This window comes from Taudactylus pleione, unplaced genomic scaffold (genome assembly GCF_031769625.1).
Source record: "Taudactylus pleione unplaced genomic scaffold, aTauple2 ptg000381l, whole genome shotgun sequence".
Taxonomy (NCBI): domain Eukaryota; kingdom Metazoa; phylum Chordata; class Amphibia; order Anura; family Myobatrachidae; genus Taudactylus; species Taudactylus pleione.
In genome coordinates, this window is record NW_028284782.1 from 7,434,096 (window position 1) to 7,578,274 (window position 144,179).

General features: G+C 42.9%; 1 protein-coding gene across 1 annotated transcript; it reads left to right on the forward strand.

Annotated features, from left to right (window-relative positions):
* The first annotated feature begins 8,086 nt into the window (after positions 1-8,086).
* NEXMIF (neurite extension and migration factor) lies at positions 8,087-107,838 on the forward strand. Its single transcript, XM_088445520.1, has 4 exons — positions 8,087-8,128; positions 9,580-9,677; positions 102,371-102,495; positions 103,517-107,838. The coding sequence occupies exons 1-4, from the start codon at positions 8,087-8,089 to the stop codon at positions 107,746-107,748; spliced, it is 4,497 nt and encodes a 1,498-aa protein (XP_088301646.1). The 3' UTR covers positions 107,749-107,838.
* Positions 107,839-144,179: the final 36,341 nt, after the last annotated feature.

Consider the following 144,179-nt stretch of genomic DNA (forward strand, 5'->3'; position numbering starts at 1 on the left):
AGAACATTCAGAAAACACTCCATGTAATTCTCTCATTCAACCCATTGGGTCTGATGGTGTTCAAATTGTACATCCATCGGGCTTCCTTTTGGAGGAGTTTGTTGGCTCGATCACCGCCTCTCAGAGACGGTGGCACATGGTCAATTATCATGTGTCTAAGTTGGAATAAATCGTGCTTCTTCTCCGCAAAGTGACGGGCTACTGGCTGATCAGAACTTTTCCCGCTCAAGGCCGATTTAATGGCCGAGCGGTGTAATGCCATCCTCTCATGAAGGGACCTGATGGTTTTCCCTACATAATATTGACCGCAGGGACAGATGATAATGTATACAATAAACGAAGAAGTGCAAGTTAGCACATACTTGATAGAATACTGCTGTTCAGAATGAGGGTGCTTGAAGGTAGAGCCAGTGATCATACTACGGCATGTAGTACATCGCAGACATTTGTAACAGCCGTTCTCTTTAGATAGAAAATTAATGGTTCCTGGTACCTTCGCAAAATTAGTAATGTCCGTGTGGACAATCATATCTTTGATGTTCCTTCCACGAGAAAAACATGCCATGGGTCGTTTATTTTTAAAACATTTTAAATCACTATCAGTGGAAACTATAGGCCACAAGGCCCTTGTCGCCCTTGGTAGGACAGGACTAGAGGTGTTGTATTTACTGACCCACGGGATAATGTCCTCTTTAAATCTCACCTGGGGAGATAACAGATGGGACCTGGGCATCGTCATAACTGATTCCTTTTGTTCAAGCAGGGTACTTAGTTTGTAACCCCTACATAGAAATTTGTTAATCACCATGTCCAATTCATTCCCAAGGGTTTCGTGGTCGCTTGTGATACGTGCCACTCGGATCATTTGTGACTTGGGGAGTCCCTTAATTAAGGCACGTGGATGGTGACTATCGGCCCTCAGAAGTGTATTCTTGTCTGTCGCTTTAGCAAATACTCTAGTACCAATGGACCCATTGTTGATGCTCACTTGAACGTCAAGATAGTTAATACTAAACTCGTCAATTTGATAAGTGAGTCTGATGGGAGAGTCTCTGTGGTTGATGTAATCCATTATTTCAATGAAACGATCCCTGCCTCCGGTCCACAACATGAAGAGGTCATCGATGTAACGTGCAAAGGTGAGTATGCACTCTGAGATCCCAGGTTGCTCAAAAAACATCGATTTCTCCTCTTTTAACATATAAATGTTCGCATAGGAAGGGGCCACATTACTCCCCATCGCGCATCCATTGAGCTGAAGAAAGAAATCCCCATCAAAGAGAAAATAATTTCTTTTGAGGGTGAGATCTAGTAAACACAAAAACAGTTCCAGATCAACTGATTCCATATTTTCTTTTGTTAGGAACTCCCTCATAGCTGTAAGCCCCCCAGCGTGGGGTATGCTGGTGTATAAACTACTGACATCCATCACGCATAACAGAGTTCCACTGGGTACCCTACCCACTTTATTGAGAAGATTCAGGAAATCCGTGGTGTCTTTAATGAAGGTCTTCTGTTTCATCACTAGGGGTTGTAAAACGCTATCCAGAAATTCAGATATTGGTTGGAAAAGGGAATTCCTTGCCGAAATGATCGGCCGTCCGGGGGGATTCCTTATATCTTTATGAATTTTGGGGACCGTGAATAAAATAGGGACTACAGGATGATCCTGCTGAAGTGCTGTACCTAACTCCTTAGATAATTTACCTTGAGAAACTGCTTCTGTTAAAATAGAATCCAGTTCTCTCTTAAATTGTGTCGTCGGGTCCGCGGGTAACCGTTTGTAGGTGTCTGATACCGCTAGTTGACCGCAGATCTCAGATTTGTACGCGCTCAAGTCCATGATCACGATCCCACCCCCCTTGTCTGCGGGGCGGATAATAATGTCCCTGTATGCGCCCAAATCCCTTAAAGCTTCTCTCTCTGTTTTAGACAGATTGTTATGTATAGTGGTTGCAGCAGCGTTATATCTAGTTACAGAGTTGTCAAGAAGACGTGTAAATGACTTGATCGATGCATTAGTCGATTGAGGATCAAATTTTGACTTGGATTTAGAATTGATGAAACCCTGGTGTGCAGAACCAGGCTCTGGAGGTATAGTTTGGAAATGCTCCTGTAGACGCAGCCTGCGTGCAAATTTGTGTAAGTCAATTTTCCAAGAGAATTCGTTGTAGTGATTAGTTGGAATAAAAGACAGTCCTTTATCCAGGACGCTAAGTTCCGTAGGACTTAATTCTCTCGAAGACAGGTTGTAAATCAAATTCTCTTTGGCTCTAGGTCTTTGGAGCCTCGAGTTCTGGCCCCCCCTGCGGGTGGTCTGCCTCTGCCTTTTGAACCTTTTGTTATAACGATTGGTGTCCCTAAAGGGACTGATGGAGTTTCCTGTGACCCGTCTGAATCCCGGGTGGCAAACTCGCTGTCGCTATTGGACGACATAGGTTCCCTCGAGTGGGCCTCTCGACGTTGTCTCCAGCTGTGTTTGGATCTATAGTTGTAAGGTCTATGGGCTCCAGGTACACCTCCCATGAGCCACTTATAGACTCTATTGGTGTCATAATCCTCTTTAACAATACTGTACTTGTTTTTTTTGAACTTAATGAGATCCCGGCGATATTGATCACATTGTGATTGTAATTTGCGGACCCAGTCCTGAGATTGGTTCTAATTCTTTGTCTAATTCTTTGTATCAGTTTTTTCCTCTCTGCCGGGTACATGCTCTTTTAATTCTTGGTGTAATCACTGTTTTTGTTTTGTTTTATGGTGTTACAGGACATGTAACGGATCCCGCAGCTGTCACTGATCTTTTCTTTTGTTTACCTACCATTCAGGCTGGTCCGTGTCTTTGGTTACCCGGGTTACCGGGCGTCATCGACGTGACGACGTCATCATTCTGAGACACGGCAGCCGCGCACCTGCACTCTTTCTCTGCACTCTTTCTTGGCATGCTTCTTCCGATCTGACCGGGTTTCCTTGGTTATATAAGGTATGTCTTTTAGTTCACTTGTTACTACTCACCTTGACAAAGGGGCGGTGTGGCCCCGAAACGTTGGTCGCTTTTCCAGCTTATGGAATAAACAACATTCGTTACCTGCTTTTAAGTCTCAGAGTGCCACTTCATTATACAGTATATTTTCCTTCATTAGGAGGCACCTGAGCACCGTTTTGATGGTGGATTTACTAGAGTGCCGGACTATTTGTACAGATATTCATTTGGGATTTGTTTTCCCTCCTGAGTCAAGGCACCTGTCCCTTCTTCATTTCAAGTCTCCCTTGGGGAACAAGCTGTGAGTGCTTCATTTATCTTTTAACGCTGCGCATTACCTGGATTTACTGCACAGGGAGGTTTTGTCTATCACAATATTATTATGGATACACAGTCGACACTGGAGGAAGCACAAGGATGCCGAAGTTACAATATCACCATTGTGGACACTCATAGTTACACAGATGACGATGCAGAAAGGTTGTTATTTAAAGAGCAACTTTCCATTCAGGATACCCAGCAGGGTCCATTGGATATCTACCATCAGTTATTTAAACTTAAGCGCAGAGAAATCGATTTTCTTTTACACGGGATTTCCCTTTCTGACTACCATAAGGAAAAAATGATTCCGAGAGGATTCAGAGTGAGAAATGTTCCAACCATCGGCCGGTTTAACCCGGAGTTTTGTAGGAAATGGGTAGGAATATTAAATAAGTGCAGTATGGATTTAATGCTTCTGGTAGTGGAAGAGGCAGGTCGAGAGCTGAGATCAGCCAAAGATAAAATTGCAGCATTTGAATCAGAGCAACTTCTATTCCTGCAACAAGATCAATCTCAGGACTGGGTCCGCAAATTACAATCACAATGTGATCAATATCGCCGGGATCTCATTAAGTTCAAAAAAAACAAGTACAGTATTGTTAAAGAGGATTATGACACCAATAGAGTCTATAAGTGGCTCATGGGAGGTGTACCTGGAGCCCATAGACCTTACAACTATAGATCCAAACACAGCTGGAGACAACGTCGAGAGGCCCACTCGAGGGAACCTATGTCGTCCAATAGCGACAGCGAGTTTGCCACCCGGGATTCAGACGGGTCACAGGAAACTCCATCAGTCCCTTTAGGGACACCAATCGTTATAACAAAAGGTTCAAAAGGCAGAGGCAGACCACCCGCAGGGGGGGCCAGAACTCGAGGCTCCAAAGACCTAGAGCCAAAGAGAATTTGATTTACAACCTGTCTTCGAGAGAATTAAGTCCTACGGAACTTAGCGTCCTGGATAAAGGACTGTCTTTTATTCCAACTAATCACTACAACGAATTCTCTTGGAAAATTGACTTACACAAATTTGCACGCAGGCTGCGTCTACAGGAGCATTTCCAAACTATACCTCCAGAGCCAGGTTCTGCACACCAGGGTTTCATCAATTCTAAATCCAAGTCAAAATTTGATCCTCAATCGACTAATGCATCGATCAAGTCATTTACACGTCTTCTTGACAACTCTGTAACTAGATATAACGCTGCTGCAACCACTATACATAACAATCTGTCTAAAACAGAGAGAGAAGCTTTAAGGGATTTGGGCGCATACAGGGACATTATTATCCGCCCCGCAGACAAGGGGGGTGGGATCGTGATCATGGACTTGAGCGCGTACAAATCTGAGATCTGCGGTCAACTAGCGGTATCAGACACCTACAAACGGTTACCCGCGGACCCGACGACACAATTTAAGAGAGAACTGGATTCTATTTTAACAGAAGCAGTTTCTCAAGGTAAATTATCTAAGGAGTTAGGTACAGCACTTCAGCAGGATCATCCTGTAGTCCCTATTTTATTCACGGTCCCCAAAATTCATAAAGATATAAGGAATCCCCCCGGACGGCCGATCATTTCGGCAAGGAATTCCCTTTTCCAACCAATATCTGAATTTCTGGATAGCGTTTTACAACCCCTAGTGATGAAACAGAAGACCTTCATTAAAGACACCACGGATTTCCTGAATCTTCTCAATAAAGTGGGTAGGGTACCCAGTGGAACTCTGTTATGCGTGATGGATGTCAGTAGTTTATACACCAGCATACCCCACGCTGGGGGGCTTACAGCTATGAGGGAGTTCCTAACAAAAGAAAATATGGAATCAGTTGATCTGGAACTGTTTTTGTGTTTACTAGATCTCACCCTCAAAAGAAATTATTTTCTCTTTGATGGGGATTTCTTTCTTCAGCTCAATGGATGCGCGATGGGGAGTAATGTGGCCCCTTCCTATGCGAACATTTATATGTTCAAAGAGGAGAAATCGATGTTTTTTGAGCAACCTGGGATCTCAGAGTGCATACTCACCTTTGCACGTTACATCGATGACCTCTTCATGTTGTGGACCGGAGGCAGGGATCGTTTCATTGAAATAATGGATTACATCAACCACAGAGACTCTCCCATCAGACTCACTTATCAAATTGACGAGTTTAGTATTAACTATCTTGACGTTCAAGTGAGCATCAACAATGGGTCCATTGGTACTAGAGTATTTGCTAAAGCAACAGACAAGAATACACTTCTGAGGGCCGATAGTCACCATCCACGTGCCTTAATTAAGGGACTCCCCAAGTCACAAATGATCCGAGTGGCACGTATCACAAGCGACCACGAAACCCTTGGGAATGAATTGGACATGGTGATTAACAAATTTCTATGTAGGGGTTACAAACTAAGTACCCTGCTTGAACAAAAGGAATCAGTTATGACGATGCCCAGGTCCCATCTGTTATCTCCCCAGGTGAGATTTAAAGAGGACATTATCCCGTGGGTCAGTAAATACAACACCTCTAGTCCTGTCCTACCAAGGGCGACAAGGGCCTTGTGGCCTATAGTTTCCACTGATAGTGATTTAAAATGTTTTAAAAATAAACGACCCATGGCATGTTTTTCTCGTGGAAGGAACATCAAAGATATGATTGTCCACACGGACATTACTAATTTTGCGAAGGTACCAGGAACCATTAATTTTCTATCTAAAGAGAACGGCTGTTACAAATGTCTGCGATGTACTACATGCCGTAGTATGATCACTGGCTCTACCTTCAAGCACCCTCATTCTGAACAGCAGTATTCTATCAAGTATGTGCTAACTTGCACTTCTTCGTTTATTGTATACATTATCATCTGTCCCTGCGGTCAATATTATGTAGGGAAAACCATCAGGTCCCTTCGTGAGAGGATGGCATTACACCGCTCGGCCATTAAATCGGCCTTGAGCGGGAAAAGTTCTGATCAGCCAGTAGCCCGTCACTTTGCGGAGAAGAAGCACGATTTATTCCAACTTAGACACATGATAATTGACCATGTGCCACCGTCTCTGAGAGGCGGTGATCGAGCCAACAAACTCCTCCAAAAGGAAGCCCGATGGATGTACAATTTGAACACCATCAGACCCAATGGGTTGAATGAGAGAATTACATGGAGTGTTTTCTGAATGTTCTGACCCCGCATGCTGGACCAGCGCTATAAATCGATTTGTCAGTGGCCTTAGAGTTCCCATTATGCACTTCTCCCATTCATGTATCTAGTATCCACGCGTATTGTGTTTAGTTTGTTGACATTGTTATAGTTCAAGTGTAATTTTTCTTATAGATTTTGTCCTTTTCTGATTACGATTATTTTCTTATGGGGCATTTAACTATTGGTTCTAATTCTTTGTCTAATTCTTTGTATCAGTCTTTTCCTCTCTGCCGGGTACATGCTCTTTTAATTCTTGGTGCAATCACTGTTTTTGTTTTGTTTTATGGTGTTACAGGACATGTAACGGATCCCGCAGCTGTCACTGATCTTTTCTTTTGTTTACCTACCATTCAGGCTGGTCCGTGTCTTTGGTTACCCGGGTTACCGGGCGTCATCGACGTGACGACGTCATCATTCTGAGACACGGCAGCCGCGCACCTGCACTCTTTCTCTGCACTCTTTCTTGGCATGCTTCTTCCGATCTGACCGGGTTTCCTTGGTTATATAAGGTATGTCTTTTAGTTCACTTGTTACTACTCACCTTGACAAAGGGGCGGTGTGGCCCCGAAACGTTGGTCGCTTTTCCAGCTTATGGAATAAACAACATTCGTTACCTGCTTTTAAGTCTCAGAGTGCCACTTCATTATACAGTATATTTTCCTTCATTAGGAGGCACCTGAGCACCGTTTTGATGGTGGATTTACTAGAGTGCCGGACTATTTGTACAGATATATATAATATATATATATATTATATATATATATATATATATAATATATATATATATATATATATTTTCTTATACAGAATTTTTTTATTACTTAAAAAATGAGTCTATAATATCCTTGCTTGGCCAGCCTGTGCTTTCCAGCTGTTGTCGAATTCTGGCAAGGCATTTTTGGACTTGGAATTACATAAGAACTTGACACAGGTTGCCAACCCTTAGTCACCAATCACTGTAGGCTGTATAGCAGAGAAAGCAAAATAGCAAGCCTAAAAACTACTGACATATGTTGAGTGATTTCATGCAAAGGATTCTGGGTGTGTGTGGAATCCCTTGGAAGTTTGGCTTCCATGACTATTATAAAATTAAGTATACAGTATTATATGCAGTACTTCTCTTGCACAGTTATGGGGTTTTTGTCCAAGGTGATGATACTCTGTATCCAGAACACTTCTGCTGCCGAATAAACAGAAAAAATAAACAGATAAACAGTCACTCAGAAGAGCTTATTGCAGCTCGAACCACATGTTCAGTGCTTGGCTTATCTTTCTCCAGTGCTGGTCACAGTTGTTGCCAGGGGACCCTTGTTATGCATACTAATAGAGCCTTCAGATCTCTTTTGAACTGTCTGTCTGCATACTGTGTACAAAATGAATTTCATACACAGTAACTGAATCAGTGCCATCTGTGAAATGGGTATTTACGCTTCAAGCAGAGGATATTTCTTGCATTTTTAAGGAAAAAGGGAATACAAAAAAAATTGCATTTCTTCAGATGAGCCAGTTTGCCTGCAATATGATTAGGAGATAGACAGTTCTGGAATCAGGCTTCTCTGGCTCCAGCCTCTACATGCTATTGGTTAATTCTGTGACGATGGACAACATTGAGATTGATGGAGCTCTGCATGGTAACTGTGTATAGCACCTATGTGGTTTTGCTATTAGTAGATAACAGTTCTTCAAGGGTTAATGAGGGAAGTGTTCCTCAAAACAATTATGGTAATCCCTTCAGCATTGATTTTTTTGAATAAGGCTTTTAAATTTTTGTTTAAATAAATAAGGCTTTTTTTTTAAAGTGCAGTAATAGCAATGTCACAACCTGTGCAAGACTAAGCTAAATATTAAAATAAAGACAATTCTGTCTTTCCCCAAACACCGTCCCTGGCATTTAGGAGCGCTCCTCAGTGACAGTACTAATCTGTACAGTACAAGATAGGTTAGCAAGGTATGGACAATAGATATGTCACAAGCTTATTAGAGATTTGGGTTTTATAGAACAGTTTTACAGTAGATCGGATGTAGCTATGAGTACTTTCTGAGCTAACATTAAACGACTTATTTTATTGCATTTCTAATATATTAGACTCCACTGGAAATTGCTGTGTAGGAAAAGGAACTAACGTACTGTATAACCTTGCTGCCTTATTTACAGTCTATTCATCGAGCAGTCAGGAGCAATACATTTACATTAGGATATGTCACTCTTACTTGTACAGTAAACAATGTGTGGCTAACCTGCATTGCATCACATCTCCCATTATTCTCAACCCCAAGAAAGGAGTAAACAATTATTTGGGGAACAAGTTAGGATTTCATTAACTTTCTTTTAAAAAAAGATACTATGCAAAAGCTGAATAATTGTGAGATAAATAAAAACAAAATCACTTTTATCTGACAGGCACTATTCGCCAGATCCATTAGGTTCACTGATGGCTGTATTTTTTCCATGCTATATTCTGCTCTACCTACACCACTCTCCCCTGCAAAGGGGAAGGTAATAGGGGATGAACACCTATTTGATACAATCTAACTGCCTATAAGTTGCTCAATTCAAAATGGCTGTCTAGAAAATACAAAGTTTGGGGCACTGGATCTCTGGAACTGCGGTGATCCCAAGCTTGAGACACCTGAAATTCATCTAAAGGAAGAAATTCCCCAGATTATAGATCAGTGCCTGTAACTTTGAAATACTTTGTTTTGTTGATCGTGTCCTGTACTCTAGATATAATGTATATACTATGGAAAATGAGCAAATCTCTAAACTTTAATTAGTCTGGTGCTAGAATGAATATCCTTAAGTAACACTTCTACTACAAATCTGTTTTGATTAATTATTGTCTCTAATGCGATTATTGCAGATATCTGAAATTGTTTTTAATAAACAAAGTTTTATTAACAGGGTCTTTGTCAATTTGACCCTAATGTGCTTACCAATAATTGTGAATGACCAGCAATGTGTGTACTTTACATTGTTGACTATTGTATATGACACAACATTATTCTTGCAGCTTCCTTATAACCATTTACAGAGACTAATTCAGTTACAAAAATCTTGATTTCTTTTTCACTTATCTTGGTTTTCCAAAGGTGCTGAAGGATGCAAGATGCCAATACTCCGCGACCGTCAAGCAGCCTGCAGATCACTTCCGAAGGCCCAGAGATAAGGCAGGGATGCATTGTTCAAGGTGAACAATTACATACAATTTCCTATTACATAGCGTAGTAATAACACAGCACACAAGACACTTGGAGCTTGGACATTATTTAGAACAATATTCATAAGAATGCAGCCAATTTAATAATTAGAAACCCATGAGATCACTGAATCAAAGTGTCAATGATATCTCCAGCTCATAGCAAAATTATACCCTTCCACAAACATTGGTTCAGCTGACATAATGGTCACATTCAGAAGTTGAATCGGACTTGGTCAACTTGACTATAATAGGCCTGTTCTTTATTCTCTACATAATATTTCTCATTAAGCATGATCCTGTAGCAGATACATAGGGGTAGAGGTGTCAAACCTTCTAAAGAGGAACAGTTGTAAAGTTGCCTATAGCAGCACTCTATAGAATGATAGATAGAAGCTGATTGGTTGCTGTGGTGAACTTCTCCAGCTATCCGCTTTTGAAGGTCTAATACATCTTCCCCATAGTTTGTTACAAGCACAAGTACTGATAGATTTATATTTATGAAAGTCCCTTTAACCTCGGAATATCTGGCTATTAAAACCTACTTCCACAATGGGTTAGTTGATCACATCTTATTTGGGGATACCTTCAATATCCCGACAGTGGAGAATCCCGAATGTAAGTAGCAGGGTTGAGGGGAGGTTTTGGGTTAGGCACTAGGGGGAGGGTTAGGCACTGAGGGGCGAGCGTTATGTTTGGGCACTGGAGAGGGAGGGTTAGGTTTAGGAGCTAGGGGGGAGGTTAGGTTTAGGCACCAGGGAGGGAGGGTTAGGTTAGGGGTTAGGTATACTTACCTTGAGTCTTTGGGATGGTAACCTAGTCGGGATGCCGGCGTCGGGATTCTGCCTGCCAGGATCCTAAATGCCGGCATCCCGTACCCAACCCCTTAATTGATTTTGATTGCTTTTTGAAATTAAATGTTTTAATTATATTGAACTGAAGTAGGGATAGTTCAAATGGAGCCTACCTTTTGAAGCTGTATTTCAAAAGTATGACATTATAAGTGTTCTAGTTTCTTCACAATACTGTATGTTACCTTTGACATTTTACGATGCTTGGATCACTTAATCTTATCTAGTTAATGATCACACTATAAAGTACCTACTTTTCAAATGGTCTTTGTTTTTTTCAAATAAAAAATGCATCAATTAAGAATACACAGTGGTCACTGTTTATGGCAGCAGTCAAGCACTTTAAATGATTTGAGTGTGGAGGGGCAGGATGGTGGGTTGGAGCAAATATATCATTAGAGTAGCTAATGCAAAAATAGATGGCTTGTCACTGCACACAAATAGGGTAGATTTTCCCTTTAATACACTTCTGCCATTTAGCTACTTAGAAAAGAACGTTTAGACAATTCCACATCATTTCACTGTCATTAGGTTACTGAGCTATTACATGTAACAGATAATTTAACTTTACACATTAAACCATTTATTTGATAACAGTTGGTATTTATTCCATTGGAGTTAAGCATTCAACCGAAATTGCTGCTTTGCCTTTTAAAGTGTGTTAGGGGCAATAGATTTTTTTGATCATGTAACTTGTTCTTTAATATATGATTTGTGTGATGAACCATAATGCATTTGTGCTCCAGCACATATAAGTGACATATAACTGTTTTCATGTTTGCTGATAAGGAACATAGGTTTCTGAAGTCACAGTTTAGTAGCTTGTCTTGTACTAATGTACTTCTATTGCCTACTGCAACTATACACATATAATGTTGAGACTTCATCATTGATTTTCATCACTGGATAATTGGTGAGCGGCTGAGCTTGTCACATGCTAAAAGGTTTCAAGGGCAAACCTGGTTTGTTCTCTGGCCTTTCAGATCACGCTTGCTGGCTGCTGAGAACATCCTTACTCTCCCAGGCACCTCCACAAACAGATGAAGGCTGCATTAAGCCATGCCGTGTGATGTGTTAGAGGATGAAAGGCTGTGTTGTCAGTTTTTCCTAATATTCCATCATATAGAATTGGAAGGTTCGGAGAACAAGTACTATAAATTAAATAAAAACTATATTCTCAAGCTAAAAACATAGGGTTTTGGAGAGGATTGCAAGTAGACATTAGCTCTATAGGAGCACATACGGGAGCAAGTTAATTTTCTGCGATGAGCGTCCGCTATGTGCTGCTACTAACATTCCTGATTATTATGGTACAGTAGCCCAACATACTCTATGGGGTATGAGGGAACATTTGGTGATGTTGGTGTCCATGAGGTGCCAGCATTCTAACTGTCCCCACAGCCTTATAATTGCACTTTGAGAAACTCAAATTATATGCCAATAGCATACTACCGCCGGCTATAGCAGTGTTATTGCCAGCAGTAACCATTTGATGTATAGGGCGAAGCAAGTAAAAACCTGATTGTATTGTTACTGAGTGTGCCTATCCTAATACCTACCAGTTAGGAGAACTAGGATTAGAAACAAGAAGTCAATGGGGTCATCTTTATCAATATTTTAACAAATATAATTGTATTTCCTTTACCAGCATTACTTTATTGTGAATTCATATGACTACAGTCATATGTAGATATCTATCTATACTGCTCTACTGAAGTAATGTCCCTAGGACCTTTGCATGTCACTATCTGCTCCTCACCTTGTAGGTATATCTCCCTCTCCTTGTTCTCCGATTATATGTATTGTCTTTTCATTCTCTCTGTTTGCTCCACATTCCCAACAACCTCCACTAACTAAATGTAAACTAATATTGACTAAAATATTGAAGGTTTCTGGTGCATTATGTGTCTTGTCTCTATGTCCAGCTCTGCTTTGTATAATTGCATCTGAACTTGCTCCGTCCCTGTGTTAGCAGTCTATTTACTAATTAGGACTGTTTTTCTATCATCCTTTTCACAGTAATAGAAATTTACCTACTGCCCTAACTTACCACTTTGTCTGCCCAGTTTAAGGAAAATGCCATGTGTGACCCAGCTGTCCCATTCACATATGCACAGTTGAACGTAAGCCTGGACTTGGGCCTTCAGTTCCATTTATTTAAAAAAATCTAAATTTTCAAATACAAAACTAAAAAATATTTTTAAAATGAAATCTGATTTTAAAACATTCTTTGTTGCAATAATAAGGGATTTTTTTAATAGATTTTCTTGGAAATGGAGAGATGTTGACACAAAGGATTGCAGTGGTGTTTTTACCTTACAGCTATCATTGGCAGCAGAGCCGGATTTAGACCTCATGGGGCCCTAGGCAAGATACCCGTTTGGGACCCCCTTCCCTCAAACAATCCATAGCACTATATGTGAGTTCCTGATTCATGCCCCTTACATATTTTCTTCTGTTTTTCTCCTTCTATTCAACTTTTTAAAGATTTTTAATGAAAATATTCCCACTATGTACAAAGGGGAACATGCAGGGACAGTAGTTGCGGTAACTGCTGTCCCTGCGAGTTATAACCCCTGGCAAATTGCAGAAGTCTTTCACAGAAGTGAAAGACTTCTCCCAAGGGAGCTGGCACTGCGCATGCACACAGTGTCAGCTTCCAAAGCCAGCTGGGGGCTGTTGGGGAGAGATCTAAAGATCTCTTGCCCCTAGAGCCTACATAGGCTTACAGTAGTTTACACCATCTGAAGATGGTGTAAACTACTAGGACTAAACTCCGAAAGTTTAGCTTTTTGGAGTTTAGTATATAGGGACCATATCATAGTCCCCATTGATAATAATGGGGACTGCGATCTGCAGCACTAATTAGCACTTTGCCAGAGATTTCTGTGAAATGTCCTGCATTGTGATTTATTACATATACTATACTGGAAGGAGTGGCGGTAGGAGCGGTGTGAAGTGGAAAAAAAAAAGGGCGGGAGGGCTGTTGGGGTGTGAAGAGGTGACAGGGGCTGGACATAGGGGAGGATGAAGGGGGCAGAAGAAGATAAAGGAGGCTGGGCCAGAGGAAGGTGATGGGAGATAGGGCAGAAGGTGACAGGGGCGGGAAGTAGAGGAAGGTGATGGTTCCTGGTGACGGAGAAAGGTGAAGAAGGCTGGGGCAGATGAAGTTAATGGGGGCTGGGCAGAAGGTGACGGGCTGGAAGTAGAGGAAGGTGATGGTTCCTGGTGACGGAGAAAGGTGAAGGAGGCTGGGGGCAGATGAAGGTGATGGGGGCTGGGCAGAAGGTGACGGGCTGGAAGCAGAGGAAGGTGATGGTTCCAAGGTGAAGGAGGCCGGGGACAAAGGAAGGTGAAGGGGGCTGGGAATAAGGTGACAGGGGCTGGAAGCAGAGGAAGGTGATGGTGCCAGGTTACAGAGAAAGGTGAAGAGGGAAGAGGAAGAAGGGGGGTGGGGGCAGAGGAAGGTGATGGGGGCAGAAGGTGACGGGCTGGATGCAGAGGAAGGTGATGGTGTCTGGGGACGGAGGAAGGTGATGGGGGCTGGGAATGGAGGAAGGTGATGGGATGTAACCCCAAAACGTTTCGGGGCTACATCCCCTTCATCAGGAAACACACACGGGGGGGCAAAACATATTTTTTCACTTGCGCCCACCACTCTCTAGTTCCAACACTGGTTGCGTGTATATATATATATACAGTAAATATATATATATATATACACACTATAAATATATATATATTTATAGTGTGTATATGATATGAATATGTGTATCTTGCCATAGTGACACCTACTGTGATATATGCACAATTTCTTGCCGCTCATTTCAGACGCGGGAATACCCAACCTGCCTGGCTGCTGTGCTTAGTAGTTCCTGGCCTGAGACCCTCCTTGCCTGTCCCTCTGCTCTGCCGCCTTCCTGGGTGCTGCCGCTTATTGATGCTGCTGGTGGGCGGCGGGCCTGGCAGTGTGGCCCCAGGCCCTGCTGGGGTGGGCCGCGACCAGAGATAGCCGTAGCAGCTGGGACTGGCTGGCGGGCCTTGGAAGCGGACCCAGTGACATCAGAGATACTTCTGTTATGCGCAGGCACACACACAGTCACTCTCCGAGAGACCACTGTGCACTGCAGACAGCAACGCGGAACTCTCTGGGAGTGTAGGCAGGACCGCGTGACGTAATGACACGCGCAATACTCCTCTGGGAGTGCTTTGATCAGGCGGATTTCTTGGGGCAAAGAAATCCCGCTGGGTCCTAGGTTGCCTAGTGGGAAATCCGGCCCTAATTGGCAGTAATCCGTTGATAAATAGGACAAAGCCCATTACTGAAAGGAGCCCTTAGTTTTAGTGGCCATTTTATTGATGGGTAAAAGCACTGTTGCCTACCAAAATTGTTGTTTCTGTGCATTGTTAAAGCATTGTTTCTAGTGTTACCATACCGGCTGTGCTTCCTTGGCAACTTATTAAGAACGCAACATTTTTAGTTTACCACTTTTAAGTGTACAGGGAGCTCTAAAATGCTAATAAAAACTCATGTTAATGAGTTAAATGTGCGTATTTAATAGCATGAAAAACACTAGTGAAACACCAGTGGGTACATAACTGATAGTAGAACTGTTTCATCTTCATGTAGGCCCAGTCTTTCTACAGTAATCAACTTCCTAGGCATCTATTTCAGGTGCTTCACTGGGACAGGAGAAAATAGTATGGGAAATAGGCATGTGTATTTGTCTTGTAAAGCAATATATAATTGTCATTTATCTCTTGCTTGTACTTTGGCATGTAAATATAAAACATGTGAATAGATGTGCAACTAGTGACAGAATGCTGACGTGTCTATGACTTACTGCAGTTAGTTCAGGTATAGTTCCTTTGTGCTTTGTGGAAGGCATAGTGCCCAAAGATTGTCATCTATACGGCAGGGGTTTACCTGCCTGATCCCATCACCCAGAGAAGGAAATGGCTGTACTAACTTAAGCCAGAGCCGTAACTAGACTTTTTGGTGCCCTGTGCCAGAAAGAGCATTGGCGACCCCCTCATTTTTCAAAGGGACATCATGCACCCAAAAAGGGGAGTGGCCTCATGGAGAAGGACCAGGGAAGAGATAGGAGAGGCCAGGAGATGCTGGGGATGAAATAAGAGGAAGCTACAAGTGAGAATGATAATAAACAAAAATTTGACAGGCCCAAACAGCGCCCCCTGACCTGTGGTGCCCTGTGCGATGGCACCGGCCGCACTACCCTAGCAATGAATACTACTGTCCCACTGACACCTGTGAACCCCACGCTGAATTCATTCCAAACATGGATGAGCCTGTAACACATAAAATATGCCCACCACATTTGGTGGCACATAACCTGCTTTGTAACCTAAATACTTTGATTCCAATATTGGGGTATATGTACTAAGCCTTGGAGAGAGATAAAGTGGATAGAGATAAAGTACTAACAACTCAGCTCCTAACTGTCACTTTACAGGCTGTGTTAGAAATATGACAGGAGCTGATTGGTTGGAACTTTATCTCTCTCCAAGGTTTAGTACCTCAACCCTAGTGTCTCTTTCCAGTACCATACATTGTTTTACTATCAGTCTCAGTGACTGTATTGCTTAAAAGTGAATTTAAAGCAGGTATTCCTTTGTAAGTAGGAATAAAGTTTGAAAAGGAGGCAATAAGTACGCGTGTCCACTTGTAGTAAAGAATCTCTTCAGGGAGTCCTAATAGAGTATGCGTTGAATATATATGTCTAGAGCACACTGGTGAAGTGCTGAAGTTTTATCACAACTGTTCTTTAAGGCTTGTGACCTGGAATCATATTCAATTTGTCCTGGATGTGCAGTGATTACCCATTGAGAACTGAGTGCATGGAACAATAGAGGAGTGACAGGCTGACGGCTAGGAGGGGGCTGCTGCGGAATATATGTGTACTTTTCTCCCCTGGAATTATTTCAGAGCCACTCTCGGTAAATGCAATCAAATGCTCTTTGGGTGTGGGGATGTCATGTTTGTGCTGACATTGTCTTTATTACATCCTGGCGGTATGATAGAGATGAAGAGAGCTCTTTTGAAATACAAAGCAATAGTATGCCTGTATATATAAAAGATGGTATCTCTAGATTGATTGATGCAGACCTTGCTGATATCAAATAACTACATGGCTTGAAAGCACTTATTTATTTTTCAGAAACCATTTTCTTTTGTTTTCGGTTTGTTTTTGTATGCTTTACCAAAGGCCATACAATGATCTGTCTGTTTTCAATAAGCAAACTAGCACTTATCTAAATAATACTGAATTATATCACTATGAATACACCAATATGATAATCAGCTTTTGGCACCAATGTGTTTTTTTGATGAGGTGGGTGTAGGGGTTCCAGGAAATTGGACAACTCCTACTGGCGACTTTGCTGATCACGGTGGATCTAAGCTGTTATAGCTGGACGAGCTTTTGAAGCAGTCACTCCCTGGCTAGCCCTTTCCCTGTACTGGAGCTTACCAGTGAATTAATTAGTATGAGTATGAACAGATCTTGGCCATTCCATCTGTGCTCCACAGTTCAACTGGACACAAATAAATACAATTCCAAGTAAATGACCACAGATGAGTGGTTCTAGATTTCCCAATGTGTCTTTCTGTAGTGCAAGGCAGAGGGATAGAAAGCAGACACAACATACTACATCCTAAGGCACCGGTGCAAAGATCCAATATTCCCTATGAAGATATGGCAGTGTTATTAGTAATGGATAGCAGTGTTAAACGTTGGACAGATAAAACTAATGCATTTTCTCACTTTTTGTTTGAATGCCGCATATAACATTGACAAACAAAACATTTTATCGACATAGGGATCAATTATTCCGAAGTCTGCAGTCTTTTTTGTGTGCTCTCCTTCTGTATGCACCAATGTGATAAAATATTTAAGAATGCTCAAAAGCAGTCTTCTTAATTAGCCCTAGAATGAAAGGTTTCAAATAACAATATAAAATATACATATTCTCTTTTCTCTTATTTAGTCGGAACTCAAAAGTTCTACTATAGCACAAAAAACATTGACATCACATTGTATTTTACAGCAGGACACCTAATCTTCCACATATAAATTGGGCCAGCCACAAGAACATATAAATTGGGCCAGCCACAAGAACATATAAATTGGGCCAGCCACAAGAACATATAAATTGGGCCAGCCACAAGAACATATAAATTGGGCCAGCCACAAGAACATATAAATTGGGCAAGCCACAAGGACAGACAACTTTCACCCAAATTTCAGCCAAAAACTATGGGTATTGTTGTGGTTTCACAAATGGGCTCTATCACTCTACCTTTAGGCCCAGGGTACCATGAGGCTAACTCAAACCCTTCATGTTTCTCCACTCTGTGGCTGGAAACATACAAAAGGGGTTATTGCAAAGTGCTTTATTTCCAATGCATATGGAAAGAGACTAGATAGCACAGTGGTATTACTAGCAAGTATCGCTGGGGAGCGAGTTATTACTCAGCTACCTTGGCGAACTTGTTTTTAATAAATTGACTTATATTTTTATCTCTATAATAAGCGGTGATAGAAAATCAGCCCTATCAATGCAGATTCAAAAATTTACCCCGACTTCTAACATCCTGGGAGAAGACAGTTCTTACTGCTAAAATAGGATACATTGCTGTCTTTGAGCTCTATTTATCAGACTGAGGTATGCCCTATCTATTGCAAAATGGGTGTTTTCACTGGAGATCAGGGTACTCCCTGTATATTGTAGTTCCCCCCAGAGAAAAGATTTGCCTGGCCTCGCTGGTGGCAGCTTCCTCAAGCAAATCATGGAAAGCCTATTTTACAAGGCTCATGACGCAACAAGTAACACAAGTAACACAATGTTAATGAATAAAATGTGCCTTGTTATTTAAATAAAGGATTGTTTCATGTGGGAGTACTTGAAAACAAATTTTTTATTACATATACGGTATATTTATTGTTAAGCATTTTTTTCAATAAGTGGTATAAAAAGTCTATGTCCAGGCTTTTAGTTCCACTGTGCATGCACAGATCCCAGCACACTGGCCCGGAGAAGTAGTAGTAAGTTAATGACCAATTCTTCTCAGCATACCCAAGGCATCTGAGTATTACTCAGATGCTTTGACAAGGTTTTAATGCTAAGAAATGGTGATAGGTAATTTTCTATCTATTTGATGAGGCTTTATAGCTGTATTATACTGTAATAAGGCTGATATTTATTTTTGCCATAATCAGCCTTGGGTTTTTGTTACAGAATTAATAAATCTTTAATAAATTCACCCCTACATTTAAATATCTAAAGGAACAAGAACCAACGTGTTATGCTTTGTCTTTATGTTATGTATCTGCTGCGTAATACTTTAGGGTCATGGTGGCTAGCCTTCCTTCAGCCCTGCGTGTATGTGAGCATGCTGTCTAGCCCTCTGGTGCCTCCAACTAATTAATTGTTAATATTATTACAATGTGTCTGTGCACAACTGTATAATGACATGTATAATGAAGAGTGATTTGTCAAAATAACTGATTTTCTGTGATTTTTGCTGCAGGATTTTAAGTTTTTTTTGTTAAAGACAACACCTGGCATTTTTGGTTGGAAAATATATAGTTCCCAATCTTGGTTTAGCTTTTTAAAAATTCTCTGCTTTAAATCACATGGCAAAAATGTAAGAAAATTATCAATTTTGTATGAAATCACTGTTCCTGATATTCACCCTTCAGAGGCCAATATTGTACAATGAAGACACCACAGCAGTGTGTACTCATACGTAAAGGACAATCGCATACATCTGCAAAAACATTTGGGGGACATTCAAGAAGGAGGCAGCTCAGATAAAGAAATCCAAAAGGATTTAGACCTGGCTGAGAATTTGGGAGATGTAGTTCAGCAGCAGCTGGAAGGCCAAAGGTTGAGAATCTCTTGTCTTCTCTGCATGGCTTATATGCCTTGAATAGACCTCATTAGGAAATGACTGAGGTATGGAACGCTCACAGGCTCAGCACTACATGTCTTACCATAGACTGAACATTTCATTGAGACAAAGAATAATAGGAAATCTTAACAGCAGTCAGGACAATTTAATGGTGAACAAGCTGCAATCGTGCTCTGTGACAAGTCTCTCAGTTTCTGGAGGACCCCCAGTTGTCTGGCACCAGCTGTGGCCACTGAGCACCACTTCACAAATGTTCAGTGCTGCTTACTGCATCTATGGCATCACTAATGCCAGGAGCTATAACCAGAGGGCTTGGCTAGGTGCACAGGAAGTTGTAATTCCATTAACCCTTCAGTGCATCACACGTATTATGGCATGGTGCAATAAGCACAAATATTTTATAATCCATAGTAACTAATCAGATTCTAGAATTCCTAGTGCTTTTTAGATAATCAAATCAAATGGATGGTTGCTATAGGTTGCAACACATGTTTCTACATTGAACCATACACAAGGGCACATCCGTTAAGTAACTCTGTGTGCAAAGAGCGGATGAGGTGGCGTACTAGGCTTGGTCTTACATCCATATTTTGGATTTTCTTTGTGCTGTGTTAAATCCCTTAGCCCCAGGGAAATCAAAAGAGAAACCCTGAAAGTGTCTGTGATGTTTTAAAGTGCTTGTTTATGATGAGTTTTGCATTTTATTCCCCGTCCACACTACCTAGCCATTTATCTCTGCTCTATCCCAGTACAGCACAGTTAGTTGAGCTGAGTGATGAGGAACAATTTAGAGGGATTAGACGAGACGTAAAGTGAGACATGAATTATGACATGAAAAAAGGAAGTGATGCCAAAATGTTGTGTTTCAGCACTGTATAATAAGATATGGTACTAGACCATGTATAAAATGTTTATTTGCCGACTAAGGTTATTGTAATTCTACAAGAAAAAAAGGGAGAGACAGGGACGAGCGCCTGATAGAGTAGTAATTTAATTAGGGGAATGTGCTCTATATGTGTGCGTACCGTGTATATGCTTGTAGGTTAAGCGTATTAGTAGGTCTTTAGCATCAACCAAGGAACTCCACTTTGTGGTGTATTTCCGTCAGTATATCGCCTTTTTATCCCCAAATTTCTAGAATGCGGTATGATGAACAGCTACCTTTCATAGGGCCCATTAGATGTGTTTACATTTTGCCCATTTTGTTGTCTAAACTAATATTTATGACAGTGTAACCTATCAATTGCATGAAACAAGTGACAATATGAAGTGGTTACCCTCACTGTTATTGCAGTCAAAAGACACACTGTAAAGCCGCATAGAAAGTTAACTATATGAGCGATATCGTTAAGTGTTTCCCCTGCACTGCCGGGCTCAATGTCGTCAACGACATTGAACACACTGAACGATATTGTTCAGTAATGGCACCCTCCCTCATCCCCGTACTGGCAGACAATATCGCCAGGTTGCCCTGCAAGTACAGGCGATGAAAGACATCGTTAATGATCCACGGGAGCGTGCATCGTTAACGATGTCTTGCATACCCACTGGACAATATTGAACGCGATGATCGATAGCGATATCGTTATTGTTCATATCATCCAACTTATCATCTACTGTGTATGCGGCATAAGTAGCAAAGGGGGAATTCAATTCAGCGAAGTGGGCGCGATGTGCCATTACGGAATGGCTACATTTTCCCGCAAACCCTATAGAGATGTGAAAAAAAACTTGCGAAGTGGGCCCTAGACTACATCATTTTGAATTGAATTCCCTCCATAACTATATATGGACAAAGTTGGATCAACAAATGTGAGATCACAATCTCGTTACTACAAGGACCTGTTTTTCTACATAACCAGGACATTCATCACTAGACTCCCAGTTAGGTCACTACAAAAACTTTGTGCCTCACTTGCTTCTACTTGTGCTGGCTCTCTGGTTTTCATAAACATCTCACTGCATACTGTATCTGTGCCAATATTAGTTTACCTCTCTAATAATGTCTTTTTACTTCAGTTCTTCTGCCTAGTCTCACATCATCTTGCTACTACCACTGTCTACTTCATATTCAATTTCTGCACCCATTTAATCTCCATTTTTATTCCACTAATAATAAACTTTTGTTGTTGTGCAGACACCTTTTCCTACACTCTAATATTACTAGCATTCCTGGAAATCTCCTGCACTTTCTCTCATATTCCTACTTCCAGGTTTCCTCCCCCTATTTACCTTAGCTACACCATGACCATTCTATGTTCATCTCCCCCTTCACTCAGTGTCTACCTAATCCTTTGTTCTGCCCCCTGCTTCCACCTTTATTCTTCCCCCTGGTCTCCTCAACCTCCTCCCGTTATCTCCCCCTCATCTGTCTGCATTCCTCCTCCTCTTCTGTCATTGCTCCACTGTCATTCTCTTCTACCCCACCATGGTCCTAGTACCCCACTGCTAATCTCTCCTTCCACCCTCCTCTCCCTGTTACTTCACCCCACCTCCATCCACATCTCATTAAAACCCCTCCCTGCCCACCTCCTCCAGGTTCCCCTCCTAGCACTGGAGCCCGCACAATCGCTACACTCTATTCATCTCATCTCCATGCTACAGCAACCCTGATAATCTCATTCACATCTCTCCCACAAACTCTGGACCTCATTCAGAGTCGGTCGTTGCGGCTGCACGGTCGTACGCCACCGATGTTCGCTAAACTAGGCATGCGTAAAGTTCGCAATGCGCATGCACAAACTAGCTGCTACGATCAGAAATTTCTCTCTCCTTGAACACAGCCAGGTCGGTAGTTTGAGTGACAGAATGAGGCGTTTGTGGGTGGTAACAGGGGAAGGTGCTTGAAAACGGGGGAGTGGAGATCCGAACGCAGGCGTGCCTAATTATGCGAATGGCGTTTTATGGGAGTGCATAATTAACAAAGTAGTGTCATAGCACACGTGACATGGGTGGTTTGTACACTGACCTGATCGTAGTGCTTAAGAGAGGGTATGGTCAACCTTAAGCTCTACGACCAGTTCCGATGGTTACCGATGGTCTCGATTAATCCTTATATGGCCGGAGATGACGTGTAATGCGTACGAGAAGGGGGCATATTTTTTGTCTTACGGCCGCATCCTCCCCTTGGTCGGCCATCTAATGATCCGATCTTAAGGACGCAACTTGCGAGTGCATCATTTGCATATCTGGACGCTTTTCCCTTACGACCGTGCGGCCGAAACGACCGACTCTGAATGAGGTCCTCTGTCCCTCTATCCTGTGCCCTCTGGAATGCCAGATTGGTCTGTAATAAACTGGTCTACACCCATGACCTTTCATCTCCAACTCCCTGCATCTCCTAGCCATTACTGAAACCTTGATTTCATCCCCTGACACCACTTCTCCTGCAGCTCTCTCCACTGGGGGCCTTACATTCTCCCACACTCCGCGGCCCGGGAGTTGCCATGGTGGTGGTTTTGGGGTCCTATCCACCGGTGACTCCTACCAACTCATACCCTCAGAACCATCCGTTACATTCTCTACATTTGAGGTTCATGCTATACACCTCTTCCCACCAGTACACCTTTGAGTAGCTACCATTTACCATCCCCCTGGCTCTCCCTCCAAATTCCTTGACAACTTCGCTTCCTGGCTCCCTCACTTTCTTTCCTCCTCCTAGATGATTTTGATATTCCAATTGATATTCCAACAGAATCATCTGCCTCTAAACTCATTACCCTTACATCTTCATTTGGTCTCTCCCAATGGACCTCCTCACCCTCCACTTGATCTGGTCTTCACTCACCATTGTGATATTTCTGATTACTCCAATTCCCCATTCCCCCTCTCTGACCATCACATTCTCTCATTTAACTTATCCCTCTCTCTTTCCCCTCCTTTACCTCCTAAGGCCACTATCACTAAGCGTAACTTTGAGGTTATTGAAACCGTTTCCTTTTCCTCCCTGCTTGACTCACTTTTCTTCCCTATCCTCTCTCTCTCCTGCCCTGAGCAAGCCACTTTCCTAACAATGCCTCCCTTACTGCTGCTCTTGACTCTGTTGCTCCAGCGATCACTACTCACCCCAATAGATCCACACCTCAAGCCTGGCATTCCAAATGCACCATATACCTGCAAAAGTGTTGACAAACTGCTGAGCGACAGTGGAGAAAATCACACTCTATGGCAGATTTCCTCCATTACAAATGTATGCTCTCATCCTACAGTGCTGCCCTCTGCCTCTCTAAACAGTCATATTTCAAAAACCTCATCTCTTCCCAGTCCTCAAACCCTCTTCATCTCTCTTCACCACTTTCAACTCCCTCCTCTGCCCACTCCCTCCTCGCCTCTCCTCCTCACTCTCTGCCCTTGACTTTGCTACCTACTTTATATCTAAAATTGAATCCATATGTCAGAACATCATATCCCACCAGACAATCAGCAGTCTTCGCCCTCCTTTTCCTGACCACCACTCCCCATCCTTCTTACCGACTCTGACATCCATCTCCCCTGTATCTGGAGAGAATATCATGGCCCTTATCCGATCCTCCCACCCTTCCACCTCCCCCCTTGACCCTATCTCTTCCCGACTCCTCCGCTAACTTTCTCCCTCTACCTGTTCTCATCTTGCCCGCCTCCTCAATATCTCCCTGTCATATGGCACTGTTCCTTCTGCATTCAAACATGCCCTTGTCTGTCTCCTCTCATAACTCCTCTTCCCCACCACTTCCACTTACAGTAGGTGTTCCCCAAAGTTCTGTTCTTGGACCTCTACTATTCTCCCTCTATATGTCCTCTCTAGGTGAACTCATCAGCTCCTTTGATCCACAAATCATCTCTATGCTGATAGTACTCAGATCTAGCTTTCCTTCTCTGACCTTTCCCCTCCTCTTCTCATTCGTATCTCCAACTGTCTCTCTGCTATGGATGTCTCAGCATTTTCTTAAACTTAATTTGTCTAAGACTGAGCTGATCATCTTCCCACCCTCCCGCACAGAGCCGGCCCTAGCCAATTTGGTGCCCTGGGCAAGATTTCAACTGGTGCCCCCTAGCATATATATATGTGGCTTGATAAAGGTGCTATTGCGCTGAAACGTTGCTGTAAGCTTTTGACTTTGGAGTGAAGTTATTTCTACGGAGTGCCGCCATTGGATGATATATATATATATATATATATATATATATATTATGTCACTAGCACCCAAAAAGGGTGCGGGGCCGGCTGGTGAAAGGGGTGCGGCCCTGACGATGTCACAGTTGGGGGCATGCCCAACCGGTGGTGTCACTAATTGGGGAGTGCCCAGCACCTACAGAGGTGCTGGGCTTCCCCAAAGCTCTTCCTTAATGTGAATAGATGCCACAGCAAGCGACGGCAGAACGACAGTGGCCAAGCTGTTTAAACAGGGCGCTGGTAAAATGGGCAGGGCGCATTTTACATTTAAAAAATTGGGCTGGACAAGGCGCCTGTCTAAAACAGCCTAGTGTGAAGTTGTGAACACATATATATATATATTTCTATATATATATAATAAATATATATATGAGGAAACAGTGGCACTCACAGGACCTGATAAATGAGACTCACAACACCAACGGGTCTACGTTTGAACGCAGACCCGTTGGTGTCGTGAGTCTCATTTATCAGGTCCTGTGAGAGCCGCTGTTCCCTCATATATATATCTTGGTTTTTCAACTATCAGAGGGCACCCAGGCAAGTATTATTTATGCTGTGGAGTGCCGGCGTTACATCACTATATATATATATATATATATATATATATATATATATATATATACTCTTCCTAAGGATGGAGCTCCAATCTGTAATTAAGGTATATTGCCAGGGTGCTCAGCATCTGTAACAAACAGTCATATATCCCCCAATAGCGGCACTCATCTGGACTGGAAAAGAAAACGATCAGGCTTGGCTAGTATCCAACGTTTCGGATTTTACTTCTTTATCAAGGACCCAAAAATGCAAGTTTTGGGTCCTTGATAAAGGAGTAAAATCCAAAACGTTGGATACCAGCCAAGCCTGATCGTTTTCTTTTCCAGTCCAGATGAGTGCCGCTATTAGGGGATATATATATATATATATATATATATATATATATATATATATATATATGAGGAGAGGTGGAGAGGGGTTTTATATATACAGGTAACAAAACTGCTTGGTCAAGGCAGTGACATTCAACATTTTTAATTTATTCATCTTTTTCGTTCACGAGTGCCGGATTCTTGCAGCTATATAGATATATAAATATATATTTATAGATATATAGCTATATATGTATATATATATATGTATGTATATAGGGATTTAGTTACGAGACCCGATTTGGATGTAATTACCCTCAAATTAAATCTGAAAGTCTGCAGTTAAAGCACATCTTGTTTGTTTCATTTCAAAACCATTGTGGTGGTGAATAGAGGCCAAAATCTGAAAATTCTGTCAATGTCCCAATATTTATGGACCTGACTGTATATACACAGTCACACACACTTAAACACACTCACTTCCATAAATACAGTTACAACAGACACAACTACATACTGTACTGTACATACATACACACACTTACAGACAGACATAAAGACAGGCAGTATAGTGCCACCCCCCTCCCCCCTCTCTCACCTTACAGGATACAGGTACCCTACACTCACTGTTTAAGTGTAGCTCCTCCATCCCCTCCTCTCTCCCATGCTGTGCTGGCTTGAGCCTTGAGTGACACTGAGTGCTGTGTAGCTCCGCCCCCTGCCCGACTCCACCTCCCTTTCAGTCTCCCTAGCTCGAATTGTCCTGCTGCACTGGTGAAGGGGGTGGGTGGGGGGGCCCTAAGAGAGGGGTGCCCGAGGTGACATGCCCCCTATGCCATGCTAAATCCGGCTCTGCAGTCATGCATTAATACTGAACAGCAGCTGCAAAATCCCTGCTATGCTAGAGCCTGCTAGAAGCTCATTGGTTGGAGTGAGTCAGATGTGTGGGTGGGGCACCAAATGTAAACAAGCAACCCTGAGCCTCTGTGCTGGCCGGGCTGTCAGTGTGTGTTCACTGCAGTGCGCTATATCAGAGCGGCTGCTGTAACGGAGGTAACACACACTAAACCACCAATGTGATGAAACAAGTGTATTAAAGCAGCTGCTCTTACATGCGCTGATTGTGGCAGATGTGGGGGGGCTGTAGAGCCATGGAATGCCCCTAAGGCATTCCAGATGCCCTAGGTATTTGCTTAGAATGCCCATGCCTAGGGCCAGCTCTGATCCTGCATAACCTCACTTCCCACAATTTCATTATCATTTGATGGCACAACTATCTCCTCTAGCCGCAAAGTACACTGTCTTGAAGTTGTCCTGGTCTCTTCCCTCTCCTTTAAACCTCTCGCAGTCCTGCCGTTTTAATCTCAAAAATATTTCCAAGACTCTTTCTCAACCAGGATGCTACTAAAAAAAACCCTTATCCACTCACTGGTCCTCTCCAGATTGTACTACTGTAACCTCCTTCTACTGTATCTGGCCTACCTGCTTCCCACCTCTCTCCAATCCAATCTGTCCTCAATGCTGCTGCTTGGTTCATCTTCCTCTCCAAATATTCTACATCTACCACCCCTCTCTTACAAGCCCTCCGCTGGCTTCCTTTGCCCTCACCCATTCCCCTTCCATTTACATCTCTGACCTCATCTCCCTTCACTCTCCCGTCTGCCTTCTTTGCTCAACAAATGCATGTCGCCTCTCCTGCCAACTGATTACTTCCTCCTACTCCCACCTCCAGAATTTTGCCCGTGCTGCTCCCTACCTTTGGAACTCTCTCCCTGTTCCTATCAGACTCTCCACCTCTCTACAAATCTTCAAACGGGCTCTCAAGACTCACTACTTAATAGAAGCCTTCCAGCTTTCATCCTAACTCGCTGCTACTTGCTCCTTCCTCCCTGTGTACCCCATCTGTGTCACACCTGTTTGTCTGCCTCACCCCTTTAAAATGTAAGTTCTCACGAGTAGGGCCATCTACCCTCTTGTGCTACTTCTTATACTGTCATCTACTTCTCACTCAGGCACCTAACACCTGGTTGCTTACGTCCTGTTGTTTATTTGAGTGTTATTTGTCTATGTACTTTGTAAGGCGCTGCGGAACACTTATTGCGCCATAGAAATAAAGGATAATAATAATAATCTGTTGTGGCCCCCTGTAGATATAATTAGTGGATACTTAATATTTGTGGATACCCCCTGAAAACAGGTGTTATTGGGGGTTATCCCCCAAATATTAATTGATAAATAGGCCCAATAGCAGAGATGCATGCACAGGAAGCTCCTCATCCCTTCTGCTTTTGCTCTATTAAAAAAAATACGGGGAATGGTCGAGTACATCCTATGCCTGCCTCTCCACCACGGGGAACCAGGAACTGTGCGGCTTCAAAGTTAGCATGCGGTTGGTGGATGAAGCTGGCCATTCACCAATCAGACTGGGAAATGGCTTGAACAAGCCAGCATTCAGAATGTCAGGAATTGTCTACTGTGTATGATGGCATCACCAGCGCACGCAGGGGACCACCTGATGTGCCAATTCCCCCCTACGCCAGCTACAGTGGTGGCAAAGCCAATACGTCAAACCCCGCCCCCATATCTCTGTGAGTTGGGCATTATGCTGCGGGGGTGGGGCCTAATGATGCGAGGTACCCGCCCACATTAGCAACCTGCAGCAGCTGCTGCATCAAAAGTGAGTATGTATGTGTACTGTTTTGGTGTGTATATATGTTTATGTATGTGTTAGTGTGTATGGATGTGTTCGTGTGTATAAATGTGTGTGTTTGAGTGTGTGTGTATGTGTGTATATATATATATATACAGTATGTGTTAATGTGTATATATGTGTTAGTATGTGTATACTCTATATGTGTTAGTATGTTTATATGTGGTAATGTGTGTACTGTATATGTTTATGTTAGTGTGTGTATGCTGTACATGTATACTATGGGCCTGATTCAGACACGGACGCTAAGCCGCGGTCGCACGATATGGCCAATAATCGCCTGTTTGCGCATGCGTTAGCGTCAATATGCGCATGTAGTACACAGACTGGATGCTAATATGAGTGACAGATAGTGCCGTTTGTGGGTGGTAACGGGAAGGTGCTCGTGAATGGGGGAGTGGATGTGCGAACGCAGGCGTGTCTGGGTGTCTAAAATAAATGGCGTTTAATGGGTGTGCATAATTAACAAAGAGGCGTCATTGTACACGTCACTTGGTTGTATTTTAGACAGTACTTATCGTAGTGCTTGCGATGGGGTAGGGTCTACCTCAAGTGCTGCGTGCAGCTCCGATGGCTCTCAATGTATCCGATTAATCACACAATTCCTGGAGATGACGTGTGCTAAGAGAGAAAGGTGGGCGTCTTTATACTGGCGTGCGTTCGTTATGCCGTAGCTCTATAAGGCATAGAGGGTGTCCTTCCAACAGACAGTGTGATCGCGGCATTTGCATACCCGGCCCCTTTTAGCTGCGTGAGAGCGCAGCTTAGCATCCGGGTCTGAATCAACCCCTATATGTAGGTGTGTGTATGCTCTATATGTTAGTGTGTATGTTATGTATACTATATACAGAAAATCCTGCGTTTGCCCTGGGCATCCTGTTAACCGCCAAATTTAATCTGCAGTGTACTGGGATGGGTAAGTAATTAATATGGGTTGAAACCAGAAATCTAGGATTTGCATTTTGCTACTAAAATTAACATGGGGGGGTGTGGGATTTTCATTATAAAACACATACATCTCTATATGTCTAAGTAGGTCTGTGTTATAAAGTCACCAGAGATTTAGGAGGCCTGTAATGTAAAGTCACCACTGTTTTGTGGGTCTTACATTATAAAACGTCCAAATATTTAGAAATCTGCATTTACACTGGCCTCCAGAACAGGGTTGACATTGAATTGTGGTCACTAGCATACATTCTGTTCTGTGTAGTGGACAGAAGATTGTATTAAAGTCCATATAATGTTATCTGCATTGTTTATTGGTTACTGACATGCTCTCGGTTTTGTATGGAAGTCACTAGAAATCATTGTTTATTGGTTACTCTAAAGCTCTTTGTATTGTATGAGTTACTAGAATGTTCTTTGCATTGTATTTTAGTCACTACAATTCTTAGTATTGTATATTAGTCACTAGAATTATCTCTGAGTTGTCTCTATATTGTATAGCGGTCACGAGAATGTTCTCTGTATGGAAATATCACTAGAATAGTTTGCATTAAATACTGATCATTAGGGATGCCCATCGGAGGGCTGTCCATTGATGGGTCCATCGGAGGTTACCATAGATGGCACAAAAACCATCTATGGAAACCCATCGATGGTTTGCACCTCTTGATGGCCATCACTGCGGTGGGGAACGGCAGTCCGCGGTCCAATCAAAAACAGGGGCAGGGCTTAGCCGGTGTCAGGGGGCGGGGCTAAGCTTTGTCCTGTCCAGGAACAAAAAATATTCAGCTCCCACTTGTCTATCGATGGCAGGGAACCTTTGGCTCTCTGCCATCAATATTCGACATCGGCCATAAACCAGCAATGATTAGGAATCATCGATGGTCATCCCTACTAATCATATGGAGCGGTGTTGTTTTTGACTATAGCTTTTTGAAGTAATTATTTATATTTCCTTTGCTATCTAAAACCAAGCCTACACTAGACAAACTATAGCCAGAAGGTGTTGTCACATCCTTTTTTCGTGGTGGCCACTTGCGTGTTTTAAAGCCAAAAGTTTCCAGTCATCACCTACTTGCACACATACATAAGTCATATGTCATTTATTGCAGCTCCATTCAAAACAATTTTTTTTAGAAAATAGATTTTTTATTTTATTTTATAAATGCTGGAGTTTAAATATTTCAATGCATACAAAGCCATTTCATTATTTGGACAAGTCTTTTAAAGCACACCACACCAATGACACCACATCACAACATCCCTGCTCAGTCCCGCTCTCCAGGGTAGCAGTTGTGAACTCGCTTTACTCTTGGAGAATAAGTGATGCTTTATTTGCATGTTATATTACCCATGACCACCTGCACCAGTTCAGTTTTCATAAGATCTGTGTGAGTAATTGATAACACTAGAACGAAGGGAAGGAGGCACGCACTGGCATAATAACATTACACAAAATAAAAACAATTAGAGGCATGATGGTAATCTAAATATAATTGAAATCACAAGCTGGGCTGAGGCTGTCACATGCTGCTCTGATTGCAAAAGATCCTTTTTCCTTTCGTTTGAATGACAGTAGAGGGTTATTGTATGCTGGATTATTGCCTCATCCCTAGTGCTATTTGCTTGCTTTGGAATTCCTTACACACAGTATAAGAAAGGAGTATTAGTTGCAGGGAGATTATATACAAGTACATGATCTACAATATTATCCAGAATGCCTGGGTTTTCCAGACTATTGATATTACCGGGATGAAGTTACTGCCGCCGGTCTCAGGACCTCATTCAGAGTTGGTCGAAGCGGCCGCACGGTCGTACGCCACCGATGTTCGCTATACTGCGCATGCGTAAAGTTCGCAATGCGCGTGCGCAAACTAGCCGCTACAATCAGAAATTTCTCTCTCCTTGAACACAGCCAGGTCGGTAGTTTGAGTGACAGATGGAGGCGTTTGTGGGTGGTAACAGGGGAAGGTGCTTGAAAACGGGGGAGTGGAGATGCGAACGCAGGCGTGCCTCATTATGCGGACGGCGTTTTGTGGGAGTGCATACGGTTTATGGGAGTGCATAATTAACAAAGTAGCGTCATGGCACATGTGATATGGGAGGTTTTTACACTGACATGATCGTAGAGCTTAAGAGAGGGTTTGGTCAACCTTAAGCTCTACGACCAGTTTCGATGGTTCCCGATGGTCTTGATTAATCCTTATATGCCCGGAGATGACGTGCAATGTGTACGAGAAGGGGGCGTATTTTTTGTCTTCCGACTGCTTCCTCCCCTTGGTCGACCAACTACCGATCCGAACTTAGGGATGCAACTTGCGAGGGAATCATTTGCATATACGGCCCCTTTTCACGTACGACCGTGCGGCCGCTTTGACCGACTCTGAATGAGGTCCTCAATCCCGACACTACAATCCCGGTAGGGTATTTAACATAGGCGTCGAAATACCGATGCCTATGTTAATCCCGACGCCGGGACCCCGACAGGATGCCGGACCGATTGTCCAGTGCCGGTGGTAAGTAGCAATGTAGGCGGGGATTGGGGGGTAGGTTTAGGGATCCCCCAGGGGGACTTAGGGTTAGGCATCCCCCTGGGGAGGGTTAGGGTTAGGCTAGGGGAAGGGGGGTTAGGTTTAGGCACTAGGGGGGAGGTTAGGGTTAGGCACCCCCCTGGGAGGGTTAGGTTTAGGGTGCGGGGAGGGGGAGTTAGGTTTAGGCACTAACGGGGAAAGGTTAGGGTTAGGCACTTGGGGTCGGAGGTTAGGGTTAGGCACCCCTAAAAGAGGGTTGGGGGGGGAGAGGAGAGGGTTAGATTACTTACCTCCGCTGTCGGGATTTCCTCCGCGTCGGGCTAGCGCTGTCGGGATTTGAACCCGGCGGCTACACAGCCATTGGCATTTCAATCCCATTCCGATATTACCATAGTCTTAAGAACAATTGCTAAAATATACAAATTCGAATTTTGATTGATAATGTGTTTGAGATCTTAGCAGCAGGTCAGTCAGCACTTTTACACACAATAGTCTCTGGAGTTTACAGAGAATGGTGTGTAACAAAAACAGTAGTTATGTGGGTGAAGATACATTGGGCTCTATATACTACAATCCGCATATTGAATGCAGATTGTAGTGTGATATTATCAGCAAAAAAATATGGTAGTTGCTGAAATCAGCTTAATTGCATAACACAGATGCTTGTAAAGGGCGGGGTTTACACTGAACACAGAAAAAAGAGCTTTGCCCCCCAGCACACTGCAGCAAAAACAATACTTAAATCCTACATGATAATAGGGATTCAGAGGTATTAGTTACATACATTTGCAAATATATGAATAAGCGCCAGGCCAATCGTCAAGGCTCCTCTATACTGGCGTCCCTAACATTAATGGGTTCACGTCCGAGAAGCAAGGCACCCGAAAAAAATTCCAGCCAAGGGCGATCCCCAGGGCATCACACGAAAAAGGGAAAAAGGTGATAGTGAAGTGTAAAGAAAAGATGTGTAAAGATAAATCAATAAGTGTTAATGAAATGAGAAAGAATTAAAATTACATAAATAATATACAAACAATTATCATGTAGGATTTAAGTATTGTTTTTGCTGCAGTGTGCTGGGGGGCAAATCTCTTTTTTCTGTTTTCAGTGTGATATTATTGACTGAATTCGCATTGCGAATTCAGGCAATATCACAGGGATTTACTACAAATTCCTTGCAGGCACAGAGCTTGCTATAAAGCTCTGTCCCTGCGAATCCCCTCCGCACACTAGTCACGGTATTTTTGCAAAAAATACCGTGACAAAGTGCCCGCGCATGCGCCAACCGACCGTCGCTGCTCCATACCTGGCGCTAAACCCCGCCCCTGCGATCGCGGACTCCCCGCGACCCCCCCTCTCCCTTAATTACACTTACCTGCATGCTCTGGGCCTCCGGTGATGTTCTCCATGCCTCCGATCAGGTGATCTCCCATACTGCACTGGGACCCGATCACCTGATGACCGTGCCGCAGTGCACTATGGGAAACCAGCTGACCGAAGGGGAGTCATCACCGGAGGCCTGATCACCGGTCCCTGGAGTCAGGTAAGTAAAAAAAATGTTGACAATTTTTTTTTCTTTTTTTTTACAGTAATCAGCTTGTGGTCTGTTTAGACCACATAGCTGATTACTGGGACCGACTCTCGCCTCTGCTCTCCCCGTTAGAGCAGAGTAGGAGGCCGGTAACCGGGGGATAACGCCACCTCCAGGTGGCGTTATTATCACAGGGCTTACCCCGATATTTTTTTACAATTTATTTTTAGTAACTCTGGTCGGTTCACATTTCCCATTACAATTATGGGAAATGCGATCTGCTTTACTAAAAATAAGTGATACTTAGGGGTTGGAGTAGAATTTTACGAATTCTACTCCAATTGCCCTGTAATAAGGTGATACTAAAATAATGTGAAAAGGGTGTGAAAACACCCTTTTTCACTTTATTTTAGTACAAATAATGTTAATAAATAGAGCCCATTGTAAATAAGACAGGTCAAAGTAGAAAGCCAGGCTGATACAACTGACAGAAAGGTGACAGTAACTGAAATAGCCATGTGCTACTACAGTGGTATGCTGAGGAGCATTGATAGTCGCACAGATGGACTAGAGTAGTTCTAGACCACACTGGGTTCCATTTATTTCAGTTAAGAACAGGAAGCTGAGGCCACAGTTAGCACAGGCTCACCAAAACTAGACAACTGAAGATTGGAAAATGTTACCTGGTCTGGCAAATGTTGATTTCTGCTGTGACATGGAAATAGTAGGGTCAGAAATTGGAGTTAACAACATGAATGGATCCACTCTGCTTCGTGTCAACGGCTCAGGCTGGTGTAATAATTTTATTATTATTAGCAAATGTTGGGGCTGAGGACCTGATTCAGTAAGGATCGCTATTGCGAATGCAATATCGATTATGCACGCAGTTCAATTGCTAATCCATTGCGAACGCTATGCCACCGCAGCACTACATAAGGACAACCACTCTACCTTACACACATCCGTAATATTTAGCAAGACTGTGAAACCATCAGACAATCGAGTACCATCGCAGCCTCATGCACACTTGCACAAGGTCAGACCTTACTAACTTAAGTGAACACTATGAGTCCTCAGGCTGCATACAGCATCGCAGTGGATAATTTATGCACTCCCCTGCAATGGCGTTCAAACGCACTGGCACGCCTGCGTTTCGCCGCCCCCCCGTCAGGGGCGGGCTGGGCTGAGGGGCAGGGTGCCCTCTGCCCCCCGAGCTGGTACAAGTTTAATGATCCAGAGCTGCCTGGCTGCTGGAGGCAGGCAGAGGATTCTTCTGCTCTCCGGCCACTTGGTAATGCACCAGGGGCTAATACAAAATGGCAGCCCCCACAGCAGGCTACAAAACATGGCCGTCGTCGACCAATGGGGAGCCAGGTTTCATTTCCCCCAGTGTTCACCCAGTGTTCACTGCAGACGCAGAATTTATGCTGCGCACAGTTGAAAGCAGCACTCATCCTAATTTTCCTACAGGTACCTTTATATTTCTATACATGCTTTTCTATCTAAACTACTGTATGTTTAAATAATTCAGGGTACTCTCATTAGACATAACCACTATGATCCTTTACTATCAATTGTGTCACTAAAGCAGTGGCGTAACTAGGGCAGGGCCGTCGGGGCTCATGCCGTGGGACCAGGGGGCGCCACCGACCACTGTACGGGCCCATCCTAGTTAGTCAGTGTAGTGCCGACCACAGTGAGTGCGGTCAGCACTACACATTTAATGCACCCAGCGCCGGTCCTGTGCCGCACAGCCGAGCCCCTTCCCTCCCCCTGAGCTCTTACCCAATAGCGCCAGGCGGAGGGTGGGAGGCGGGCTCAGGCTGGTGTATTGTGTGTATCGCGGCGGAGATGAGTGTGTTAATCAGCAGCCAATGAGAGTCAAACAGACTCTCATTGGCTGCTGCAGTTGCGCCCACTACAAGAGCCAGGATGGAGCTCACTCATGTGCTCCATCTTCCGGCTCCTGCAGTGGGTAATGGGAGAGACGTCATGATGTCTCTCCCATAATGCAGAGCGCGCCAGCCCAGGAGGACTGCGGTGGTGCGGACGGCGGCGGGAGCCGGAGCGGGGATTCAGGTAAGTGGTATTTTTTTTTTCTCTTACTCGTGTGTTTGTCTATTGGGGGCACTGCATGGGGGGGACCCTCTACTGGGGACTACTACTGGGGGGGGACTACTCCTGGATCAAGGGGGGACCACTACTGGGGAGGGGACTACTACTGGGGCACTGCATCGGTGGGGGGACACCTCTGCTGGGGACTATTTTTGGGGGCACTGCATCGGGAGGAACAATACTAGGGACACTACTGGGGAGGGGGCTGATACTGGGGCACTGCATGGGGGGAGGACTACTGGGGGCACTGAATAGGGAGGACCACTACAGGGGGCACTGTATTGGTCCTCTCCCACTGGATAGAGGGGATCACTACTGGGGCCTGCATAAGGGGGACCACTACTGGGGGCACTGCATAAGGGGCACTGGATAGGGGGGGTCACTACTGGGGGCCTCCATAAGGGGGACCACTACTGGGGGCACTGTATAAGGGGCACTACTGGGGGCACTGCATAGGGGGACCACTACAGGGGGCACTGCATAAGGGGGACCACTACTGGGGGCACTGCATAGGGGTACCACTACATGGGGCACCGCATAAGGGGGATCACTTCTGGGGGCCTGCATAAGGTAGACCACTACTGGGGGCACTGTATAAGGGGCACTACTGGGGGTTTACATATGGGGGACCACTACTGGGGGCACTGTATAAAGGGAACTAATGGGGGGCTGCATAAGGAGGACCATTACTGGGAGTACTGTATAAGTGGTACTATTGAGGGCTTGCATAAGAGAGATCACTAATGGGGACATTGCATACTGGGCGTACTGTATAAGGGGCACTACTGGGGGCCTGCTTAAAGGGGACTGTATAAGGGGTATGTAGTCGGGATGCCGACGATCTAAATGCTGACCGTCAGCATCCCGACTGTCTAGTCCCGGCAAGGATCTAATGACAGGCATCGAAATCCCGACGCCTGTCATTTTACCTACGCCGGGAGCCAGATGCCCGGCCTCCCGATTGAAGGCAAGCCTGGCGCGTACAGCCACGGGGGGGTTAGGGTTAAGCTAGGGGAAGGGGGGGTTAGGGGTAGGCACCCATGGGGAGAAGTTAGGGTTAGGCACCCCCCCCGAGAGACTTAGGTTTAGGCTGCGGGGAAGGGGGGGTTAGGTTTAGGCACTTGGGGGGGGGGAGGTTGGGGTTAGGTACCGCTAAGGGAGCGTTATGGTTAGGTGGGGGTTAGGTTAGTTAGTACTTACCTTAGCTGCTGTCGGGATCTTCATTGGTGCTGGCCTTCCGGCATCGGGATTTGAACCCGGCAGTATTTCTTACCAATCCCATATAAGGAGCACTGCATTAAGGTGCATATGGAGCGGGAAGGAATGTTCAGAGTGACCTGATAGGGGTGTGTGTCATGTTGACACGCCCTATTTTTAAGTGGCCATGCCCCTTGTGACCACGCCCATTTTTCAGCACTCGCCCACATAGGGGGAGGGGAGTGGCCCATTTTTAAATTTGCCCTGAACTCCATATACCCGCGTTACGCCACTGCACTAAAGTGTACCTGAAAAATGACTTTTATTACATTTGCATATTTTTCACCTTTTGTGTTACTTTCTCATGTGTATATTGCTCCTGTGTGGAGACTAAGGACCTCATACAGAGTCGGTCGAAGCGGCCGCACGGTCGTACAGGAAAAGGGGCCGGATATTCAAATGATTCCCTCACAAGTTGCGTCCCTAAGTTCGGATCGGTAGCTGGCCAACCAAGGGGAGGAAGCGGTCGGAATTCCAAAAAATACGCCCCCTTCCCGTACGCATTGCTCGTCATCTCCGTGCATATAAGGATTAATCAAGACCATCGGGAACCATCGAAACTGGTCGTAGACCTTAAGGTTGACCATACCCTCTCTTAAGCTCTACGATCATGTCAGTGTAAAAACCTCCCATGTCACATGTGCCATGACGCTACTTTGTTAATTATGCAGTCCCATAAACCGTATGCACTCCCACAAAACGCCGTTCGCATAATTAGGCACGCCTGCGTTCGGATCTCCACTCCCCCCGTTTTCAAGCACCTTCCCCTGTTACCACCCACAAACGCCTCCATCTGTCACTCAAACTACCGACCTGGCTGTGTTCAAGGAGAGAGAAATTTCTGATCGTAGCGGCTAGTTTGCGCACGCGCATTGCGAGCTTTACGCATGCGCAGTATAGCGAACATCGGTGGCGTACGACCGTGCGGCCGCAACGACCGACTCTGAATGAGGTCCTAAGTGTAACCTAAGATTTTTCTACCTTGGTCAGTGTATACTGTATACTGCTTGCACACTAGGGCTAGACAACACTTTCTAATTATTACCATACAAGGTTGTCTAGGTAGATTTTTGTGCACTACTGTTAATTATTTCTATAGCATAGTTGTTGAGTGTATATTCTCATCATATATACATATATCCATGTTGCTTTGATATGAATAGTGTTTTAAAATCACCATCCCTTCAAGGTTGACCGTTGTGCTGACATTTATGTTAACAGCTATTATATATGTAATTTCATCTATTTCTTATTATTCCCTGGTTGCCAGTTATTTTAATTTCATATGTTTATATGTATTCATTATATTTTACCTTTATGTGAACTATTATTTTTCCCCTTTCCCCTCCCTCTCACTATTTGTGTATTTACACTTTTGTATTGTACTGTTTAATAGATTTACGTCCACTTCTCTTATGCATTTATACTTTTGAAGATAATCAGGGGCATATCTACCCCTTTGCCGGGATGGCACTCTCCGGGGGCGCCGGCCGAGGGAGGGGCGCCACCTGGCAGTGCCAGCCAAGGAGTAGAATCACATAGTAGTACTAGTTCAAACAGAACTACTCTCAGATTATAGATCTCCTATCAATGTACAGAGGACTCATGTAAACTGTAGTCTGACCCGGGCGCTCAGCTCGGCGCTGGAGGCCACAGTACGTGTATAAAGGGTCCTACTGTGTAGAGTAACATGTATAAGGGGTACTACTGTGTAGTGTAACGTGTATAAGGAGTACTACTGTGTAGAGTAATGTGTATAAGGGGTACTACTGTGCAGAGTAACGTGTATAAGGGGTACTACTGTGTAGAGTAATGTGTATAAGGGGTACTACTGTGTAGAGTAATGTTTATAAGGGGTACTACTGTGTAGAGTAATGTGTATAAAGGGTACTACTGTGTAGAGTAATGTGTATAAGGGGTACTACTGTGTAATGGATATAAGGGTTATTTATGTGTGTTGTAATGTGAATTAGAGACATTACTATGTGGTATAAAGTATAGAGACACTACTATCTGGTGTAATATGAATAAAGAACACTAGTATGCGGCATAATGTAAGTAAGGGAAACTTACTCTAGTGTAATTTGAATTAGGGGTACTATTGCAGACCCACGTCCCTTCCCCACAAGACCATGCCCCATTTTTAGAGCACGCTGTCCATAGTAACAATATGGGGGGGGGTCTGTCCCTTACTTTGCCAGGGGCGGTGGGACCCCTAGATACACCCCTGTAGATAATTACCTTGATTTTAATTAGGGATGAGCGGTCCGGATTCTGTGCAATCCGGACTGCTCCAAACATCATGGATCCGAGTCCACCCGAGCCATGGCTCTGGTGTTCCCGCCGACACGGATCCCACTGCGATGCCATACGTCAGCCTCCTGACATCAGATCCTCGCGAGAGTGCCGATCTCTCGTGAGAGGCGAGAGTTCGCCTCTGCATAAGGCTCCGAGACCGCACTGCGCACTGCTCTGCTGAGATCACTGAAGGGACTAGAGTGGGACAAGTGACTGTGCTGGCTGGGACTAGAGTGGGACAAGTGGCTGTGCTGGCTGGGACTAGAGTGGGACAAGTGGCTGTGCTGTCTGGGACTTGAGTGGGACAAGGGGCTGTGCTATACTCTGCTGATTAAGTGCTGTGTCCAGAGACTCACAAGTGGCTGTGCTAGCAAAGTGACTGTGTAAGGGGGCACACTGACTGCACGCTGTCGAGACTCACAAGTGGCTGTGTGTATTTTTGGTGCTGTATCCCACTGTGTATACAGGCACAGGCCTATACAGGCACCTTGACTACGTGCCTTAGCCCTCTGTGTATACAAGCACTGTGACTCCGTGGGCCTTATACCTCTGTGTATACAAGCACCGTGACTCCATGGGCCTTAGCCCTCTGTGTATACAAGCACCGTGACTCCATGGGCCTTAGCCCTCTGTTTTTACAAGCACCGTGACTTTGTGGGCCTTACCCCTCTGTGTATAAAATAAAAGCACCGTGACTCTGTGGGCCTAAAGCTGGGTACACACTGACAGATATATCTGTCCAATCTGTCGGGTGGAAATGAAAATCTGGTCTGTCTTCCAGGGTTCTGGAGCAAATTTCTACTGGTGTTTGCTGCCATACATTACCAGATTTTCCTTTCCACCAGACAGATTGGACAGATATATCTCTCAGTGTGTACCCAGCTTTAGCCCTCTGTGTATAAAAGTACTGTGACTCCTTGGGCCTTAGCCATCTGTTTATACAAGTACTGTGACTCTGCTGGCCGTACCCCACTGGGTGGGTGGGAGGGCCCAAGGAAGGACAATTCCACCTTGCACTACCTTTCATTTCTGCCATTGCTGTGTGGCAATGTTTCATAGATGTGCTTTAAACTGTGGTGTCTGTGCCGCTGCGCCACTGCTGTCGCTTAGTAACCAGTCAGCTCACTGCAACCTTTGGCCAATAATGGTGAAAACAATATTATAAGCTGTGAGGTGGTCTAAATTGACTGTAAATGACTGGACATTAATGCTATTGAGGTTAATAATACTCTAGGAACAAAAAAAAGCCCAAATTATGTGATTTTAGCTTTTTTTTTGTCAATTATTGTAAAAAATATAAATCCAAAGCCAGTCACGGCACGTTTGGCAAATCCAAATCCAAAGCCGGAGGACGAATCAGAGCCAAATCCAAAAAAAATGGTCCGGTGCACATCCCTAATTTTAATGCATATTTTTTAAAAGTTACATTTTAATCTAGGAAGAGTACCCCTGACCCGAGAGTGTCTTAGTGAGCGACGGCAGTTAGCATATGCTGGACTATAAAACCTCCCACCTGTCACTCACAGCACACGTCATCTCCGGGAAGTGTCTGATTAATCGTGAACATCGAGGGCCATCAGAGCTGCTCGCAGCGCTTGGGGTTGACCTAACCTACCCCAAGCACTGCGAGCAGTTCAGGCTAAAAAACAACCAAGTGACATGTGCAATGACGCTACTTTGCTAATTATGCACACCCATTAAACGCCGTTCTGACAATCAGACACGCCTGTGTTCGCACAACCACTCCCCCGTTCACAAGCACCTTCCCCTGTTATCACCCACAAACGGCACTATCTGTCATTAAAAGCAGCGACCTGAAAGTGGCTTGCGAGCTATCAAAATCAGATCGCAACGAATGACTTGCGCACGTGTACTGCGAATTATACGCATGCGCAGATGTGCGATTATCGCTCCCAGCGAGCAAGCGTGCCCTAACGAGATACTCTGAATGAGGTCCTATGTGTATTAGGGGCACTACTAATTATGGCATTGTGTATAAGGGGCATTAATGTGGACATTGTGTAAAAGGGGCACTACTGTGTGTCATATCATAAATAAGGGACACTACTATGTGGTGTAATGTGAATCAGTCTATGTGCTGTGTAATGTGATTAAGATTGTGCTACCATGTGGCGTAATTTAAATTTGGCATACTATTTTGTGACCATGACCCTTTCTTTTGAGACCACGCCACTCTCTACGGCAACGCACGTGCTCTCCCTTTTTTTAAAAAACCCCCTGAGGACAGTGGGGATGGAGAGTTCCACCATGTCTCTAGGACCACTTTAAGCACTGATAAAGGGTGTGATTCAATTGTTTTTACAGTGGCTATTTCTTTTGAGTGACCAATGGAGCAATTCAGTTGTTGCTCCGTTCGGGTGCTAATAGCTGCAGGTGCACACATTTCTGCTCGCAGCCCCCTGAGGTGGCCACCAGAAATGTTTGATAAGAAAAATCTTTGGGCTCCCAAACAGTTTGGGTGCCCAAAGCAGTGCTTTAGGTGGGTTTTGCCACATTGCGCGTCTCAACCTGGTGCTTCTGGGCACACAAACATGTGGCACTCTCGTGCTGGTGAAAAAGTCAGGGCCACTTGATTGCTGTTGCCCCTCAGGCTTAAAGTTGCCGGCCCCTGATCCCCCGTCACCACCCCCAAGTGGTACTTCCTGTCAACCACTCTGCGATAGGTTTGCGTAGTCACTGCATGCGTATTAGCAGTTGCGATCCAAGCTGAATCAGGCCCCATGTCTGATAGAAGAAGGGAGAGCATTTCATAGGTTAGAGGCAGCACTGGAGAAGTCTTGGAGGTGGGATTGAAAGATGGTAATCAGTGGGAGGGAGAGGCAGCAGCCACCAGCGGTGTATGGAAATAAGTTTGGAGATGTAGGAGTGAGAGGAAAGAGAAAGAGCTTTGTACATGAAAGTGAGGAGTTTCAACTAAATCCTGTAAGGAATAAGGGGCCAGTAAAGGGAATGGCAGAGAGGGGAGGCAGTAGACAGTAGCAGTGTTAAGGATAGATTGAGAGAACAGAGGTGGTTCAGGGGAAGACCAGAGAGAGAAAGGTTGGAATAGTCAAGATGAGAAATGATGAGGTGTTTTTGTAGTGTCGAGGGAGAGAAAGGGGCAAAAATCTGGCGATGTTCCAGAGATCGACCTAACAGGAGTTGGTGAGTGACTGAACGTGGGAAGTAAATGATAGCATGGAATCAAGGGTGATGCCCATGCAGTGGAGTTGGTGATCTGAAGAGAGCATGCAGTTGTCGATGGTGAGGGAGAGATGGTAAAGACACAGGAAGGATGAAAGACAGTGAAAGATGAATGCTTGAGAAACATCCAAGAGAAAATAGCAGATACACAGTTAGAAATACAAGAGGGGGAAGGAGTGCGGTCAAGGAAGGACATAAATATGGTACTACAGGATGAAAATGCTGATAAGTTCACCAAATAAAAACATGTAGAGTGAGAAGAGTAGGGGGCCTAGGACTGGGCCTTGAGGGTTCCCAATGGGGAGCAGGAGAAGGGGGAGGTGGATGTTGTGACAGAGAAGGACTAGTTCGAGATATAAGAGAAAAACAAAGGGAAGACCAAGTCACTGAGACTGAGTGAATAAACAGAGCAGAGCAGAAGTGGATGATAGGCTGTGAAAGGTCAAGAAGAATAAATACCAAGTGACCATTGGATTTAGCGAGGAGGGGGTTATTGGTGACTATGGCCTGGGTATTTTCAGTGGAGTAGAGGGGGTGAAAGCCGGATAGGAGGGGGTCAGGAGGGAGTTAGCTGAATGTAGACAAGTCTCTAAATAATTTTAGAGGCAAAGTGAAGGAGAGAGTTGGATGAAAGATTTAGATGTTTGTTTTTTTTAAATGGGGGACACAAGGGCATGTTTGAAGAAGGAGGGGAATATGCCAGAAGAGATGGAAAGGATGAAATGGTAGACATACTGTAGGTTGACATTGGGAGAGAGAAAAAGACAAGGAGGTGGGAGAGAATGGGATCAAGGGGTAAAGGAGGAGGGGAGAAGCAGAGAGAAGAGACTGAGGGCCTGATTCAGACCTGCTCGCGAGCGCTATGTGCTCGCAAGCGGGTCGATGGTGGCCCAGTGCGCATGCGCTTGACGGAGCCGGCTCCGTCATGCGCATGCGCGAGACCCGGATAGCAAAGGGCAAACCGTCGCTCCGGGTCTCGTACCAAAGGGGACGTGCTGTCGATGTTGAGTGACAGAACACCCCCATTGGTGGGCGGGCCGGGGGCGTGGCTGCCCAGACGGAGGCGTTCCCATGGGAACGCCTACCGTCTGGGGCCGGCCCCACTGACATCACAAGTGAAGTCAGTGGGAGTGCTTTCGCACTGTTAGAGCCTAAAGCACTCTAGGGCTTGCGGCAACGAGACCCTACCACAAGGGTCTCGTCGCAAGCCCGATGGTCGCGATGGTCTTGACCATCGCGACCATCTTCCTGGCCGCTCGCTATAGCTGTGGGTGGTCACCCACAGCTATGCGAGCGGCCAGGAGGCCGCTCTAAAAACACAGAAGGCCAGCCCTGATTCAGAGCGAGCGCTCTGTCAGAGCGTCCGGCTCTGAATCAGGCCCTGAATTTCCTGTTAGAGGGGCTAAAGAGCACAGGGAGGGAGTGTTGGAGGGACGGATGTTTTCATGTTAATGAAAAATCGATTGAGATAGCCGCGTTCCCCGCAAAAAGCTTGCAGGTAATTGAATATGCCCGCAAGAACATGAGGGAGGAGGATAAAAGAGGGTGGTCAGAAAGTGGGAAAAGAGAGTTAGAGAAATAAAAATAAAATCTTACAGGAGTGGGAGAATATGCTGTCGAGTGATTGACTGAGGCTGTGAGTGGGGGAGGATAACTATAGGGATAGGATAAACGTGGAAGTGAGGAAGAGCCGTTTGGAGGAAGCAGTATCAGAGGGGTTATGAATGGGGATGTTAAAGTCATGGTGTAATGGTGAGTATGTTTTCTTGGCCAACATTAGCCTCCTTAATACCAATTGAGGATCATTTGAATGCCAGGGCCTACCTGAGTATTGTTGCTGATGATGTGCATCCCTTTATGAACACAGTCTGCACACCTAGGGGTATATTTTCTAAGTGAGAGTTCTACAACATTTAACTAGCACCTTCTTTAAGATAATATCTATAAACTGATTGGATGCTATGGGCAACATCTCCACTTCTAAAATCTCTCACTTTAGTAAATATACCCCCTAATGTCTACTTCAAGAAGGATTAGTCATCTAAAGCTGGGTATATGAACATGTCACTGAGTTCAGCGTACTCCAATGGCCTTCTTCCTCACCATACAATAAAGCAGCATTGGGATGTGGTAAAACTGGAGATTTGGAGCATGAATGAGCAGCTGAAACATATGCAGCAACTGCGTCAGATGCCAGGCCACAACGGGATTGATCCTGAGGCACACATAATATGAACGCATCTCTGACTGCCTGCTGCAAACCCAATTAGAATGAATTGCAGATGGAATACTGATGTGACTATATGCACGTCCTAATGCATATGCATGTGTGCAAATGAATGCCTCACTTTTTTGTACATGATCACAGCTGTCATCATCATCATTGACACACCTACTGTACCTCATGCTAGCTGCAGGAAATCTGCCTGAATTTGGCTTTCAGAATGCATACGCACAGCTCAGAATAGTGAGCAACTCTGGCTACACGGCCACGATACGCCCCAACACACCCATAAGATGGTTCTCCTGTATTCATTTGCATTGCTGCCGCACAGGACTGACCATTTAGCAGCTGCAGAGAAACAGCATGTGCAGTATGAGCAGAATCGCTTGGTGCGGCTGCATATGAAGGGGATGTAGTTGGGATACCTACAGCCGGGATGCCAGCTCTCGAAATCCCATAATCCCAATAGTATAGGAGATGCCGACGCCGGAATCCCGACAACCGGCATCCTGATCGTAAGTATATAAGGGCCGGTTAGGTGTTAGCCACGGGGGTTTTTAGGTTTAGGTGCCACGGGGGTTGGGTGCTAGGGTTAGGCTACCACGAGGGGGGGGGGTGTTAGGGTTAGGCTATTGGGGGGGGTTTAGTTTTAAGCACCACTGGGGGGGAGTTAGGGTTAGGCACTATGGGGGGAGGGTCAGGTTTAGGCACTAACAGGGAGGGTTAGGGTGAGAGGTAGGGACGGTTAGTGTTGCAGTGCAGAAAAGGAGGGTTAAAGGGAGGGGATGGGATGCTTACCTAACCCCTGTCGGGATACTAAGCATCTGGATGCCGCTGTCGGTATTTTGAAAGCTGGCATCCCAACTGTCGGTATTTAATACCCAACCCCATTGTGTGTGACCCAGAATCAGGGACAACAGTTCAGGCTGTTCTGGGGACGAGGGGTACAGGGTTCCCCTACCCAGTACTAGAACGGTACCTAATAAAGTGGCCACGTATGTGTGTACTGTATATATAGTACAATGTGTTTTTCACATGAGCACTGCCCAAGGAATGCTAATTAAAATTAATGTAATCTGCATTGAATCTGTCTGTGATTCTCCAGCTTGTATGTGCCAACTCATATACACTGACTACATGTTTACAGCTACACTAAAATATGGTATAAATTGATACAGCTTCATGAATACAAAACTGCAGGTAACACCTCCAGTCCTTTACCCTGTATAATCACTGTACACATTGTCTTGTAATGATAAACAGCTATCATTAGTACAAAAAGAATTGATTGTCAAGTTCTTCCTGGCTTATTAGTGTAGCTCACTCTATTTTTAAAGAAATGTGATTATTTTTTTTAGGTGTTTTATTTTGTTGTGCTTTCAATTTAAAGCAACATTACTACAGAAAAAAAACATTGCTGTAATGCTGGGTAATGGATGTGGTTGCAAGTATATCAAAACATATACATGCAGCTTTATACATATTGTTTCTTTTGTTTTCCCCATGTGCATCCTTTTACTAACACATGCTTGTGACAATTGTTTTTAGCCTCCCTTGTGTAACACTGCAGAAAAAATATGAATGTTATAAAAATTAAATGCATACATTGTTTCAAGCTTCTCCCTCCTACTGCCTACATGGCAGTATACTTTGTAACCATTTATTATTATTATTATTATTATTATGATTATTATTATTATGAATAATAATAATAATAATAATTCAGACATAAGGGGAATAACCTACTATGATCTTTAATATTATCAAATGTTAGGATAAGTGACTTATAATGGAGTACAGGTTGAGTCTCCCATATCCAAATATTCCGAAATACGGAATATTCCGAATTACGGAATAATTTTAGCATGACTGAGATAATAAAACCTTTGATTTTTGATGGTTCAATGCACACAAACTTTGTCTAAGGCACAAATTATTAAAAATATGGTATAAAATTACCTTCAGGCTGTGTGTATAGGGTGTAAATGAAACATAAATTTATTTCATGTATGTACACACACTTTGCTTGAGCCACAAAATTGTTGAAAATATTGTATAAAATGAGCTGCAGGCTATGTGTATAAGGTGCATATAACACATATATGCATTCTGTGTGTATATTGGGGTCCCATTCCCAAGATATTTCATTATGATATGCAATTATTCCAAAATACGGAATATTCCGTTATCCAAAATACCCCTGGTCCCAAGCATTTTGGATATGGGAGACTCAACCTGTATATATCACCACAATAGATTTTATATATTATTATTTATCTATTACCAGTAATTTAAATAGCGAACACATATTTCGCAGCGCTTTTCAGAGAATATTTTGTCCATTACGTAAATGTTTCATGATCCACTTGTGGCTGAAATTCCTGCATCCTGTGACCAGTACAACCAGAGCAATAAACCTACATCAGCACTATCCAGGAGAACGAAAGCCCCTCTGCACTGTATCTGCATCTGATTAACATCCCTCTCACATGCCACATTTACCAGGTTTCCGCTTTGCATCCTGCTCTTCAGTCCCTACACTGGATATTCTGGTAACCTGCATCATTGCCCATACAATGAATATTCTGTTAACGTGAATCGGTGTCCCTATGCTGGATATTCTTCTATCCTGCTTCAGTATTCCTAAACTGGATATTCTGCTAACCTGCTTCAGTGTACCTATACTGGATATTCTACTAACCCGCACCAGTGTTCTACACCGGATATTCTGCTAACTTGCATCAGTGTCCTTACAATGAATATTCTGTTAACCTGCATCAGTGTTCCTACAATGAATATTCTACTAACCTGCATCAGTGTTCCTACACTGGATATTCTGCTAACCTGCTTCAGTGTACCTATACTGGATATTCTACTAACCTGCACCAGTGTTCTACACCGGATATTCTGCTAACCTGCATCAGTGTCCCTACAATGAATATTCTGTTAACCTGCATCAGTGTTCCTACACTGGATATTTTCAGAGCTGGCCCTAGGCATAGGCATTCTAAGCAAATACGTAGGGCATCTGGAATGCCTTAGGGGCATTCCATGGCTCTACAGCTCTCCCACATCTGCCACAATCAGCGCGTGTAAGAGCAGCTGCTTTAATACACTTGTTTCATCACATTGGTGGTTTAGTGTGTGTTAACTCCGTTACAGCAGCCGCTCTGACATAGTGCACTGCAGTGAACACACACTGACAGCCCGGCCAGCACAGAGGCTCGGGGTTGCTCGTTTACATTTGGTGCCCCACCCACACATCTGGCACACTCCAACCAATGAGCTTCTAGCAGGCTCTAGCATAGCAGGACTTTGGGATTTTGCAGCTGCTGTTCGGTATTAATGCATGACTGCAGAGCCGGATTTAGCATGGCATAGGGGGCATGTCACCTCGGGCACCCCTCTCTCAGGGCCCCCCCACCATTTATTACAGCTCCAATGCAGCAGGACAATTCGAACTAGGGAGATTGAAAGGGAGGTGGAGTCAGGCAGGGGGCAGAGCTACACGGCACTCAGTGTCACTCAAGGCTCAAGCCAGCACAGCATGGGAGAGAGGAGGGTATGGAGGAGCTACACTTAAACAGTGAGTGTAGTGCACCTGCATCCTGTAAGGTGAGAGAGGGGGGTGGCACTATACTGCCTGTCTGTTTGTCTGTCTATAAGTGTGTGTATGTATGTATGTACAGTACAGTATGTAGTTGTGTCTGTTGTAACTGCATTTATGGAAGTGAGTGTGTATAAGTGTGTGTGACTGTGTATATATGTGTCTGTATGTATAAGTGTGTTTATGTATGTGTGTGCAAGGGTATTTCTATAATGGGTGCAGGGTGTGCAGGGCATACAGGCCCCTGAGTCCAGGGGGGGCCCACACCACACTCCCTGCACCAGTATGTTTAATACTTACCACTTCTTTCCGCTTAACTTCTCAAAAGGGATCCAATAGGATCCCTCTCATTGTCCCCCTCGGCAGCACATGTGAAGTAGGACTCCGGTCATAAATCCGGAAGTGCTCACATCACAAAGTACAACTTTTATCAGAGAAGCTGTCGTTTGCGTAAATAATTGCACCAAAGGCTTGCGCTCGAGAACACCATCCCCATGTCCCAAATGATGCTCTTTAGGGCCCCCCTAAAGCCTTATTCCAGCCTTAAAGCATTAATCCAGCTCTGCATGACTGAACACTGATGTCTATGTGAACAAACACTCCATCGTCTATATAAAATGGGTTTGTAATGCCAGCTGTCGGGATGTCTCCAGCCAAAATATTGACAGCGGCATCCCGATGGTTGGTATCCTGACAGGGGTTGGGTAAGTGTAGTTACCCTTCCCCCCCTAACCCTAATCCTCCCTTCCTGCAGCCTAACTCTAACCCTCCCCGTTGGTGCCTAAACCTAACCCCTCCCATCGTGCCCAAACCTAAGCCTCCCCCCTTAGTGCCTAACCCTAACCCCCCTAGTGGTGCATAACCTCCCCCCACAAAAGCTATCCCTAACCCTCTACCCCCGCGGCTAATGCTAAGGGCACCCTGGATTTACCTTAATTGGCTTGACATCGGGATTAAGATAGGCGTTTGTATTTCGACGCTTATCTTAAGTCCCTTGCCCGGATTTGGATGTCGGTATAGAGATCCGCGGAATCGCAGCGGTCTCGTAACTAAATCCCTATATACATATATATACATATATAGCTATTTATCTATAAATATATTTTTATATAGCTATATAGCTGCTAGAATCCGGCACTCGTGAATGAAAAAGATGAATAAATAAAAAATTTTGAATGTCACTGCCTTGACCAAGCAGTTTTGTTACCTGTATATATAAAACCCCTCTCCACCTCTCCTCCTTTATATATATATATATATATATATATAGTGATGTAACGCCGGCACTCCACAGCATATATAATACTTGCCTGGGTGCCTTCTGATAGTTGAAAAACCAAGATATATATGAGGGACAGCGGCTCTCACGGGACCTGATAAATGAGACTCATGACCCCAACGGGTCTGCGTTCAAGGTCCTGTGAGTGCCACTGTTTCCTCATATATATATTTATTATATATATATATATATATATATATATATATGTGTGTTCACACTAGGCTGTTTTAGACAGGCGCCTTGCCCAGCCCAATTTTTTAAATGTAAAATGTGCCCTGCCCCTTTTACCAGCGCCCTGTTTAAACAGCTTGGCCACTGTCGTTCTGCCGTCGCTTGCCGTGGCATCTATTCACATTAAGGAAGAGCTTTGGGGAAGCCCAGCACCTCTGTAGGTGCTGGGCTTCCCCAAAGCTACACTACACTGGATATTCCGCTAACCTGCATCAGTGTTCCTACACTGGATATTCCGCTAACCTGCATCATTGTCCATACAATTAATATTCTACTAACCTGCATCAGTGTTCCTACACTGGATATTCTGCTAATCGGCATCAGTTTTCCTACACTGGATATTCTGCTAACCTGCATCATTGTCCCTACAATGAATATTCTACTAACCTGCATCAGTGTTCCTTCACTGGATATTCTGCTAACCTGCATCATTGTCCCTGCAATGAATATTCTGCTAACCTGCATCATTGTCACTGCAATGAATATTCCGCTAACCTGCATCAATGTTCCTACACTGGATATTCCGCTAACCTGCAGCAGTGTTCCTACACTGGATATTCCGCTAACCTGCATCAGTGTTCCTACACTGGACATTCTACTAACCTGCATCAGTATCTTTATCTTTAATGCTCTCATACAAGCATAGGCTGTTTTAGCTGGGCGCCTTGCCCAGGCCAATTTTTTAAATGTAAAATGCTCCTTGCCCCTTTTCCCAGCGCCCTGTTTAAACAGCTTGGCCGCTGTCGTTCTGCCGTCGCTTGCAGCGGCATCTATTCAAATTAAGAAAGCTTTGGGGAAGCCCAGCACCTACAGAGCACTCCCCAATTAGTGACACCACCGGTTGGGCATGCCCCCAACTGTGACGTCGTCAGGGCGGCACCCCCTTCACCAGCCAGCCGCGCCCCCCTTTTGGGTGCTAGTGACATATTATATGTATATATATATATATATATATATATATATGCTAGGGGGCACCAAATTGGCTAGGGCCGGCTCTGGATATTCTGCTAACCTGCATCAGTGTTCCTACACTGGTCATTCTGCTAACCTGTGTCAGTGTTCCTACACTGGATATTCTGCTAATCTGCATCATTGTCTCTACAATGAATATTCTACTAACCTGCATCAGTGTTCCTACACTGGATATTCTGCTAACCTGCATCATTGTCCCTGCAATGAATATTCTGCTAACCTGCATCAGTGTTCCTACACTGGATATTCTGCTAATCGGCATCAGTTTTCCTACACTGGATATTCTGCTAACCTGCATCAGTATCTCTGGGCCTGATTCTGACCCGCTCGCGAGCGCTGAGCGCTCGCAAGTGGGTCGATGGTGCCCAAGTGCGCATGCACACGACGGCGGCGGCTCCATCGTGCGCATGCGCAAAACCCGAATAACGATGACCAAGCCGTCGTTAAGGGTCTCGCACCAAAGGGGGCGTGCTGTTGATGGTGATTGACAGCACGCCCCCTTTGGTGGGCGTGCCGGGGGCGTGGCTGCCCAGACGGAGGCGTTCCCATGGGAACGCCTTCCGTCTGGGTCCGGCCCCACTGACATCACTAGTGATGTCAGTGGGAGTGCTTTTGGCTCTGATACCGCAGGGTCTCGTAGCAAGCCCGATGGTCGCGATGGTCTTGACCATCGCGACCATCATTTTGGCCGCTCGCTGTACAAAAAGGAGCAGGGACGGCCCTGATTCAGAGCGATTGCTCTGTCAGAGCGTCCGGCTCTGAATCAGGGCCTCTATCTTTAATGCTCTCATACGAGCATCCTGTTACTCCACTCCAGTGCTTACACACCTTTGCTAATTCCCTCTGCACAGCAGTTACCATTCAATCCAGCTGCATAGTTTTTAGTACTGCAGCTGAGCAACTCCATTTGCTCTTAGTAGTCCGCATGAGGTTTAAGTTTCATTAACCTCCTACCACTACTCCCAGCTAGCCCAAGGCGTCTTGATCCAAGCCTGTGCTGTGGTGTGAGTTCTTGATGCCTCGCTCTAGACTGTGTACTATTCTATTTTATATAGATTATTTGTATCAACACACAAAGGTGGTATAATATAATAATACATAAGCAAAAACAGGAAAGCTCTCAGTCCATGTGAAGTGGGAGAGAGATACCTCTAAAGCGGCACATCCACTAGGCGACAATGAAAAGACTGAACAATATCGTTATCGTTCAGTCATTCATTGTACTGTGCAGTGCCTACACTGAACGATATATCGTTCAGTGTAGGCACCCTCCATCATCCCCAAACATGGCCAATCTGTCGTTATCGGAAGATCGATCGGCATGTTCGGGCGATTGATGTCGGAAACGACCAGCGGGAGCGCGCATCGCTGATCGTTTCCGACATTTGCATGCCCAATTTGTGCCCGATTAATGGACGATTGAACGATAACGATGTAGTTATCATTCAATCGCTCTGTTTAATCGGGTAGTGAATGTGCACCTTTAGAATCTTTCCGGTGAAGATTGGAGAAAGATTGTTGGAACTTGTTATACAATACTGTATCTAAATGTATACATACCAAGATGCATAGGTTATATTTTACCCTGAATAGACAACATAAAATCTTTCCATCCAAGGCATTACGAGATGGAAACAACAGGTTGGGATTTATGAAGACGAGCATCCCCATGTTCGATGAAGTGGTCTGGGTGGCATATTGTACCTACTATTCTGAAAAATCAAGTATATTGAGCAGTGTTTTACTACATTAGCTCCATTATTTATATATTTCATACAGGTAGTACCTCTGTAATCGATGTAAGGAATGGGTTCAGAAAGTTGACTTTCTTGATACCTCCATCCTCCTCTGTTTAGATACTTATGTATCTTTTTATTTGTGTCTGTAAATGAAGACTGTTTTTTTTTCTTTTTCATTAAATATGTCATCTGTGTTATTGAATCTGCACCTTCTCCCAACTTCGTCTTTCTTTTTTCTGTATCCTTATACAGTATATATTTGAAAATTAATGAAAAAATAAAAAAAGTCCAGATTTGCTGCACATTCATCCGTTGGACATATGTGGATAAGTGGGTTATTCAGAGTCACACAGAACTAAGCCACATCTCCACATGTAGCAAATTGGGTATACACAGGCGTCAGTGAGGCACTCACATGCAGGGTATGGTGCTGTGGGCGTAGAGACAGAATTGCGGGCAATTCAGAGGTGGGCGTATGCAGAGATCAGTGCTGTGGGTGTGGAGACAGGATTGCAGGCAATTCAGAGGTGGGCATATGCAGAGATCGGTGCTGTGGGCACGGAGACAGGATTACGGGCCATTCAGAGGTAGGCGTATGTAGAGATCCATGCTGTGTGCATGGACACAGAATTGCTGGCCATTCAGAGGTGGTCGTATGCAGAGATCGGTGCTGTGGGCGTGGAGACAGAATTGGGGGCAATACACAGGTGGGCATATGCAGAGATCGGTGCCGTGGGCGTGGAGACAGAATTGCGGGAAATTCAGAGATGGGCATATGCAGAGATCGGTGCCGTGGAGACAGAATTGCAGGCACTTCAGAGGAGGGCGTATACAGAGATCGGTGCCATGTGCGTGGAGACAGAATTGCGCGCAATTCAGAGATGGGCATATGCAGAGATCGGTGCCGTGGAGACAGAATTGTGGGCAATTCAGAGGTGGATTTATGCAGAGATCGGTGCTGTAGAAAAAGGAGGGGAGGAACAGAAGAGGGAGAATAAGGGGAGAGAGAAAGTTGAGAAGAATAAGTGGATATTGAGAGAGGGAAGAGAGATGGGGGGTAATGAGGAGAGAAAGAATAGGGAGGAATGGGAGAGAGAAAGAATGAGAATAGAGAGGGAGATGGGAAGAATTGGAGTAGATGGGAGAGAGATGGGTGGGGCAGATGGCGGAGAGAGAGTTGGGAAGCAGGGCCGTAAATAAGGGTGTGCATCTGTTCAGGGCTCTGTGGGTGGCACCGTCGCTGCCTCACGGACCTTGCTTCTGGCTAGCAGGGTGCCTGGAAAGGAACCCTGCAGGCAGTATTGCTGTGACAGAGTGCTTCAGACAGGCACCCTGCTATGTGTACAGCTGCCTGAGTGTCTTGAAGAGGCTCCTGTCACTGCTGTACTTCCGGGTGCTGGTGACCCCTTTCCCTATGCGCAACGTCATGATGTCATGTGCAAAGGGGGCTGCACCACGTGCTGTTACCCCTATTATTTCTTTGTTAGGGGGAATAGGGGGAGAAATTGGGAAGATAAGGAAGAGAGTTGAGAAGGGGGGGGGGGACAAAATAAAACCCTGCAATGCCGGGCACAATAACAAGCAAATCAGCAAATTGCATGTCCAAAATACAAGTAAAATATACTTGCATAGACTAATGCTGGGTACACACTAGACAATATGTAGTCCGATCCAGCGGATCAGACCGACATATCGGGCACATCGTCTAGTGTGTACCCGCTATGTCGCTGATGATGTGCGCTCCCGTGGGTCATCAGCAACATCCTAGCGAGGTCCGTGCGCCCGAATGTAGCATGGACCCTGGCCTCGCTCTGTCGCTGCCCGCATCGGCAAGTGTGTATGTACTTCACAATGCCGGGTCCCGTCACTGCTGAGGTCGGGCTGGGTACATATCGTCTAGTGTGTACCCAGTCTAAGAACCTAAATAGTTATTACTAGTGAAAGCCCTTTGTATAATGACTATGAAGGAGTTAATGATTTTGTCAGTTTATTTGACTTTTTTTCTCATTTGCTTATTTCTTATTTCCTGATAAAATGAAAAACTGTCCTTGACATTTACGCATTGGAGGAAAATTGCGGTGTCTCAGCCTTTGCTGAGGTTCGGTGTGTCTGTAAGTTTTATCAACCTCAAATGAAATCCAACCCTGACCAAGGACTGTTTGTAGTTATGTTGATTTTGAACAGTCATTGATTTGTAATGGAAATGATGGAAGAGTCTTTCTGTTCATTCAGAAATTATTTTAGAGCTAGTATCAGTTTTGGGTTGAAGTAGCACTTTTTAGAGTTTACTTTTTACTGTTGTTTTGGGATACAATAATACAACTTTGAAAATAACTCTGACTCAAAAAAATATACTTAAATTAGGACATTTTGGGCCTAATTTAGATATGTCTGTAAATCTGATATTTACGTAAATATCCATTGCTTAATTATCTGCGCATGAGCCATACTGCGCATGTTCAGATTTGGTACTGTGGTCGCAGTGCCCCAAAGGCAGCAGCATAAATGACATGCTGTTGGCGGGGCGGCAGCAAAGAGCGTTCCAGAAAACTGGGGTGTGTTGGCCCCGTTTTCTGGACATGCCGAAGCCAGTGATTGCAGCTTCACTTGCCCCAACAGCATGATTTGGCTAGACATCATGGGTAACCGGATGGTTACTTAAATGTCCGATGTTCATGCATTTGATCCGATGCTGCATCTTTAGATGCAGCCATCGGATCGCAGAACCCGGCAGTGAGCATCTTTTTATTTAAGACGTTCCTGTAACTTTTGCATCATTTCGCACAGTAGCTGTGTACAGACGTGACGGTGCAGCAGTGGAGAAATTAATGTCCATCTCCGCATTAAGCTCTGTGTCTCAGGCTCCTATGATAGGTGTATATCATAGCACACATCTTATGTGTTATTGTAATTCTGTAGCTACTAAGTTGCTACCTATGATGTGTAAACTATTCAGAGAGAAGCATTTATCAAATGTGAATGTACACTACCGTTCAAAAGTTTGGGGTAACCCAGACAATTTAGAGTTTTACATGAAAACTGACTTTTACTTGTCAAATGAGTTGCAAAATGAATGGAACATATAGTCAAGACATTGGCAAGGTTAGAAATAATGATTTTTATTTGAAATAATAATTTTGTCCTTCAAACTTTGCTTTCATCAAAGAATGCTCCTTTTGCAGCAATTACAGCATTGCAGACCTTTGGCATTCTAGCTGTTAATCTGTTGAGGTAATCTGAAGAAATTTCACCCACACTTCATGAAGCACCTCCCACAAGTTGGATCGGCTTGATGGACACTTCTTGCGTACCATACAGTCAAGCTGCTCCCACAACAGCTCAATGGGGTTGAGATCTGGTGACTGTGCTGGCCACTCCATTACAGACAGAATACCAGCTGCCTGCTTCTTCCCTAAATAGTTCTTGCATAATTTGGAGGTGTGCTTTGGGTCATTGTCGTGTTGGAGGAGGAAATTGGCTCCAATCAAGCGCTGTCCACAGGATATGACATGGAGTGATAGCCTTCCTTATTCAAATCCCTTTTACCTTGTACAAATCTCCCACTTTACCAGCACCAAAGCAGCCCCAGACCATCACATTACCATTGACAGATGGCGTCAGGCACTCTTCCAATATCTTTTCACTTGTTCTGCGTCTCACAAATGTTCTGTGTGATCCAAACACCTCAAACTTCATTTCGTCTGTCCATAACGCTTTTTTCCAATCTTCCTTTGTCCAATGTCTGTGTTCTTTTGCCCATACAGTATTAATCTTTTCCTTTTATTGGCCAGTCTCAGATATGGCTTTTTCTTTGCCAATCTGCCTAGAAGGCCAGCATCCCGGAGTCACCTCTTCACTGTAGACGTTGGCGTTTTGCGTGTACCATTGTGAGGCGTCTATTTCTTAAACTAGAGACTCTAATGTACTTGTCTTCTTTCACAGTTGTGCACCAAGGCCTCCTACTTCTCTTTCTACTCTGGTTAGAGCCCGTTTGTGCTGTTCTCTGAAGGGAGTAGTACACACTGTTGTAGGAAATATTCAGTTTCTTGGCAATTTCTCGCATGGAATAGCCTTTATTTCTAAGAACAAGAATAGACTGTCGAGTTTCACATGAAAGTTCTCATTTTCTGGCTATTTGGAGAGTATAATCGAACCCACAAATGTGATGCTCCAGATACTCAACTAGCTCAAAGGAAGGCAAGTTTTATAGCTTCTCTAACAAGCAAACCCGTTTTCAACTGTGCTAACATAATTGCACAAGGGTTTTCTAATCATCCATTAGTCTTCTAACGTGCTTAGCAAACACAATGTACCATTAGAACACTGGAGTGATGGTTGCTGGAAATGGGCCTCTATATACCTATGTAGATATTCCTTTAAAAAACAGATGTTTGCAGCTAGTATAGTCATTTACCACATTAACAATGTATAGAGTGTATTTCTGATTAATTTAATGTTATCTTCATTGAAAAAAACAGTGCTTTTCTTTCAAAAATAAGGACATTTCTAAGTGACTCCAAACTTTTGAACGGTAGTATAGGTGTTTCTGCTATGGTAAAGTGTTGCAGAAAACAGCAAGAATAGGGGTCATGATAAAATATGTACTACAATTATTTTTAAGTTGATTATTACAGGATACCACTAGTTTCCTTTTGTGTTGGGAATAAGCTAATTAGGGGGCCCATTCATTATGTTAAATAGTTTAGTTACGCCCTGCATCCTGAGATGGTGACAGCAATGACGTATGCGGTGGCACATGTGATCCTTCTAAATTAGGCTTCCCCTTGTTTTGCATGAGAAAGCTGTTGATGGAGGTACCTGACAAAAGACTGTCGCCATCAGTAGCCATCGCTGACTGATAACTTAAATAGGAAGAGTACTCTTCCGAATTTTCTTTCCTATCATAAATAGGAGATGTAGTCAAAAGCAGGGGCAGAACTATTGGAGACAATGGAGGCTCCCGCCACCTTGCGCCACCTCTGAAGGGGCACCTCCTCCATTGCCCACAATATATTCACCCCACTTAGGGCTGTAGCAATGTGCCCGGAGTGTACCGTCACGTCTGCCAGAGAGGGATGGGTCGGATCCCTCTCCTGGTATTTTTTGCAATCTTTAGCCTACAGGCAACAGCAGCTAACGCCATCTTGAGATAGCGTTAGCTACCGGGGCCAATCTTTGGAATGTAGATACATTCAGGGGATTCTATAAATTTGTAGCTGAAATTTGAAAACTGGTGTTTTTTCGGGGGATATCCTGCAAATTTACTTTAGTAAATAGGCCTAATAGAAACTAATTCTATTCTATTCTATTTTACTGTGTTTGTGAGTGTAGATAGATAGATATGAGATAGATGGATAGATAGATAGATAGATAGATAGATAGATAGATAGATAGATAGATAGATAGATACTGTATGCACCATATTTATTTGCCTATTTTTTTAGGGGGGAAGGGGGGGGCACCAAATTCTAACTTGCCTCCAGGCATCTGGGATGAACTTACGCCACTGGTCAAAAGGTTGACAATCATAATATGGACACCACAATGTTATATAATTAATATAATATTGATATTGTTAAAACGTCAGTCTATGTGCTTAGAATGTCTATATGTGAAATGTAAACATTGTCAGAATTTTGACATGAGGGTTAGGCTGTGGGAGGAGGTTAGGCTGCTGTTTTAGACACTAGAGGGAGGCTTAGGGGTAGGAATAGCAGAAAAATACATACCTGAATGCTGGGGGTTCGGAGGTCTGACCCGAAAATGGCGGTCACATGACTGCCCGGACTTGGTAGCCGCTGCAGCCATCCGAAGCTGGTAAGCCACCATTGGGCCACCAGGGATAATATGTCGACATTCCAACAGAGTATGGCAAACTTTCTTGCTCTAAGGATTTAGGTTGACCGTACCAATTCATATCGGAAGTTGGACCCTTTGTTTGTCCTCTATGGTTTCTATAAGAAGGGTTGGCCTGCCACTAAGCAGACTTTGGCATGGTGGATTCGCATGGTGATTTCTGAGGCTTACATTCATGAGGGCCTTCCTGGACCATCCTCTGTTGAAGCTCATTCTACTCAGTCTGTGGGTCCTTCATGGGCAGCTCATAGTGGTGCCTCTGCTGTTCAGTTCTGTAAGGCAGCCACGTGGTCTTCTGTCCATACCTTTGTAAGGTATTATGCATTTGATACCTTCGCCTCTCAGGATGATTCCTTCAGGGGGCTGTTTCTCCTTTCAGCACCGGAGCGTCCCCACCCTTAAAGGATGCTGGTTTTGGACATCCCCAAGGTATCCTGTGGATACCCTATTGACCCTGAAGTAGAAAATATGAGATATGGTAAGAACTTACCCTTGTTCTCTCTATTTCTACAAAGTCCATAGGGTGCCACAGGACTTCCGCCCAGTCGCACCTGTACTGCATATGGGTTTTGTTCTGGTCACCGGTTTTTCCATCTCCTTCTGGTGGACTGTGATTCTTGGGTGTTACAGACTTTCCTCTCTCTCTTTCTTCTCCTCCGGGCCTATGGCTTGTTACGTAACTGATTTGCCTTGGCTTGGGGGCGGGGTATAGGAGAGGGACCCCAGTGCATCATGGGAGGCTGAAAAATTAACTCTGAGATGCCCGATGTCTGCCGCCATTGCCTATACCCCAAGGTATCCTGTGGACTTCATAGAAATAGAGATAACAAGGGTAAGTTCTTACCATATCTCATATTTTTTGTCAATTTGAAACAAGCACCCTATTACATTGGGCAAGTTGATTGTTTTAAATGGGAAAACATCTGGATGCGATTTTGATAATGGCGATTTTTAGTAACTATTTCTATTGAACTGACACCCTATTACATTGGAGAGTTGTGAAAAAGTGCGAGTTTACCACAATACTTGCAATTTACCAAAACAGACAACCTATTACATTTGGCCCTTGGAGAGAGATAAAGTACCAACCAATTAACTTCTAATGCTGGGTACACACTCGATGATATATCGTTTGTACAGCAGATGAACTATATACCTAAAAGAGAATCGGCTTGTGTGTACACACGATATATCTGTGAGCTGTCTTTCACAGATATATTGCATCAGCCATGCATGACAGATGCAATATTCCTGAAAGATATATCTTTCACATCTGCGTGTGTTTACAGACGATCGACTGACCCATATGCTGGCTACAGGAACCAGTGACAATGACATCACAACTGGGTTCTCACCCAGTTGTGATGTTTGGCCAGACCTATCGTATGGCTGCTTGGTAAGTGTGTATGCTTACCGAAATCGTCCATCGGTCAGTGACGCCGTTGGCCAAGTGTGTACCCCACATAACTCTAGGAGCTCAGTGGTGCATTTTGTGGTAAATTGTGTCATTGTAGCCCCACTGTCTAATGACCTAAACTATGGCATTTCTATTGGGGGTGGGGGCTAATTTTTATAAATAGTACCTATAGTTTATGAAGAATTATTTAAGCAGCTGATGATTATACCAATGTTTATACTGCTACAGTCCAGGAGTTTATAGCTATAAGAGGTCTAGAGCTGCCCGACACATCAGTAGTAGTGAAGGAATATTCTGCATGAACAAAATCAGACAAGTGGAGTTTATATTGAAATGTGCACCCATATGATTGAGTGACCTAATCCCTCCTGGCACTGACAGCTCTCTATTGTACTGCCCAGGACCCAGGATAGTCTTCACCTGCCACTGTGTTGAAGCACAAGCTGAGATTTTTGGACAGCCTGGGGAGTTCACTTTATATTTATCTGTACTATTGCTAGGACTATTTGTCATTGAATATACTGTATACTTTCCAGCATAAATATTCATTGAATATTTGCAGTATAATAATAAGGTAAAATGTATAGACGTGTACGCAACCTTATCAGCATAGATATACCTTTACACAATCATTTCTCTAAACATAATATTTATATATAGAAAATGAAGTGCCACTTATGGGAATGTATGCACCAATTTTAATGTCATCACTCAGCTATAAAAAGAATGTCATCCCCTACAATGCATTTATCTACTTTCCCCAGAGGCAGATTTATATCCCGTCTCCAGCAGACATATTTTCCCCATGAGCTAAAGGATTTAGGGATCACACATATAATACATCTAACACACATCTTTGTATTTATCTGCTGTGAAGTGAATTAGCCTCTCCAAGATTTATTGCTTGCGATGGCAGAGAAGGGGACAAGACTTTATCTCCTCTCTGTATGTACAGTAAGCCAGAAGTAGTTCATCTTGATGAAGTGACCACTAACATTCTGCATTTCCCAACTCTGCTGCTGAAACAATAAAATAAGTGGAAACTCAGTTTTTATTAACCCTTACATGATAGTTTCCCATTTTAAATGTGATTTGTATTTTTAGAGATTTTCATATCTTTGTTTGCACAATTTGTTTTTATATTAAAATCATAAGCCCGCTGCCCAATGCAAACAAATATATACAACGTTGTGGAGGTTTTGGAGACAGGAACCTTTGGGGCCTATTTATTATTATTAGTGTTACAGCCCCGAATAGCAATATTCCTTGTCGTTGCTTAGTGTAGTGATTTGGAATGATGGTTTTGGACCCGCGATTCCCTGTATTATCTCCCCATCCTGCCAACTTCCCTTTGAAGTGAGCAGAATGATGGAGATCAAGCCACTCTTCCGGGGGTCCATGGAACTACCGTAAAAATCGTGAGTCTCCCGCACCTTCTGGGTGACTAGATAAATATGCTACACTAGCTAATGGGGCCAAGCTCAGAGAAGCTAAATGATGTATTTTCACAATCCCCATAGACAGCTATGTACCCTCTCATAGCTCTAATATTGTAAAATGAGCAATCCTCTGAAAATGACTGTTTTCAGAGGTTTGATCACAATAAGAAAAAGGGGTAGATTTACTAAGCCTTGGAGAGAGATAAAGTACCAACCAATCAGCTCCTGTCACTTTACATCTGTGTGTGAAAAATGGCAGTTAGGAGCTGATTGGTTGGTACTTTGGGCCATACTTGCCTACCCTCCCGATTCGGCCGGGAGCCTCCCGAAAATCGGCAAGCCTCCCAGACCCTGGCGACCCGTCTTGCCCCCCCTTCTATCACCATATAAACCCTGGCAGCGCAGGGGCCGGTGACGTGATTCGCGCTGAATCGCGTCATCGTGGCCCTGCCCCTGCTTCACAATGCCATTATTCTCGGTATTGTGAAGAGGGGGTGGGGCCGCAATGACGTGATCACGCTGTCAGGCCCATGCCCCGCCACCGTTCTCGCGTCACTTACCAGGCCACGCCCCCCCATCCCCGCTGATGAAGCAACCCTGCTTTGGGCCTCATTCAGAGATTTATGCAAAGCCAATATTTTTACAGATGGAGTTATTGCTATTGCACATGTGCGAAAGTCGCACTACACACGTGCAGCGATTGCATTGCAATTACTCTCATACATAGAAACCACTTGCAAAGTGAGTGACAGGTAGTCAACATTTTGGGAAGGAAACGGGGGGGGGGGGTGTTAGAAATACGCAGGCCTGTCAGACTTTTTAAACGCTGTTTCATGGGCGTTCACAAATTAGCCATTGCAATCCCCTTCACAGCATGAGAGCTCTCTGTGTGAACCAAATCAGTTTAATAAGTTCACATGTCATGAATTATCTGCACAGATGCTATGCACAATTTGTTACTCAGTTTTTTTTTATTAGTATGAACTCTTATTTTTTGTAATACTGGTGTTTAACTATTTTATAACTAAGGACAGAGGGCCTGATTCAAAGCCGCTCGTAAGCAGCCGCTCGTTAGCTCCGAGCGATGTTCGCACATCTGCGCATGCGTATGGGTCGTAATGTTGATGCGCCAACCAGTCAGTGCGGTCGGAAATCGTGTGTTCGCAAAATAGCGAGTGCCTGCTAATTTGAGTGACAGGATGAGGCGTTTGTGGGTGGTAACAGGGGAAGGTGCTTGAAAACTGGGAGTGGAGATCCGAACGCAGGCGTGCCAAACGGTCAAAACGGGCGTTTTAAGGGTGTGCATAATTAACAAAGCAGCGTCATCGGCCACGTCACTTGGTTGTCTCTTAGCCTGAACTGTTTGCATGATTGCGGTAGGAAAATCCAACCACAAGCACTGCGAGCAGTTCAGACGCCTTTCGATGTACTCGATTAATCTAATAAATAGCGGAGATGACGTATGATGCGAACGGCCAGGGGGCGGCTTTACAAAATAGCGAGCGCATGTTTCGTTCGCTCGCTCAGACATAGAGGCATCAACAGACCGTAAAGAGCGAGCGTTCAATTTAAATAGCCGGCCCCTTTTTCTGAACGAGCGAGCGCAAATAGCGTCCGGCTCTGAATCAGGCCCAGTTTTCCATTTTAATATTTAAATACATTGATGGCTCACCATCCCAATTTGAAGGGGTAGGAAGGAATTGCATAGAAAATTGGTGTTCTTTTACCCCCTCCCTTCAATGTTTCATTAAATTGACCCCCATCCGGCTTTGGAGACCTCTAGGCTCCAGGGCAAATGGCTAAGGAGGCTGGCTTGCTCTCAAAGCCCCGACACATTTTGTTCCTTACACACTTTTGGAGGACAGGGAGGAACCTGATGTTATTAATAATTTGGGATGATGAGATCTTGCCTCTATGTTTGTTGTATGGTTTAGAGCAGGGGTAGCCAACCCTGGTCCTCGAGAGCTACCAACAGTGCATGTTTTCCAGGGCTCCTCACAGAATCAGAAGTGAAATAATTAGCTCCACCTGTGGATCTTTTCAAATGTGTTAGTGAGTAATGAATACACCTGTGCACCTGCTGGGTGGTCTGGAAAACGTGAACTGTTAGTAGCTCCTCGAGGCCTTTGATTGGCTACCCCTGGTTTAGAGAGTGTGTGGCTTGATATGAGGCTGTGAGATCTGCATAAAGCAATACAGAGGGAATTTTGTGACCCACAGCAGTGGCAGCATGGATCCCATACACAACCCCAGTAGTGGGCCGTCAAGAGCCAGGTAAAGGAGTGTGGGGGTAGGTGAGTGCAATAAATGGGATTGAATGGACTGGGGAGGTGTATGGGGTACCCTAGTAAGAGAATCTGAGGAATTTTCTGATGCAGGCAAAGGGAGGATGTATATATATTTTTTATAGGGAGACTTGGGGCCCACCTCAAGCAGAGTGGTGAGGAAAGAGTACCTCTGTGCAGGGCTTTGTAAATTGGCTCATGAAATACTCCAATAATTAAAATCAACCATGATACTTATATAAAGTGTGAGTTAAATAATAATATATTTATTTACTTGTATTAAGCAACACTGATCTTCATAGATAACATCATAAAATAATATTTAAAATTTGGCGATAGTGATAAACTATTAAATTGTTACTTCTTGTAGACTCTTCACCAGACAGTTTTCCGCATTCTCTTAGAATATTTTTAATCCGTGTTCTCCCCTGTCACAAGTGCCTTTACCCTCTGACAATATTGCCATTTTCTCCTTCCTTACATTATCAAGTATACAAACACCTATTTGATGGCAGCACCTAAACTGAAGCACAGACTCCTGTCACTGCATACATTACTGGGGTCAGTGGACGTATTGAGGATTTCACACTGTCAGCCCTTGACAGATGTCTTTGGAGGACATTTACTTGTACCATCACCTCCCTGGGGAACCATGACCTGTCTTCTAAAACATGCACCGACACAAAGCTACATAGCACAATTAGGATAGCGGCTTACGTCTGTACCGTTACAATTTTTATAGGATATAAGGTAAAGTGAAATACAAATTAACGTGCAGGTCCTAGGGAAACATCAATTCTAAATGCATTTTTTTATTTGTTGGTAAACCTTAATGTTCAACCTTGTAGAGGTTTAACCAGTTTCAAGTACATGTCCATCTACATTGCCTGTTTTAATTCACAATATTTTGGTCAACGTCTAATGCTGTTGATGTGTCTTTACACAGATGACCTTTATCAGGCTCAATTGCTAATTATATCGAAAAGGGGGCCCTAGACTGCACACCCTGAATATATATATACATATATATATATATATATATATATATATATAATGGGAGGTGCGACCTGTGGAGACTATTGTTGCAAACAGAAGAATAAAAAGTACAAGTGCACAGCTCCAACATTACTAATTATATATCATACATTATGCAATAGAATTTGGCAATACATAGAGGTTTTAGCATAATCATGGCTATGGGCCTACCCACCTCTGAGGGTAGGTCCCTAACATACTGGGTTTGAATCCAGAGCGCAGGACACCCCAAACAGGCCCAGCTGAGCCACCCCAGGGCATCACTCTAATGAGAGAAGGTGAAGTGTATGAAAGTATAAGATAGATAAGAGCAGCTACTGCTGCATATATATAAGAAGGTGAAAAATAGAGGTTTAAAAATAATACATACAGTATATATTAAACAAACAATAGAAGTGCAAAAAGGAAAATGTGTTTATAATGCCTGAAGCAGCCCAACCAAAGCAATCCAGTGGACCCACACCCCAAAAACAACCCATGGCTGCACCGCAGTATAAAAATGTATAGGACTTACCTAAGATTGTGCCTTGTACTAAGGTGCAGTCAAAATGCCAGAATCCCTGCTTAAAACCAATGGGGAGGGGTGCTAGTCTAGGCTGAAGGCGTCTCATACCTTCAGGTGTGCATGGGAGCACACTAAATAGAGTATATAGAAAAGAGGGCCTTAGGCTGCAGACCTTGAATATACAGTATATATAATGGGAGGTGCTACCTGTGGAGACTATTGTTGCAAACACAAGAAGAAAATGTACAAGTGCACAACTCCAACATTACTAATTATATATATATAATACATTATGCAATAGAATTTGGCAATACCTAGAGGTTTTAGCATAATCATGGCCATAGTTATGGGCCTACCCACTGCGCCCAGGTAACCTCTAAGGGTAGGTCCCTAACATACTGGGGTTTAAATCCAGAGCGCAGGACACCCCCAAAGAGACCCAGCTGAGCCACCCCACGGCATCACTCTAATGAGAGAAGGTGAAGTGTAAGATAGATAAGAGCAGCTACTGCTGTATATATAAGAAGGTAAAAAATAGAGGTTTAAAAATAATACATATACTGTATATTAAACAAACAAGAGGTGCTAAAAATGCTAAAAGGAAAATGTGTTTATTATGCGATGCCCTGAATCAGCCCAACCAAAGCAATCCAGGGGAACCACACCCCAAAAATCAACCCATAGCTGCACTGCAGTATGCGGTCACTGCCATGGAGATGGAGCGCCACAGATCGGCGCTCCACCTCCAGCGGCGTCAATAAGGGGGTGCAGTCGCCCCCCCTATTTGCCGGGCGCCCGCTGAGTGTATTACCAGCGGGCGCCCGACTCCTTCGTTCCCCCCTGCGGTAGCCGGAGGAACGGAGCTCAGTGTGAGCTCCGCTTCGGGGTCCCACAATGCACTATGGGAGTGATGTCATGACGTCACTCCCATAGTTCCGAGGAGCGGGCGCCGGGGACAGAAGGCAGCAGGACTGGAGCGGGGTTTCAAGTAACTATTTTTTTTATTTTTCGTATGTGTGTGCGCTCGCAGGGGGGCTCACTACAGGGGGCATTGTTGGGGGCTCACTACAGGGGGCATTACTGGGGGCTCACTACAGGGGGCATTACTGGGGGCTCACTACAGGGGGCATTACTGGGGGCTTACTACAGGGGGCATTACGGAGGCATACTACACGGGGCATTACAGGGGGCTTACTACAGGGGGAATTACTGGGGGCTTACTACAAGGGGCATTATGGGGGCGTACTACACGGGGCATTATAGGGGGCTTACTACAGGGGGCATTACGGGGGCTTACTACAGGGGGCATTACTGGGGGCTTTCTACAGGGGGCATTACAGGGGGCTTGATACAGGGGGCATTACTGGGGGCTTACTGCAGGGGGCATTACTGGGGGCTTTCTACAGGGGGCTTACTACAGGGGGCATTACGGGGGCTTACTACAGGGGGCATTACTGGGGGCTTTCTACAGGGGGCATTACTGGGGGCTTACTACTGGGCGCACTACTGGTGGTTTATTACAGGGGGCTTACTACTGGGAGCACTACAGGGGCCCTTAGTACTGGGGCACTGCAAAGGGGGACCACTACTGGAGGTACTGCATAGGGGGTCCACTACTGGGGGAACTGCATAGGGGGCGGCAGCTGGGGCTGGCATAGGTGCTGGGGGGGTGGTACATTATAATTTGGGGGGGCACCAACATTTATCTTGCCTCCGGGCACCTTGGATGAAGTTACGCCACTGAGTCAAAATGCCAGAATCCCTGCTTAAAACGAATGGGGGAGGGGTGCTAGTCTAGGCTGAAGGCGTCTCATACCTTCAGGTGTGCATGGGAGCACACTAAATAGAGTATATAGAAAAGGGGGCCGTAGACTGCACACCCTGAATGAATATATATATATATATTTTTCCATACATACAATTTCGAGGTTCCGGCACTCCCACAGGAACAATTAATAGCTCCAAACGGTGCCTTCACAAAAAAGAAATCCACATAACCAGCTGTGCGGCACTCGTCTTTCCAAAAAACTACTCCAATCTGATCAAATGTAATATCATCATATTACATTTGATCGGATTGGAGTAGTTTTTTGGAAAGACGAGTGCCGCACAGCTGGTTATGTGTATATATATATATATATATATATATAATGGGAGGTGCTACCTGTGCAGACTATTGTTGCAAACACGAGAAGGAAAAGTACAAGTGCACAACTCCAACATTACTAATTATATATAATACATTATGCAGTAGAGTTTGGCAATACATAGAGGTTTTAGCATAATCATGGCCATGGTTATGGGCATCACTCTAATGACTTGCTAATTATGTCACTACTATTAGCAACAATATACATGATAAATTATAATATATGATTTTACTATACTGTAGGGTATAAAGAGGTAATTGTGATTCAACTATAGCATATGTTATTACATCAAGGGTATGCTGTAAGAAACTGATGATAACAAGTGGAAATTGATAAAAAAATATATATTCTGCGCTATGGATGTTATTTTGAAAGCAGCTCCTAATAAAATAATTTCAATATGTAACAAATAAAGAGCGCTTGTGAATAAACATGTATGAATGTAACGCAATACCTGTAAAAAAAAAAAAAAAAGGGGATTAGTAAAAGATGTTTAAAACCCTTTTTTAATATTTAGGAAAGTCCATAATTGACATCAGGGTACCGATAACATGCCTTGCAGTGCGGTGTGATACTGGAGTCAGACGTGAAAAACTAACTGTCTCTCCCTATATCTGCCTACCTTTAACGGCTTCCGCTCCGTCCGGCTGGTTCCCTGCACGGGGTGATCGTCTTCTTCGTCCGTGTAAACGGCCCGATGCTGCAAAGGTGCAGTGTGATGACGTCACTATGTCTCTGCTGTGTGTCAGATGTGCGCTAAAACCAACGCGTTTCAGGCTCCTGGCCCTTTTTCAAGGATAGCGTTCCATCCTGTGTGCTCCATTTTATTGAAAGATTTAATTGATTCAATTAAAAACCTAATTCTATAATTAGGTATAATTAGGTATAATTTCCTTTTAGAAATAAATAAAAATTAAGGTATTGCGTTTTTGTGTTTTTATTATGAGAATGGTATTATATTATAAAAAGTGATGTAAAAATTAGAGAAATTTAAGCAATGTATAGAATTAATTGATTAATAGGTATTTAAAGGAAAGCATTTATCTCTATATCCATATTTAAACCTGCAGGTTGCAAGGTTTGCATCCAGAAAATCCATTTTGTTTCCTTTTTTCTCAATTCTTTTGAAATGTCACCTCCTCTCCAGTTAGGGCAGATTTTCTGTATGCCCATAAATGACAAACCAGAGGGATTTCGGTTGTGATGGTCTAGAAAGTGTCTGGGAAACAAAGAAACCACCAGAATTGACTCCCACAATAGCAAAAAAACAACAAACGGAACTTTCTCCAAAAGAAGGGGTGTCCGGGGTGGAAAAAGAAAGAAGAACGTTACAGTAAATGCCATTACGGAAACAGAAGATGATAACATATACAATCTTAGTAAGACAGTTGTCGAAACATCAAATCTCTGTATTAAATAAAGGATTAAAATTTGCCCCTCACTCCACCATAGATCAATTTAATGTGTACATTGATACACACAAGTTTATAAGAAAACTATGTATCAAGAAGTTTTTTGCTGAAAAGACACCAAATGAAGAAAATACAACATTGGAACAAAAATATATTCACAGCAATTTTAAACCTCCGTCAAAATTTTTTCCGTCTCATGTTAAAGGCCCTCATATTGAAAGCTTTCAAAAATTGGTTGAGAATGACATCAGAAAATTAACGGGTAAGGAAAAAAAGAAATTTAACATAACCATTGAGGAGAAGGAGGCACTTAGAGGCACTTTACATCACTTTTTATAATATAATACCATTCTCATAATAAAAACACAAAAACGCAATACCTTAATTTTTATTTATTTCTAAAAGGAAATTATACCTAATTATACCTAATTATAGAATTAGGTTTTTAATTGAATCAATTAAATCTTTCAATAAAATGGAGCACACAGGATGGAACGCTATCCTTGAAAAAGGGCCAGGAGCCTGAAACGCGTTGGTTTTAGCGCACATCTGACACACAGCAGAGACATAGTGACGTCATCACACTGCACCTTTGCAGCATCGGGCCGTTTACACGGACGAAGAAGACGATCACCCCGTGCAGGGAACCAGCCGGACGGAGCGGAAGCCGTTAAAGGTAGGCAGATATAGGGAGAGACAGTTAGTTTTTCACGTCTGACTCCAGTATCACACCGCACTGCAAGGCATGTTATCGGAACCCTGATGTCAATTATGGACTTTCCTAAATATTACAAATGGGTTTTAAACATCTTTTACTAATCCCCTTTTTTTTTTTTTTTTTTTTTTTTTTTACAGGTATTGCGTTACATTCATACATGTTTATTCACAAACAAGTGGAAATTGTTACAAACCTTTTGTTCAGCCTACCAACCAGACAATATTACATAATATAACAAATATTGAGTGTCTCCCCTTACTCAGAGCAATGTACAGAAACAAATATGTACGTGAATTGTACACACATATTGTAAGCACTTTATTCTTATGGAATGGACATGGGGGCTTATGTAATAGGTTGTAAGGTGTTCTTTTCCTTTTAATTAATTGCCGCTTAAAAAATACGGGAAGACTTGCAGGAGTTCCCACATAGGCTGCAGCTATAACATAATATAAGTCCCATGGTGGTCTGTGATCTCGGATCTAGAACAGTTCTTCTTTCTCTCGCATTTACATGGAATGGCACTGAGTATAGGGCACTGAGTATAGGGAGCAGCTGTCAGCAGATAAAATGGAGAAGACCTATACAGAAAAGAGCAAACAAAAAAAAATATCTAGAAATTAGTATTTCTGAGATTTTCTTGCATGAGACACAGTTGTACTACTTAGAAAATAAATATACATTCATAGTGACTACTTTCAAGTGGGCAAATACCGTACAATGGGCCTTGTTCAGAGAATTACGCAAAGCCAGTATTTTTGCAGATCGAGTGATTGTTTGCACATGCACATGCGCAAAAGTCACAATACACATGCGCAACGATTGCATTGCAATTATGCTCGTAATTAGGAACCATTCGCTAAGTAAGTGACAGGTAGTCAGCTTTTGGGGGTGGTAACGGGGCAATGGGTATGAAGTCCCAGTGGCTGAATAGCCGCCGGTTCATATCCCGACGCCGGCAGCCCGAAGGGAGAAAATCCCGACAGGACAGATGAGTACCCTATCCCTCTCAATCCCCCCCCCTAACCCTCCCTTAGTGGTGCCTAACCCTAACCTCCCCCCTTACCGCACCCTAAACCTAACCCGCCCCCCCTCGCTCATACAACAAAGCAGCCCAGCACACGATACTGTGTGCTGGGCTGCATTGGGAGACTGCTCGCGGCTGCTAAGTAGCAGCCACAACAGTCACCTATGCCTGTGGGGGGAGCGATCACACTGATCGCGCCCTCCACTGGCTATGCCCCGGGCTGAGGGGCTCACAGCGCCCCCTCCCCACGCCTCCCGTGATTAGGTCACGCCTCCTTGTCCCCCCCGAGCCCGGCGCGGTTCTCGGCGCCCCTGCCCGCAGCTAACACTAAGGGCACCCTGAACTTACCTAGTTCGGGCTGGTGTCCTTCCGCGTTCCTGCACCAGTATTTCGACACCTATCTTAAGTCCCTTGTTGGGATTTTGATGTCGGTATTGAGACCGGCGGCCTTGCGCCCACCAGCCTCGCAACTACATCCTGGTACCGGGGGATTGATAAGAAGAACGCAAGTGTGTCTGACGGTTTAAACGCCGTTTAGTGGGCATGCATAAAGTAGTCATTGCAATATCCTGTGCAGCATGAGAGCTCTCTGCGTGTCAGGATCAGACTTGCCGATGTGCGTTGATGGTACCAATGATAATCCTGTTGCACGTCGTCATACGGATAAGAGAAGGCAGAAGTGAGCGTCCCTAAGCTTGCCTGTGCTTTTGGAGGGCATTAGCATATTTTAGCAACTGCAATCCATGAGAGAATGCAGTACCGATTACATTACCGTCCGTGTCTGAATCAGGCCCTATATTACTTATAGACAGTGATCCATACTTGCCTACTCTCCCGGGATGGTCGGCACCCGCAGAAGAGTGGGCAGGTCTCCCGGCCAGCACCACAACCCGTATCCCCCCGTTGTTTGCTGTCCCTGCCAATCGCTCCCCGTTGTAATTGGCTGGGACGGGGGAACCGATGACACGATTCGTGCCCCCAAATTTACATCACGCCCCCCTGCTGTGCTGATCTGGCGGCCTCATATAGGAAGAGGCAGCCAGATTGTCGGCAAGTCAGCAGTGATGCCTTATCTAAAATTAGGTACTGAATTGTAAATCTGTAATTATTAATGTACAAGCATTGCATTTTTTTTTTAGCTGCAATTAGAAAATTTGTGTCTTCTGATTTCTACTATTTAAAGTGACATCTTAATAAATAAATTCCCACACAATTTTCAGTAGTTATAAAATACATCATGGCTGCACAATGTGTCACAGCAACATATCTCGTCACTTTGTACTGATTGTGGACTACTTGCAGAAGCCAGTGATATGTGAGTGTGTTACTGCATAATAACAGGAGTGGTAGGGAGCACACACACACATATTATGACAGCTATTGATTATACTACGTGTTTCATTTATTTTTTTTCCCATTTTCTGTGCGTCAATTAAGCTGCCAACTTTGAGCTAACTTTAACCTTGTTGCCAGAGAAACTTGAGACAGATTCTGTGTTACTTGAAAGCAACGCTTTTCCCAACTGAAAGACATGACAAGATGGAACAGAGAGGGACGACCTGCTGCTTAGCCCTCAAATCTACAGCTCATTGCTAAAGAAAATTACATTCTCGTGATCTTTTCTTACTTGTTGATATTCTCAGTACAAAATACCGTTTAAGCCATATCAGAGATGCAAACCTTTTATATTGGTAGTAAGTATACAATAATACTACTATTACTATTACTATACTACTATTACTAATAATAATAATTTGTGGCTGTTATTGCTGTGTAAATTAATCCTCTTATATATGTCAGAGTTGCTTTGTAAGAAAATATAACTTGTTTTTTTTATTCAAACATACTATTGCAGATTATTAGGGATATAGGGAATCTTGTACTGTGTATTGGGCCTTCTCTGACTTCAAGGGGTAGAGTCATGTAGCAAATATTGCCTTGTAGATGTGTAGTTTACAAAGCACTGTGTGCCCTGTGCTGTGGCCATTGACAGCTGTACACTAGCCATACACTATACAGCTATTTAAGTCTTTTTAACCCTAACCAGAGCAAAATCATAATGCCTATGGCCAGCTAAATGATCATTTAGAGCAGGGATGGGGAACCTCAAACCCGGTGGCCATATAAGGCCCTCTGAGCTTTTTTCAGCTAGTCTCATTTGGCTAGCAGGGTGCCTAGAATGGCACCCTGCAGCCAGAATCTATGCAGCAGTACCGCCTGGAGGGTCTTTAGGACACTTCAGACGGTCACACCGCTGTCCTTACAGCTTCCCAGAGCAACCTCAGGATGCTCCGGGCATTGCTGTAATCACCGGCGATTGTGGCCCCGCCCCGTGTGACATCACACGGAGGGGGCGTGGCCTGCACCGGGCCCAGGAATAATGTTATATATATATATATCAAAATGGCCCTCAGCAGAAAAAAGGTTCCCCACCCCTGATTTAGAGAGAGTAAAATCCAATCCACTTGTATTTCATTAGGTATATGTGGAACATATATTCTAGTTAGCCACAGTTTGTGAATATTTTGGGTCATCATCACCCTGTTTTATGATCCAGTTGTTCAATCAAGCCTCTGCATCTGTAAATCTGTCCAACTTGGCTCTGTAACGAATCACCAGCTTGCAAAATAGGACTACTTCATGTAGCGATATAGTGTCATATGATGTATGTAGTTGCATGTGTCTCTGAGTGCTGTAAAGACTGTGATATTAATGCATAAGTGATACCTAAATCAGTTTGACCTTCATGGGCATTGAGTTGCAGCTCCATTAGTCCCATACTCATTTGGCCACTATTTCTACATGACAGTAGTAAAAGCTCTACAACAGCGGTTCTCTACAGGTGGTATACTGTACGTACCACCAGTGGAATGGTTAGCAAGGGTAGGTGGTACTCAACCTTGAGTACCAACTACACAGCCTTAGGACCCAGCCGGTTGCTCCCAATATGACAGGAGCAGTCTACTTCCCTGTAACGTGACCTCCTATGCACAAAGCAGAGCGGTCATGCTGATGGTGAACACATGGTGATTAGCCTCATGCATTTTTAAATGCAGGAGACTAATCTGAAAGCACAATCTCCCTGGATCGATCAGAGGAGACATGTCATACAGCCCCACAGTGCTCAGATAATCTGTGAACTTGAGTTCACTTCCAGTCTAAGCTGAATATGAGTGTGGAGCAGCATGAAGGCACAGAATTAAGGTAAGTGCTGGGGCAGAGAGAAGCCTGTGGAATGGACATAGATAAGTTTGTGGAGGGGCAGAAAGTGGCCTGTGGAGGTGGCCGAGATAGGTCTGTGGAGGGGGCAGAGAGAGATTTGTGTAGGGGCAGTGAGAGGTCTGTGGAAGTAGCAGAGAGAGTCGGTGGATGGGCAATGAGAGCTATGTTGAGGGCACTGTTAGTTAGCTATATGGAGGGGGCAATTAGAACTATGGAGGGGCAATGTGCTATGTGGAATGAATGTCAACAGTGTTTATATGTTTATAAATTCATACCTTCTGCAAAGTGGTATGGTACTCACCAAAAAAGGATTGAGAACCCCTACTCTACAGGATGTTTTTTTTTTCTGTCAGTCACTCAGTACATCCAATCATACTGAACTACATGTCCCATGATGTCCAGTCCAGCCTAGGTTTAACCAAGTAAAATGGTCACGTAGAAAATGGCCTAAGATCGGCTTAGAGGCTAAATGTCATGGAATGTCTAGTTCAATAATTAGAGAGTAAAAGAATGCCTGGATTGTAACCAATTGCTTATCCTAGGGATGCATTAAAATGCTCTCACTTCTAATGTATTCATATTTGATGGACAGGATGTGTACTGGAACTTGCATTCAATTATTGTTTTTATAATACTCCGCTATAGCCTGCACCATACTTACTGACACCACACCCATATTTTATCCCTGTGACCTCGTATTCTGCCGCTTCTCTTTCATTCCTGTATTATTATTATTATTATTATTATCCTTTATTTACATGGTGCCACAAAGGTTCCGCAGCGCCTTACACAGTACATAAATGAGCACACAAGAAAAACAGTTAATAGTAATACAAAACAATGCAGGACAAGGACAAGGTTATAAACTCAGCTGCAAAACACAAGCAGCAGGACATGAGCAACCAGGTGGTAGGTGCCATTGTAGGGAGTTAGGAGTAAATTATACTATAAGTAGGGGGAGGAGAAGAACGTGAGGATGAGGGCCCTGCTCGTGAGAGCTTACATTCTAAAGGGGAAGGGCAGACAGACAGGGGCGACACAGAGGGGTAGATAGTGAAGAAGGAGCATGGAGCATGGGTTAGGATATGTGCTGCGGAATGTGTGTGTATAAGACGACCTGATGTTATGTAATACATGCAACAAACAGGATCTTGTCTCTTGCACTAAAAAGTATGATCTATCTCGGTGCCATTAGAGCATGGATATATGCCTTCCTTGTGTATATTACTGAATAATGTAATGTGTCTGAATGTTTACAGTCTATCTAAGCCAGACACATTAGTGAATGGCTTAAAGTTAGCACCAGATATTGACGTGATAATATGTGGTGTATAATTTAGTCCCCCATGGTATGTTATTCTGATACATGCAACAAACAGGATCTTGTCTCTTGCACTAAAAAGTATGATCTATCTCGGTGCCATTAGAGCATGTATATTATATCCAGAGGTATGGAATAAAAACATGATAAAATGTTATTGTGATCTAACTGTTGTTTTTGTAATTTCATTCTAATGACTTAAATAGACTTTGCCTTAATGCAGTGACTATCAGAATCGGTAATCATTGTGAAGCCAGCGTAAACTGCAAAATAACTGCAGTAATCTGAAAGGTTTTATACCGCCTCCACTTTGAAGAAATTCCATTGAATATGTGATATATCTGAGCAAGGCATGACATGAGCAGTCACAACACAAAGCACATTGATTAAGACTGAATATGTCAGCAACACCTTAAATTATAAAACACACACTGGTTTCGAGGAGGCTATTTCTGCTCTGCTATATATTCAGAAATTACACCCTCTCAATAATAGACTGGAATTGTCTTTATTCCTGTAGTAAAATAAAGCAAGGTGCACATTTTTTTCTTTATTCTTTCTAGCACACTTAGGATAGAACTAAATGAGTAATGCAGAGTTGTAGGCAACTCTGCGAGGGGACCTCCTTATCTGTATGCTAGTGCTAGGTTTGACACCCATCACCATCATCAGCCCTATCCCTGGTGCAATAGATACATCTGACAATAGGCGTGTATACCAGGCTTGCCTACCCTCTCGATTTGGTCGGGAGCCTCCCGAATATCGGGTGCCGCTCCCGACCCCCCGGAAAGGCAGGCAAGCCTACCGGCTGCCGCCTGCCCCCCCCGACTACTACAAGAAATCCAGCAGCGGGGGGCCCGATGACGCGATTCGCGCTAACTCGTGTCATCGTGGTTCCGCCTCCTGCTTCACAATGGCAATATTTTTGGCATTGTAAAGAGGGGCGGATCCACGATGACGCGACCGAGTGCCCCACCCCTAAAACCGCGCCATTACTCTGCCACGCCTCTCGATGTGCGCAGACATTCAGCTCCTTCCCAGAAGGAGGGAGCTGAATGTCGGCAAGTATGGTGTATACACTCTGCATAGCCTGCAGTTCCTTCCCTGAAATTTGTCTACGTGAAAACTCCAACTTACAGCCATGTTACACAGCTTCATTCGTAAGTGGAGATGTGCCTGAAACATGTACGACTCTGAACCTGATTGTACCCAAAGCACACATTCCCAGCAGTTCCTTACATACCAGTCACCCCTTTCCAACCTTCTCTTTAATCATTGTAGTTTACTTACCTTATTTCTCCTTTCTTCTTCATTTCCTCTTAGTCTCCCATCCTAATGAACCTGCGGCTGCAAGCTCCTGGCTCCTCTATCTGACAGACGCCATGATGCCAAGAGGTCTGCTGCAGCTGCCGACCTGCTCCTGGCTCCTCTCGGTTGCCGCAGGAAGCCAGGGGGTGGATGGGACTTTGTTTTGATAAGCCTGTACAGTATCCAGAGGAGCCAGTGAGAGAGCAGGAAAGAACATTCTCCTCCCCTTGTTTTGCTGATTGGTCAGGTCGGAGCAGGGGGAGAGCGGGAAAGCACACTCTCTTCCACTTGCTCTGCTGATTGGCCGGTGCACATCCTGGAACAGGGTGGAGAACGGAAAAGCACACTCTCCTCCCTTTGCCCTGCTGATTGGCCAAAGTGCATCCTGGAGCAGGGGGAGAGCAGGAAAGCACACTCTACTACCATTACTCTGTCAAAGCCAGTGTCTGTGTCTTGCGACACAGATTTGTTGGCCCCGGGCTGAACAGTTCTGGCAGTCATTCTGAGTAAGCTTAGGCGTCTTCGGATGCAGCACTCGGATCTGCAATGCTGGCAGGAGGTGTATTTTTTCCTCAGACTCCTCCTGCATTAGCATATTTTTGCCACAGCAGCAATGCTTATAGCATACAGCTCTGAATCATTAGTCCTAATATAATTGTATTTATACTAGCAGTGCCTACCTGCTGAGTTATTATAAAAAAATTTCAATGACAAGGCGGTTTCACACTCGTTCAGCTAAACAGACCCTGGCCATGCTAGGCAAGGCGCGTTACAAACAACTACTGCGCCACGGTCCCAATGTGGTGTCATGACGTCGCTAGACGCAGGAGCCAATCGTCTTGTCTTTCTCGGAGAAGCCTTCCACCTGGGCTGCTCGGCGCTACATTCAGCTAATGAGGTGGGATGGGAGGGACTTTCTGCCAGCAGAGAAGGGAGGGCAGAAGACAGAGCAATAGCTGCCTGGCTGCTGTCACGCAAAGTAATGTGGGGCCAAGATGCTCCGCCCCCTCAGATTACACGAGGAGCTGCTGCTTGAAGAAAGTAATCTCTGTAATGGCCTCCTGATGAGAAGAAAGGATTGGTGTGTGTTTGTGTATAGCCTATGTTACTTGGAGAATATCAAGGAACATTTCAGTGAGAACCCGATCAAAATCGGTTCAGCAGTTCTTGAGTTTATCGCGAACATACATACATATGAACGTTTTATATATATTATATGAAAGAAGGAAGAAAGGGCGCTAAAAAATATCAATATACGGTTTGTCTTATTATATATCCTCCTGGCTGTGTATACCACTTTTATATAAGAATTGTCAATAGTTAATTTTTAGGTAAAAGTTCCAAAGAAAATCAGTCCTGGATTAGTGATGTGGTCAACAGGATTCTCTTCCTGTAGGTAGAACAGGTAACTTCAGAGTTCTCTCTAGGTAATTGGAAAACGGGAAAGCACCCCTTCGAATTTCCAATCTTTCCTTAGGATCATACTGCAATAGACCCTTGCACCAGAAAATCACCCAAACAAACACTGCCCAAGGGCTACCATTAATATTTAAAATATTTATTCCATATAAGAACAATTAGTAGAAAAAAAACTGTTACGCCAGCTTACATTGATTATTTCCACAAAGGATGATATCTTCAAACGGAATCGGTATGTATGACCACCGGCAGCCCAATGGGTGAAGATCCAAGTAGGCTATCCCTATCCCCCCTAACCCTCCCTTAGGAGTGGCTAACCCTAACCTCCCCCTCTAGTGCCTAACCCTAACCTCCCCCCAGGGGTGCCTAAACCTAACTCCTCACACCCTAAACCTAACCCTCCCAGGGGGTGCCTAACCCTAATCTCCCCCCAGGGGTGCCTAACCCTAATCCCTCCTTCCCCTAACCTAAACCTCCTGGGAGGTGCCTAACCCTAAGTCCCCCCTGGAGTCCCTAAACCTAACCCCCCCCTCCCGTGCCTAAGAGGTCCCGACACCCGGCTTACCTCCATTCGGATGCCGGGTGTCGGGATTTCGGTGGGTGGATAATGATAGGCATCGGATTTTGATGCCTATCTTTAGTCCCATGCCAGGATTTGACAGTCGGGAAGCTGGCGGTTGGCATTTTGACAGCCGGCTTCTTGACTACATACCCTTTAAACTGTAGGGAATTTTGATATTAACATCCACAGCCACACTTTTAGATTAGAAGCTCACAATGGTGGACCCCAAAATTCCAATGTTAAATTGACCCAACGCGTTTCATCCCTAAAAGGACTTCCTCAGGGTTTATCTCAATAAAACAAATAAAAATGGGTACATAACTAAAGGTGTGAGAACTACATTACAACAATATTTACTTTTTCAATCATTAATTAGAAAAGTATGTTTATACATACCTGAGCTTATATTTTTGACGTATTACACAAATATGTCCTAGTATAATAACAGATAACAATCTACAGTTTCGCGTTTTGATGCCAGCAATCTCAGTCTGCAACCTGATATAATTTCGAACAACCTAAAAGATTTGTTTAGTATAACACAGAACTCCTATTGGAGACTTCTTATATAAAAACCATGTCATTACCAATAACAAGATTCCCTTATGACAATCAAGTCCCCTTAAACAGAAACATTCATAAAAAATCTTACATTTCCATCAATCAGAGACATCAATAGAAAATTATAATCAGATATAGTGCCCTGGAGGTCTAGACAACATAGTCTTATGTCCTTATATATCTAGAACTGCATAGGTTCCTAAATATATATAAATAATACAAATAATATTCCTTAGGCTAGGGGGAGGGGGGGTTAGGCTTAGGCACCCCAGGGGGGGGAGGTTAGGGTTAGGCACTAGGGGGGAGGTGAGCTTTTAATCTAAAAGTGTGGCTGTGGATGTTAATATCACAATTCACTACAATTTAAAGATATCATCCTTTGTGGAAATAATCAATGTAAGCTTGCTTAACAGTTTTTTTTCTACTAATTGTTCTTATATAGAATAAATATTTTAAATATTAATGGGGCCCTTGGACTGTGCAGTACGATTCTAAGATTGGAAATTTGAAGGGGCACTTTCCCGTTTTCCAATTACCTACAGAGAACTTTGAAGTTACCTGTTCTACCTACAGGAAGAGAATCCTGTTGACCGCAACACCAATCCAGGACTGATTTTCCTTGGGACTTTTATCTATTTATGAACTATTGACAATTGTTATATAAAAGTGGTATACACAGCCAGGAGGTTCTATAATAAAACCATATATTGTTATATTTTAGCGCCCTTTCTTCCATTTTTTCCTATGTTATTTTAAAGACCCATCTAACAGGGGGTCAATAGAGAGGTGCAGCTGGTATCACATACTGTTGTCTTAAATTGGTTTCATCCATAATTACATTAGCGCAAGCTAAGGGCATTTTTCGTATAAAAAAAAATATATATATGTATGTATGTATAGATACATGCAAACATCCAAGTCCGTGATCACGGAAGTCGGGCACGCCCTTTTCCCAGCAGCACTGTCACGACCAAGTGAAGATTGTCTCCTAGGCACTGTGAAAATCTCCACCAAAACGAACCGGAAGCTGCATACGTGTATGTATATGTGTGTGTGTGTAGCCAATTAACATGATAGAGAGATGATTCATAGCCTGTGTTACTCTGAGGATCTTGAGGAACATTTCAATGAAAACCCCATCAAAATCGGTTCAGTAGCTCTCGAGTTTATTGGAAACATACATACATATGAACATTTGATACATATATATATATATATATATATATATATATATACATATGTATAGATAGATAGATGATCCAATAGAGGTACAGTATGCAAAAACATCAGCTCAGGTGTCTCATGTACAAAATCTAAGCAGAAGTCTCAGACATTACAACAAAAAGCAGGGTCATTTAAGGACTTGTTGAATAAAAATAGTGAAAAATGTTTTATTAAAGCACGTCAATGCTTCAGCACAATGTGCTTTTATCAAGTCTCAATAAAGGTACAAATTATTACCAACATATTGCTGTGCTTTAAGAACTATTTTTTCCTTATAAATTTATCATGAGATGACCATGCTTTTTGGGCTGCCAGCCAGGGGCTATGGAGAAGCGATTATAAATCTAAGTGGAGAAATAATGCAATAAGAAGGTCATGACAGGTCCCCTGGGGTCAGAGTCCTGGTCACTAACATGACTTTTACAATCTCATTTGCTACACCACTGCAAATGAAAAAGATAGTATTTGTCTGTTACAGCAAGAGTGATCGATAGCCTCATGTTTCCCTACAACTTCACTTTCTTCTGACTATAATCTTTCATAAGGATCTGTTCATCATGTTAGGATTTCTGAGCGATTTTTCATCTAGATTACGCAGTTGAAAAAAAAAAGAACCAATTTGGGATAGAACTGTGTCACAACAGTTAGCATTGCCTCAATTCCAACCAGCAGCTATCAGTACATGCATTGGTGAAACCAGGGTCGTAATTAGGGTAATGCGACCAGTGCCTTGGCGCAGGGCAGGGGGCACTGGGCCTGTCAATTTTCCTGTTTATCATCATTCTCACTTGTAGCTTCCTCTTCTTCTATCCCCAGCATCTCCTGGCCTCCTCTATCTCTTCCCTGGTCCTTCCCCATGAGGCCAGGGCCCTTTTTCAGGAGCACTATCTTATGTCCCTATTTAGAAAAAATGGGGGGGGGGCCGCCAATGCTTTTTCTGGCACGTCTAATTACGGCTCTGGGTGAAACTATAGGTATAGGAGTCCATGTAGTGAGATGGTCACTGCACCTGCTCAGAAAAATAGGGTAGTCACATCTAAAATAGATGAACCAGGATCATCAAGCTGCCTCTAAATTTTGGTATGGGGCCCAGAGATTGAGTATTAGGGGTAAATTTAGAGTTTTTAGAAGTGAGTTTTAAAAGAAATGTTGCCCATAGCAACCAATCAGATTCTACTTAACATTTAACTAGCACCTTCTAGAAGATAATATCTAGATCTGACTGGTTGCTATGGGCAACATCTCTTTTAAAACTCACTTCTAAAAACTCTCACTTTAGTAAATTTACCCCTTATACTCTGGGCTTAGGTGGGTTTGTATGTTACGGTCATATCTGCAATATCTACATAGATATCCTCCTGCAGTTCATACTGTACTGTAGAATTAAGTTTGGCTTTTAATTGGTTTGTAATTAAATCAGCCCTAGTGTGAGTGTTCATATGCCTCTGGTAGATAAATTAGTTTGCAGGGTTTAGTCCTGGATAAATTGACATATTGTGTTAGTATTAGTGATGTTAGTGACCCATCTTAGCACCTCTTATTATGTTTAAAATTAGGGTGTGCAGTCCAAGCCCCCTTCCCCTTTTCAGAGAAATTAGATTGTAAGCTAGACTGGTTGGGAGACTGGATATGAATAAATGACCAGTGTAATATGTTGGCACTTTATAAATAAATAGTATTGACAATAGTAAGCCACATGTTAAATCTCTGAATACTAAACATTTTGTTTTCTATGGTGTTTAATAAACGTTTGTTTTACCCAGGGCTGCCGACATTCTGGCTGCCCCTTACAGGAGGGAGCAGCCAGATCTGGACGGGACCGGTCAGCTTATCCGGCATTAGTGAGCAGAGGGGGAGCGTGGCCACGTGATCGCGTCATTTTGGCCCCATCCCGCTACACAATGCCGAGATTGCCGCCATTGTGAAGCAGGGGGCTGGGCCAAAATGACGCCATTCATCATGGCCATGCCCCCACTCTGCCCAGGGGCCACCCCAGTGGCCGGGAGTGGCACACGATTATCGGGAGGCTTCCGGCCGAATCGGGAGGGTAGGCAATTATGATTTTACCTGAGATATAGTGCTTTTTTAACTGTTTTATTCATATATTTATTTATGTACGCACACATCTTTCAATGTAAATATAGTCAGGGTGCTAAGGTACAATATTGTGTAGACACACAAGAAATTTGCTCAGCCAAGCCAAAAAAGACCAGCACACCACCATTACAAAAATAAGGCCAGTGTATTAAGAAGCAAGCAGACAGTAAAATCCATAGAAAATATATCAAATGCAGCAGTCAAAAAAGCATGGTACATAATTCAGTCATATAAATGGACTGCTGATGGTCTGACACCCGTTTCAGTGGGCACAACCACCATCTAGTTGCCCACCGAACCCCTTTTTTTTGGATTGGCTGATGTATATATTGCTATTAATGCACTTATTTTTGCAATATCTGTATTGGCGATAAAAAGAAAGTCATGAGTTTAAGTCAATTTGATATGGCTCTTAGATACAGTGTGTATCTAAGGGCCTGATTCAGACCCGGTCTCTAAACCTGGCCACACACATAGCGATTTTTTTTTTCCCCTGATCTGGCCGATTCCAACACATCGGAACAACAGATCGGGTAAAAATGACAAAATCGTGAGTCCCCACTCACGATCACAATGCGATACGTGCCCCCGCAGGTCGCTAATCGCATCTTTAGATCTGCCATGCTGTAGGGCAGATCTGACGATCTAGACTCAAATGCACTGTGAAAAAGTCTGGCTGCAGGAGATCGGATTCAACGAAGATTGGACAGCATATCGTGTGCACAGCTGCCGGGAGAGTTTCAAGGGAAATCGGACACATCGTCGGAACATGAGTATAGTTGGTATGTGTGTGGCCAGCTTAAGCTGCGCTCGCTCGTTGCCAAAAGGGGCCGGGTATGCAAACCCTGCAATCGCATTGTCTGGCTTAAGGACACCCTCTACGTCTTAGAGAGCGACGGCAGGAAGTGTACGCTGGTGTTTAAAGACGCCCACTTTTCATTCTTAACCCACGTCATCTCCGGGAAGTGTATGAATAATCTGTACCATCTGAGAAGCTCACAGCCCTTGAGGTAGACCCTACCGTACTGCAAGCACTAAGATCAGTTCAGGCTAAAAAACAACCGTGACGTGTTCAATGACGCTACTTTGCTAATTATGCACATCCATTAAACTTTGTTTTGAAGCTCAGACACGCCTGCGTTCGCACATCCACTCCCCCGTTCACAAGCACCTTCCCCTGTCACCACCCACAAACGGCACTATCTGTCACTCCAAGTAGCGCTCAGTCTGTGTACAACGAGCGCCCGCTTCCCGATCGCAGATGTGCGATTATCGCCCCTAGCGAGCGATCGCAGCTTAGCGACAGCGTCTGAATCAAGCTCTAAGAACCATATCAAATATGACTTAAACTCATGGCTTCCTTTTTATCGCCACCTGCATCTCATCTCTATGTATATGTATATATGCATGTGCATATATATGTATAAAGTTTATACATGCATATACACACACATACATATCTAAGGGAAACAGAAATAAGCATAGGTGCCTTTCAGCTGTTAGAAGACTTCGGTGTATATAGGTGCACTTGCCCCTAACCCACATTTGTATTTATATTTGCATTCGTCAGAGACGTTACTAGACATTTTGGTACCCTACGCAGGAAAGAGCATTGGCGCCCTCCTTCCCCTATTTCTCAAATAGGGACGTAAGACGCGCGCCCGAATAAGAGGTGTGGCCTCACAGGGAAGGGCCGTGACGAATCTGATTTGTCCGTTACGATGATGAAAGGGTACTGATCCCATTATACCACTGTTATCACAGCGGCTGATCAGCGAATTAACGTATAGAAAGAGTGCTACTTGTAGCAGAGGCGTCACCGGGTGTGGTGACACTTGATGCGCACTCTATAGCCCCCTCGCGCGGCTGAGATGCGCCCCCGAAAAGGGGGTGTGGTCTAACAAAGGGAGCATGACCTATCAGGAAACCCTGATATCGTCACTCCGGCGGGGTGCCCAGCATCCCAGGACATGCTAGGCTGCCCACTGCAACACTCGGCTCCTGTCACTGAGGAGGAGCTGACATTGTGGTTTCACCCCCTCCGAGGGTGACACCCTGGTGCGGGCCCACACCCCAATTGTGATGCCACTGACTTGTAGTGTATATGCAGCAAATATATGTCCGACAAGGATGAACACAGCAACAAGGGTACTCAAGGTGTGCTGGTGATACCTGGGTCGAGAATCGGTGGCTGCATTCAGGGCTGCTATTAGAAATTGTGGGCCAGATAGTTCCATGTGTAAGTTGTCTGACTGCCACTGAGAGGTTGAGTCAAGGGTAGGACAGTATTTTGAAATATGTGCGTTAAATAAAAATAAATAAAGGATGTAACTGAAGGTGCCTGGGGAGGTGGCCAGATGGAGGGGGAGTCAGGCATGGAGGAGATAGGGACGGCCAGGAGATACAGGGGATAAAAGAAGAGGTAGCTATAAGTGAGAATGATTATAAACAGAAAATTGACATGTCCAAATAGCGCCCCCTGCCCTGTGGTGCCCTGTGCCATGGCACATGTTGCACCACCCTAGTTACGACCCTGGCATTTGTGTTTTCGGAACCACCAAAGAGGTCTCTGTTTATATTATATTATTGTAAAACATATATATATGTATATATGCATATTATTAAGAGTAATTTTGAATAATATGATGAATCATGAATAGAATACCTCTTAGTGCTACCTTTCTCCAGACAATTAGCATTGGCAACAGTAAATCTATTTCATATATATAGGTCTCATTTAATTGTTTTATATTAAAATACACATTTTTTAAGCGTTATACATCCAAGGCAGTGATGAGGTTAAAGAGGCCAGGACGCATGCTTTGGTATTTCCTCTTTTTATCTGCAAACCTTCATAATTAGTTTATTTGAAGCGTTACTCCATATTATTGCAAATACAAGTTTGCAAATTGTGACAAACACACCGTAGAAGGTTACAATCGATTTTATGCTTCATAGCATGAAAGCAGCTATAGTATACCTCTGTGTATACGTATTGTATGTATGTGTAATTTCTCATTTAAGGAGCAGATATATACTCGTACAAGATGTAGAGAGGAGACTTGGTAAAGAGCGCCCTCTATAGGAACAGAGCAGGTAGTTGTTACCAACTGGAACAAGCAATATTTGACAGTGCTACCTTGCATGGGAGAGGATGAAGTATTTCCCATATTTTAGCACCATGATTAGTGGTAAGATGTACTATTTATTACTATATCAACCCTCTTCAGGAAGCAGAAATATTTGCAAAGCACAGAAAGGGTTAATGCTTGTCCCCATGTAAATCAGAAATGAATTATTTTATCAGTCTCTCTTGTACTATAAATATCTATTTTTCCCTCTTCGCAAATCTCAATAAATCCTAATTTAACAGCTCGGCTTGCTTCTCTGTGTGACGAAGCTGCCTCGCAGCAGTGCTCTGGAATCTGTACATCTTGAACAGTTGAAACAATAATCCAACGTGCTTCTGAGGGCCTGATCTTGTCATTTGTCATGACTGCTCAATCTGCCTGGGCTCATTACTCCTGTAATAGTTGCACACAAGCTGAATGCCGGTTTTCTATGTAAGTCAGAGGTTCGAATGACCTCCGCAGACCAAGTTACTGGCGTTTGCTATCTTATGATCCTTCCCACAGCAACATACTTCTTTTTGGCATTAAACCGGTTTATACTTTACTGTATTTATTTGTAACTGTATTGTGAACAAATACAACATTTTACATGAGTTGAATTTATAAAATTTTTTATATAACTTACATTAAGCATAAAGAATATTTTTTTTTACTATAAATTACATTAAGGCATAAAGGCTTAAATAATATTTCTGCAAACTATATACCATCAACTTTTGAATAGTATCTTCAGGGAAACTTAGCTTTGGAGTGATATATAGATTGATGCATGATATGTGCACTTTCATTTATTCAGACGTAATATAAAATAGGGGTTGGGTATGATATCCTGGCAGCTGAATAGCCGCTGGGTGAAACACAGATGCCGGAAGCATGATCATGAGAGACCCTGACAGGGGCACGTAAGTACACTAACCCTACCCCTCTCCACCCCCCCCTAACCCTAACCCTCCCTTGGTGGTGCCTAACAATCCCCTCGATGGTGCCTAACCCTAACCCCCCGTCTCTGCACCCTAAACCTAACCCTCTCCAGTGGGTGCCTAACCTCCCTCCGGTGGTGCCTAACCCTCCTTCTCCACACCCTAATCCTAACCTTACCCAGGGGGGTGCCTAACCCTAAGTCCCCCCTGGGGGTGCCTAAACCTAACCCTCCCCCCGCCGACTAAAAGCTTAGATGGACTGGCTTTCCATCTTTCGGGAAGCCGTCTGTCGAGATTCCAGCGTCGGGATCTAGATGGGCGTTGGGATTTCGATGCCTATCTTTAGTCCCGAATCGGGATTTAGACGCTGGGATTTAGACGGCTTTCCGGCCGTCGGTATTTCAACTACATCCCATAAAATAGTGGCTGCTCAGATCAACTTAATGGTCTTTCAAAGGTGCATGAAAGGGAGGGGTTTAATCTAGACAAGAAAAAAAGATACATTTTCCCCCAGCAAACTGCAAAAGATCAGCAATAAGATTTGAATAAAACAGGATAATAGAAATCCAGAGATCTTTGTTGCATATATTTGCAAAGATATGTTTAAGCACCGGACCGTGTCAAGGCGTCTCTGTATTGGTGTTCCTAACGCTATATGATAATAGCACCCACTTTGGGACATATAATTGCATGCTGTTGTGCAACATGATAATAGCACATATACATTAATATATCTAATTTGAGAGCCAACTCACCTGGAGGTACTCCAAGATCCTCCAAATGGCACTACAGGAACCAGCATACCCTCTCAATGCTGGTCCCATAAAATAATGGCTGCTTAGATCAACCTAATGGTCCTTCACAGGTGCATGAACGAGAGGGGTTTAATCTAGACAAAAAGGAAACATTTTCATTACAACTCCCAAACTGCTTATTATTACAATTCTATGGGTCTTTAACACGTACTGAAAATTGCATCCAGCATGAAGTAATAGATTTTGTGAGGGACAAGTATAGCTATAAGGGATTACAGAATCAGAAGGACTTTCAACACTAGTGGACTACGTTCCATAGTAGACTCTAGTTTTACAGAATAACCTTTTGTTATTTGCCTAATTTTAAATAACTAATGATATCACATGCATAGCAAAATTGTCACCAGCCTGAACCCACAAAGTGATGGCGATCTATGCCATGCAGTCTCCAAGTATCAGGGCATTAGGGACAGACAGTGGAGGGAGATATTCCTGCACCAGGACCCCAGGGTAACTAAGTATATCATTGTTATGAGAGACAATATGACAGCGACAAAACTTCAAAACTGGAGCCTGTCCTTTGAAATAAGTATCAATCATAAGCTATATATTTCACCATATTTATACCCGCAAATATTAATATATTTTATACCATGCCTTGCAAAAGTATTCACCCCCTTTGCATTTTTCATGTTTTGTTGCCTCACAACCTGGAATTAAAATGGATTGTTTGAAGGTGTGCATCATTTCATTCACAGAATATGCCTACAACTGTGAAGTTGTGTTTTTTTAATATTGTGAATCAAACAACATTTAGGACAGCATAACAGAAAACTTCAGCGTGCATAACTATTCACCCCCGTAAAGTCAGTACTTTGCCGAGCCACCTTTTGCGGCAATTGCAGCTGCAAGTCGCTTTGGATAAGTCTCTATGAGCTTGCCACATCTTGCCCCTGGGATTTTTGCCCATTCCTCAAGGCAAAACAGCTCCAGCTCCTTCATGTTGGATGGTTTCCGCTTGTGAACAGCAATCTTCAAGTCTGACCACAGATTCTCAATTGGATTGAGATCTGGGCTTTGACTAGGCCATTCCAACACATTTAAATGTTTCCCCTTAAACCACTTGAGTGTTGCTTTAGCAGTATGCTTCGGGTCATTGCCCTGCTGGAAGGTGAACCTCCATCCCAGTCTCAAATCACAGGCAGACTGAAACAGGTTTTGCTCAAGAATATCCCTGTATTTAGCACCATCCATCTTTCCCTCAACTCAAATCCATTTCCCAGTCCCTGCTGCTGAAAAACGTCTCCACAGCATGATACTCCCACCACCATATTTCACTGTGAGGATAGTGTTTTTGGGGTGATGGGATGTGTTGGGTTTGCGCCAGACATAGCGTTTTCTTTGGTGGCCGAAAAGCTCAATTTTAGTCTCATCTGACTAGAGCACCTTCCTCCGTAAATTTGAGGATTGGCCCACATGCCTTTTGGCAAACTCAAATCATGTCTTCTTATTTTTATCACTAAGTAATAGCTTTTTTCTGGACACTCTTCCATAAAGCCCAGCTCTATGGAGTGTACGGCTTATTGTGGTCACATGCACAGATACACCAGTCTCTTGTGTGGAACTCTGCAGCTCCTTCAGGATTACCTTTGGTCTCTGTGCTGCCTCTCTGATTAATGCCCTCCTTGCCCGGTCTGTAGGTTTTGGTGGGCGGCCCTCTCTTGGCAGGTTTGTTGTGGTACCATGTTCTTTCCATTAGATGATGATGGATTTGATGGTGCTTCGGGGGATCATCAAAGATTTGGATATATTTGTATAACCCAACCCAGAATTGTACTTCTCAACAACTTTGTCCATGACTTGTTCGAAGAGCTCCTTGGTCTTCATGGTGTGATGCCTCTTGCTTAGTGGTCTTGCAGCCTCTGGGGCCTTTCAGAAAAGTTGTGTTTATACTGACAGATCATGTGACACTTAGATTTCACACAGGTGGACTTCATTTCACTAATTATGTGACTTCTGAAGGTAATTGGTTGCACCAGAACTTTTGAAGGGCTTCATAGCAAAGGGGGTGATTAAATATGCACATGCCAATTTTCAGAATTTATTTATAAAGAATCTTTTTTATATATTTTTTTTTCATTTCGTAGCAAAAAAGTTAAAAAGCCAAGGGGGGTGAATACTTTTGCAAGCCACTGTATAATTTCCGTCAACAGTCGCAGTCCCTATAGCTTTCTATATGGGCTGCAAAGCTGTCAGATTTAGCAAGCTCTGGAATGCAAAGCATTCCGTAGCTTGGCCCCAATAGGATAATGCCATCTCAAGATGGCGTTGTCCTATAGTAGCCTATGGGCATGCGTATTGTGCGCTGGAGACACCAACCAGGAAGCAATGTGACAGAGTTACACTATCACACTGCTTCCAGCTCTTAGGGTCTTATCGGAACGTTGTCTCCTGGAAACAGATGGTTAGTATATTTGCGTGAAAATATTCATTTTCACTTTGAGAAATTAGGCAAAAATGATTCATCACATCCGCATTACAAATTGTGAAAAATATGCCCCATAGGGGTTTATTTATGAAGCAACCCGGAACTTTTGATCGTGTTAAAGCCTGATATTTAAAAGGACAATGATTTTACTAGCAATACAGCTAGTACAAGCAGTGCCCTTTTAAATATCGGGCATAAACATGATCAGAACGAAGGACCAGGTTTTACAACACGACGCTTCATAAATAAGCCCCATAGTCCCATTCTGCCTCTGACTACTAATAATCATGCCATTAACAAATTTTTACTCATTGGTTTTAGAACGTTAAAAAGACTTACACCACCTGCACTATGGGCTCGATCCAATTAACCGCGATGACTCACACTCGCAAGATCATCACTTGATGGCGATCTATGCCATGCAGTCTCCAAGTATCAGGGCATTAGGGACAGACAGTGGAGGAAGATATTCCTGCACCAGGACCCCAGGGTAACTAAGTATATCATTGTTATAAGAGACAATATGACAACGACAAAACTTCAAAACTGAAGCCTGTCCTTTGAAATAAGCATCAATCATAAGCTATATATTTCACCTGAGGATGAAGAAGCCTATTTATCAAATAATATTTGCGGGATATTTATACCTGCAAATATTAATATATTTTATACCATGCCTTGCAAAATTATTCACCCCCTTTGCATTTTTCATGCTTTGTTGCCTCACAACCTGGAATTAAAATGGATTGTTTGAAGGTGTGCATCATTTCATTCACAGAACATGCCTACAACTGTGAAGTTGTGTTTTTTTTAATATTGTGAATCAAACAACATTTAGGACAACATAACAGAAAACTTCAGCGTGCATAACTATTTACCCCCGTAAAGTCAGTACTTTGCCGAGCCACCTTTTGTGGCAATGACTCGCACTCGCAAGATCTTCACTTGCCATAGGGCTCAGAACAAAATTATGCAAATTCGGGCTCAGAGCGGGCCGTGAGCAGTGTGAGATGCGGTGCCATTGCCTCCGTTTTAACGCCGTGGCAACGGTAAATCGCACCCTTCACACACAATTGGATTGACCCTTATGGGCCGTATTCAATTAGTTTTGCATCGGCAAGAAAGTTCTGCCTGCCCGACTTTTCGCTGCCTTCGCATGATTTGGATGCGAAAACTTTTTGTGCGCGCTCCCGATTTACTCCGTATTGAATTGCCAAACAGGCGAAAACGGGACCCAGTGAATGTGAACCAGGCGAAAAGTGCAGGATGAATTGGGGGAATCACTCTGTACCCCAGAAAAAAATGGGCTGACTTCGGAAATCATTATGGTAGTTTAGTGTTAGCCCTAATTGAACTAGTTAAGTGTTGGTAATTGCTTGCTATTAGCGTCTAGGCAAAAGTGTGGAAAAATGGCATAAAGCAGTGTTTTTTAGAGAAAATAAGTAGTCCTAACAAATTTGGGGTGCTTGAAAATGGGTACTAGCATATTTTTACGTCTCTAAAGTGAAGTTTTAGAAAAAGTGAAATTCCTCCATTATACAAGCACCTGCAATCCCAAAAACACTTGGCCCCTTCTTAGAGCACCCTCAGAAGCTTATTTCGCTAGTTTTTGAAGTTGTCCTCACACTTTTATTATTTTCACCCCAAATTTCAAAGGCGTTTTTTGGGGTGTTCCTGTAATTTTTTTTCCTTTTTTGGGGGTGAATTGTCTTTTGGGGGGTGTACCAAGGGTTCTGAGTGGTATCTGCACCCCAAAATATAGTTTTGGAATGTTTTTCTCCACCTATTCTGCGGAGAAAAGTTTTGCCTATTTCGCATAGGCGAAAACGGACTGGAATTGAATACGGAGATAAATTTTCAAGCAAAATTTTCGCAAAAAAATGAGCGAAAACGGCTTTTCGCACCTATGTCTGAGATGGTAACACAGATGGTTTGGGATCCTTGTCAGTCTCTCTTATTCTGAGGAGATTACTGTAACATGCTCTTTTAAAAAATGATTTGCTGTTTCAATTAAAAAGTCAGCTAATACTTGTGCAGGATAAAATAATAAAATAAAGCACAAAAATTAAATTACCTGTCCCAACTATCTGGAGTTGGTGTCATGTTGGCATGTATAACAGGTTAAATTAGCCAATCAGAGAGGCTCATGGTGGAGCTACTTGGCTATGCTTTTCAAAGCTAAGAACTATAATGTCTGGATGAGCGCCCCATCGCCTGTCTAACCACTGCACATAGCAACCTGCACGGGATGATTAGAGCTGACAGACTCTTGCCTAGAATATTAGATCTCAATCTCTGTGCCTCAACAGGTGTACCTGTCAGAAATCCAAATCCTGGCAATCTGCTCATGCCTGCCGTCCCATCCACTCTCAGTGCTGCAATTAATCTTCATGTGCGCCTGCAAATGCCTGAAAGTAAACCTCATAACAGTCAAGCTGCCGTCCCTTTTCCTCTTACATATGTACAGAAACTAACAGGCATGGTGTTACAGACAGGCCAACCTTAACTCTGCCAATACAAAGTTACCAAGATCCAGTAGCAAATGACAAAACTTCACTCTTTTACCCAAAACTTTATTCTTAAATCCAAATATTCTTTTAACATTAAAGGAGAATACACACTAGGCGATTAGGAAAGACAGTACGATTACGACATCGTAATCGTACAGTTATTCCTGATCCCCTGTAGTGCCTACACTGAACGATATGTCATTCAGTGTAGGCACCCTCCATCTTTCCTGAACATGGCCAATCTGTCGTTATCGGCAGATTGGCCTGCATGTTCAGGCGAAGATAGATGTTGGAAACAACCAGCGGGAGCATGCATTATAGTGCACGATTTGTGCACGATTACTGAGCGATTGCATGATTACTATGTCGTAATCGTGCAATCGCTCAGTAAAATCGCCAAGTGTGTACGCACCTTTAGGCTTAAAAGATCCTCAATCCTGACAGCATTCAGATTGCATACCTCAGAGGCCAACTATAGCTCATCATAATATGTTTAGAAATGGAAAATGTGAACAGCGCTCAACAAGATGTTTATTGTTTTAGGGGGCTGCTTGGTACTGGAGATGTCCTGTCTCCAACAAAATTATAGGGACACGTACGTGGATATCCACATACGGAGAGCTACCTTTCTACATAAGGTTACCCTCACTTCCCTAGCACATTGCAAGTAGCCAAAGGGACATACACATACTTGTCTTTTTAGACATAGGGTACCGTATATATTTACGGGAAGGTAACCCCCTCAAAGGGCACACCTACCACCCGGACATTATTTACCCACTTGGGATCAGTCCTATTGGCTGACTTTTTCTTGGCTACTAGTCGGTATGGACAAATACTGAGCTGATATTATAACATAAGGGTACCGTATATATTTACGGAAAGGTAACCCCCTCAAAGGGCACACCTGCCACCCAGACATACCTTGATCCTTCCATATAGGACTTAATCATCATATATAATTTTTATTAGATTATTTTACCATCATACTCCTACTACCAGAAAGGAGACATATAAGAGTCTAAAATAGCCATCCATATCACTAGACGCATTGGTATATGGTGTCTATATAAATAAAAGATTGTTTATAACATTCATTAGATCTGTTGTCATCTCCACATTTTTTACCTTAGCTACATTTTCTATAATATGATATATAGACAAGGTGAGCGCATGGTACAAAATCTATTTTTATAGCTCATCATAGTCAATGTACATAAAGATTTGAGGTACCAGCAAACTGCATCTCATCTGGAAATATGTTATCCAAAAATGTCCAGAGACAAGGAATAAAAAACAGTTAATATTTTATTAACATTTACTTATATAGCTCAAGTATGTTTGTGGTAGTTTACACAGATATAACCTCCTTGTGTCTCCATCTATGGTCACTGTCAGAACTTAGTACCCTCTGTCCTGGAAAGTCCGGAAGTCTCAGAGTTTTTGTGGAGCTCTCCCAAACTCCTGAGAGGATAGACCAGAGCACATGTCGCCCATTACGGTAGCTGATATCTGCTCCGATCTCCATAGCCTGCAAACATAAAATCAGCTAAAGACAGGACCTGCGAAGCTGCTGGAAACTGTTTGCAATTAAATAAATTTGGCCGATATGTGTCATAGTGGGACGAAACAAGGCTACTTCTTTCCTACAGTTGGTCATGTAGGGGCAAAAGAAATTACCCTCATACATAAATAGAAAGCTGCCAGTCCATGTTTTTCTGATATATCAATTAATTGTGCTGTATGCATAATTAATGTAGCTTTATTATGAGCACATGAGTGTGAGAGCAGCATTGAAGGAGTTAGTTTAATTTGTGCAGGGAAGGGAAATTCTAGCCAGCAGTGAAACTGATAGTCGGTGGCACCGTTTACAAGGAAATCATTGAAGAAGAATTTCTAAAGCCAGCTGGCACTGTTCAGTTTCACTCAGCCAGCTCTGACCTGCAGCCCCACCTGCTGACTGCAACAGTGGGGCGCACCTTATCCGGGCCAGCTAATCATGATAGATTGCACTTGGCTCTGGGAATGTCAGTTTAGTTCTACCTTCAACCTCCCCCCCCCTCCTTTTCGTGCACAGCTCACAGAAAACGGCATAATATTGGACAAGCTAAAGAGCAAATCTGCCCTATATCTTTACCTTACATTTGGAAAGTATTTCTAGAAAAATGTGTTGGAATATGGATGAATCCAGGGTTTATTATGGGAACAAAACCCTGCTTGTTTTTGCATGTACCACTATGACCTGCAAACAAAAACAAGCAGGGTTTCCTCCAGGATAACCCTGTCTGCTGCATTACTGGAAATCACTTAATCCCTGTATATGTTATGCTTCAGGACAGTTATTATGTCTATCTTCATCATGTGTGCATGAATGACATGTCAACATGATAAACTGTCAACAAACCATCCCTGGTGGTCTAGTGGTGTCTTATCTGCTCTCGGCGGCAGTGGCAACTCCAGCGTTGTCTTCCTTGTTCCTGCAATCACGTGAGCAGTTCCGGCAGAGACATCTGAGGAGCGGCATTCCAGAGAGTATTGTTTCCCAAACCCTCCCCTATTTTCCTAACCCTAACCTGCCCCTCCCTCAGCCTAACCTTAACCTCCACACTCAGCCTAACCATAACCATCCTGGCAGTGCCTAACCCTAACCTGCCCCTCCCTCAGCCTCACCCAAACCTCCCCACTCAGCCTAACCATAACCATCCCAGCAGTGCCTAACCCTAACCTGCCCCTTTCTCAGCCTAACCATAACCATTCCGGCAGTGCCTAACCATAACCTGCCCCTCTGTCAGCCTAACCCTAACTCCCCACTCAGCCTAACCATAACCATCCCTGCAGTGCCTAACCGTAACCGACAGCATTGTGTGAGTATTGTAATTTCACATGGCGTCATTTAAGATGTCGACACTGTGAACATGTTGAAATTCTGAGTATGTTGACATGGTACATGTCGACATGCTGAACTATGTCAGCATTCTAATGTTGACATGGTGATGTCAACATAATAAATGTCCACCACGTGGCATGATTCCCTTCAGGGACGTGTTTAGCACTTCAAGAGCACCAGTCCACTCATGTAAAGAAGATTATGGTGCATGCATGCTAGCAAGACAGTCCCCTCAAAAGCGTCCTGCCTAAATTGGGACAGTTTGTAGGTAAATGTGTAGGCATGGCACAAAGCAAAAGAGCAACTCCATCATGGTGGTTACATGGCCTTTATATGTAAATTAAGTCAAAGAGTATGTGACTGGGTAAAATTGCATTTGGACATTCAGATTAAGGGGGTGTACTTATTAAATAGCCCCAAAAAAAGTACTATTTTTTATCTCCAATAGGAAATATTTTTCAATGCTGTTTATAAAGGAAAAAAAATGCCAGGGCAGTTGAGCAATTCACAGTAATTCTAGGTGCATATTTCAAAAAGATTATAAAAAATAAAATTCAGAAATACAAATAAATGTAAAAAAAGTTTAAATATAATTGTAACTGTAAAAAATTATTTAATGGAATAATAAAGCATTTTTTTCACTGAATAACATCTACAATCACCATCAGTGGTGGATCTAATTTTTGATGCCCTGAAGCTTGAACTGTTATGGGGGCCCCTTTGCAACCAACAACAATTGGGCAGCATACAACAAGGTCCAAAGGGCCTTGCTGCCCTTGCAAGGACGTTGAAGCCCAAATGGTGGAGATGTAGAAACCCCCCAGGGAGTGAGACACTGTAGATGGAGCTGTAGATAGTGTCAGCCAGCCAGTACTGATCAGGGGGGTTTCTGTGTACTCAGAAACCCCCCTACATGCACTACTGTAGAACATATTCTAAGGTCAATATTAAGTACTTCAACCCGTTGGCTTATGATTCTATCACTAAAATAACCCTATTTTAATAACACACACTTAAAAAAACTCCATTGATTTTATTGAAAAATTCACTCATTAAAAAAAAATAGTTTCAGGGCCCCTGAAGCTTAAGCTTCATTAGTTTCACAGTAGATCCGACTCTGATCACCATCCTAAGATAGAGATAGCATAGGAGGACAGCTGAAAGTACAGTAACCACCATGGTACTTCTTAAATATGGGATAACAAGATTCTCCTTTACATGGGGAATCTAATCACATCAGAGCCCCTGTTAATGGTCACCACCAGCGATATCTGATGATGGGCATCACATCCAGTGTGACTTGGTAAATAGGTAGAATGCATAAAAATTCTTATTGGCGAGGGCCTGTAACTAGCAACCAATCAAAGTGCAAGAGGATGTCACACGGCCTCACAGCGTAATACCGCAGAAGAGGTAAATAAATTAATTGGGTCAAACCACAGATCTGGGTTCTGATTTTTGTATTATAATACCACTGGGAACTCATTGTTTTAATCACTACATTGCCCCTCCCCCTGCCCTGAAAAGTGGAGTCCTCCTCTGATTGGCGCAAATGCAGAAGAGGACCCCTATTTGCTCTTCATAGAGCATAGTACGGAGCTTAAGAGGCTACAGTGCCATCACTGGGCCAGTAGCCTTTTATTTCTGGAGAACAGCAATGCAATGTGCAGCCTGTGTGTGTGTATGCAGATGTATCTATTATATTTACTATTTTGTTATTTTAGTAATGGGGCTGCACTGAAAGCATTAATTGGGAATTTCTGTTCCATTTGGTATCTCGCATTATCTTCATCACCCTCCTTCACACTGTCATCATCTCTCCTCACCTTTATTATCATTATATCCCCCTATTATTAGCATTCTTTCTACTCTTCAAGCTCTTTACCTTCACTTAAAGACAAATACAAACAGCACTGCTGTCATAACAAAACGCAATATAACTATTAAAATTAAAACTGAGGCCCTGATTCAGAGCGCTCACTCTGAATCAGGGCCGTCCCTCCTATTGACGAGACCCTTGCGGTAGGGTCTCGCTGCCGCAAGCCCTGGAGTGCTTTTGGCTCTATCAGAGCCAAAAGCACTCCCACTGACATCACTAGTGATGTCCGTGGGGCCGGTCCCAGACGGTAGGCGTTCCCATGGGAACGCCTCCGTCTGGGCAGCCACGCCCCCGGCCCGCCCACCAAAGGGGGCGTGCTGTCTATCACCATCGACAGCACACCCCCTTTGGTGCGAGACCCATAATGACGGCTTGGCCGTCGTTATTCAGGTCTCGCGCATGCGCACGACGGAGCTGTCTCCCTCATGCGCAATTGGGCAACATCGACCCGCTTGCGAGCGCTCAGCGCTCAGGAGCGGGTCTGAATTAGGCCCTGAATTCACAGTGGTTTGCATGCCTGGAACCAGACCGCCTCCATCTGTATGCTTGGTGTCATAGCCATCATCATTACAGCGCGCACTAGTACAGCCCTAGCCTGCTGCAAGAGATCCTTCTGAAAACAGGCAGAATTACTTATGTGAGCAGCTCTGCAGAGCTCACAACTCTGTGAACACACTCTCACTAGACATTGTCTACATGTGAATGTCAAATCATCACCCAGTTGTGCTGCAAGTGGAGATGAGACTGAGTTGGGCATAACGCAGCACTGCCAGAGGCTGAGTATGCACCTCCAGAGCTTAGGCTCTGATTCAGAGCCGGACGCTCTGACAGAACGCTCGCTCTGAATCAGGGGGAGGCTATTTTTTTTTAACGCCCTCCTGCCCGCTCGCATAGCTGTGGGTGACCACCCACAGCTATATTGAGCGGGCAGGAAGATGGTCGCGATAGTCAAGACCATCGCGACCATCGTGCTTGCGACGAGACCCTTGTGGTAGGTTCTCGTTGCCGCAAGCCCTAGAGTGCTTTTGGCTCAAACAGAGCCGAAAGCACTCCCACTGACATCACTTGTGATGTCAGTGGGGCCGGCCCCAGACGGTAGGCGTTCCCATGGGAACACCTCCGTCTGGGCAGCCACGCCCCCGGCACGCCCACCAATGGGGGCGTGCTGTCACTCACCATCGACAGCACGCCCCCTTTGGTACGAGACCCGGAGTGACGGCTTGCCCGTCGCTATCCGGGTCTCGCGGATGCGCATGACGGAGTCGGCTCCGTCGTGCGCATGCACACTGGGCCACCATCGACCCGCTTGCGAGCGCTCAGCGCTCGCGAGTGGGTCTGAATCAGGCCCTTAATCAGTGCCAAAACACACAAGTACCTCTGCAAAATCGACTTCAGTTCAAAACTGTATTAGACACATAATGACAAATTATTGTCAGCCATGTCAGTTTGTTTTAATAATAAACTACATAAAATGTATCTCATCTATTTTATGGAAGTCTTAGGTGTCCCAAGTCTCAGAAAAGGAAAAAAGATTTATCCAGTTGAATTTTATGTTGTCCAATTGGACGATTTGGTATACAAATCCCTGACAGCTTCTGGGCCTCCAAAGTGGAATGCACTCGAATGTAAGTTGATTCCAGTTTTCATTTTCTTTCACAGTCACCTGTAAGTTTTCCAAAGTCCCAACTTGTTTTGTCACTGCTCAACTTCTACATGCTGTCCCCATGAAGGAGTAGAGAAATGAGAGAGAACTGCTCTTAGGCTTATATAATAACACTAATCACATTAATGAGATATATAATAAAGACTGCTGTAATGTTCTTTTACTTTCTTGGTTAATTTTAAACAAATGAGACACAAAGTGGCTTATGCAGGGTGGTTTGCGGGCGGGTAGCGTGGTGCTTCTGTCTGAAAATAGAGCTGACTTCCATTGGAGGCGCCTCCTGTTCACCGAGGGCGTGTGACTGAGTGGGAACATCATGCTGGAGAGGCAGCTCATCACGGTGGATGAGTGGTGGCCGGAGTTTACCTGCAGGTTTAGCGTTTTTTTATTTCGATGGTAGTATTTTTACCAGTTGATGGTGGCGGTCCAATGTTTGCCACCATCAAATGGAAATAATTTTATGTTGTCACAATGATTATTTTGTTTTTTAATTCCAGAAAGCTATGCCTCCTATGGCTTCTTCCTGGCTACTGTGTCTGCATCAGGGCATCTTCATGGGTTCATTGGAGGCGCTCTCTAACTCTCTGTCTGCCTAAGACGTGATCCTGCTCAGGCCCTGACTCCCTTCCCTCTCTAGGCTGCTGCTAACAGGGCACATTGCTAACTCTGATTGGCTCTTACGGTCTCTAGCTGTTTCAGCACCCTGGCCAGCTCCTATACAGCAGTTTGGTGCAAGATTTTTTTTTGTGACTTTGCTTCACTAAAATCATCACTACTTGGCTCCCTTTTGTCACAGATGAATGGTTCATACACCTAAACCTTCCTCGAATAATGCTATATAGAATAGTGAAAACCACATCAAAATCCATCCAGTGGTTCAAGAGATTATCCCAAATGAACAGGCAGACCCCCAAACCGGGGATTTTATTTTATATATAGAGATATATTGATTTAGTGGGCCATTACTAAGACATTTACACCTATTTTGCTATGTTGGTGAATTTATATGTGTTTTGCAAATGAAAAGCAGCACATTTGTGTTTGTCAGATACTATTGGCCTGTACCGGCCCTAGCCCCTTTCGCAGTATGTGCAGATTTCTCCCAGATTCTGATCCTTTCCGTGTAGCTCACTGAGTAGAATGTATGTACATATGCTGGTAGAAGGAGATTTGGAATACAGAATGCCTGTTCCGCTGTAACGACTTTGATGAATTGAAGTACTGTGAATTAAGATTTTTCTGTAACCTTGTCATTTGTAGAGGCCAGCAATGCTGTCATAATATTATGCTACATTATTTTGCCTGACGGCAACAAATAGGATCAAGTGACATTATCTGACATTGCTCTAATTATAGCTGCCATAATCTTATTATAGTGTGGGCTGTGGCTGTAGTATGGATAAATCTATAGGTAGGCGCTACTAAGGTACTAGTTTTACCCCTAGCTGATGGTCACATTAGGGATATCCCCACCCCTCTGCTACACATTTCTGAATAAAATATGTGTCCAAGTGCTCCAGAGTATTGAGAATCGTGTTAATAAGAGTTAGTATTTGTGTGTCTGTATATTCCAACGTGCAGTTATTTCAATAATGTTTCCACCCAATGAATGTTCAGTCCAAAAAATAATCTGTAGGGAGGGTGTTCTTAGATATATATACTAACACTGGGTGCAATATCTGTAGGCTGGGTGTTCATCCTATTATGTCCCAATAATGTCCAAATGATGTTCCACTTATATATATGTAAAGTCTCTCGTTTCCTTCAATTGGATGATGCTGTACACGTCTGCTCCTCCTCTCCACCTCAAAATTACAGAAAGCACAGCATCAGGGAACTTAGGACACTATAATGCAATGTGCAGTGTATGTTCTGTGTACTCACCGAATCTTGCTGCTGTATTGCTGGTCCACCGGTGTCCCGTGCTGCTTTCAATCACCTCTTGCAGCTCTGTTCAGCCTGGGCAGCCTCAATCCAGCTTTCAGCAGCAGCTATAGCTGTATTACACCGGAGCCGGAGTCTGTCGCTGTAGTATGCAGATAAATGAATGCATACCACCAGATGATGGCAGTTATATAGTCCTATGGCCAGGTCGCTGGTACTGTACAATATCTGTTCATTTGCAGCTAGCTTCATAAAGATGCTGCAACACCTTACAGGATCCTGATTGCAAATCCAAGCACATTTTGCATTAATGATGTTTTCTAGCATAATGCAGGGAGAGATAAGAGAAAATATCTTACATATGACAGCTACAGAAGTCAGCTTTCTACCATGTATGTTTTACTGCGGACCACAGGCACAGTGACCTTCCTTGATCCATATACTTCATGCAAACATGTCTAATTATATGTGCCAGTGGACCACAAAATGGCTGCAGGCTTAAAGGAGACGGCAGCATTGGGGCATGCCTTTCAGAGTGTCAACTGGTAGAATATAAACCAACATTTGTCCCTCTTGATGAATCCTGGGACTTGCCAGGTATGCTTCACTGCTGTTGAGTTCTTTAGCCACTTGTAATAAATATTGTAAATCTGAACTAGCCCTAGCCATTTTATGAAATAAACATATTCTATAAAAAACAAGATACTAAATGAAAATTGGTAATCAGTGTGTTTCCCTCCACTATGTGCACATTTGAACCTGGTTTCCACGCACACGAGAACCCTTCTCAGCTGCCAGGAAAACTCAGAGGACAGAAGCCTTCTCCCAATAGCAGCTGTTTGTCTCTTTCACATAAAATCCTTTTTTTTTATAAAGTCATTAAGTTTAAAGATTCTTGTTAGGGAACAACTTGGAGCTGTATTACAAATTGTGGAGGCTTGGTATGGAGGCTTTGTGTAGCCTTAGCTTAGTTTAGTTTTCTAAGACCACGTGAAACCATAACTCTAACCCTAAGAATTTTATTTTTAATGAGCTGACTGCCTGTCTCTTTAGTGGGCCTATTGCAGAATGCCTGGAACTACACTCTATGGCTAGTTTCACACACAAAGGTTTTGTCCGGACGGCAAAAAAAGTTTTTTTCTTCTGTGGATCAATCCCATTCACAAGCAACGGTTTTGTGCCGTGTGTAATGTTGTTGTGTTTGAATCTCTTTTCAATCTGTCAAACTGAAAATCGTGGATGGCAGCGGTCCTAGTCAGTGGTTATCATGGCTGTAAAACGGCGATCGTGCCATGTTCAAGCCCTAATGTATATGTAACTTCCACTGAAATTAAATAACGGAAAAAAAACGTCATTTTTTTTGCCGGACGGACAAATCCCTTGTGATTGAAATAGCCCTTAGCCTATAACATGCATGCATTTAACTGTTCATGGAAAACATGTTGATAGATTTGAGTTTTTTAATTATTTGATTAATTCTGGTGATAGAACATTAACTTTTTTTTTCTACAGACAGTATTGTTATCCTGCATATACATTATAATGGTTTCTAATCTTGATTAGAAAAAGCAAAGGTTAAAAAGCTGCATGCAGTACCATACTATGATTATGTAAAGAATTGCACAAATGAAATAAGTTTTTGAGCTGTGCGTATATGTCAGGCAACTCTAATTAGAGGGTCATTCCCGTAAGAAAATATTTTACATTATACAGGTTGAGTCTCCCATATCCAAAATGCTTGGGACCAGGGATATTTTGGATAACGGAATATTCCGTATTTTAGAATATTTGCATATCCTAATGAAATATCTTGGGAACGGGACCCTAATATAAACACAGAATGCATTTATGTGTTATATACACCTTATACACACAGCCTGCAGGTAATTTTATCCAATATTTTCAATAATTTTGTGGCTCAAGCAAAGTTTGTGTACAGAAATGAAATTCATTTATGTTTCATATACACCTTATACACACAGCCTGAAGGTCATTTTATACAATATTTTTAATTATTTGTGCCTTAGACAAAGTTCGTATACATTGAACCATCAAAATTCAAAGGTTTCATTATCTCAGTCATGGCAACTTATTCCGTATTTCGGAATATTCCGTATTTCGGAATATTTGGATATGGGAGACTCAACCTGTATGCTTTTATAAAGTGTTTTGCAGGGATGTTTAACATGCAGTCTTCCAGCTGCTTTTGGAACTACACATACCAGCATGCCCAGCCACAGTTTTAGTAGGCCCTAATAGCAAAACTGTGGCAGGACATACTGCAATGTCTATATCCACAGCAGCTGGAAGGCTGCATGTAGAATACACCTGGGGTATAGGCTAATGCCCAGTTGTTAATGCTGCTAAAATGAAGCTGCAAGTGAATCCGTGTATCACGGTTCCATTCACTCTGTACAAGAACCTTGCACGGCAGTTATATTTCATCTGGCACACATGACATGGTACACTAGAAAGCTGATGCTGCTGTTGGATGCATCTGTATGAATAGTTACTTCAAGCCATTAGACCAAAAACTAAAGGGAAGCTTTTATTTCACAGGTTGGACACAAGTGGTGAGGTATGGAGTGAGCACCAGAGCGATAAATTGATGGACGGCCAGGAAGAAAGAGACTCTGCCACTGAAGCAGTCAGCACACTTCTAATTAATGGTATTAGCGGACATGGTAAGTTTATTTTGAGGTAGCACACACAGTAAATGCACCTTACTGAATGTAGAGACCACTCTAAATCTGAATTTACTGAACTACTGTACATCATAATTGCCTATTCTCCCAGAATGTATGGGAGACTCCAAAATTTTGTGGAGCTCTCCCAGAAGATTAGGCCACCCTCCTGGATCTCGCTGAATTCCCAAGTGAAGTAGACACCGCTTTTTACAACGCATTTCACTAAGAATTACGTCATCATGGTCCTGCTGCAAATTGTCGCATTGCATTGCAGGGAAGTGGCCATCACATCCCTACATTTCCTACTTGGATCTCCTTTATGGAATCACCTGAATGCAAGGTCCAAAAAATAGGAAATTATGATTTACACTATATTTGATAAGGGCAATTTGTGATGTACATGGGCTGTGTTCACAAGTCAAAAATACCACAATCAAAAACAAATCCTCATATACAACTGCTTTTATTTTTGCTATTAATACATTTATTAAGCCATCTATGACAGAATTAAGTTTAGATTGAATAGTAAGGTTGAATAGTGTGAACAGATAGATATATGAAAACACTGACATTGATGTTCCAATTTGCAAATTCTTAATGCTCAGTGAACATTTCTCTCACCACAAAGATGATCCATTGTGTAGATGATAACCATTTACCATTAAATCCCTGTTCAGCTACTTATACAAGGTACTGCAAATGAGCCTTATGCATACGTTTTTGCAACGCACCCACATATAAATAATGTCATAATGTGTACTTAATTATGCTGGATAGTTATTGATCAAATCTATATTGAAATATAATTAATTTACATAACATGAGGTCCATTGACTATAGTGTGTAGGCCATTAAACAGTATTACCAGTCATTCTCTTGAATGGTTGTTAACAATCAGTAATAGTTTTGCATTTTAGTGACTATCTCCTACTGCACATTGTTGTTTATATACATTTATACATTGAGTAGCTTGATGAACAGTTCCGCTAAAACATTGCCTCTTTACCCCCTGCTGCAGAGCCACATGATCCTGTGGATGATGTGAAGTCCTATGATGCTGCAGATGCTCCTGTCACGTTCCCAGCCTTAATGCAGAAGGAAATCAACGCCTGTCACAGAGCATTGCCAACCATTATTTCCAAAGAGCCTTGCTTGCTGGGCCCTCCTTCTCCCCTAAGGTTATCAGATACATCGGAACATGTTATCAGTGACCCATCATCTCAGGCCATATCCCTGACATCCTGTGTCACCAAAGGTCTAAGTACTTGGTCCTTGCCCAGCGACAGTGAGAAAACACCTTTTACCATCATGGAACCTGGGGCTATGTCAGCTCTGACTGGCGACTGCTTGATGCAACAAAGTCGGACCTGTCTAGGCTGTTTTATAGAATCAAAAGATGGTGTAGATCCAGAGCCTGGTGTCAGTTTGAAAATAGGAGATATAAGTAGAGACTATGACACCTGTCCTGTTTCTGACATGGGGATTCATTGCATGGGTACAGGAGACAGTCTAAAATATGGTGATCAACTACTCTCTGACCAGCTCTTAAGCTTTCCTGTTCATAAATCACGAGAGACTGATAAAAGGGATCAAGACAAGTCTGACAGTGATTCGGAGGACCCTACACAAAAGAACTATTATGAGGGATTGTTACTCGACAAATGCAATGGAGATGAGACATTACTGGCCAACCCTAGCCAGGAGTGGGGCTACTTTGAGTCATTTATTAGTGAGAGTAAAATTGAGCTGCTGGACTTGTGCTCTAAAAATGAGCTGTCTGTAAACTTGTTTTCAGAGGAAGACGTGGATAATTACATGTTTGATGATGATGATTCTACACTTGGCAGTGATGTGTGCTCCTTAAAGATCAGGTACGAATCATTTCAGGACAATGTAAGAGAGAAGACAAATGCTCTTCAAGAAGATGCTCAGTTTAACTTCTTCCCAAGCGTCTTCACTAATTGCACCAAGAAGGAAAGCAAAGGATCAAATAAGAAGGTAGCAGATCCTACTCAATTTAAATTAGAAGAAGGTGGGATATGGGAAGATGATGATGAAGAGGAAGATGATGAAGAAGAAGGTGAGAGTGGGAAATCTGTCTTAAATAAAACTTGTGGAAATATGGATGTTGTGCAATACATAAGCACCAAAAGGGGACACTTTCTGGATTCAGTTAACTCAGCTGAGGACTCGGGAGAGTACAGCGATGACAGCTCATGCAGTGAATCTTCTTATGATGTACTAGGAGACATCAAAGACTGTACAAGATACCTATCACGTGAACACTCTCATTCTCTGATCCAGCCAAATTATGGTTTGAGGGTGAAAAGGAAAGTTAGGTACAGTGATGACTACTTGTACGACATGGATTCCCTGGAGAATGAGAAAGTTGTAGAGAAGAAGGAAGGCACGCCAGATGGACCCAAAGAAGAAGATGATGATGACTGGTGCCCTAAGAAACGCAGGAAAGTTTGCAGAAAGGAGCCACCTGTAATCATCAAGTACATCATTATCAACAGGTTCAAAGGCGAGAAACACATGCTGATCAAACTTGGCAAGCTTGATGCAAATGAGACCACAGTTACTTTGGGTGATGACCAGCTTGGGAAATACCAAAAGCTTGCACCAGTCAAGGAGTATTGGGAAGAAAAGAGGAGGAACACATCAGCCCTTTGTGCACAGAGAAGTCTTAATGGCTCAGAAAATGCCATTCCACCGCGAAAGAGAAAAGGTCAGCTAGCAAACAGACACAGGTTACAAAGGATACAAACAATTGCACAGCCAATAAGCAGGGATTTGCTTTCCTCTTTTGACCACAGGCAGGGGTGCAGCAGCAAAGATAATGCTAGCCTTAATGACTTGCCTTCACTAGCTCTGCAAACCCCAAGCTGTGTGAATGGATTGCATTTAAGTGACATAGCAGAGGTTGCCCCAGTTAAATGCAGATCTTTAGAAAGGGAACTTAAATGTGCAGACCGGAAAGTGATCAGGAGAATCAAATTTAAAAGTGAAGCTAGGTTGAAATGCAAACAGTTAAAATTGGAGCAAGAAAATGCTATTAGTACTGCAGATCCAATAGAAAACTTTCCTGCCACAGAGAACCAGGATTCAGCGGCTCTTTTAAAAGAGGAAAACATTCATAGTGCACCAGACAGCTCTCATCCATCTCAGTGCCACAATGATAATGAAGCTAAAAATTCCCCATTTCTACAAGCCACCTGCACTCCTGACAAGCCATTACCATCTGCTCACATCACTACCAATGTACCAGTTCTCCCTGGAGGGTATCTACAGACATTGTTAGATGCATCAGACTCATCTAGTGGCACTGGTATAACATATTTTGCCCCTCATCCCTTGGGGCAGCACTCAGTTAACATCATGCAGACAGAAAAACAGTTCAGTTCCCTACAACTTGCACAGAGCTGTGTGCTCTCCCCCCCTTCAGAGTCCGAGCTGCAGCAGTCACCCCATCACTTAGATATGGAACAGAGCTTCCCAGACATGTGGCATAGCAAACCCCCTAGCAATCAGGCTGAGTTCATATCAAACCTTAGGGAAGTGTCCATCATATCTGGAGACTTTGCCAGTTCTGCAGCTGTATCAGATACAGACATGACAGCCTCTGGATATAGTCAAGTTCATTCGAACAGCAGCAAACAGCTGTACCACAAAGCATATCTGCAAGAGGGCCAGCTTCAGCAGGATGACTCTTATCAGTCCTGTCATTATAATAGTGGAGATGGGCACTTCATTCTGCAGAGAGGCACACTTAGCACAGACAATGGCAGGCTTATTAGTTTTGACTCAGTAGGCTCATTGTCAGTTAGTTCCAGTAATTACAGCTCTTTAAGCATGAAGTCATGTGAAAAGGATGGAGAGGATGAAATAAGTGATGATTTTTTAGCCCACTGCAGCCCCAAACTTGTAATCCAGCAGAGTATTGATGAAATCACACCACTTAAGGAGTCTACTGACCTCCTGGACATCTCCAACTTCACCCCTGACAAATTCCGCCACTCATCCCTTTCAGAGATGTCCCCGCCAGATACACCTAATCTCTCCCCTCAAATCACAGGCACAGATGTTAAGTCAGTAGGGAACATAAAGGCTTTTCAGAATGGTACCCAGGTTGTGCTCAATGGACCGGAAAAGGCCAAGTGGAACTGTACTGTTCTTCCTCAACAGGAGCAGACTAATAGTGGCTTTGCACTAAATAACCATCAGTTTCAGTTTCATATGTTTAATGATGAGGATTCTGTCAATGTTTTGGAGAAAGGTCCATGCCTGCCAGCATTTGATGAGTCTGCCATACCGATTCATGCCAATGGCAAACCCTCAAAATCTAAAAAGAAACTGTCTGCCAGCAAAAACACAGGTGCCAACCAAAGTTCTTCTCCAAAAAGTAGCAAGAAGAAAAACCCCAAAGCTAGCAAAGGGGCAGATAAAACACAGACAAAAACTCCTCGTCAAATGGGCCCCAAGTCATCGAAGAAAGGGAAAAATGGCAACAGTGAAAAATCACAAAGTGCTGGCAATCGATCAGGTCTAATAAATAATGCAAATCCTACTAAACAGGCTTTAACTGACTGCATGAAGCTTTACGGACCTGGCTCATCTAAGGCAGGGAAGCACGCAGCTGGGGTCAGTGAGTGGACGCTTGATAAAGGTAACAATACTGCATGGTCTGATCCCAGGGTAGGTAATGCCAACAATCTCCTTGACGATGATCAGAGAGAATTTGAGGAACCTTCTAACATTCTTTCCAACATTGCATCTGGCATGGCTGATGTTCAAAGGTTCATGATGGCTTCAATTGAGCCCTTTTATAATCCTGTTGGCCCCAATGACATCCCAGATATACTGCTGTCTCCAGAATCAAACAGCCTAAAATTGAAAACATTGAAAATCTTGGCTGGGACACCACAAGATTTTAAGAAAAAGGTAAATGGCACCTCAGTGGGGGGTTCCAAAAAGTCAACCAACAAGGGCTCAGGTAAGAACAATGCTAAGTTTGGAGTCTTTGATCCAAGCTGTTCACTAGGTTATGGAGCCAACCTTCATGCAGCATTTTTTGATAAGAACTTTGGGAACCTCAGTATTTTAACCAATAACGTACCAACCCACAAAAAGCTGTATCGTCATAAATCAACATCTAAGTCTCTGCGAGATGAAAACTGTAAAGGGAAAAGAATAGACCAAGCACACAAGGACCCAATGGTCACAGCTGCATTTGAGAAACTGAGGTAATGTTGCACCAAAATGTCTCAAACACTTTTTCTTTCTGTTTTTTTTTATCTCACTTGCTAAGCCTGCTGGTCCTTGTTTAGTTTTCCCTTAAAACCAGTCTTAAAAATGCTAAAGCTGCATGATAGTCATTGCCTTGCATTAAAGATGAAGCTGCGCATGACAACTGCTAACGAGCTACCTAAAAATCACTGGTTCCTGACTTGGCCGGGTTTTCCAATGACTAAAGACTAACAAAAATCCTATTTTCTGCTGTTTGGCTTCTTTATTTATGATATACTTATGTGCTTCTTAGTTTCTAATGCAACGATTTTCTTTTCCAAACACCTTGTAAGAATAAAAAAATAAAGTAACAAAAAGGAAAAAGATGTATTGAAACGCAACAATGTGGAATCTAAAGGAAGTGAAACACAGATATTTAGATTCATGTGGCCCCATTGATGTTTTCTTCAGCTCCCCCTGCTGCACGTTCGCAAAATCTGCATAGGAGAATCAGAATGCGTGAAACTGTGTTTATATTCCCACCTATCGAGCTGACATCGAGCATTTTTCTCTCTGCAGGAATCTAGGAATACATTCAAAGCAGAAAAAAAAAAACATTTTGGATTTTCCAAAAAAAAAAAGACATTTTTTTTTCTAAAAAAAAAAAAAAATAATAATAATTACATTGATGTTTATGTTTTGTTTCTTTGGAAAAAATATATGCCTTGTGGATTGTTGATCTGTTAAGTGCTAAAATCCAGGGTTTACATTGTGATGATTTGTTTAAAGGGCAGCTTAATCTGGTATTCTCTGTGAAAGACTGTTTTAAAGTCATACTGTTGTACAGTAGTTAATGCACTATTACAGCCCACAAAAGAAATGAAATTGTGCCAAACTCTGATCTGTGACTGTACATATTTTTATTATATATAATATATATATACAAATATATATTACTACATTTCATTGGTGGGTAATCTCAGTCTGGATCTGAGCCTTTCGCTTTACTGCAAACATTCCAAAATACACATTTTAAGTCACATCATTTTTTTAAAGCACCTGACATACGCAAAGTGACCATGACGCTGCGTTATATTGGTTCCTCAAACTGCGTACCGAACACAGCGTATATAGTGCCATATTTTCTTACCTCATATCATAGCCTGATTAATAGAAAACTTACTTAATATCATCTATATATCCAAGGAAGACCAAAGGTGACAAAGATTCACTATCCCTTGTCTTCATCTCATTTTTTTAAATACTTCAGCACTAAAGTGCGGAGCAATATGCTGCAGGGCCCCATTATTTGACTTCGAAGAAGGGGCCATAGCTTAGTCATAGGTACTGCACAGACATTTGATTCCTAATGCCAGTATTTTGTATAAAACAATGCTTCCTAAAAGCTACTACTGTAAATCTCTAAATATAAGTCCTTTCCCTTAGAATGGTAGTGAGCAGTTACGCCAGTCTGTCAAGAAATAAACCAAGGTTTCCTGCACTAATACAGATTTGTCTGTCTAGATTGAGCCAATGGCTGACATACCTGTATGCAAGCAGGATATCATATATGGTATGCTGCACTGAACTGGAGTTAAAAGCCTTTATTATTAAACAATCATGTTTAAAAATGGTTAGAAGAAATAGTTATGTGCTTTTTAAGACAATATTGGGATTGTTTTTATATGTTTTTTGTTTTCTAAATGTTTCCGCTTTCATTTTAAAGTCACTTTTATGCCATTGCATGTCTTACATGTCATTATATGCAGGGTTTTACACAAGTCTATAATATGTCGGAAACATTATTGTGCCGTTGTTTGACTCTCAAAACACTTATTAGTCTATGTATCAAAGCAAACATGGATCAAATGCTCTACAAGAAGATGTGAGGGGTATATGGATGGCTATATAATTTTATATATAAATATATATATATATATATATATTCTTAAGCAAAACTATCCCATTGATTAAATAGAGTTTATTTCTTTGATACATTTGAGGCCTATAAATGGCACCATTTATCTTTAACTCTATTAAAACAAGGTAAACAATAGCCATAAAACCTGTGTATGCAAAAACAGATAAAAACTGATGATACTTTAAATGATAACAAAAATCTTTATATCTTATTGTTACTATTTAGCTTTCATGTGTGTCATTCGGTTTCTCTAATTGATTAAAAATTAGAACTCTGTGAGCATATCATGTGGTAGATAGCTCATCATTTTGTGTTTATTTCTTAGTGGTTATTGCAGATCATATATTATAAATGTGTCATATGATACACTAATGTATGTACAATCTGATCAAAAATATAAACTTGCCTATCTAATTTAGTGACTATGTTTATATGCAAACTTTAAGTTTACTCTTCAAATGGGCAGTTATAATGTCAGAAGTTGTGACCCATTTATAATCAAACATATCAACTATCTCTCTTCTTGGCATTTAAACCGTTTGCTTGATACATAGGCTCAATGGAATTTTTTTTTTAAATCTGGTGCACAGAGACAAAATGGCGTAACTCACAGAAAACGATCAGAGTCTGACTTTCCAGAGTGCAGTTTATAGAATGAAGGTATAGTATCTCTTTACACCAGATTTGATAAGATTCTTAATTGAGTTGGTTCAATTTGAGACCTCATGTCTTAGACTTTAGGATCTTCAACTCAAAACTTACCAACAGTGTAGTTTTATCTTTTTTTTTTTTTGTACGTATGTAGGTATGTGTGGGTCATTTTCTTAGGTGCAACTATTGTCATATGATGAGACTGTGATAACGTGCACTGTTTGGGAGTTCTAACTGTGAGCTTTCAAGATCAGTGTTTCTCAACCTTCTCCTCAAGTTCCACCTCTTCCAAAGTGGCAGCTATGTCTACAACAGCTGCTACAACAGTGGGCTGGAAAAAAAGGTATAAAGGCATCTATATGTACTGGTCATCGTTACAAGCGATCACCCTTCAATTAGCCAACCATAATTATTACATCAGTACTGTACAAATGAACATTTGTAAAATACAGAAGGAATATTTTATTTCCATGTCCATTAGTGCCATCGACATGAGAGAACATTGTGCATCTATTCAATATCAAGGTATAAATAAGCTGTAAACTGTATTTGACCTACAGCTGAAACCACCACGGTTGACCAATGTCAACCAGCCCACAACTTCTTTATTTCTCAGTACTGAAAATGATACAGTTTGAGAGCTGCCACATTGTATATGGTAATACCAGACATTTACAGAGGAACAACAATCCAATCATGTAAGGTAAGGTTGACAATAACATTGGAAGGACCACACCTGACTGCTATACAGGACAAGCCCTATAAAACTTAGTCTGCCATAGTTATTGGTTGAACAGAAAACTATGTTTAGTCGACTTATAGGCATTTCACCATAGTAGTACAGTGACAGCGCTGCTAAGTACTCTCTGTGCAGGAGTCACAGACATCTTCTAGTCTAGGGGCCCCATTTATTAACGATGCATAACCCCTTTAGCGCTCGCTAAAGGGGTTATGTTATCCTTTCTCTATTCAACAAATAGATTACCGCTGTTTGTCACAGCATCGTTCTCACCATCTTTAGATGGCAAGAGCGATGCGGTCCCCATTGATGGCAATAGGGACCCATGGCTGCCCTTCCGGCTTCAGTGAAGTCTTGCAGGCACTACCGTGTCCCCATGTCATGCACATGCGCAGACAGACCGTCACGCATGTGCAGTACACAGAAGCTCCGTCACTGGCAGCGTCAGGCTGCCAGCAGCCAAGCGGAGGACCTTGCAGATGAGGAGACTGGACCTCGCCAGAGGGGTAAGTATTGATAAATACTAGTAGCATTTTTGTTTGTATCACAGTGATACTAAACGAAAAAGCTGCTTGTATTTAAGTTTGTTAATAAATGGGGCCCTAGATTCTCAAAACTGTGAAACCTTTGACACATACCCCAAACTGCACTTCATGTAGATACAACATTGGTATAAATCTAGGCAGAATATGAGGCATTTTTATTACATTTACACACATTATGAGATAATTAGTATAGACAAACTCAGCTTAAGAGTTACTTGGAAAAAGGTTGAGAAACTCTGGTCTAGAGCATATGTCCATTATCCCTGCGATGAAGACATACATACATATAGTGATATCTTTAAATGCAATATATACTGTACGTATCAGGGCATTTGTGCAATGTTAAAAAGATGTCCTTCTGTGTAGATCTACTGTTCGCCTCAATTGTTTACACATGTTATTTGTATGGTTGACTCCCAACAAACAGATATTTATGTTCACATAAGATAAACATTCTCGTTAACTACAGTTATAATTAATGATCTTGTTTACAGCACCTCTCAAAACTGAGCTTTTTTGCTGAGGTCAAGAGATGCAGAAGAGTGGATAAAGCAGCTGTACATATTTCTTAGTTAATACCACAATTGGACTGTGCCAATAGCCGAGCATGTTTAGTAAATACAGCTTGTTAAGAACTCTGAGGCTAAGACAAGAATACAATTTAACTTTAGTTAGCCCTATTAGTATACAGGATCCTGCATGAACACTAGAAACAAAACATGGATTGAGACAAGCATTTATACCCTCTCCACAAGCCTAAATAATACACTTGTAAGAAATCAAACCTCGAAAAAAGCAATCAGAAATTTATATATGACATTATCCAAACATGCTTGGCTATCTAACGGTGCAGAGTTCCCCCAAATAAGAAGAGATGGGCTATTATTAATATAATAGTAGTTATTGCTTGAAAACAGCATTCATTTAAATATGAGATGAAGAGGGACCTTGCCCTTTTCTCTTATTTGTTTTTAAATATGAAGTCAGAAAGACCTTGCAATTTGTTTTTAAGTTGTGCCACTCCATAACTGTCACTATGAAATATTATTTAATATTAATTCAAGCATACTACCTATAACTGATTGTCCACTTTTAAATTATGCTTAGTTATTTTTATTTTTTCTCTCTTTTGTATGCTCTTATGCTCTGTACTGATTGTTTGTAACACCCTGTAATGCACACCTCCCTACTGACCAATTTGGGTACACTTGGGAGGTGTGTAAAAGGAAGTGGTGTTTTTGAGCAGGGAAAGGGGGCAGTTCAGACCTTTCGGAGTGCTTGGCACTTCCTGGGGATGTGGTCACTCCTGTTCTGCCCACATCCACTTTTCGAAGGTATGCTATAATGTCAGCAGCACGTAAGTGGTAGAAGATAGATTAAAAGCAATCTGGTAGTTCAATAAGAAATATGTATTCTCTACCTGTATTCTACACACTGAAGTAGGCACTTCTGACGCCAAGGGCACTTGCACCAGTCCACATGAGCAAGGCGGTGTAAGTGAACTTAGTGTCAGAAGCACCCCCCCGTGTGCTAACTCTCCTCCTGCTTCTTCCTTGTATGGAGCTGGGGAGCGACTTCTATCTTCAGCTCCAGTCAAACTAAAAGTATGGCCGTGCGCGAAGACAACAGAGCTTAGCACCACACTATTTCCCCAGGGAGAAGCAGTGGGAAGAGCTACACGTGAGAAGTGGGAAAATAAAGACAGTGTATAAGTGACATTATGTCACTTATTAGGTGTTTTAGGTGTCGCCTAGACCCTGGTGCCCTAAGGCATGGTCTAGGTTTGCCTAGGGTAGTGCCGACCCTGCACATGACTTTATTAAAGCAAAGCTCCTACCATAACCGTGTGATACATAATTGAAACGGTAGCAACAAATTTGTAAAATATAAGTATCACATAAAAAGCTGCAACAGTGCTATCTGCAGGCTTAAAGACGCTATTACACACCCAGTAAAAACATGCTAAAGATCTAAATATAGCACATATTTCCAGGTTTATTTCCATTAGTACATTGGATTTTATTTATCATATTAAACCACAATAGGACAATATTGTTCATTTAAAAGTAGTCTTCCATACTTTTAGAGACGAGGGGCCTGATTCAGAGCCGTTCGCTATTTGTGGTCGTTCGTTCAAAAACAAGGGGTGGCTATTCAAATGATCCGTTCGCAAATTGCAGTCTGTTCCCACCTCTAAGTCTGAACGAGCGAGCAAAACATACGCTCGTTTTTTTGATAAAAACGCCCCCTGGCCGCACGCACCATACGTCATGTCCGCTATTTATTAGATTAATCGAGTACATCGTACAGCGTATGAACTGCTCGCTATTCTTGTGGTTGGTGTTTTCAACCGCTATTTTGCGAGCAGTTCTGAGTTAAAAAAAAACAAGTGACGTGGTCAATGACGCTGCTGTATTAAATATGCACTCCCTTAAAACGCCCGTTTTGACCTTTAAGCACGCCTGCGTTCGGATCTCCACTCCCCGTTTTCAAGCACCTTCCCCTGTTACCACCCACATACGCCTCATTCTGTCACTCAAAATAGCAGGCCCTCGCTATATTGCGTACCAACGATTTTCGGCCGCACTGACTGGTTCGCGCATGCGTACTAAAAACCGTACGCATGCGCAGATGTGCGAACATCGCTCGGAACGAGCGTACTGCCGCTAGCGAGTGGCTCTGAATGAGGGCCTATATGGGTTATCTATTCTATTAGTGCAAAAATGTGAATGCACAATATTTGATTCTTGTCCAAATGCATCTGACCACAGTGCACTTATTTTCAGTGACCATTTGTAGGATTGATGTCTGTCTTAAGGCCCCCATACATCTGCGGCGGACCGTTGCGATGTAGCGATCCTGCAACCCGTCATCGCAGGATCGCTGAAATCCAACATGTTGGATTTCACAGATATGCCGATCATGATCAAAAAATTATTGTGATTGGCAGATCGGTGAAATTTAACATGTAGAATTTGACCGATCCTGCGTCGGATCGCGGAACATCGATGGCCGCCGGTCGGCATTTCCGACCGGCAGATCGGCGTTTCCCATCGCTATATCGCAACGATCCATCGCAGATGTATGGGGGTCTTTTAGGAACATGTAAAATAATATCACAGCAAATGCTGTTATTGCCTGTATACTATCCCATTAATTAATTATAGCCTTTACATTTTTCTTCTAAAGAATTGCTCATTGCAGGCTTCTTTTTATTACTACAAGCGATGTATAAGTTGTGAGAGTAATGCTGGGCATCCACTATACAGTTATCTGTCAGATATCTGTCCAATCTGGCTGGTTGGAATGAAAACCTGGTAATGTATGGGAGCAAATGACAATCGTCCATTTGCTCACAAACTCTGGAAAATAGCCAAAAATGGTCGTTCCGACAAATTGGTTAAAACACACAAATTTAACCAATTTGAACAATTTTTTTGTCCTTTTTTCAGTGTTTAAACCATATGATCGACTGTCATTTGCTCCCATACATTACCAGGTTTTCATCCCAACCAGCCAGATTGGACAGATATCTAACAGAAAAATGTATAGTGGATACCCAGCTTAAGAGAATTCCTGGATTAATTATTAGTATACATATCAATATGCTCTCCTATACTGTGATCATGATTGTTGCAAGAGGTTCCCCAAAAATGTAATGGATGCCTACTCTCCCAGACTGACCAGGAGACTCAGTTTTCAGGGACCTCTTCCGCATTCCTGGGACAGTAGGCCAGTCTCCCGGATCCTTCCCACTTCCCCATTAGAATGGGCAGACCTGGTGGCTCGGTGATACATTTCAAGGTGAACCACATTGTTGCTGACCCACGCCTCACTGCTCATGGCACAGATAGTGGCATTAAGCAGCAGGATAGAGGGCAAAATGACCTAATTTACTGCACCTTGTCCATCCCCAGAAATAAAAGATTAGCAAGTATGAATAAGGCCGGGTACACACTAGACGACCTGGCAATCTTGCAGATGGTTGGGATGATTTACCTTCTCCCTGGACCATGCAAGATTGCCAGTACACATTAAGAAGATTTAATGAATGACGGAAGATGTGTTGTTTCCTCCTTCATTAATATGCGCTGCACCGCATGTGATATTGTGTGATTGGCCGTGCAGCACAAGAGAGCGCAGTCGGGCATGCACACTGCATAATATGCCTGATTTGTCATTTCGATTTGGCCACATCTGGCCGATATCATGCAAGTGTGTGCCCACCCTATCTCTTCTCTGGGGTACATGTAACAATCTAATCATTATGTTGGGATTGATGTTTCCCTGATGGTTTTCAAAAAAAAAATTAAATATGTTTTGCATGTGGGTGAAATACCAGGCACACTGCTATAGCTAACCTGCAGTCAGCTAGTAACGCCCTGTATGTACTAAGTCATATTCTTACCATTATCCCCTAAAAGGAGGCAATCTCAGAAAAGAAGGATCACAAACAATTTTCACTATCCAATAATGGCTTTTGGATGCCTCTAAACTTGTCACTAGCACGATAACAAGACCTCATCTATGAAGCGCACTAAATGTGCAGCGCAAAGTGCTTTTGTTCTGCACCTGTACAAGTACTGTAGATGTTGCTCTCAGTGCACATTATAGAGCATGCTTGCATTGCACTCTCAGGAGATACCTCTGAAATTAGGTTTAGGGGCGGAATTCAATTGTTTTCGCGGCCCGCATCTCCCGTCTAAAGTGACAGGAGTTCGCGGGCCGCTATGCAATTGTTCTAGATTTTCGTGCTGATCGCGCCCAAAGTGGTCGGGTTTAGCCGCGTAAAGCAGCTAAACCCGACCAAAGTGCTGGGCGCGATCGCGAAAAGTGATGTTTGGGCGCCCAAACATGTCACTTTTCGCACATATTCAGCTCTCACCCCCCTGGGGCTGCGAGCTGAAATGTAGCGCTGTCAGCTGATCGTGCCCGACAGGAGCAAGAATTGAATAGCTCCGTCGGGCGCGTTGGGGGCAGGAATCAATTGAATTCCGCCCTAGGTGTGCAGAGAGCTAGATCTAGGAGCACATTGCACCTAAATGTAATTATCATATCAAGGACCATTAGCCAAACTCATCATAACTGCAGCTTTTATTAAATAACACATCTTTTCCCCTCTTTAGCCTCTTCTATGGCCTAAATTAATAATGAGAGTGACAGTTTTTCACATCTGATAATTGTGTGTTTGATGCTTTTTTATATTTTGGGCAAAATGTGCCTAGATATCCGTTTCTCCAATGAATTGTAACTAGAAGGCACCAAATACAGTAGATTCAATAAAAAGTATAGTATGTGTCCCGATCTACACCAACTCCAATAATTCTTTTTACAGAATGATGGTGCACCCAGGAAGCAACGCCCCATCACACCCATTTTACATTTGTCCTGCAAAATGAATTTTCATCTTTACGCTGCCCAATGTTAAACATAGCATATGTGATATTTACCTGAGACCTTAATGTCTAGTTTGCACATGTAACCCTTTAGAAATTCCAAGTTGCACTTTTCTGTTAAGAGGTAGTTATAAGGTTGACAGTCACAATGCTACCAGTGTAATGTCTACCACACAATGTCAATGTGGTATTATACAATGGAAAGCATTTTAACCATCTCAGCATTATAACTTTAAAGTAAACATGATGGCAAAGCATCATCTTTGAAGTTATAATGCTGTCACGGTTAACCTGCTTAAAATCACATTATTACCATGTCAGCATTTCATTGTCAACATTACAGTGTCAACATTGTGACTGTCATCAGTTATGCATACTTCTGATTTTGTTCTATTGCCAAAATTCATCTGGCTGCATTTGCTTTAAACAGGAACCACCTTAGGTCACATCAATCATTTTAATAGTGTTGTAGCTGTACAGCATTTTATTGTGGGGTTATACAGGCATGCCGGGTCCATTTCAGTAACATTTTCATTTTACAGCTCATCGCACTAGGAATACAGAAATGTTAAATAACAAGATATCTCCTACTAATTATTATATAGGCCTCTACATACTGTAAAAGTTTCAAATTAAATTTATGACATTTTCTGTACATTTGTGACCTCATGTAGAATTGTACGTGGGCATCTTTCTTTATGCTTAAAACATGCATTTCCATAGCACATATACAGTAGCCACTAAGAAATACACTTATGTCTGTATGCAGGGCCGGTTGCATCTTTCTCTTATAACCCTTTTACGCTGCCCATACACGGTACTTTTTTTGCACGATGTGTACAATTTAGATCGATCGTAACGATCAATCAGGCACATGGTGTGTTGTTTATGTACGTTGCCAATGCGAGTCCCCACCGTCGTAGAGCTGGAACGTAGATCTTACGGCAAAACCATAAGATTGCGATCTATCAAGTACGATGTGATACATATGCATATGGGGATCGTATGATCGTAGCGAACATCGTACTCCATTTGACCACATCGTATGGAGAATTTCAAGGGTAGAATCCCAAGGGAAATCGTTCAACACATTGTGACGTTTTTTAATCGCACCGTGTATGGCCGGCTTTATACTTTGAGAGGCTGAGCAGGGGGGGGTATGGATGTGTACAGTAAGAGCATTGTCTCAGACCTGAATGCAGACACATATACACCAGTCAGGAGGTGCTCTTATTATGTTACTCTACCCCTGGTGCAAAATATGCATTGATTGTTATGTTCAGCAGCATTAGACTATAACTAGCTGCTTCTCATTGGCTGCCAGATAACAGATAACATTCTCCTGTGGATTGTGCTTAATTCATTGCTGTGTGGCTTCATAAGATACGTCAGATCACTTTTCTTACTTTTAAGCTTTACAAGCACAGTTAGGTCAGTGGTATGGAGTGTCTCTAGTTAATGGATCAATATTGTATTGCTGTAGCTCAATTGGAGCATTCACACTAGAAGATATATAGTTTGTCTCAAACCTGTACTCAAGCAATAACCACATGGGGAATCTTCTCAGCCGTATATCTTACTCTGGCTGCATATAGTATGCAGAGATGGACGTAAGTAGGTTTAATGTACTTCTGGCATCAACCTGGCACACATGCAACTGTATCATACCAACTTCAGGTGTCTAACTTGGCATTCACACCTCATTTTTTACACCTACGTTTTTATGTGACTTCATCAAATTGTACATGAGACCCTTTTATAGTTTTATATACGTTTTGTTGTTGATTCACCTTTATGTACTGTCACTGTACTTTCTCACCTCTTTATTTCAACTTGTATTCCAGTCAATAGCAATAGACTTTGCTGATATACCAGTGTGTGCAAAATGCAGTGTCTTCAGGCTTGTATTAGGGTATAATAGTTCCAAAGGGTCTATCTTGTAAATACATTCAGTGCCAGTGTGTTTGAACTTACTGGTGCAAATGTCCATTTGCACTAGTGACCCAATCACTTTAGGCAGATGGCACAGCAGTAGGGCCTGGCATTGACAGACTGGCACCCAGAAGATGAAGGCTTTGCACTAATAGGCTACAGCTATATACATCCTGCTAAAGAGTCTTATATATATAAAAAATGTCTATTATTCACTTCATATAGAACTATAAATCACATTCCAATAATAAAATACTCAAAAAAGGGAAACAACATTGTGTAGGGCTACAGTAAATGTAAATTGCTGCATTTGACAAGTTGAAGAGTCAAGAAGGACTAATTGCTACATAAAGGGACAAGCACCTTACAGTGTCTACTGCCAAATAACTAGAAAGACAGCTGGGATTTCTCATTTGTAATGAACAATAAATCAAATCAAAGTATTTTACACTCAGTGTTAGTTCTCTGTATAGACTATTACCGCAATGTGAATTCCACAAAATGATATTTATTAAAATCCTACTACATACCAATGGTGGGCAACAGGCTGCTATGCAAGGCGGCATTGTGCCCTCTCACTGAAAAGCAATGTGCCCATTTGATGCCTTCTTTGTAATGATTTTAAAAACACTAGTAATTTGCATTCAACAGTATTTCAGTATTTAAAATTGCAGTGGCCTCATATTTGGCACGTTGCTTAATGCCTCAAAACTATGAACAGCATATTTGGGCTAAAATTAATGCATTATTAAATGTGATTATTTGTGTTTATCTTTGTTTTTTTTCTTGTAACTTATCAAACACATTGTGTTGGGATAATTTAGAATAACGAACAAGACGTGTTCTAATTGTTATTTAATCTGTGTATTTCAAAAATTTGTAAGTGCAATCAGGCAGTCCAAGAATAAGAATTTCAGTTTGATAAATGCCCCAAAAATAAACAAATACCACTATACAAAGTAACAACACTAATACACTTTAACACGTTTAAGTCACATAACTGTACATTCTAAACAAAATAGTTATATTTTACCCTGATACATGCTTTCTAGGAAAATTAAACATATTCTTTATCATTATGAAAAAGAAAAAAAAACAAACAAAAACAGAGTTAATACAATTTAGCTGCAGCTATATCTTTTCCAAGGGATTTCTTGATTTAAATGACTTGTGTTCATGTCATTTTTTTCTGATCTTTGAAATTTACAAATAATCTAAAATTAATGTAAATGAACAGACCAGCAGACATGAGGGAATCACTTTAATTTAATCCAGCGATTTTGATGACAGCATACATGATATGACATGCGTAATCAAATAACCGGATTATATAGTCACTCCCCCTTGCAGACACATCAGACCAAATGTACATTTTGTAACGCTTTCCAAAGAGACCTAATGCCATCTTGTGCACAAGTAAAACTGTTACAGCCCTCAGTGTACTGTAGATATCTCTTACCAACCCTATCTCAAATGTCACCCATAAAACACACAATCAGATTACAGAATACAATTTTATCATATATATTCAACTGGCCTTTTATATTCTGCTAGTTTTACCTACAGAAATTTGAATGTAATGTTTCTCAATTTTTGTTTCTTATCATTGCATGTTACTATTATTGCTTAACCTGTGCAGTCTTGGAGAGGTCTGTGTCACTCAACCTCCCAGCAAAAATAGGGGTTTTTAAGGTGCTAATTATGATTTTGGTTTGCAGTACCCTCTTTCAGTATTACACAAACTATCGCAGGCCCCATTATATGAATGTAACAACAGATGTTTTGTTTTAACATGAACTTCTGCAAAGTTAATGTTTTTGGTTTTGCCTTTCTTTCTTTTAGAATAAGCTTTATAAATATCTGTAGACTCAATTGAAGTATAATTCTTTAAGGGATCATTAGAAGACGCCTACAAAAAAAAACTTGTATATTTTTAAGTGTGCCAATTTGTAATATATTTTGTAAGTGTATATTTTTCTTAGAGAAGTGCTGTGAAGTGTCTGTATGTGTGAGTATTCCTTTTCTTACACCCTGGGGTGTCACTAAAAGGATGTATATTTAAAGGTTCCTGGTTTTAAAAACCAAAATACAAAGAAAAAAAAAGTAAATTTTGTTGGAAATTTTGTAATAAAACAAATATTGTGGAAGAGTGTAGTGATTTCGTGTAAAGATTCATTGAGAATTTTGTGAGCTCTTTGCTGTTTTATAGATTCCCTTGTAAATTATTCTTGTAAGATTTGAAGTTTTGTTGTTCTTGTTGCAAAGTTTTTTCAATATTTGTGATTGATCCTGTATGGTGAAAATGTCACATTGTTAACATGCTGAGTTTTGGTATATTGTTTATGGAATAAATAAAAAAAAAAACCTGTTCTTAATTTGAAATATTTTTTGTTCTTCCTTACTTAACACCTGTTTCTACTACCCATCAATTCTGATTGGTTTCTAATGGTTATTCCATTTGTTTCTGTTATAAAATCAACATACAACAATGTAGGGGAAGGCAGGGCTTGTTGTTACAAAAATACAGAAATTCAAATATCTCAAAAATCTTTAATCACAACCAAACAGGAAAATTTACAAACAAAACAGTATTCTTTCTATTTATATTGGGTGTAAGTTACATTCAATAATTATTATTAACAATGTAAAACATGTTTTTCAGAACAAAAATAATGCTAAAAATCTGCCCCCGACTGGGGTAAGTTGTTACTGGGTTGGAGTATACAAAATCTTAATATAAAAAGCATTCATTAGAACATTTTGTACTTTTATCACAAAATCACATGTGGCATATATTTGGTATATAGTCTGATGACAATGACAGACGTCACTCATCGTCTTCACTGCCTATTTCTGATTCACAATAAGTGCAAGTAAATGCTACCCTTTACAGGCAATACACTGGACCCACTCCTGGCCAGGTGTAACTCTTAGTACACATTATACAGAAACACTCGTCTTCAGGACTCTACAACATTTTGGCTACTTCCTTTTCATTTAGAGTTTGATGTCATCCTTTTAAGGTGCATAGACACTTAACGATTCGCTCCATGAGCGATATCGTTAAGTGTTTACCGGGCTCAATGTCGTTAATGACATTGAGCCTATACACTGAACGATATCGTTCAGTGACGTCACGAGCAGCATCAGGTTGGCCTGAATATTCAGGCAATGAAAGATATCATTAACATTCCGCGGGAGCGCACATTAACGATATCTTGCATACACACTGGACGATATTGTGAACAATTGAACGATATCGTTATCGATCAATCGTTCACAATATCGGCCAGTGTGTACGCGGCATTAGTCTTTTTATTTTTGCCTTCATTCCAGAGTAAAGATTTCTTAACTTTCTGTAGTTTTGCCTCTTTTTTTTTTTCATTTCTTATATTTGCCTGTAGTTCTAGTTGGTATTTAATGGGAGTGTCAGTGAGTAACAACTTGCCTCCGATATTGTGTAACAACTTGCACCAAGTGACGTCAAATAACCAAGATGGCCATAGTTCAATTTCCGTGCTTCAATTCACGATTATAACAATGATAATAAATACACTAATGGTCTGTGATTCTAACATAATTAATGGTAAAACCTTATCTATAACTGTCCAGCTTAGATACAACTTCAAATCTAGGTGAAAAATATTACTTTGGTATAAGGAGAAATGGGTTTGTTTAGATATCTATTACATAAACACGTCTGCATTAGCGTAGTTTCGCTGAACACTGACGGTGATATATTCAAACTTGTTCCCAATCGCACGAGCCGTGGCGCAATGTGGGCGTAGTTTTAGATTTTTGGGGGCAGCACAGATGGTGTAATGGTTAGCACAACGGCCCTAACTGTGTGGCATTTGTATATTCTCCCTGTGCTTGCGTGGGTTTCCCCCGGGAACGCCGGTTTCCTCCCACACTCCAAAAATATACTGGTAGATTAATTGGCTCCCAACACAAATTAACGCTAGGGGTATGTGTGTGCGCATGTGATAGGGAATATAGATTGTAAGCTTCACTGGGGCAGGGACTGATGTGAATGACCAAATATTCTCTGTGAAGCACTGCGGAATAGTGCGTTATATAAATAACTGGTAATAAATAAATAGATTCATTGTATTAACTTGCCTCTGTAACAACTAGCCCCGCCTTCCCCTACTGTAAACTTGGGTGGATTGGTTTTCCACATGATCACAGTCAGAGGCGGATTTTACCTGGGACTGCAGCTCCCCCAGTAATATCCACCACCCGCTGGGACTGCCTAGCAGTTCCAGTGGCTCCCTGAATCACAGCTGGACAGGTTTTCTCCCCCTGGGACTGCCAGTCCGGACTGCAATTAGCAGAAAGAGCGCTTCCAATGGCGGATGGTGATCCCATGCATGTTCACAAGACGGCTGCACAGACTGGCAGAGAGCAGCAGAGAAGACTCCCCAGAGGTTAGAGGTAGGAGCTCCCGCTTATCACAACTGTCAGAGCATTTGTTTGGTCTAAATCTATCACCTGTATCATGCGTAGTCATTTCTGTGTTCATCAAAACCAGGTACCAGCGAAAGTAATGATTGTGTTTCAACTATAAATGTGAGTGAAAACACATGTGCAACGCAAATGTGTCTGGCATGCATGTTCACTAGCATTTTATTACTGTTTGAGGCTCACTTGGAACTCACTGTTGGCTTCCCTCATCAATAGACAATGGATCCAGGAGAGTGCACTGCTCTCATTGCAGTTCAGGAAAACTCCCAGAAATTCGGGAGTCTCCAAGTCTTTCTGAAATAGTGAACAAGTATGACATAACTGTGCTTGATACAACATCATATAATTATGTTTACATTAGAGATGAGCGGGTCTGGTTCTCAGAGAACCGGACCCACCCGAACTTCCAGATCCGAGGCGAGAACCGAGCTAGACTGGCAAAACGTCATCCTCCCGCTGTCGGATTCTCGTGGGTTTTGGATTCATACAAAGGTCCCATGATCTGCGCCATCTTCACTCTGGGTGTGGAAGATGAACTGAACAGATGTGTTGCTGTCACTATCTGTGTCAGTGTGTTGACCAACTTGTCCTGTTGGGGTCTGGGGCTGAAGGCTGCTGCTGTGTTGTCCATAAAGGGGCTGGGGCTGCAGTATATAAAGGGGGGCTTCAGTGGGTGCTGCAGCTGCTGTGTCACTTGTCCTATCAATCAAGGGGCTGCTGCTGTGTTATTATACATAAGGGCTGTTGTGCTGTTGTCTTGTCCATCAAGGGGCTAGGGCTGCAGTCCATAAAGGGATGCTGTGTTGTCCGGGGGGGGGGGGTGCTCTACCAATCAGGAGTGCTCTTCCCCAGTGTAAAAAAAAATAAAAGTGTTTTTTTGTGCGATAGCAACTTAGCTGCGCTATTATTGTACGGTGACACTGTCGCAGTTTAACGTCCACGTATTTGTGACTCTGCAGGTGGTGTGGTCTGTCCACACGTAGGGGTGCTTTGTTGTCCATCAAAAAGGGGTGCTGTCTGTGTTGTTCATCAGGGGCCGCTGCCTCATTCAGGGGTGCTCTTCCCCAGTGTGAAAAAAAAAAGTGTAATTAAATTAATAATTTCAATATCAATCCACAAAAAAATATATAGATTTTTTTTTTGTGTGTGTGCGTCAGCAACTTAGCTGCGCTATTATTGTTTGGTGACACTGCCGGCCAGACCGCAGTTTATTGTCCACATATTGTGACACTATAAGTCGTAGCGCAGTGTGTTATTCTTATTCATAAATAATTAATCTTCTGACACTAAGGGGTAAATTTACTAAAGTGGGTTTTTGGAAGTGAGTTTTAAAAGTCATGTTGCCCAAAGCAACCAATCAGATTCTACTTAACATTTAACTAGCACCTTCTAGAAGACAATAGCTAGAACCTGATTGGTTGTTATGGGCAACATCACTTTTAAAACTCACTTCTAAAAACTCTCACTTAAGTAAATGTACCCGTTTGTGTTAGCGCAGTGTGTTATTCTTATTCACAAATAATTTTGTGACACTAAATGGTAGAGCAGTGTGTTATTCTTTTCTTATTCATAAATAATCTTGTGACACTGTAAGTGGTAGCGCAGTGTGTTATTTTCTTATTCATAAATAATCTTGTGACACTGTAAGTGGAACATCAATGTAATATTCACAATTTTACTATTTAATAACACAAAATTAGCAATAAAAAAATGCAACTTTTAACGTTTCTCAATCGTGAATAAATGATTAGTGTACACGCCGACTACAAGACCACAACAGAGTGCTAAATAACGTGCGTAATATATAAAACATAATGATATCACAAACGTCTCAGCTAAGATTCACATAAACATTTTCAAAAGGTGAAATTAGAGTATATGGTTTAAAAAAGGAACAAAGCTACTAATACTGCTTTCTCTGATAATGGGGCATATTCAATTGGGTGTGAGAAAAGCAAAGAATCCGCACCTTTTATTCACACCTCCAGAGTAAGCGTGATTTTTCCTAAAATCGTTATTTTTAGGAAGAATCAGTGGAACTTGCTCTGGGACCCCGGTGGCACCCCCTCTTAGGATTAATTAAGCAATTGGAAGTTTCCAATTAGTTTAAGTAGTCCTTAATTACTCACCTTCTGAAGTGCTGTATTCTTCATCCGATGTCGGGAGCCGGCTCTCCTGCAGCAGGGTGAGTATGTAATGTGTGTGGTGCTTGTAAGTGTGTATGAGTGACTGTGTGTGTGCATGAGTGTGTGTGTCTGTGAACCCCGGTGTTTGTGTGGCACCCCAGAATGGGCGCTGGGAGAACTACATCTCCCAGCAGCCCTTGCCTCTCCCACGAGCTGGGAGTCCCAGGGTTCCCCGGGACTCCCAGTAGCCCCCTCTCCAGTAAGAAGAGAGAGAGGAAGCCACCGGGTGCCGCAGAGACCCCCGGCCAGGTAACTGAAGATTTTTTTTTTAATTTACGCGGCGCAGGCTTTTCAGAGCTAAAAACCCAGCGACCACTATTTTTTAAATTGAATACCACGGGTAGCGGGAGCGTGCATACCTGTAGTATTCCTGAAGAGGGGCACAAGGTTTTTGCCTCGCTAAACCTTGCACCCAATTGTATATGCCCCATAGTGTCCCTACCCATGACCCCTCCACCTGAATCAGAGGGGCAACTCCATGCAACCATATTCCAGAGGGCAGTTGCTCCTCCTGTAGCCCAGGTCAGAAGATGTGTAGGGATTGTGGTGATATCGATGAGAGAGTAGCTCACATCCACTAAAGTGGACAATGAATCCCCAATCTAATGCAGTGGATCTGTAATTTATACACAACACAGGATGGGATGACCATATAGCCTTGGGTGCTGGTATAGGCTGGGTTAACCAGCATATAGACCAGCATAGATGTTATGGCATCAGTGATCCGCTGTTCAACTGGATAAAGTACTACTAGTAGTCTTCCTGGTCCCCTTCTGAGATGAAAATCTACTCCCAGCAGCAGCAGCAGGCATAGCACTCAAGGGTTCTTCTGGGTGCAAGGGCTGGTGTAAATGAGTAAAAAAATTTTGTAAATGCCTCCCCTCCTCCCTCATAAATTTGCTTTGGAATCCAAAAAGTCTATTAAATTTACTACAATTGAAATCTTTCTTTCCCTGCCTTCAACTACATACATACTCCAACTCCTTCAGGCCTCTTGAATAATAAAACATTTGTTTCCTGATGTGCCATGTTGGAAGTTGAACTGCCACTGCTGCTACAATCTTTGACATGCGGTGGCTGAATGCCAAATATGTCCAGAAATGTTTATGGGCACAGACAACATGTAATGCATGCCCCTTTAACTTAAAAAAATATTCTGAACCACCAAGTTGATTTTGTGGGAAAAACATGGGACATATTGTTCACCCATGCCCTCCCCTTCTCCATCTTAAATTTGCTTCAGAATCACAAAATGAAATTACATTTTTTACCAATCAACCCTTCCTGTCCCTGCCTTCAACTACATACATACTCCAACTCCCTCAGGCCTCTTAAATAATGAAAACATATGTTTCCTAATGTGCCATGCTGGAAGTTGAACTGCCATGTGTTTGTGCCGCCCACTGCTGCCGCTTAGCTTAGTCAGCCAGCTAGCTTGGTGCATATATTGGGACTAAACCAGATTAAAACAATATTGTGAGCTGTGAGGTGGTCAAAATTGACTGGAAACGAGTGGAAATTAATGTTGTTGAGGTTAATAATACTGTAGGAACAAAAAAAAAATTGTGTTTTAGCTGTTTTTATAAATTTTTGAAAAAACATACAGATCCAAAACCAAAACACGCAAGGTGTGGTTTTGGCAAAAACAAATCCAGATCCAAAACCAAAACACGGGGGTCGACCCAGATCCCTAGTTTACATTCACCTGAGGACCCCACTGCACATGGAATATACATTGAATATATCTACAATTGATGGTGGTGTGCCTCCTGGATAGCTTAATCAAAGTTTACAAAATAGCAAAAAAGTAGGAAACACTACCCATGTATTGGGCACGACAAAGGAATGTCCTTTCAAATTATATGTTGTGATAAGATATGTGAAATGCTATAGATTATGCTATTGAAATCCCCATTCTGGTTAGTTAATACTAGAGGCACATATGTGTCAGACATCGATATCTGCAGTATGTATGTATATATATATAGAGAGAGAGAGAGAGAGAGAGAGAGAGACAGTACTGTGCAACAGTTTTAGGCAGGTGTGGAAAACAATGCTGCAAAGTAAGAGAAATCTAAATCGAATCAATATTTGGTGTGACTGCCCTTTGCCTTCAAAACAGCATCAATTCTCCTAGGTGCACTTGCACACAGTTTTTCAAGGAACTCGGCAGGGAGGTTGTTCCAAATATCTTGGAGAATTAACCACAGATGTAGGTTTGCTCAAATCTTTCTGTCTCAATCTTCGACAGACTCGATGATGTTGAGATCAGGGCTCTGTGGGGCCCATGTCATCACTTCCAGAACTCCTTGTTCTTCTTTACGCTGAAGATAGTTCTTAATGGCATTGGCTGTATGTTTGGAGTCGTCCTGCTGCAGAATAAATTTGGAGCCAATCAGTTGCATGATGGCTAAGTACCTGCCTGTATTTCTCAAAATTGAGGACACCATTAATCCTGACCAAATCCCCAACTCCATTTGCTGAAATGTAGCCCCAAACTTGTAAGGAACTTCCACCATGCTTCACTATTGCCTGCAGACACATTTATTGTACCGCTCTCCAGCCCTTTGGCGAACAAACTGCTTTCTGTTAGAGCCAAATATTTAAAATTTTGACTCATCAATCCAGAGCATCTGCTGCCATTCTTCTGCACCCCAGTTCCTATGTTCTCATGCATAGGTGAGTCGCTTGGCCTTGTTTCTACGTTGAAGGTGTGGCTTTTTGGCTGCAATTCTTCCATGAAGATCACTTCTGGCCAGACTTTTTTGAACAGTAGATGGGTGTACCTGGTTTCCACTGGTTTATGCCAGTTCTGAGCTGATGGCACTGCTGAACATCTTCCAATTTTGAAGAGAAGTAAGCATGATGTGTCTTTCATCTGATACACTAAGTTTTCTTGGCCGATTACTGCGTCTACGGTCCTTAACATTGCCCGTTTCTTTGTGCTTCTTCAAAAGAGCTTGAACAGCACATCCTGAAACCCCAGTCTGCTTTGAAATCTTTGCCTGGTAGAGACTTTGCTGATGCAGTATAACTACCTTGTGTCTTGTTGCTGTGCTCAGTCTTGCCATGGTGTATGACCTGTGACATGACACTGTCTTCCACAACCTCACCTTTGTAGCAGAGTTTGACTGTTCCTCATCCAGTTTTAAGCCTCCTACACAGCTGTTTCTGTATCAGTTAATGACTGTGTTTCAACTTACATATGAAAATGATGATCATTATCACCTGTTTGGTATGATTATTTAATCATACACCTGACTATAATCCTACAAAATCCCTGACTTTGTGCAAGTGTACGTAGAAGAATTGATGCTGGTCACACCAAATTTTGATTTAGATTTCTCTTCTGTTCATTCACTTAGCATTTTGTTAAGTGATTAAAATAAATTATTAACACTTCTATGTTTGAAAGCATTCTTACATTGCAGCATTTTTTCCAAGGGACAACAAACATAGGGCCTGATTCAGCAAGGAACACAAAGGAGAGAACGCACACAGTCGGCCAATGTTTCCGCACTGCATGCGTATGCATCGCAATGCGCATGCACGAACTAGCAATAGGGATGGGAACTGCGAATGCAGAGGCTATGCAGACCCCTCACAGAGTGATTGACAGGAAATGCCGTTGGTGGGTGGAGACGGGTGGGTGGTAGGGCGAACGCAGGCATGCCAGTGCTTTGGGACTGCATTGCAGAAGTGTGCTTAAACTATCCATTGCAATTCCATATGCAGCCTGAGGCCTCATAGCGTGACTTGATGTTAGCAATTCCTGAGTGAGGGCTGACCTGCCTTAACTGTGCATATGGGTCCGGTGCTACTCGAAGTTACCGATTTTTTCATTATGTTGCCCAAGTATATGGATGTGTGTAAGGGGAAGTGGGCATCCTTATGGTAAGCTGTGATCACAATGCGTTGCATTTCACCGCTAATATTAGCAACTGAGGTGCATGCGTTCTAGCAGAATAGTGATCCTTGCTGAATCAGGCCCATACTGCAGTATATGTGTAAAATATTTCACTTAAAAAAGTGTTTATAAATATCCACGTACCGCAGAGTATGACAAAACACGCAGAGGGCATACAATAGTGCAACTCCCTAACAAATTTTTATTTATTTTTAAAGTACTCCAAAAAATTGCCCATCCATTATTAAAGAAAAATTATCTGAGATAGATAGATCAAACAACAGGGGAAGCTACACAAATATTCCCTTCATCTTCTTGCACTTCCTCGGTGGCATCATCAATTTCTATGTCATCAGCTATATTTGTGATGCTCATACTCACATTTGCAGAGGGAGCAGAAATGGCGGAAGGTGGCTTCTCTGTGAGTACAACAGTATCAAAAAGGTCAGGCTCACACATCGCACTCCTGAACACACTTAGGGATAAATTTACTAAGATTCGAGTTTGGTCGAAATTAGCATTCTCTGGAGAGTTTGGGCATTTTTTGCCACTCGCAAATTTACTACCTTCAAACGCGGGAGTGATTTCTGTTTAATTACAGATAAAGTTGGGAGAGTTAGCAAACACTCTTCAATTTACCATTGCCAAACTTGAGTAACTTTTCACTAGTAAAGATAGGATTCGGGAATTTACCAAGAGTCAAGTTTCAAATCTCTCACGAGAATGGACAAAACTCGTGTCCAAATTTGAGAAATAAATTCACCTGCCTGTGAGCTGCGAGTTCCTGCTGAAGCCTTTCAACTCGGCAGAGTTTAAGAAACTCTCCCGAATTGACAAGCGAACTCAGTAGAATTTTGCATGTGTTTCAAATTGAACTTAATTAATCCACTATCAGCAGTGCCAGATTAAGGTCCACATGGGCCTGGAGCTGAAATTTGTGAAGGGCCTACTGTGTGTGGCCGCAGGGGGGTGTGACTAGCGCTGCAGGAGTGTGACTAATGATGTGGGGGTGTGGTCTACACAGAGGGTGTGGCATGCGGAGAAGATCTGACTAGCGCCTACCTTCAAAAACCCTCAATCTCCCTCCCCTCTTCGCTTAATGTGATAGTCTACAAATAAATGTGTTAATGTGACTGTAATATGACAAAAAAGAAAAATGGCACTTAATGATGATGTAAATATGAAACCCCTTTACTATGTGGGTCACCTAGTGATGTCATGAATGGGAAATCTCTCTATATGCAAAAAGAGAGACCATATCTTACTAATAGCTATAGGGATATATCTATTCAATTATGTGGTCTACCCCAGAAAATGAAGAATCCAAATTGTGGCAGTAGAGATTCTTGTTCCACTCAGATGTATCCATATTAATCACTAGGAAAAGGGCTTTGATAAGAGCCCGTCCTGACGATGAGAAAATAGTAAAGTAAACGTATCCGCAATCACTTTACTTATATCTACGGACCGACTTGTGACTACTGGAAAGTCGCACATGCGTAGCAGTCGCAAAGGTGCTGTAGATAGAAGTGATGTGATTGCGGATGCAAAGCACTTCAGGACGGCCTGTAGCCCACCAGAGAGGGACAGTCCTATAGGAGGTGAAGATGGTGTTAGCCCATGCAGACAAGCTCTAAAAAGCTTTCTTGGTCTTGGTAAATACCGTCCCCATGTAAATCTATGGGGATAGATGCTGAGTGAGCAGGCGAATGGAAAACAGGAGATATCTCCAATATCTCCTGCTTTCCTCTTTTGGCAAAATATGCAAAGCGTTTTGGGGACGGCTGCTGCAGAAGTGAGCAGATTGAGATATCTCCTCCTTTCCTCTTCCTCCTGTTGCTTGTACCATTGCTAATATAGAAATATAAAAACTTTATAATCTAAAAGCAATCAGTTACATACATTCAAAAGTTTAAAATAAGCAGCATGGGGCAAGCCTAATGCAGTCGCTAATCTACAAGGACCCGTCCTTAAAGGACTGCTCTCCTGTAACGCTTTGTGTTCCAGAGTCCCTGCCGCTTAACTGAACACAGAGCGGAAGCGTAACTGATTGCTTTTATACTATAAAGTATTTATACAATTTACAATTGTGTTCTGCTTTTCTGTTCCTAGAATACACAATACCGGGCTGTGAGAAGCGGCCCTTTTAAAGAGTGGGTCATAGACTAAGCACAAGTGGACTCATTTCGCAATGATCCCCCCCCCAAAAAAAATAATAATATATATATATATATATATATATACACATACAGTCAGGTCCATTGGGACATTGACAGAATTTTCATATTTTGGCCTCTATTCACCACCACAATGACTTTGAAATGAAACAGACAAGATGTGCTTTAACTGCAGACTTTCAGATTTAATTTGAGGGTAATTACATCCAAATCAGGTGAACGGTGTAGAAATTACAACGGTTTCTATATGTGCCTCCCACTTTTTAAGGGGTCAAAAGTAATGGGACAAACTAAACAATCCTAAATCTAACTTTCACATTTTAATACTTTGTTGCAAATCCTTTGCAGGCAATTACAGCCTGAAGTCTGGAACGCATAGACATCACCAGACGCTGGGTTTCATCCCTGGTGATGCTCTGCCAAGCCTCTACTGCAAATGTCTTCAGTTCCTGCTTGTTCTTGGGGCATTTTCCCTTCAGTTTTGTCTTCATCAAGTGAAATGCATGCTCAATCGGATTCAGGTCAGGGGATTGACTTGGTCATTGCATAACATTCCACTTTTTAGCCTTAAAATACTCCTTGGTTGCTTATGCAGTATGCTTCGGGTCATTGTCCATCTGCACTGTGAAGCGCCGTCCAATGAGTTCTGAAGTATTTGACTGAATATGAGCATATAATATTGCCCGAAACACTTCAGAATTCATTCTGCTGCTTTTGTCAGCAGTCACATCATCAATAAATACAAGGGAACCAGTTCCATTGGCAGCCATACATGCCCACGCCATGACTTCACTGATGAGGTGGTATGTTTTGGATCATGAGCAGTTCCTTTCCTTCTCTTCTCTTCCCATCACTCTGGTACAAGTTGATCTGTGTCTCATCTGTCCATAGGATGTTGTTCCAGAACTGTAATGGCTTTTTTAGATGTTGTTTGGCAAACTCTAATCTGGTCTTCCTGTTTTTGTGGCTCACCAATGGTTTGCATCTTGTGGTGAACCCTCTATATTCACTCTTGTGAAGTCTTCTCTTGATTGTTGACTTTGACACATATACATCTACCTCCTGGAGAGTGTTCTTGATTTGGCCAACTGTTGTGAAGGGGTTTTTCTTCACCAGGGAAATAATTCTTTTGTCATCCACCACAGTTGTTTTCCGTGGTCTTCTGGGTCTTTTGGTGTTGCTGAGCTCTCCAGTGCATTCTTTCTTTTTAAGAATGTTCCAAACAGTTGATTTGGCCACACCTAATATTTTTGCTATCTCTCTGATGGGTTTGTTTTGATTTTTCAGCCTAATGATGGCTTGCTTCACTGATAGTGACAGCTCTTTGGATCTCATGTCACACCTAGAATCAACTCCAGACCTTTTACCTGATTAATTGATAGTGAAATAATGAGGGAATAGCTCACACTTGTCCATGAAATAGCTTTTGAGTTGATAGTCCCATTACTTTTGGTCCCTTAAAAAGTGGGAGGCACATATTGAAACTGTTGTAATTCCTACACCGTTCACCCGATTTGGATGTAATTACCCTCAAATTAAATCTGAAAGTCTGCAGTTAAAGCACATCTTGTTTGTTTCATTTCAAAACCATTGTGCTGGTGAATAGAGGCCAAAATCTGAAAATGCTGTCAATGTCCCAATATTTATGGACCTGACTGTATATATATATAATCTTGTCAGTACCTGCAAACTGATTATCAGCAGCACTGCAGCGGGCAGCAAGACTTATGAGGCTTCTGTTCTGTGTCCCCGTTCACTAGCAGCCAGCAGGAGCGACTGACCCACTCTGACATGACACCTCAGAGGGACAGTCCATGGCCGTCAAGCAGCCCTCACAGATATCACTGATAGTACACGGCTGGACTGCTTCTTTCTGGGTACTGCCGCGGACTGTAGACAGGGTGGCACTTAAGTGACATTGCACATCGTGACGTCACACGGCACGGGACTCTGTGTATGCGGTGCAGGTAAGGCTAGTGAAGCCTTCCTCTGTGCCGCTATGTGATCAATTTATGTCAGTATTTGATCCCCGGGGGAGGGGGGGTGTCGCGGTTGGGGGGGGAGGGGTCTTGCATGCCTGCTAGTAGGCTGCTGTAGCAGGAAAAAAAATTCCGGTCTACAGCAGAACCGAAGATGCTGTGGGCCTATTTTAATGGGGGGCCTGGAGCTGAAGCTCCATCCGCCCCATTGGTAATCCGGCCCTGACTATCAGCATGCCTAGAAAAAGACCAAAATTATTTTGTGTGAGAAGGAATGGCTGAGTTTGTGAGCACTGCTGTGGCAAGTGCTTGGCTGGGATACCAGAGGCAATACCACCAGACTGAAGGGACAGGAGCAAGAAACTGAACAGGCTCAGGAGATTATGCAGATACCACAGAGGGTGCACAGGCCATGTTTTTTTAGGGGCGTTGAACCTGAACACATTGGCCGATGGCGAGGTCATACAGATGTTCCGGCTCAATCATAACAACATATTCCGTCTGTATGACCAAGTCAAACTGGACCTAGACCCTGAGACAGGATCTCATGTGCTGTCTCAGGCCTGCATAAACTTCTGAGCGTGTTTCACTTTTTTGCTACTTAAAACTTCCAGTCTGTAACGGGTAGAGTTCTTGGTATCTCACAGTCAACCTTCTCATGCTACCTCACACAGGTCATGGCAGCATTAGAGCCACTCATAGGCACCTGTATCTGCATCCCTAGTCAGGGTTCACAGTGGCATGCAGTCAAGGGTAGCTTTTTATAGCATTGCAGGCATTCCAAATATTCAGGGTACTATTTACTGCACACACATTAGGCTGAGACCACCTCGGAACAGGACGCATGTATATCTAAATCGCCATCATGGCCACTGTACCAATGTCTCGGTGGTTTGTGATGCAAAACCCAACATCATGAGTGTTGTAGTCGGCTACCCTGGCTCGTGTCACGATGCCTTTATCATCAGCCAGTTGTCCCTCCAGAACAAATTTGAGGCCAGAGAAATGCCTGAGGGATGGTAGGTTGGTAAGTTGTTTTGTAACTCTTCTATGACCTTCACAAACACAATCTGATATTTCACTTAATGGTGTTTATTTTCATTCCTGACAGGGGATTCTGGCTGTGGCTGTGTTCACTGGCTTCTGACTCGGTTGTCTCTTCCAAATTCTCTTGCTGAGCACAAGTATAATGATGCGCATAAGGCCACCAGATCAGTGATAGAACGTACCTTTGGCCTATTAAAATCTAGGTTTCGCTGTCTTGACAAGTCTGGGGGCATTTTGCTGTATTCGCCTTTGAAAATATCCAACATTGTGCTCTGCTGCTGTCATTTGCATAAAACAATTCCACTGGAGATTATGAACTCTCAACTCTCGGGCTTAAAAAACTCTCTCGAGTGAATCAATTCTCACAAGTAAGGATCAAACTCTCATGAACATAACAAACTCGCTAGAGAAAACTTAAATACATTCACCATTGGAGAACTCGATTCACTCTAAACTCGATCCTTTGTAAATTTGCGTACTTTATTATTGTAATCTCTACCAAGTCCCGGCAAAGCTTGGAGAGTTTGTTCGCCAGCAAACTCGGGACAAACTCGATTGTTAGCAAATTTACCCCTTAGATTCTCATCAGGGATTTGTGACATTTCTGTTTCTGAATGCAGTTTCATGTTTTTACACCTCTTCTACACTGTGAGTGATAAGTTCTTGCATCATCATGAGAGCCAGAGGAAGAAGACTCACTGACATTTGCAGAACCAGAACTCATAAATAAAAGCTAAGGCCTCAGTCTTTCCTTGCCACTGTGTGTGGTGAATGGAATGTTGGCAATTATGTTTTTCTGCACAAAACTTTTCCTTTATTAGATGTACTTTTTTCTTTATCACTGTATATTGTTTTTTTTATTCTAGATGCCCTGACTTAGAACCTCTATGCCCTTGAGCATCAGCTTTAGTAGATGATGTTGAAGGACTAGAGTCGTCATCATGACTGTTGGCAGCAGATACCTGAACGTTATCCATTTTTCAATTCAAAGATCACTGCATGGCTTATATATGCATGAGACCAAAGCTCACTATAAACAGTACAAATAATGCAATTATTTTTTTTTTATGTCGCAACTCTATTTCTGCGTGGACTGGAGCCACAGAGCTTATATATGCACGTGAACAAAGCACGCCAAACAGTACACTATACAATTATTGATTTTTTTGATGTCGCAGCTCTATTCCTGCATGGACTGTAGCCACAGAGCTTATATATGCACGTGAACAAAGCACGTCAAACAGTACACACTATACAATTTTTATTTATTTTTTTCATGTCGCAGCTCTATTCCTGCATGGACTGGAGCCACAGAGCTTATATATGCACATGAACAAAGCACATTAAACAGTACAAACAATACAATTATTTATTTTTTTGATGGTGCAGCTCTATTCTTGCGTGGACTGGAGCCACAGGGCTTATATATGCACATTAACAAAGCACACAAAACAGTACAAACAATACAATTATTTAATTTATTTTTGATGTCGTAGGCACAGCTTTATTCACACTGCATGGAATGGAGTCACAGGGCTTATATATGCATGTGAATGTCTTACTGAAGGACATAGCACAGCCAATACAGCAGAGTACAGCACAGCATACAACAGCGTGCACCCCATATACACACTGACAAACCAGCACAGCTACTTCTGACCAGGCCCGCCAAGAGCCGTGGCATGCCCAGGTATCAGGGGGCATGGCCTAATTGTGATAGGCATGGCCACGCCCCCTTTGAGAAAAAAAAGCCCCCTCAGCTCAGCGCAAAGCCAGGGGGGCACGATCAGTGTGATCGCTCCCCCCCAAAGGCATAGGAGACTGCTGTGGCTGCTGCTCAGCACATGTTGTGTGCTGGGCTGCTGTGAGGGAGGGGGGTTGGTGTCAGACCCGGGTCCCCGCTGGGCCCCTCAGGAAGCCCGGGCCCGGGTAATTTGTACCCTCCCCCCCTCTCGGCGCCCCTGCTTGTGACTTGTGAGTCTGAACACAGCCTATACAGCAGAATACAGCACAGCTTACAGAAGCGTGGACACCCTATACGCATTGACTAAGCAGCACAGCCACTTGTGACTTGTGAGTATGGATACTGCCTATACAGCAGAGTACAACACAGCATGCAGAAGCATGCTTCACTAAGCAGCACAGCCACTTGTGAGTCTGGACACAGCACAGCCTATACAGCAGAGTACAGCACAGCATACAGAAGCATGCCTGACAAGGAAATGGCCCCGAGTTCCGTCCATGACACCTTATATAGTATCCAAAACCAGTAAGAAGCTGACTCCATGAGGATGACATTTTGCCTCGAAGTGGAATCCGAGTCATAAGAGCCGCCACTCGGATTGACTTGGATTCCTGATGTTCGGGCGGGTTCGGATTCTCCGAACTGCTAATCTCTACTTGCAACTATTATAAATCCGCCTATGCCAAGGCTCTAAACAATGAAGATAAACCAAGTCATCACAATCAGCATGTCTCAGTTTATTGGCTGATTTAAAAAAAAATATATATATATTTCTTCAGAACTATCACTCCTAAAAATACAAATTTCTTCCCTTTTTAAGAATATACACCATATATTCTAGATTATAGTAAATCAAGGGCCTTTCAATCTGTAGCACAACAGTAATAGGGCTTTATTCAGTGTTAGGAGCAAATAAAAAAGAAGCAGATGGAGCAGATTAAAAGGTGCTGATTCAGAGATTGATGCAGTTGAGATTCGCAAATGACATGTTTAGAGGATTGTCTAAGTGTCAGAGATGCCGTTCATAACTTCTCAGCTCCACTGTGGCCAAAGACACAACACTGACCCGGACTGGGTCCACCTCTAAATCAGGCCCAAAATGTGCAGAGACATGTAGATTTTGGGAGGGCATTTCCTAGCGTAATTCTAAATTTCAGTGTAAAAACAAAGCTGACGACTATTTATTTGCTATATGTAAAAGCAGCCAGTATTTGCTCTGCATGACAAAAACCAAAACACTCAAAAAAAACCCATGCATCTGCTCCCCTTGCATTGCTTTGTTTCAGGAGCAAATTGCTCATTTTTTTATTTTTTTTTTATTTGATCCTTCCACAAATAAACACTAGTTTCCATTTTGTCAGAAGCCAATTAACCTACTATACCAGCATGTTATTGGATTGTGGGAGGAAACCTGAGCACTTGGTGGAACCCCACTCAAGCATGGGGAGAATACACTGAAAGTGGCCAGCACTGTGAAGCAGCAGTGCTGACCACTTTACTAACATGCTGCCAAAGGATAGTTGGCTTGATTCAGACCCGCTCGCTAGATGTGGCCGCTCGCTCTCAGCGTATGGAAATTTTGCAAAGTGACGTCAAGGCAGCCGCTCGCTCGGCAAGGCATAAGCATGCCCACTATGTCTCGGCGAGCAAACACTTTGTGTTTACAGATGCCCACCAGCCTCTCTTTAGCCACCCACTAGCGTACGTCATCTCCAGGAAGTATATACAGCCATCGGTACATCAGGCTACATCGAATCTGACCACAGCGCTTGTGGTTGACTGTACCCTACCGCAAGCACTGCGAGCACTTCAGTGTAGTTTTCAACCTGGTGACATGTACTATGACACTGCCTGTTAATTATGCATGCCCCAGAAATGGCGTGGAAACACTCTGGCACACCTGCGTACGCAACTCCACTCCTCCGTTACTACTGCACTGCCCCTGTTACCACCCACAAACAGCCTCTCCTGTCATTCATTCCACTGGGCTGTCTTTGCAGGGTGAGCGAGCAAAATCTGATCGCTTATACTAGTTTGCGCATGGGCATTGCGAACTACAGGAATATCGTCTGCAACGAGCGGCCGCTTGCTAGCGAGCGGGTCTGAATCAGGCCCAGTGTCTCCCTGACTGATTCTGTGAGATCCATTTAGCCTATAAGCATTCTTACAACATAATTAAAAGTACGGGCCCAGAATTATACATGGTGGTCAGGGGCGTATTAAGAGAGGAGAGGGGCCGTGTGCTGTCTCCATCCAGGACCCCCTCCCCTCTCTCCGGCGGCCGACAGGGCACTGAGCACAGTGCCGCACATGTCTGTGCCCAGAGTCTACCGCGCATGTGCAAATCACCGGGAAAACAGAGCGGCAGTCATTTTTCCAGCAATTTGCCTGCTGTTATTTTGGGTTGCCATCTCCTGAAGGGTGTTTACCAACAGACAGAGACTACCTACCTATTAGCTCAGGGCTGATAACGCCGACATGGGACTCTGGAAAGGTAAGTATTAAAAATATGGGTGCAGGATGTGCGGTGTGGGCACCCCTGGACCCAGGGCCTGTTTGCCCCGCACAACCTGCACCCATTATAGATAAGTCCAGGACCAGCTCGAGGCATGTTCGACCAGTGCAGTCGAACAGGGGTGCCACCCCATATAGGGCGCACCACTCCCAGCCATTCCCGATTTCAGCGGGACAGTCCCATTTTTCAGGCACTGCCCAGCTGTTCCACCCATGGGACGAAGTGTCCCGCAAGCGGTCGGGAGGTTGGGCTCCTCCACTGCCACAGCGATGTGGCGGTGCCAGCCCTGGAGAAGAATAAAAGGCATTCAGTGCAGGGAGAGAGCTGGGGCAGGGCCGGATTTAGACTTCATGGGGCCCTAGGCAAGATATCAGTTTGGGGCCCTCCTCCCTCAAACAATCATAGTACTATATTTTTGTTCCTGTTTCATGCCCCTCACATTACTTGTTGTTTATCCTCCATATACACAACTTTTTAAAGTTTTAAACATTACAAACATTGAAACATTAAAAAGGCACATAAAAACACAATACAAATATAAAACAATTAATTTCTTTAAACATTTTTATTGCCTGATATCATATAAAGTGCAATCAGTGCATATAAAAATAGCCACCTTTAAAGAGCCCTGGCCCATAGCTATCCTATTCAGTGTACTCTTTCAGAAACAGTTGTGAAAAAACACCAAGGATTCACATTTGTATTTCTCATAGATATAGGCCAGGTTACACTATAAGATTCACAACTTATCAGTGCCAGGATTCATGCGAATTGATCATTTACTGTACTTAGTTAGGGCTCTCAGCCCGCCTACATTAGGTTATCGTTCCATGCTGGACTGCACGCCTTCCCATCATTAAACCCCTCACTCACAGACTCTATTATATTGCACCATGTTCCCTACCCTCTAATTCCCATTATTACACCCTCACTCTATGACTGTATTATATTACTGTTCCTTCTTCATTGATTGTACCAGGCCTCTATCCCCCCTAATTACAATTATTATACTCATACTTGCCAACTCTCCATGATTGTCAGGGAGACTCCCTGAAATAGTAGTAATCTCCCTGTCCCCCTGAAAAGTCTAGCAATCTCCCTGATTGCACCTTACCCCATTATGAAGTTGTTATATAAAGTAAAAACACAGAGATATATACATTCAAATGGGATCATTAGTATCATTTCCCTGCATTGGTTATAAGGCACAATGATCCCTATGGCTGCATGCATTTTCTGAAAAGTATCAGTGTGTTTTCATCAACACGTAGCTCTTACTATCTGCTTTGAGACTCATTTATATTTGGATGTAAATCAATTTTATGACACGCCCACTTTACCGCCTCGCTCACAGGTGCTGCTTTCACAATCTCCCTGAAATGCTTTTTAAAAAGTTGGCAAGTATGATTATTAGAGATGTGCGCCGACCCCTGTGTTTTGGTTTTGGTTTTGGATCTGGATCTCCCTTGGTTTTGGATCTGGATTGGTTTTGCACAAAACCTCACCTCCATGTTTTGTTTTCGTGTTTTGGTTTTGGATCTGGATTTTTTCTTAAAAAATCAAATAAACAGCTAAAATCACATAAAATGGGTTTTTTTTTGTTCCTACAGTATTAATAACCTCAATAACATTTATTTTCACTTGTTTCCAGTCAATTTTGACCACCTCACAGCTCACAATATTGATTTGTTCATCTTGTTTAGGCCCAAAATTTGCACCAAGATAGCTTGCTGACTAAGCTAAGCTGCAGTAGTGGGCGGCACAAACAAATGGCAGTTCATCTTCAAACTTGGCACATCAGGAAACACTTTTATTATTCAAGATAGGACTGACGGAGTTGGAGTATGTATGTAGTTGAAGGTAGGGCAGGGACAGGAAGGGTTGATTGGTAGTAAATTTAATTTAGTTTTTTGATTCAAAAGAAAATTTGTGAGGGATAAGGGGAGGGGAGGGGAGGAGGCATTTACAGAAAAATGTGGTACAGTACATTTACATCAGTCCTTGCCACAGAAGAATGCTTGAGCATGGCTGTTGCTGCTGGAAGTTGATTTTCTCATCCAAGAAGGGGACCAGGAAGAGTGCTTTCCAAAAAAATAAATAAACAATTGACTTAAATAATGCTTTGCAAATCTTTTATAAAGGCATTTCCCAACTTGTACAGGGACATAAAAAAATATAGTTAGTTAGTGGTCTTTAAACTGCCATTGTTCACACTGTCTACTTAACCATATGAGATGTGTGAACAAGTGGAACAGAGCAGCAAATGCAACATTTCAGATTTAAGGTTTAAGTCTTACATTGTGTCTTTCTTGGGAATTCTTTCTTGAGCGCCAGAAGGGGACCAGGAAGCGTGCTTTCCAAAAATAAATGAACAATTGACTTAAATAATCCTTTGCAAACCTGTTCTGTAACAGAATTTCCCAACCTGTACAGGGACATTAAAAAAAACAGAATTAGTTAGTGGCCTTCAAATTACCATTGTTCCCACTGTCCACTTCTTAGATATGTGAATATGTTAGAATGTAGAAGGCCAAAAATTGGGTGGACCACACATGGCTGATTGATCAACCATGGCAACTGGATTAGTGTCATAAGGAAGAGGAGGCTGCAAACTGGGTGTCATGTTATGAGTTGGCCATATGGGGTATGTTGCTGTTAAGGGATCAGGCTGGTTATCATTATAAGTGGACACATTATTATTATAGTTGTTGTTATTTTGGGTTGCCATCTTCTGAAGGGTGTTTACCAACAGACAGAGACTACCTATCAGCTCAGGCATAGACACTTCCTAAGGAACAGAGCTCTGTTCTCTGGAGGGGAGCCAAATAGGTGGGAGCCCCTGTTTCAACATCTGAAGCTCTTATCTCTCCACATCATCTATTATAGATGAAAACAAATGTCATAAGGGACATCTAGCTCCTCTTTCTGTACCCTGCTCACCCTTTTTGGGCAAAAAGCCCAGGATTGATGGTTTGGAAGAAGAAGGCCCAGCAACAGATAGGGATGGTCATTATCAAGACCTGGTCCCCCCAGTGGGTGTAGTTTGGGAGGTATTGGTTAGCATGCAGGCAGTGGAATAACAAAGGCCTCCATGTTGTCTGTGCTTACTATTCCGTATTTCAGTTTGCGATTCAGGTAGGAATAAAGTCAGCTACAGAACACAGTGACAGAATCACTGGATGTCTTAGTGCATTCAGGCCAAATACGATCCATGAATTCCCAGACAGATTCCTGACAGATGAATCCTTTGCTTGTAATAATCTTTGGTAATTTCTGGCAAAGGTGGGTGTTATAGCCAGACACTTTGAAGGCTGTAACTTTGAACTGCTTTATAGAAAACATGTGAATGAAACCTTTCCACACTGCAGAACATGATGGAGAAATCCCTTGAAGTTCAGCACCTAGAGCATCTTTTTTCATGTTCTCTGAGGCGTCTCCTGACTTTTGTTTACATTTTTGAATAGAACAGTTTTAGAATTTAGGATGTCTACTCTATATAGGTTTGTAAATAAATATAGGCTTTAGTTTTTTAGAGCATATAACTTTATAAGCTGTTATGATAACATTTCTGCTATGGTTAAGATTAAAAAAAACAAATTTTTGTAACTCAATAACTTAAAAAAAGGTTTTCATTGCAATATTCATGCAACCCCTTGACAGACAGCAGCACAGCACCCCTGGGCACCTACGCCGATGACAGTGACAGCCAGGTGTGGCTGACACACACACACACACAATAAAAATTGTTTATTTATTATTTTGGGCAGCAGCCCCTTGACAAACAGCAGCACAGCACCCCTGCACACCTACACTGATGACAGTGACAGCCAGGTGTGGCTGACACACACACACACAATAAAAATTGTTTATTTATTATTTTGGGTAACAGCCCCTTGACAGACAGGAGCACAGCACCCCTGCGCACCTACACAATAACAGTGACAGTCAGGTGTGGGTGACACGCACAGAAAAAAAATTTGACAAAAAAAGACAATATATTTTTATTTTTTTTCAGCTCCAAAACTTGGGCCCAGAGCACAGATTAATCACGACTGGAGTCGGGCTGCACTAGGTTGCAACTTGCGTTGCTGGCTGGATCTTGTGCGGTACTGCTGTTAAGCCTAACATGTATGCACACACACACAGAAAAATATAAGTGACACTTTGATTATTTTTTTTTAGCACGACTGGAGTCAGGCAGCACTAGGTTGCAACTTGCATTGCTGGCTGGATCTTGTGTGGTACTGAAGTTAAGCCTAACACGCACGCACACACACACAGAAAAATATATAAGACACTATGGCCCTCATTCAGAGCCACTCGCTAGCGGCAGTACGCTCGTTCCGAGCGATGTTCGCACATCTGCGCATGCGTACGGTTTTTAGTACGCATGCGCGAACCAGTCAGTGCGGCCGAAAATCGTTGGTACGCAATATAGCGAGGGCCTGCTATTTTGAGTGACAGAATGAGGCGTATGTGGGTGGTAACAGGGGAAGGTGCTTGAAAACGGGGAGTGGAGATCCGAACGCAGGCGTGCTTAAAGGTCAAAACGGGCATTTTAAGGGAGTGCATAATTAATACAGCAGCGTCATTGACCACGTCACTTGGTTTTTTTTAACTCAGAACTGCTCGCAAAATAGCGGTTGAAAACACCAACCACAAGAATAGCGAGCAGTTCATACGCTGTACGATGTACTCGATTAATCTAATAAATAGCGGACATGACGTATGGTGCGTGCAGCCAGGGGGCGTTTTTATCAAATAAACGAGCGTATGTTTTGCTCGCTCGTTCAGACTTAGAGGTGGGAACAGACTGCAATTTGCGAACGGATCATTTGAATAGCCACCCCTTGTTTTTGAACGAACGACCACAAATAGCGAACGGCTCTGAATCAGGCCCTATGGCCCTCATTCAGAGCCACTCGTAAGCGGCAGCTCGTTCGCTCCGAGCGATGTTTGCCAAACTGCGCATGCGTACGGATCATTATACGCATGCGCGAACCAGTCAGTGCGGCCGAAATTCATGTGCTCGCAAAATAGCGAATGCCTGCTAATTTGAGTGACAGGATGAGGCGTATGTGGGTGGTAACAGGGGAAGGTGCTTGAAAACGGGGAGTGGAAATCAGAACGCAGGCGTGCTTAAAGGTCAAAACGGGCGTTTTATGGGTGTGCATATTTAAAACAGCAGCGTCATTGACCACGTCACTGGGTTTTTTTTAGCCAGAACTGCTCGCAAAATTGTGGTA

Bases quoted from the DNA above. Each gene is read 5' to 3' on its own strand.
- NEXMIF (XM_088445520.1), top strand. From the start codon at position 8,087: ATGGACAACATTGAGATTGATGGAGCTCTGCATGGTAACTGT. The intron at 8,129-9,579 runs GTATAGCACCTA...GGTTTTCCAAAG, and splicing joins GAGCTCTGCATGGTAACTGT to GTGCTGAAGGATGCAAGATG. The intron at 102,496-103,516 runs GTAAGTTTATTT...CCCCTGCTGCAG, and splicing joins TAATGGTATTAGCGGACATG to AGCCACATGATCCTGTGGAT.